Source organism: Nothobranchius furzeri, chromosome 10 (genome assembly GCF_043380555.1).
Source record: "Nothobranchius furzeri strain GRZ-AD chromosome 10, NfurGRZ-RIMD1, whole genome shotgun sequence".
Lineage (NCBI taxonomy): Eukaryota > Metazoa > Chordata > Actinopteri > Cyprinodontiformes > Nothobranchiidae > Nothobranchius > Nothobranchius furzeri.
The window spans coordinates 13,839,142-13,983,320 of record NC_091750.1 but is presented as its reverse complement, the minus strand read 5'-3'; positions in this window follow the sequence as shown (position 1 = coordinate 13,983,320).

The window sequence follows — 144,179 nt, the reverse complement described above, 5'->3', positions numbered from 1 at the left end:
TAACCGGACTACTTATTTAAATTGACACCAGATCCGGTGACCTTTGGGACATGGTTTGACCCCTTATAGGAATGTGCGATCATCATGAAACATTCAGATCACTTACAACTCAATAGATTTTACCTTCTTGTAACGTTTCAGCCTGGTTGGACCTTGTTTTCACACAAATGGACCCAGAATGATGTGAAATTGTGCTTCGTACAACATAATTCTGGGTGCCATTTACAAACCATAAGTGCTAATGACTCCATTCCTTTTTGTGGTTGTAGGGGCTGTTGATTGGAGTACACTAAAACAAACCTGATCTCTCTAGGACATTCAGAAGCCAAGTTATAAGCCCACAAATGTGTAACTGGACAACTTCTTTAAAGTGACACCAGGCCTGGTGACCTTTGGGACATGGTTTTACCCCCTATAGGAATGTGCGATCATCATGAAACGTTCAGATCACTTACAACTCAATAGATTCTACCTTCTTGTAACGGTACAGCCTGATTGGACCTTGTTTTCACACAAATGGACCCAGAATGATGTGAAATTGTGCTTCGTGCAACATAATTCTGGGTGCCATTTACAAACCATAAGTGCTAATGACTCCATTCCTTTTTGTGGTTGTAGGGGCTGTTGATTGGAGTACAATAAAACAAACCTGATCTCTCTAGGACATTCAGAAGCCAAGTTATAAGCCCACAAATGTGTAACTGGACTACTTCTTTAAGGTGACACCAGGTCCGGTGACCTTTGGGACATGGTTTGACCCCCTATAGGAATGTGCAATCATCATGAAACGTTCAGATCACTTACAACTCAATAGATTCTACCTTCCTGTAACGTTTCAGCCTGATTCGACCTTGTTTTCACACAAATGAACCCAGAATGATGTGAAATTGTGCTTCGTGCAACATAATTCTGGGTGCCATTTAAAAACCATAAGTGCTAATGACTCCATTCCTTTTTGTGGTTGTAGGGGCTGTTGATTCGAGTACACTAAAACAAACCTGATCTCTCTAGGACATTCAGAAGCCAAGTTATAAGCCCACAAATGTGTAACTGGACTACTTCTTTAAAGTGACACCAGGCCCGGTGACCTTTGGGACATGGTTTGACCCCCTATAGGAATGTGCGATCATCATGAAACGTTCAGATCACTTACATCTCAATAGATTCTACCTTCCTGTAACGTTTCAGCCTGATTGGACCTTGTTTTCACACAAATGAACCCAGAATGATGTGAAATTGTGCTTCGTGCAACATAATTCTGGGTGCCATTTTAAAACCATAAGTGCTAATGACTCCATTTCTTTTTGTGGTTGTAGGGGCTGTTGATTGGAGTACATTAAAACAAACCTGATCTCTCTAGGACATTCAGAAGCCAAGTTATAAGCCCACAAAAGTGTAACTGGACTACTTCTTTAAATTGACACCAGATCCGGTGACGTTTGGGACATGGTATGACCCTCTTAGGAATGTGCGATCATCATGAAATGCTCAGATCACTTAAAACGCAATAGATTCTACCTTCCTGTAATGCTTCAGCGTGACTGGACCTTGTTTTCACACAAATGAACCCAGAATGATGTGAAGTTGTGCTTCGTGCAACATAATTCTGGGTGCCATTTAAAAACCATAAGCGGTAAAGACTCCATTCCTTTTTGTGGTTGTAGGGGCTGTTGATTGGAGTACACTAAAACAAAGCTGATCTCTCTAGGAAATTCAGAAGCCAAGTTATAAGCCCACAAATGTGTAACTGGACTACTTCTTTAAATTGACACCAGATCCGGTGACCTTTGGGACATGGTTTGACCCCCTTAGGAAAGTGCTATCATCATGAAACGTTCAGATCACTTACAACCCAATAGATTCTACCTTCCTGTAACGTTTCAGCCTGATTGGACCTTGTTGTCACACAAATGAACCCAGAATGATGTGAAATTGTGCTTCGTGCAACATAATTCTGGGGGCCATTTAAAAACCATAAGTGCTAATGACTCCATTCCTTTTTGGGGTAATGGGGGCTGTTAATTGGAGTACTCTAAAACAAACCTGACCTCTCTAGGATATTTAGAAGCCAAGTTATAAGCCCACAAATGTGTAACTGGACTACTTCTTTAAATTGACACCAGATCCGGTGACCTTTGGGACATTGTTTGACCCCCTTAGGAAAGTGCTATCATCATGAAAAGTTCAGATCACTTACAACTCAATAGATTCTACCTTCCTGTAACATTTCTGCCTGATTGGAACTTGTTTTCACACAAATGAACCCAGAATGATGTGAAATTGTGCTTCGTGCAACATAATTCTGGGTGCCATTTAAAAACCACAAGTCCTAATGACTCCATTCCTTTTTGTGGTTGTAAGGGCTGTTGATTGGAGTACACTAAAACAAACCTGATCTCTCTAGGACATTCAGAAGCCAAGTTATAAGCCCACAAATGTGTAACTGGACTACTTCTTTAAAGTGACACCAGGCCCGGTGACCTTTGGGACATGGTTTTACCCCCTATAGGAATGTGCGATCATCATGAAATGTTCAGATCACTTACAACTCAGTAGATTCTACCTTCTTGTAACGTTTCAGCCTGATTGGACCTTGTTTTCACACAAATGGACCCAGAATGATGTGAAATTGTGCTTCGTGCAACATAATTCTGGGTGCCATTTACAAACCATAAGTTCTAATGACTCCATTCCTTTTTGTGGTTGTAGGGGCTGTTGATTGGAGTACATTCAAACAAACCTGATCTCTCTAGGACATTCAGAAGCCACGTTTTAAGCCCACAAAGGTGTGACTGGACTTCTTCTTTAAAGTGACACCATGCCCGGTGACCTTTGGGACATGGTTTGACCCCCTATAGGAATGTGCGATCATCATGGAACGTTCAAATCACTTACAACTCAATAGATTCTACCTTCTTGTAACGTTTCAGCCTGATTGGACCTTGTTTTCACACAAATGGACCCAGAATGATGTGAAATTGTGCTTCGTGCAACATAATTCTGGGTGCCATTTACAAACCATAAGTGCTAATGACTCCATTCCTTTTTGTGGTTGTAGGGGCTGTTGATTGGAGTACATTAAAACAAACCTGATCTCTCTAGGACATTCAGAAGCCAAGTTTTAAGCCCACAAAGGTGTAACTGGACTACTTCTTTAAAGTGACACCAGGCCCGGTGACCTTTGGGACATGGTTTGACCCCCTATAGGAATGTGCGATCATCATGAAACATTCAGATCACTTACAACTCAATAGATTCTACCTTCTTGTAACGTTTCAGCCTGACTGGACCTTGTTTTCACACAAATGAACCCAGAATGATGTGAAATTGTGCTTTGTTCAACATAATTCTTGGTGCCATTTAAAAACCATAAGTGCTAATGACTCCATTCCTTTTTGTGGTTGTAGGGGCTGTTGATTGGAGTACATTAAAACAAACCTGATCTCTCTAGGACATTCAGAAGCCAAGTTATAAGCCCACAAAGGTGTAACTGGACTACTTCTTTAAAGTGACACCAGATCCAGTGACCTATGGGACATGGTTTGACCGCCTTAGGAAAGTGCTATCATCATGAAACGTTCAGATAACTTTCAACTCAATAGATTCTACCTTCCTGTAACGTTTCAGCCTGATTGGACCTTGTTTTCACACAAATGAACCCAGAATGATGTGAAATTGTGCTTCGTGCAACATAATTCTGGGTACCATTTAAAAACCATAAGTGCTAATGACTCCATTCCTTTTTGTGGTTGTAGGGGCTGTTGATTGGAGTACACTAAAACAAACCTGATCTCTCTAGGACATTCAGAAGCCAAGTTATAAGCCCACAAATGTGTAACTGGACTACTTCTTTAAATTGACACCAGATCCGGTGACCTTTGGGACATGGTTTGACCCCTTAGAGGAATGTGCGATCATCATTAAACATTCAGATCACTTACAACTCAATAGATTCTACCTTCTTGTAATGTTTCAGCCTGATTGGACCTTGTTTTCACACAAATGAACCCAGAATGATGTGAAATTGTGCTTTGTGCAACATAATTCTGGGTGCCATTTAAAAACCATAAGCGCTAATGACTCCATTCCTTTTTGTGGTTGTAGGGGCTGTTGATTGGAGTACACTAAAACAAACCTGATCTCTCTAGGAAATTCAGAAGCCAAGTTATAAGCAAACAAATGTGTAACTGGACTACTTCTTTAAATTGACACCAGATCCGGTGACCTTTGGGACATGGTTTGACCCCCTTAGGAAAGTGCTATCATCATGAAACGTTCAGATCACTTACAACCCAATAGATTCTACCTTCCTGTAACGTTTCTGCCTGATTGGACCTTGTTTTCACACAAATGAACCCAGAATGATGTGAAATTGTGCTTCGTGCAACATAATTCTGGGGGCCATTTAAAAACCATAAGTGCTAATGACTCCATTCCTTATTGGGGTAATGGGGGCTGTTAATTGGAGTACTCTAAAACAAACCTGACCTCTCTAGGATATTCAGAAGCCAAGTTATAAGCCCACAAATGTGTAACTGGACTACTTCTTTAAATTGACACCAGATCCGGTGACCTTTGGGACATGGTTTGACCCCCTTAGGAAAGTGCTATCATCATGAAACGTTCAGATCACTTACAACTCAATATATTCTACCTTCCTGTAACGTTTCTGCCTGATTGGACCTTGTTTTCACACAAATGAACCCAGAATGATGTGAAATTGTGCTTCGTGCAACTTAATTCTGGGTGACATTTAAAAACCACAAGTCCTAATGACTCCATTCCTTTTTGTGGTTGTAGGGGCTGTTGATTGGAGTACACTAAAACAAACATGATCTCTCTAGGACATTCAGAAGCCAAGTTATAAGCCCACAAATGTGTAACTGGACTACTTCTTTAAAGTGACACCAGGCCCGGTGACCTTTGGGACATGGTTATACCCCCTATAGGAATGTGCTATCATCATGAAACGTTCAGATAATTACAACTCAATAGATTCTACCTTCCTGTAACGTTTCAGCCTGGTTGGACTTTGTTTTCACACAAATGAACCCAGAATGATGTGAAATTGTGCTTTGTGCAACATAATTTTGAGTGCCATTTAAAAACCATAAGTGCTAATGACTCCATTCCTTTTTGTGGTTGTAGGGGCTGTTGATTGGAGTACACTAAAACAAACCTGATCTCTCTAGGACATTCAGAAGCCAAGTTATAAGCCCACAAATGTGTAACTGGACTACTTCTTTAAATTGACACCAGATCCGGTGACCTTTGGGACATGGTTTGACCCCTTATAGGAATGTGCGATCATCATGAAACATTCAGATCACTTACAACTCAATAGATTCTACCTTCTTGTAACGTTTCAGCCTGATTGGACCTTGTTTTCACACAAATGGACCCAGAATGATGTGAAATTGTGCTTCGTGCAACATAATTCTGGGTGCCATTTACAAACCATAAGTGCTAATGACTCCAGTCCTTTTTGTGGTTGTAGGGGCTGTTGATTGGAGTACATTAAAACAAACCTGATCTCTCTAGGACATTCAGAAGCCAAGTTTTAAGCCCACAAAGGTGTAACTGGACTACTTCTTTAAAGTGACACCAGGCCCGGTGACCTTTGGGACATGGTTTGACCCCCTATAGGAATGTGCGATCATCATGAAACATTCAGATCACTTACAACTCAATAGATTCTACCTTCTTGTAACGTTTCAGCCTGACTGGACCTTGTTTTCACACAAATGAACCCAGAATGATGTGAAATTGTGCTTCGTTCAACATAATTCTTGGTGCCATTTAAAAACCATAAGTGCTAATGAATCCATTCCTTTTTGTGGTTGTAGGGGCTGTTGATTGGAGTACATTAAAACAAACCTGATCTCTCTAGGACATTCAGAAGCCAAGTTATAAGCCCACAAAGGTGTAACTGGACTACTTCTTTAAAGTGACACCAGATCCAGTGACCTATGGGACATGGTTTGACCGCCTTAGGAAAGTGCTATCATCATGAAACGTTCAGATCACTTTCAACTCAATAGATTCTACCTTCCTGTAACGTTTCAGCCTGATTGGACCTTGTTTTCACACAAATGAACCCAGAATGATGTGAAATTGTGCTTCGTGCAACATAATTCTGGGTACCATTTAAAAACCATAAGTGCTAATGACTCCATTCCTTTTTGTGGTTGTAGGGGCTGTTGATTGGAGTACACTAAAACAAACCTGATCTCTCTAGGACATTCAGAAGCCAAGTTATAAGCCCACAAATGTGTAACTGGACTACTTCTTTAAATTGACACCAGATCCGGTGACCTTTGGGACATGGTTTGACCCCTTAGAGGAATGTGCGATCATCATTAAACATTCAGATCACTTACAACTCAATAGATTCTACCTTCTTGTAACGTTTCAGCCTGATTGGACCTTGTTTTCACACAAATGAACCCAGAATGATGTGAAATTGTGCTTTGTGCAACATAATTCTGGGTGCCATTTAAAAACCATAAGCGCTAATGACTCCATTCCTTTTTGTGGTTGTAGGGGCTGTTGATTGGAGTACACTAAATCAAACCTGATCTCTCTAGGAAATTCAGAAGCCAAGTTATAAGCAAACAAATGTGTAACTGGACTACTTCTTTAAATTGACACCAGATCCGGTGACCTTTGGGACATGGTTTGACCCCCTTAGGAAAGTGCTATCATCATGAAACGTTCAGATCACTTACAACCCAATAGATTCTACCTTCCTGTAACGTTTCTGCCTGATTGGACCTTGTTTTCACACAAATGAACCCAGAATGATGTGAAATTGTGCTTCGTGCAACATAATTCTGGGTGCCATTTAAAAACCATAAGTGCTAATGACTCCATTCCTTATTGGGGTAATGGGGGCTGTTAATTGGAGTACTCTAAAACAAACCTGACCTCTCTAGGATATTCAGAAGCCAAGTTATAAGCCCACAAATGTGTAACTGGACTACTTCTTTAAATTGACACCAGATCCGGTGACCTTTGGGACATGGTTTGACCCCCTTAGGAAAGTGCTATCATCATGAAACGTTCAGATCACTTACAACTCAATATATTCTACCTTCCTGTAACGTTTCTGCCTGATTGGACCTTGTTTTCACACAAATGAACCCAGAATGATGTGAAATTGTGCTTCGTGCAACTTAATTCTGGGTGATATTTAAAAACCACAAGTCCTAATGACTCCATTCCTTTTTGTGGTTGTAGGGGCTGTTGATTGGAGTACACTAAAACAAACCTGATCTCTCTAGGACATTCAGAAGCCAAGTTATAAGCCCACAAATGTGTAACTGGACTACTTCTTTAAAGTGACACCAGGCCCGGTGACCTTTGGGACATGGTTTTACCCCCTATAGGAATGTGCTATCATCATGAAACGTTCAGATAATTACAACTCAATAGATTCTACCTTCCTGTAACGTTTCAGGCTGGTTGGACTTTGTTTTCACACAAATGAACCCAGAAGGATGTGAAATTGTGCTTTGTGCAACATAATTTTGAGTGCCATTTAAAAACCATAAGTGCTAATGACTCCATTCCTTTTTGTGGTTGTAGGGGCTGTTGATTGGAGTACACTAAAACAAACCTGATCTCTCTAGGACATTCAGAAGCCAAGTTATAAGCCCACAAATGTGTAACTGGACTACTTCTTTAAATTGACACCAGATCCGGTGACCTTTGGGACATGGTTTGACCCCTTATAGGAATGTGCGATCATCATGAAACATTCAGATCACTTACAACTCAATAGATTCTACCTTCTTGTAACGTTTCAGCCTGATTGGACCTTGTTTTCACACAAATGGACCCAGAATGATGTGAAATTGTGCTTCGTGCAACATAATTCTGGGTGCCATTTAAAAACCATAAGTGCTAATGACTCCATTCCTTTTTGTGGTTGTAGGGGCTGTTGATTGGAGTACACTAAAACAAACCTGATCTCTCTAGGTCATTCAGAAGCCAAGTTACAAGCCCACAAATGTGTAACTGGACTACTTCTTTAAAGTGACACCAGGCCCGGTGACCTTTGGGACATGGTTTGACCCCCTATAGGAATGTGCGATCATCATGAAACGTTCAGATCACTTACAACTCAATAGAGTCTACCTTCCTGTAACGTTTCAGCCTGATTGGACCTTGTTTTCACACAAATGAACCCAGAATGATGTGAAATTGTGCTTCGTGCAACATAATTCTGGGTGCCATTTAAAAACCACAAGTCCTAATGACTCCATTCCTTTTTGTGGTTGTAAGGGCTGTTGATTGGAGTACACTAAAACAAACCTGATCTCTCTAGGACATTCAGAAGCCAAGTTATAAGCCCACAAATGTGTAACTGGACTACTTCTTTAAAGTGACACCAGGCCCGGTGACCTTTGGGACATGGTTTTACCCCCTATAGGAATGTGCGATCATCATGAAATGTTCAGATCACTTACAACTCAGTAGATTCTACCTTCTTGTAACGTTTCAGCCTGATTGGACCTTGTTTTCACACAAATGGACCCAGAATAATGTGAAATTGTGCTTCGTGCAACATAATTCTGGGTGCCATTTACAAACCATAAGTGCTAATGACTCCATTCCTTTTTGTGGTTGTAGGGGCTGTTGATTGGAGTACATTAAAACAAACCTGATCTCTCTAGGACATTCAGAAGCCACGTTTTAAGCCCACAAAGGTGTAACTGGACTTCTTCTTTAAAGTGAAACCATGCCCGGTGACCTTTGGGACATGGTTTGACCCCCTATAGGAATGTGCGATCATCACGAAACCTTCAAATCACTTACAACTCAATAGATTCTACCTTCTTGTAACGTTTCAGCCTGATTGGACCTTGTTTTCACACAAATGGACCCAGAATGATGTGAAATTGTGCTTCGTGAAACATAATTCTGGGTGCCATTTACAAACCATAAGTGCTAATGACTCCATTCCTTTTTGTGGTTGTAGGGGCTGTTGATTGGAGTACATTAAAACAAACCTGATCTCTCTAGGACATTCAGAAGCCAAGTTTTAAGCCCACAAAGGTGTAACTGGACTACTTCTTTAAAGTGACACCAGGCCCGGTGACCTTTGGGACATGGTTTGACCCCCTATAGGAATGTGCGATCATCATGAAACATTCAGATCACTTACAACTCAATAGATTCTACCTTCTTGTAACGTTTCAGCCTGATTGGACCTTGTTTTCACACAAATGGACCCAGAATGATGTGAAATTTTGCTTCGTGCAACATAATTCTGGGTGCCATTTACAAACCATAAGTGCTAATGACTCCATTCCTTTTTGTGGTTGTAGTGGCTGTTGATTGGAGTACACTAAAACAAACCTGATCTCTCTAGGAAATTCAGAAGCCAAGTTATAAGCCCACAAATGTGTAACTGGACTACTTCTTTAAATTGACACCAGATCCGGTGACCTTTGGGACATGGTTTGACCCCCTTAGGAAAGTGCTATCATCATGAAACGTTCAGATCACTTACAACTCAATAGATTCTACCTTCCTGTAACGTTTCAGCCTGATTGGACTTTGTTTTCACACAAATGAACCCAGAATGATGTGAAATTGTGCTTTGTGCAACATAATTTTGAGTGCCATTTAAAAACCATAAGGCTAATGACTCCATTCCTTTTTGTGATTGTAGGGGCTGTTGATTGGAGTACACTAAAACAAACCTGATCTCTCTAGGACATTCAGAAGCCAAGTTATAAGCCCACAAATGTGTAACTGGACTACTTTAAATTGACACCAGATCCGGTGACCTTTGGGACATGGTTTGACCCCTTATAGGAATGTGCGATCATCATGAAACATTCAGATCACTTACAACTCAATAGATTCTACCTTCTTGTAACGTTTCAGCCTGATTGGACCTTGTTTTCACACAAATGAACCCAGAATGATGTGAAATTGTGCTTCGTGCAACATAATTCTGGGTGCCATTTAAAAACCATAAGTGCTAATGACTCCATTCCTTTTTGTGGTTGTAGGGGCTGTTGATTGGAGTACATTAAAACAAACCTGATCTCTCTAGGACATTCAGAAGCCAAGTTATATGCCCACAAAGGTGTAACTGGACTACTTCTTTAAAGTGACACCAGATCCAGTGACCTGTGGGACATGGTTTGACCGCCTTAGGAAAGTGCTATCACCATGAAACGTTCAGATCACTTACAACTCAATAGATTCTACCTTCCTGTAACGTTTCAGCCTGATTGGACCTTGTTTTCACACAAATGAACCCAGACTGATGTGAAATTGTGCTTCGTGCAACATAATTCTGGGTGCCTTTTAAAAACCATAAGTGCTAATGACTCCATTCCTTTTTGTGGTTGTAGGGGCTGTTGATTGGATTACACTAAAACAAACCTGATCTCTCTAGGAAATTCAGAAGCCAAGTTATAAGCCCACAAATGTGTAACTGGACTACTTCTTTAAATTGACACCAGATCCGGTGACCTTTGGGACATGGTTTGACCCCTTAGAGGAATGTGCGATCATCATGAAACATTCAGATCACTTACAATTCAATAGATTCTACCTTCTTGTAACGTTTCAGCCTTATTGGACCTTGTTTTCACACAAATGAACCCAGAATGATGTGAAATTGTGCTTTGTGCAACATAATTCTGGGTGCCATTTAAAAACCAAAAGCGCTAATGACTCCATTCCTTTTTGTGGTTGTAGGGGCTGTTGATTGGAGTACACTAAAACAAACCTGATCTCTCTAGGAAATTCAGAAGCCAAGTTATAAGCCCACAAATGTGTAACTGGACTACTTCTTTAAATTGACACCAGATCCGGTGACCTTTGGGACATGGTTTGACCCCCTTAGGAAAGTGCTATCATCATGAAACGTTCAGATCACTTACAACCCAATAGATTCTACCTTCCTGTAACGTTTCTGCCTGATTGGACCTTGTTTTCACACAAATTAACCCAGAATGATGTGAAATTGTGCTTCGTGCAACATAATTCTGGGGGCCATTTAAAAACCATAAGTGCTAATGACTCCATTCCTTTTTGGGGTAATGGGGGCTGTTAATTGGAGTACTCTAAAACAAACCTGACCTCTCTAGGATATTCAGAAGCCAAGTTATAAGCCCACAAATGTGTAACTGGACTACTTCTTTAAATTGACACCAGATCCGGTGACCTTTGGGACATGGTTTGACCCCCTTAGGAAAGTGCTATCATCATGAAACGTTCAGATCACTTACAACTCAATAGATTCTACCTTCCTGTAACGTTTCTGCCTGATTGGACCTTGTTTTTACACAAATGAACCCAGAATGATGTGAAATTGTGCTTCGTGCAACTTAATTCTGGGTGCCATTTAAAAACCACAAGTCCTAATGACTCCATTCCTTTTTGTGGTTGTAGGGGCTGTTGATTGGAGTACACTAAAACAAACCTGATCTCTCTAGGACATTCAGAAGCCAAGTTATAAGCCCACAAATGTGTAACTGGACTACTTCTTTAAAGTGACACCAGGCCCGGTGACCTTTGGGACATGGTTTTACCCCCTATAGGAATGTGCTATCATCATGAAACGTTCAGATCACTTACAACTCAATAGATTCTACCTTCCTGTAACGTTTCAGCCTGATTGGACATTGTTTTCACACAAATGAACCCAGAATGATGTGAAATTGTGCTTTGTGCAACATAATTTTGAGTGCCATTTAAAAACCATAAGTGCTAATGACTCCATTCCTTTTTGTGGTTGTAGGGGCTGTTGATTGGAGTACACTAAAACAAACCTGATCTCTCTAAGACATTCAGAAGCCAAGTTATAAGCCCACAAATGTGTAACTGGACTACTTCTTTAAATTGACACCAGATCCGGTGACCTTTGGGACATGGTTTGACCCCTTATAGGAATGTGCGATCATCATGAAACATTCAGATCACTTACAACTCAATAGATTCTACCTTCTTGTAACGTTTCAGCCTGATTGGACCTTGTTTTCACACAAATGGACCCAGAATAATGTGAAATTGTGCTTCGTGCAACATAATTCTGGGTGCCATTTACAAACCATAAGTGCTAATGACTCCATTCCTTTTTGTGGTTGTAGGGGCTGTTGATTGGAGTACACTAAAACAAACCTGATCTCTCTAGGACATTCAGAAGCCAAGTTATAAGCCCACAAATGTGTAACTGGACTACTTCTTTAAAGTGACACCAGGCCTGGTGACCTTTGGGACATGGTTTGACCCCCTATAGGAATGTGCGATCATCATGAAACATTCAGATCACTTACAACTCAATAGATTCTACCTTCTTGTAACGTTTCAGCCTGATTGGACCTTGTTTTCACACAAATGGACCCAGAATGATGTGATATTGTGCTTCGTGCAACATAATTCTGGGTGCCTTTTAAAAACCATAAGTGCTAATGACTCCATTCCTTTTTGTGGTTGTAGGGGCTGTTGATTGGATTACACTAAAACAAACCTGATCTCTCTAGGACATTCAGAAGCCAAGTTATAAGCCCACAAATGTGTAACTGGACTACTTCTTTAAATTGACACCAGATCCGGTGACCTTTGGGACATGGTTTGACCCCTTAGAGGAATGTGCGATCATCATGAAACATTCAGATCACTTACAACTCAATAGATTCTACCTTCTTGTAACGTTTCAGCCTGATTGGACCTTGTTTTCACACAAATGAACCCAGAATGATGTGAAATTGTGCTTTGTGCAACATAATTCTGGGTGCCATTTAAAAACCATAAGCGCTAATGACTCCATTCCTTTTTGTGGTTGTAGGGGCTGTTGATTGGAGTACACTAAAACAAACCTGATCTCTCTAGGAAATTCAGAAGCCAAGTTATAAGCCCACAAATGTGTAACTGGACTACTTCTTTAAATTGACACCAGATCCGGTGACCTTTGGGACATGGTTTGACCCCCTTAGGAAAGTGATATCATCATGAAACGTTCAGATCACTTACAACCCAATAGATTCTACCTTCCTGTAACGTTTCTGCCTGATTGGACCTTGTTTTCACACAAATGAACCCAGAATGATGTGAAATTGTGCTTCGTGCAACATAATTCTGGGGGCCATTTAAAAACCATAAGTGCTAATGACTCCATTCCTTTTTGGGGTAATGGGGGCTGTTAATTGGAGTACTCTAAAGCAAACCTGACCTCTCTAGGATATTCAGAAGCCAAGTTATAAGCCCACAAATGTGTAACTGGACTACTTCTTTAAATTGACACCAGATCCGGTGACCTTTGGGACATGGTTTGACCCCCTTAGGATAGTGCTATCATCATGAAACGTTCAGATCACTTACAACTCAATAGATTCTACCTTCCTGTAACGTTTCTGCCTGATTGGACCTTGTTTTCACACAAATGAACCCAGAATGATGTGAAATTGTGCTTCGTGCAACTTAATTCTGGGTGCCATTTAAAAACCACAAGTCCTAATGACTCCATTCCTTTTTGTGGTTGTAGGGGCTGTTGATTGGAGTACACTAAAACAAACCTGATCTCTCTAGGACATTCAGAAGCCAAGTTATAAGCCCACAAATGTGTAACTGGACTACTTCTTTAAAGTGACACCAGGCCCGGTGACCTTTGGGACATGGTTTTACCCCCTATAGGAATGTGCTATCATCATGAAACGTTCAGATCACTTACAACTCAATAGATTCTACCTTCCTGTAACGTTTCAGCCTGATTGGACTTTGTTTTCACACAAATGAACCCAGAATGATGTGAAATTGTGCTTTGTGCAACATAATTTTGAGTGCCATTTAAAAACCATAAGTGCTAATGACTCCATTCCTTTTTGTGGTTGTAGGGGCTGTTGATTGGAGTACACTAAAACAAACCTGATCTCTCTAAGACATTCAGAAGCCAAGTTATAAGCCCACAAATGTGTAACTGGACTACTTCTTTAAATTGACACCAGATCCGGTGACCTTTGGGACATGGTTTTACCCCTTATAGGAATGTGCGATCATCATGAAACATTCAGATCACTTACAACTCAATAGATTCTACCTTCTTGTAACGTTTCAGCCTGATTGGACCTTGTTTTCACACAAATGGACACAGAATAATGTGAAATTGTGCTTCGTGCAACATAATTCTGGGTGCCATTTACAAACCATAAGTGCTAATGACTCCATTCCTTTTTGTGGTTGTAGGGGCTGTTGATTGGAGTACACAAAAACAAACCTGATCTCTCTAGGACATTCAGAAGCCAAGTTATAAGCCCACAAATGTGTAACTGGACTACTTCTTTAAATTGACACCAGATCCGGTGACCTTTGGGACATGGTTTGACCCCCTAAGGAAAGTGCTATCATCATGAAACGTTCAGATCACTTACAACTCAATAGATTCTACCTTCCTGTAACGTTTCAGCCTGATTCGACCTTGTTTTCACACAAATGAACCCAGAATGATGTGAAATTGTGCTTCGTGCAACATAATTCTGGTTGCCATTTACAAACCATAAGTGCTAATGACTCCATTCCTTTTTGTGGTTGTAGGGGCTGTTGATTGGAGTACACTAAAACAAACCTGATCTCTCTAGGACATTCAGAAGCCAAGTTATAAGCCCACAAATGTGTAACTGGACTACCTCTTTAAATTGACACCAGATCCGGTGACCTTTGGGACATGGTTTGACCCCTTATAGGAATGTGCGATCATCATGAAACATTCAGATCACTTACAACTCAATAGATTCTACCTTCTTGTAACGTTTCAGCCTGATTGGACCTTGTTTTCACACAAATGGACCCAGAATGATGTGAAATTGTGCTTCGTGCAACATAATTCTGGGTACCATTTACAAACCATAAGTGCTAATGACTCCATTCCTTTTTGTGGTTGTAGGGGCTGTTGATTGGAGTACACTAAAACAAACCTGATCTCTCTAGGTCATTCAGAAGCCAAGTTACAAGCCCACAAATGTGTAACTGGACTACTTCTTTAAAGTGACACCAGGCCCGGTGACCTTTGGGACATGGTTTGACCCCCTATAGGAATGTGCGATCATCATGAAACGTTCAGATGACTTACAACTCAATATATTCTACCTTCCTGTAACGTTTCAGCCTGATTGGACCTTGTTTTCACACAAATGAACCCAGAATGATGTGAAATTGTGCTTTGTGCAACATAATTCTGGGTGCCATTTAAAACCCATAAGTGCTAATGACTCCTTTCCTTTTTGTGGTTGTAGGGGCTGTTGATTGGAGTACATTAAAACAAACCTGATCTCTCTGGGATATTCAGAAGCCAAGGTATAAGCCCACAAAGGTGTAACTGGACTACTTCTTTAAAGTGACACGAGGCCCGGTGACCTATGGGACATGGTTTGACCCCCATAGGAATGTGCGATCATCATGAAACATTCAGATCACTTACAACTCAATAGATTCTACCTTCTTGTAACGTTTCAGCCTGATTGGACCTTGTTTTCACACAAATGAACCCAGAATGATGTGAAATTGTGCTTCGTGCAACATAATTCTGGGTGCCATTTAAAAACCATAAGTGCTAATGACTCCATTCATTTTTGTGATTGTAGGGGCTGTTGATTGGAGTACACTAAAACAAACCTGATCTCTCTAGGATATTCAGAAGCCAAGTTATAAGCCCACAAATGTGTAACTGGACTACTTCTTTAAATTGACACCAGATCCGGTGACCTTTGGGACATGGTTTGACCCCCTTAGGAAAGTGCTATCATCATGAAACGTTCAGATCACTTACAACTCAATAGATTCTACCTTCCTGTAACTTTTCAGCCTGATTGGTCCTTGTTTTCACACAAATGAACCCAGAATGATGTGAAATTGTGCTTCGTGCAACATAATTCTGGGTGCCATTTAAAAACCATAAGTGCTAATGACTCCATTCCTTTTTGTGGTTGTAGGGGCTGTTGATTGGAGTACACTAAAAAAACCTGATCTCTCTAGGACATTCAGAAGCCAAGTTATAAGCCCACAAATGTGTAACTGGACTACTTCTTTAAATTGACACCAGATCCGGTGACCTTTGGGACATAGTTTGACCCCTTATAGGAATGTGCGATCATCATGAAACATTCAGATCACTTACAACTCAATAGATTTTACCTTCTTGTAACGTTTCTTCCTGATTGGACCTTGTTTTCACACAAATGGACCCAGAATGATGTGAAATTGTGCTTCGTGCAACATAATTCTGGGTGCCATTTACAAACCATAAGTGCTAATGACTCCATTCCATTTTATGGTTGTAGGGGCTGTTGATTGGAGTACACTAAAACAAACCTGATCTCTCTAGGACATTCAGAAGCCAAGTTATAAGCCCACAAATGTGTAACTGGACAACTTCTTTAAAGTGACACCAGGCCTGGTGACCTTTGGGACATGGTTTTACCCCCTATAGGAATGTGCTATCATCATGAAACGTTCAGATCACTTACAACTCAATAGATTCTACCTTCTTGTAACGGTACAGCCTGATTGGACCTTGTTTTCACACAAATGGACCCAGAATGATGTGAAATTGTGCTTCGTGCAACATAATTCTGGGTGCCATTTACAAACCATAAGTGCTAATGACTCCATTCCTTTTTGTGGTTGTAGGTGCTGTTGATTGGAGTACACTAAAACAAACCTGATATATCTAGGACATTCAGAAGCCAAGTTATAAGCCCACAAATGTGTAACTGGACTACTTCTTTAAATTGACACCAGATCCGGTGACCTTTGGGACATGGTTTGACCCCTTATAGGAATGTGCGATCATCATGAAACATTCAGATCACTTACAACTCAGTAGATTCTACCTTCTTGTAACGTTTCAGCCTGATTGGACCTTGTTTTCACACAAATGAACCCAGAATTATGTGAAATTGTGCTTTGTGCAACATAATTCTGGGTGCCATTTAAAAACCATAAGTGCTAATGACTCCATTCCTTTTTGTGGTTGTAGGGGCTGTTGATTGGAGTACATTAAAACAAACCTGATCTCCCTAGGATATTCAGAAGCCAAGTTATAAGCCCACAAATGTGTAACTGGACTACTTCTTTAAATTGACACCAGATCCGGTGACCTTTGGGACATGGTTTGACCCCCTTAGGAAAGTGATATCATCATGAAACGTTCAGATCACTTACAACCCAATAGATTCTACCTTCCTGTAACGTTTCTGCCTGATTGGACCTTGTTTTCACACAAATGAACCCAGAATGATGTGAAATTGTGCTTCGTGCAACTTAATTCTGGGTGCCATTTAAAAACCACAAGTCCTAATGACTCCATTCCTTTTTGTGGTTGTAGGGGCTGTTGATTGGAGTACACTAAAACAAACCTGATCTCTCTAGGACATTCAGAAGCCAAGTTATAAGCCCACAAATGTGTAACTGGACTACTTCTTTAAAGTGACACCAGGCCCGGTGACCTTTGGGACATGGTTTTACCCCCTATAGGAATGTGCTATCATCATGAAACGTTCAGATCACTTACAACTCAATAGATTCTACCTTCCTGTAACGTTTCAGCCTGATTGGACTTTGTTTTCACACAAATGAACCCAGAATGATGTGAAATTGTGCTTTGTGCAACATAATTTTGAGTGCCATTTAAAAACCATAAGTGCTAATGACTCCATTCCTTTTTGTGGTTGTAGGGGCTGTTGATTGGAGTACACTAAAACAAACCTGATCTCTCTAAGACATTCAGAAGCCAAGTTATAAGCCCACAAATGTGTAACTGGACTACTTCTTTAAATTGACACCAGATCCGGTGACCTTTGGGACATGGTTTTACCCCTTATAGGAATGTGCGATCATCATGAAACATTCAGATCACTTACAACTCAATAGATTCTACCTTCTTGTAACGTTTCAGCCTGATTGGACCTTGTTTTCACACAAATGGACCCAGAATGATGTGAAATTGTGCTTCGTGCAACATAATTCTGGGTGCCATTTACAAACCATAAGTGCTAATGACTCCATTCCTTTTTGTGGTTGTAGGGGCTGTTGATTGGAGTACACTAAAACAAACCTGATCTCTCTAGGACATTCAGAAGCCAAGTTATAAGCCCACAAATGTGTAACTGGACTACTTCTTTAAATTGACACCAGATCCGGTGACCTTTGGGACATGGTTTGACCCCCTAAGGAAAGTGCTATCATCATGAAACGTTCAGATCACTTACAACTCAATAGATTCTACCTTCCTGTAACGTTTCAGCCTGATTCGACCTTGTTTTCACACAAATGAACCCAGAATGATGTGAAATTGTGCTTCGTGCAACATAATTCTGGGTGCCATTTACAAACCATAAGTGCTAATGACTCCATTCCTTTTTGTGGTTGTAGGGGCTGTTGATTGGAGTACACTAAAACAAACCTGATCTCTCTAGGACATTCAGAAGCCAAGTTATAAGCCCACAAATGTGTAACTGGACTACCTCTTTAAATTGACACCAGATCCGGTGACCTTTGGGACATGGTTTGACCCCTTATAGGAATGTGCGATCATCATGAAACATTCAGATCACTTACAACTCAATAGATTCTACCTTCTTGTAACGTTTCAGCCTGATTGGACCTTGTTTTCACACAAATGGACCCAGAATGATGTGAAATTGTGCTTCGTGCAACATAATTCTGGGTACCATTTACAAACCATAAGTGCTAATGACTCCATTCCTTTTTGTGGTTGTAGGGGCTGTTGATTGGAGTACACTAAAACAAACCTGATCTCTCTAGGTCATTCAGAAGCCAAGTTACAAGCCCACAAATGTGTAACTGGACTACTTCTTTAAAGTGACACCAGGCCCGGTGACCTTTGGGACATGGTTTGACCCCCTATAGGAATGTGCGATCATCATGAAACGTTCAGATGACTTACAACTCAATAGATTCTACCTTCCTGTAACGTTTCAGCCTGATTGGACCTTGTTTTCACACAAATGAACCCAGAATGATGTGAAATTGTGCTTTGTGCAACATAATTCTGGGTGCCATTTAAAAACCATAAGTGCTAATGACTCCTTTCCTTTTTGTGGTTGTAGGGGCTGTTGATTGGAGTACATTAAAACAAACCTGATCTCTCTGGGATATTCAGAAGCCAAGGTATAAGCCCACAAAGGTGTAACTGGACTACTTCTTTAAAGTGACACGAGGCCCGGTGACCTATGGGACATGGTTTGACCCCCTATAGGAATGTGCGATCATCATGAAACATTCAGATCACTTACAACTCAATAGATTCTACCTTCTTGTAACGTTTCAGCCTGATTGGACCTTGTTTTCACACAAATGAACCCAGAATGATGTGAAATTGTGCTTCGTGCAACATAATTCTGGGTGCCATTTAAAAACCATAAGTGCTAATGACTCCATTCATTTTTGTGATTGTAGGGGCTGTTGATTGGAGTACACTAAAAAAACCTGATCTCTCTAGGATATTCAGAAGCCAAGTTATAAGCCCACAAATGTGTAACTGGACTACTTCTTTAAATTGACACCAGATCCGGTGACCTTTGGGACATGGTTTGACCCCCTTAGGAAAGTACTATCATCATGAAACGTTCAGATCACTTACAACTCAATAGATTCTACCTTCCTGTAACTTTTCAGCCTGATTGGTCCTTGTTTTCACACAAATGAACCCAGAATGATGTGAAATTGTTCTTCGTGCAACATAATTCTGGGTGCCATTTAAAAACCATAAGTGCTAATGACTCCATTCCTTTTTGTGGTTGTAGGGGCTGTTGATTGGAGTACACTAAAAAAACCTGATCTCTCTAGGACATTCAGAAGCAAAGTTATAAGCCCACAAATGTGTAACTGGACTACTTCTTTAAATTGACACCAGATCCGGTGACCTTTGGGACATAGTTTGACCCCTTATAGGAATGTGCGATCATCATGAAACATTCAGATCACTTACAACTCAATAGATTTTACCTTCTTGTAACGTTTCTTCCTGATTGGACCTTGTTTTCACACAAATGGACCCAGAATGATGTGAAATTGTGCTTCGTGCAACATAATTCTGGGTGCCATTTACAAACCATAAGTGCTAATGACTCCATTCCATTTTATGGTTGTAGGGGCTGTTGATTGGAGTACACTAAAACAAACCTGATCTCTCTAGGACATTCAGAAGCCAAGTTATAAGCCCACAAATGTGTAACTGGACAACTTCTTTAAAGTGACACCAGGCCTGGTGACCTTTGGGACATGGTTTTACCCCCTATAGGAATGTGCTATCATCATGAAACGTTCAGATCACTTACAACTCAATAGATTCTACCTTCTTGTAACGGTACAGCCTGATTGGACCTTGTTTTCACACAAATGGACCCAGAATGATGTGAAATTGTGCTTCGTGCAACATAATTCTGGGTGCCATTTACAAACCATAAGTGCTAATGACTCCATTCCTTTTTGTGGTTGTAGGGGCTGTTGATTGGAGTACACTAAAACAAACCTGATATATCTAGGACATTCAGAAGCCAAGTTATAAGCCCACAAATGTGTAACTGGACTACTTCTTTAAATTGACACCAGATCCGGTGACCTTTGGGACATGGTTTGACCCCTTATAGGAATGTGCGATCATCATGAAACATTCAGATCACTTACAACTCAATAGATTCTACCTTCTTGTAACGTTTCAGCCTGACTGGACCTTGTTTTCACACAAATGAACCCAGAATGATGTGAAATTGTGCTTCGTGCAACATAATTCTGGGTGCCATTTAAAAACCATAAGTGCTAATGACCCCATTCCTTTTTGTGGTTGTAGGGGCTGTTGATTGGAGTACATTAAAACAAACCTGATCTCTCTAGGATATTCAGAAGCCAAGTTATAAGCCCACAAAGGTGTAACTGGACAACTTCTTTAAAGTGACACGAGGCCCGGTGACCTATGGGACATGGTTTTACCCCCTATAGGAATGTGCGATCATCATGAAACTTTCAGATCACTGACAACTCAATAGATTCTACCTTCTTGTAACGTTTCAGCCTGATTGGACCTTGTTTTCACATGAATGGACCCAGAATGATGTGAAATTGTGCTTCGTGCAACATAATTATGGGTGCCATTTAAAAACCATAAGTGCTAATGACTCCATTCCTTTTTGTGGTTGTAGGGGCTGTTGATTGGAGTACACTAAAAAAAACCTGATCTCTCTAGGATATTCAGAAGCCAAGTTATAAGCCCACAAATGTGTAACTGGACTACTTTAAATTGACACCAGATCCGGTGACCTTTGGGACATGGTTTGACTCCCTTAGGAAAGTGCTATCATCATGAAACTTTCAGATCACTTACAACCCAATAGATTCTACCTTCATGTAACGTTTCTGCCTGATTGGACCTTGTTGTCACACAAATGAACCCAGAATGATGTGAAATTGTGCTTCGTGCAACATAATTCTGGGGGCCATTTAAAAACCATAAGTGCTAATGACTCCATTCCTTTTTGTGGTTGTAGGGGCTGTTGATTGGAGTACACTTAAACAAACCTGATCTCTCTAGGACATTCAGAAGCCAAGTTATAAGCCCACAAATGTGTAACTGGACAACTTCTTTAAAGTGACACCAGGCCTGTTGACCTTTGGGACATGGTTTTACCCCCATAGGAATGTGCGATCATCATGAAACGTTCAGATCACTTACAACTCAATAGATTCTACCTTCTTGTAACGGTACAGCCTGATTGGACCTTGTTTTCACACAAATGGACCCAGAATGATGTGAAATTGTGCTTCGTGCAACATTATTCTGGGTGCCATTAACAAACCATAAGTGCTAATGACTCCATTCCTTTTTGTGGTTGTAGGGGCTGTTGATTGGAGTACACTAAAACAAACCTGATCTCTCTAGGACATTCAGAAGCCAAGTTATAAGCACACAAATGTGTAACTGGACTACTTCTTTAAAGTGACACCAGATCCGGTGACCTTTGGGACATGGTTTGACCCCCTTAGGAAAGTGCTATCATCAGGAAACGTTCAGATCACTTACAACCCAATAGATTCTACCTTCCTGTAACGTTTCTGCCTGATTGGACCTTGTTTTCACACAAATGAACCCAGAATGATGTGAAATTGTGCTTCGTGCAACATAATTCTGGGTGCCATTTACAAACCATAAGTGCTAATGACTCCATTCCTTTTTGGGGTAATGGGGGCTGTTAATTGGAGTACTCTAAAACAAACCTGACCTCTCTAGGATGTTCAGAAGCCAAGTTATAAGCCCACAAATGTGTAACAGGACTACTTCTTTAAATTGACACCAGATCCGGTGACCTTTGGGACATGGTTTGACCCCCTTAGGAAAGTGCTATCATCATGAAACGTTCAGATCACTTACAACTCAATAGATTCTACCTTCCTGTAACGTTTCTGCCTGATTGGACCTTGTTTTCACACAAATGAACCAAGAATGATGTGAAATTGTGCTTCGTGCAACATAATTCTGGGTGCCATTTAAAAACCATAAGTCCTAATTACTCCATTCCTTTTTGTGGTTGTAGGGGCTGTTGATTGGAGTACACCAAAACAAACCTGATCTCTCTAGGACATTCAGAAGCCAAGTTATAAGCCCACAAATGTGTAACTGGACTACTTCTTTAAAGTGACACCAGGCCCGGTGACCTTTGGGACATGGTTTTACCCTCTATAGGAATGTGCGATCATCATGAAATGTTCAGATCACTTACAACTCAGTAGATTCTACCTTCTTGTAACGTTTCAGCCTGATTGGACCTTGTTTAACACAAATGGACCCAGAATGATGTGAAATTGTGCTTCGTGCAACATAATTCTGGGTGCCATTTACAAACCATAAGTGCTAATGACTCCATTCCTTTTTGTGGTTGTAGGGGCTGTTGATTGGAGTACATTAAAACAAACCTGATCTCTCTAGGACATTCAGAAGCCAAGTTTTAAGCCCACAAAGGTGTAACTGGACTTCTTCTTTAAAGTGACACCATGCCCGGTGACCTTTGGGACATGGTTTGACCCCCTATAGGAATGTGCGATCATCATGAAACGTTCAAATCCATTACAACTCAATAGATTCTACCTTCTTGTAACGTTTCAGCCTGATTGGACCTTGTTTTCACACAATGGACCCAGAATGATGTGAAATTGTGCTTCGTGCAACATTATTCTGGGTGCCATTTACAAACCATAAGTGCTAATGACTCCATTCATTTTTGTGGTTGTAGGGGCTGTTGATTGAAGTACATTAAAACAAACCTGATCTCTCTAGGACATTCAGAAGCCAAGTTTTAAGCCAACAAAGGTGTAACTGGACTACTTCTTTAAAGTGACACCAGGCCCGGTGACCTTTGGGACATGGTTTGAGCCCCTATAGGAATGTGCGATCATCATGAAACATTCAGATCACTTACAACTCAATAGATTCTACCTTCTTGTAACGTTTCAGCCTGATTGGACCTTGTTTTCACACAAATGGACCCAGAATGATGTGAAATTTTGCTTCGTGCAACATAATTCTGGGTGCCATTTACAAACCATAAGTGCTAATGACTCCATTCCTTTTTGTGGTTGTAGGGGCTGTTGATTGGAGTACACTAAAACAAACCTGATCTCTCTAGGAAATTCAGAAGCCAAGTTATAAGCCCACAAATGTGTAACTGGACTACTTCTTTAAATTGACACCAGATCCGGTGACCTTTGGGACATGGTTTGACCCCCTTAGGAAAGTGCTATCATCATGAAACGTTCAGATCACTTACAACTCAATAGATTCTACCTTCCTGTAACGTTTCTGCCTGATTGGACCTTGTTTTCACACAAATGAACCCAGAATGATGTGAAATTGTGCTTCGTGCAACATAATTCTGGGTGCCATTTACAAACCATAAGTGCTAATGACTCCAATCCTTTTTGTGGTTGTAGGGGATGTTGACTGGAGTACACTAAAACAAACCTGACCTCTCTAGGACATTCAGAAGCCAAGTTATAAGCCCACAAATGTGTAACTGGACAACTTCTTTAAAGTGACACCAGGCCCGGTGACCTTTGGGACATGGTTTTACCCCCTATAGGAATGTGCGATCATCATGAAATGTTCAGATCACTTACAACTCAGTAGATTCTACCTTCTTGTAACGTTTCAGCCTGATTGGACCTTGTTTTCACACAAATGGACCCAGAATGATGTGAAATTGTGCTTCGTGCAACATAATTCTGGGTGCCATTTACAAACCATAAGTGCTAATGACTCCATTCCTTTTTGTGGTTGTAGGGGCTGTTGATTGGAGTACATTAAAACAAACCTGATCTCTCTAGGACATTCAGAAGCCAAGTTATAAGCCCACAAAGGTGTAACTGGACTTCTTCTTTAAAGTGACACCATGCCCGGTGACCTTTGGGACATGGTTTGACCCCCTATAGGAATGTGCGATCATCATGAAACGTTCAAATCCATTACAACTCAATAGATTCTACCTTCTTGTAACGTTTCAGCCTGATTGGACCTTGTTTTCACACAAATGGACCCAGAATGATGTGAAATTGTGCTTCGTGCAACATAATTCTGGGTGCCATTTACAAACCATAAGTGCTAATGACTCCATTCATTTTTGTGGTTGTAGGGGCTGTTGATTGGAGTACATTAAAACAAACCTGATCTCTCTAGGACATTCAGAAGCCAAGTTTTAAGCCCACAAAGGTGTAACTGGACTACTTCTTTAAAGTGACACCAGGCCCGGTGACCTTTGGGACATGGTTTGACCCCCTATAGGAATGTGCGATCATCATGAAACATTCAGATCACTTACAACTCAATAGATTCTACCTTCTTGTAACGTTTCAGCCTGATTGGACCTTGTTTTCACACAAATGGACCCAGAATGATGTGAAATTTTGCTTCGTGCAACATAATTCTGGGTGCCATTTACAAACCATAAGTGCTAATGACTCCATTCCTTTTTGTGGTTGTAGGGGCTCTTGATTGGAGTACACTAAAACAAACCTGATCTCTCTAGGAAATTCAGAAGCCAAGTTATAAGCCCACAAATGTGTAACTGGACTACTTCTTTAAATTGACACCAGATCCGGTGACCTTTGGGACATGGTTTGACCCCCTTAGGAAAGTGCTATCATCATGAAACGTTCAGATCACTTACAACTCAATAGATTCTACCTTCCTGTAACGTTTCTGCCTGATTGGACCTTGTTTTCACACAAATGAACCCAGAATGATGTGAAATTGTGCTTCGTGCAACATAATTCTGGGTGCCATTTAAAAACCATAAGTGCTAATGACTCCATTCCATTTTGGGGTAATGGGGGATGTTAATTAGAGTACTCTAAAACAAACCTGACCTCTCTAGGATATTCAGAAGCCAAGTTATAAGCCCACAAATGTGTAACTGGACTACTTCTTTAAAGTGACACCAGGCCCGGTGACCTTTGGGACATGGTTTTACCCCCTATAGGAATGTGCGATCATCATGAAACGTTCAGATCACTTACAACTCAATAGATTCTACCTTCTTGTAATGTTTCAGCCTGATTGGACCTTGTTTTCAAACAAATGGACCCAGAATGATGTGAAATTGTGCTTCGTGCAACATAAATCTGGGTGCCATTTACAAACCATAAGTTTTAATGACTCCATTCCTTTTTGTGGTTGTAGGTGCTGTTGATTGGAGTACACTAAAACAAACCTGATCTCTCTAGGACATTCAGAAGCCAAGTTATAAGCCCACAAATGTGTAACTGGACTACTTCTTTAAAGTGACACCAGATCCGGTGACCTTTGGGACATGGTTTGACCCCCTTAGGAAAGTGCCATCATCATGAAACGTTCAGATCACTTACAACTCAATAGATTCTACCTTCCTGTAACGTTTCTGCCTGATTGGACCTTGTTTTCACACAAATGAACCCAGAATGATGTGAAATTGTGCTTCGTGCAACATAATTCTGGGTGCCATTTACAAACCATAAGTTTTAATGACTCCATTCCTTTTTGTGGTTGTAGGTGCTGTTGATTGGAGTACACTAAAACAAACCTGATCTCTCTAGGACATTCAGAAGCCAAGTTATAAGCCCACAAATGTGTAACTGGACTACTTCTTTAAAGTGACACCAGGCCCGGTGACCTTTGGGACATGGTTTTACCCCCTATAGGAATGTGCGATCATCATGAAATGTTCAGATCACTTACAACTCAGTAGATTCTACCTTCTTGTAACGTTTCAGCCTGATTGGACCTTGTTTTCACACAAATGGACCCAGAATGATGTGAAATTGTGCTTCGTGCAACATAATTCTGGGTGCCATTTACAAACCATAAGTGCTAATGACTCCATTCCTTTTTGTGGTTGTAGGGGCTGTTGATTGGAGTACATTAAAACAAATCTGATCCCTCTAGGACATTCAGAAGCCAAGTTTTAAGCCCACAAAGGTGTAACTGGACTACTTCTTTAAAGTGACACCAGGCCCGGTGACCTTTGGGACATGGTTTAACCCCCTATAGGAATGTGAGATCATCGTGAAACATTCAGATCACTTACAACTCAATAGATTCTACCTTCTTGTAACGTTTCAGCCTGATTGGACCTTGTTTTCACACAAATGGACCCAGAATGATGTGAAATTTTGCTTCGTGCAACATAATTCTGGGTGCCATTTACAAACCATAAGTGCTAATGACTCCATTCCTTTTTGTGGTTGTAGGGGCTCTTGATTGGAGTACACTAAAACAAACCTGATCTCTCTAGGAAATTCAGAAGCCAAGTTATAAGCCCACAAATGTGTAACTGGACTACTTCTTTAAATTGACACCAGATCCGGTGACCTTTGGGACATGGTATGACCCCCTTAGGAAAGTGCAATAATCATGAAACGTTCAGATCACTAACAACTCAATAGATTCTACTTTCCTGTAGCGTTTCTGCCTGATTGGACCTTGTTTTCACACAAATGAACCCAGAATGATGTGAAATTGTGCTTCGTGCAACATAATTCTGGGTGCCATTTACAAACCATAAGTGCTAATGACTCCATTCCTTTTTGTGGTTGTAGGGGCTGTTGATTGGAGTACACTAAAACAAACCTGATCTCTCGAGGAAATTCAGAAGCCAAGTTATAAGCCCACAAATGTGTAACTGGACTACTTCTTTAAATTGACACCAGATCCGGTGACCTTTGGGACATTGTTTGACCCCCTTAGGAAAGTGCTATCATCATGAAACGTTCAGATCACTTACAACTCAATAGATTCTACCTTCCTGTAACGTTTCTGCCTGATTGGACCTTGTTTTCACACAAATGAACCCAGAATGATGTGAAATTGTGCTTCGTGCAACATAATTCTGGGTGCCATTTACAAACCATAAGTGCTAATGACTCCAATCCTTTTTGTGGTTGTAGGGGATGTTGATTGGAGTACACTAAAACAAACCTGATCTCTCTAGGTAATTCAGAAGCCAAGTTATAAGCCCACAAATGTGTAACTGGACTACTTCTTTAAATTGACACCAGATCCGGTGACCTTTGGGACATGGTTTGACCCCCCTAGGAAAGTGCTATGATCATGAAACGTTCAGATCACTTACAACTCAATAGATTCTACCTTCCTGTAACGTTTCTGCCTGATTGGACCTTGTTTTCACACAAATGAACCCAGAATAATGTGAAATTGTGCTTCGTGCAACATAATTCTGGGTGCCATTTAAAAACCATAAGTGCTAATGACTCCATTCCTTTTTGGGGTAATGGGGGATGTTAATTAGAGTACTCTAAAACAAACCTGACCTCTCTAGGATATTCAGAAGCCAAGTTATAAGCCCACAAATGTGTAACTGGACTACTTCTTTAAAGTGACACCAGGCCCGGTGACCTTTGGGACATGGTTTTACCCCCTATAGGAATGTGCGATCATCATGAAACATTCAGATCACTTACAACTCAATAGATTCTACCTTCTTGTAATGTTTCAGGCTGATTGGACCTTGTTTTCACACAAATGGACCCAGAATGATGTGAAATTGTGCTTCGTGCAACATAATTCTGGGTGCCATTTACAAACCATAAGTGCTAATGACTCCATTCCTTTTTGTGGTTGTAGGGGATGTTGATTGGAGTACATTAAAACAAACCTGATCCCTCTAGTACATTCGGAAGCCAAGTTTTAAGCCCACAAAGGTGTAACTGGACTACTTCTTTAAAGTGACACCAGGCCCGGTGACCTTTGGGACATGGTTTGACCCCCTATAGGAATGTGCGATCATCATGAAACGCTCAGATCACTTACAACTCAATAGATTCTACCTTTTTGTAACGTTTCAGCCTGATTGGACCTTGTTTTCACTCAAATGGACCCAGAATGATGTGAAATTGTGCTTCGTGCAACATAATTCTGGGTGCCATTTACAAACCATAAGTGCTAATGACTCCATTCCTTTTTGTGGTTGTAGGGGCTGTTGATTGGAGTACACTAAAACAAACCTGATCTCTCTAGGAAATTCAGAAGCCAAGTTATAAGCCCACAAATATGTAACTGGACTACTTCTTTAAATTTACACCAGATCCTGTGACCTTTGGGACATGGTTTGACCCCCTTAGGAAAGTGCTATCATCATGAAACGTTCAGATCACTTACAACTCAATAGATTCTACCTTCCTGTAACGTTTCTGCCTGACTGGACCTTGTTTTCACACAAATGAACCCAGAATGATGTGAAATTGTGCTTCGTGCAACATAATTCTGGGTGCCATTTACAAACCATGAGTGCTAATGACTCACATCCTTTTTGTGGTTGTAGGGGCTGTTGATTGGAGTACACTAAAACAAACCTGATCTCTCTAGGAAATTCAGAAGCCAAGTTATAAGCCCACAAATGTGTAACTGGACTACTTCTTTAAAGTGACACCAGGCCCGGTGACCTTTGGGACATGGTTTTACCCCCTATAAGAATGTGCGATCATCATGAAACGTTCAGATCACTTACAACTCAGAAGATTCTACCTTCTTGTAACGTTTCAGCCTGATTGGACCTTGTTTTCACACAAATGGACTCAGAATGATGTGAAATTTTGCTTCGTGCAACATAATTCTGGGTGCCATTTACAAACCATAAGTGCTAATGACTCCATTCCTTTTTGTGGTTGTAGGGACTGTTGATTGGAGTACACTAAAACAAACCTGATCTCTCTAGGACATTCAGAAGCCAAGTTATAAGTCCACAAATGTGTAACTGGACTACTTCTTTAAAGTGACACCAGGCCCGGTGACCTTTGGGACATGGTTTGACCCCCTATAGGAATGTGCGATCATCATGAAACGTTCATATCACTTACAACACAATAGAGTCTACCTTCCTGTAATGCTTCAGCGTGATTGGACCTTGTTTTCACACAAATGAACCCAGAATGATGTGAAATTGTGCTTCGTGCAGCATAATTCTGGGTGCCATTTAAAAACCATAAGTGCTAATGACTCCATTCTTTTTTGGGGTAATGGGCGCTGTTAATTGGCGTACTCTAAAACAAACCTGACCTCTCTAGGTAACTCAGAAGCCAAGTTATAAGCCCACAAAGGTGTAACTGGACTACTTCTTTAAAGTGACACCAGGCCCGGTGACCTTTGGGACATGGTTTGACCCCCTATAGGAATGTGCGATCATCATGAAACATTCAGATCACTTACAACTCAATAGATTCTACCTTCTTGTAATGTTTCAGGCTGATTGGACCTTGTTTTCACACAAATGGACCCAGAATGATGTGAAATTGTGCTTCGTGCAACATAATTCTGGGTGCCATTTACAAACCATAAGTGCTAATGACTCCATTCCTTTTTGTGGTTGTAGGGGATGTTGATTGGAGTACATTAAAACAAACCTGATCCCTCTAGTACATTCGGAAGCCAAGTTTTAAGCCCACAAAGGTGTAACTGGACTACTTCTTTAAAGTGACACCAGGCCCGGTGACCTTTGGGACATGGTTTGACCCCCTATAGGAATGTGCGATCATCATGAAACGTTCAGATCACTTACAACTCAATAGATTCTACCTTTTTGTAACGTTTCAGCCTGATTGGACCTTGTTTTCACTCAAATGGACCCAGAATGATGTGAAATTGTGCTTCGTGCAACATAATTCTGGGTGCCATTTACAAACCATAAGTGCTAATGACTCCATTCCTTTTTGTGGTTGTAGGGGCTGTTGATTGGAGTACACTAAAACAAACCTGATCTCTCTAGGAAATTCAGAAGCCAAGTTATAAGCCCACAAATATGTAACTGGACTACTTCTTTAAATTTACACCAGATCCTGTGACCTTTGGGACATGGTTTGACCCCCTTAGGAAAGTGCTATCATCATGAAACGTTCAGATCACTTACAACTCAATAGATTCTACCTTCCTGTAACGTTTCTGCCTGACTGGACCTTGTTTTCACACAAATGAACCCAGAATGATGTGAAATTGTGCTTCGTGCAACATAATTCTGGGTGCCATTTACAAACCATGAGTGCTAATGACTCACATCCTTTTTGTGGTTGTAGGGGCTGTTGATTGGAGTACACTAAAACAAACCTGATCTCTCTAGGAAATTCAGAAGCCAAGTTATAAGCCCACAAATGTGTAACTGGACTACTTCTTTAAAGTGACACCAGGCCCGGTGACCTTTGGGACATGGTTTTACCCCCTATAAGAATGTGCGATCATCATGAAACGTTCAGATCACTTACAACTCAGTAGATTCTACCTTCTTGTAACGTTTCAGCCTGATTGGACCTTGTTTTCACACAAATGGACTCAGAATGATGTGAAATTTTGCTTCGTGCAACATAATTCTGGGTGCCATTTACAAACCATAAGTGCTAATGACTCCATTCCTTATTGTGGTTGTAGGGACTGTTGATTGGAGTACACTAAAACAAACCTGACCTCTCAAGGACATTCAGTAGCCAAGTTATAAGCCCACAAAGGTGTAACTGGACTACTTCTTTAAAGTGACACCAGGCCCGGTGACCTTTGGGACATGGTTTTACCCCCTTTAGGAATGTGCGATCATCATGAAACGTTCAGATCACTTACAACTCAGTAGATTCTACCTTCCTGTAACGTTTCTGCCTGATTGGACCTTGTTTTAACACAAATGAACCCAGAATGATGTGAAATTGTGCTTCGTGTAACATAATTCTGGGTGCCATTTAAAAACCATAAGTGCTAATGACTCCATTCCTTTTTGTGGTTGTAGGGGCTGTTGATTGGAGTACACTAAAACAAACCTGATCTCTCTAGGACATTCAAAAGCCAAGTTATAAGCCCACAAATGTGTAACTGGACTACTTCTTTAAAGTGACACCAGGCCCGGTGACCTTTGGGACATGGTTTTACCCCCTATAGGAATGTGCGATCATCATGAAACGTTCAGATCACTTACAACTCAGTAGATTCTACCTTCTTGTAACGTTTCAGCCTGATTGGACCTTGTTTTCACACAAATGGACTCAGAATGATGTGAAATTTTGCTTCGTGCAACATAATTCTGGGTGCCATTTACAAACCATAAGTGCTAATGACTCCATTCCTTTTTGTGGTTGTAGGGACTGTTGATTGGAGTACACTAAAACAAACCTGACCTCTCAAGGACATTCAGTAGCCAAGTTATAAGCCCACAAAGGTGTAACTGGACTACTTCTTTAAAGTGACACCAGGCCCGGTGACCTTTGGGACATGGTTTTACCCCCTATAGGAATGTGCGATCATCATGAAACGTTCAGATCACTTACAACTCAGTAGATTCTACCTTAATGTAACGTTTCTGCCTGATTGGACCTTGTTTTCACACAAATGAACCCAGAATGATGTGAAATTGTGCTCCGTGCAACATAATTCTGGGTGCCATTTAAAAACCATAAGTGCTAATGACTCCATTCCTTTTTGTGGTTGTAGGGGCTGTTGATTGGAGTATACTAAACCAAACCTGATCTCTCTAGGACATTAAGAAGCCAAGTTATAAGCCCACAAATGTGTAACTGGACTACTTCTTTAAAGTGACACCAGGCCCGGTGACCTTTGGGACATGGTTTTACCCCCTATAGGAATGTGCGATCATCATGAAACGTTCAGATCACTTACAACTCAGTAGATTCTACCTTCTTGTAACGTTTCAGCCTGATTGGACCTTGTTTTCACACAAATGGACCCAGAATGATGTGAAATTTTGCTTCGTGCAACATAATTCTTGGTGCCATTTACAAACCATAAGTGCTAATGACTCCATTCCTTTTTGTGGTTCTAGGGACTGTTGATTGGAGTACACTAAAACAAACCTGACCTCTCAAGGACATTCAGTAGCCAAGTTATAAGCCCACAAAGGTGTAACTGGACTACTTCTTTAAAGTGACACCAGGCCCGGTGACCTTTGGGACATGGTTTGACCCCCTATAGCAATGTGTGATCATCATGAAACGTTCAGATCACTTACAACTCAATAGATTCTACCTTCCTGTGACTTTTCAGCCTGATAGGACCTTGTTTTCACACAAATGAACCCAGAATGATGTGCAATTGTGCTTCGTGCAACATAATTCTGGGTGCCATTTAAAAACCATAAGTGCTAATGACTCCATTCCTTTTTGTGGTTGTAGGGGCTGTTGATTGGAGTACACTAAAACAAACCTGATCTCTCTAGGACATTCAGAAGCCAAGTTATAAGCCCACAAATGTGTAACTGGACTACTTCTTTAAAGTGACACCAGGCCCGGTGACCTTTGGGACATGGTTTGACCCCCTATAGGAATGTGCGATCATCATGAAACGTTCATATCACTTACAACACAATAGAGTCTACCTTCCTGTAATGCTTCAGCGTGATTGGACCTTGTTTTCACACAAATGAACCCAGAATGATGTGAAATTGTGCTTCGTGCAGCATAATTCTGGGTGCCATTTAAAAACCATAAGTGCTAATGACTCCATTCTTTTTTGGGGTAATGGGGGCTGTTAATTGGCGTACTCTAAAACAAACCTGACCTCTCTAGGTAACTCAGAAGCCAAGTTATAAGCCCACAAAGGTGTAACTGGACTACTTCTTTAAAGTGACACCAGGCCCGGTGACCTTTGGGACATGGTTTGACCCCCTATAGGAATGTGCGATCATCATGAAACATTCAGATCACTTACAACTCAATAGATTCTACCTTCTTGTAATGTTTCAGGCTGATTGGACCTTGTTTTCACACAAATGGACCCAGAATGATGTGAAATTGTGCTTCGTGCAACATAATTCTGGGTGCCATTTACAAACCATAAGTGCTAATGACTCCATTCCTTTTTGTGGTTGTAGGGGATGTTGATTGGAGTACATTAAAACAAACCTGATCCCTCTAGTACATTCGGAAGCCAAGTTTTAAGCCCACAAAGGTGTAACTGGACTACTTCTTTAAAGTGACACCAGGCCCGGTGACCTTTGGGACATGGTTTGACCCCCTATAGGAATGTGCGATCATCATGAAACGTTCAGATCACTTACAACTCAATAGATTCTACCTTTTTGTAACGTTTCAGCCTGATTGGACCTTGTTTTCACTCAAATGGACCCAGAATGATGTGAAATTGTGCTTCGTGCAACATAATTCTGGGTGCCATTTACAAACCATAAGTGCTAATGACTCCATTCCTTTTTGTGGTTGTAGGGGCTGTTGATTGGAGTACACTAAAACAAACCTGATCTCTCTAGGAAATTCAGAAGCCAAGTTATAAGCCCACAAATATGTAACTGGACTACTTCTTTAAATTTACACCAGATCCTGTGACCTTTGGGACATGGTTTGACCCCCTTAGGAAAGTGCTATCATCATGAAACGTTCAGATCACTTACAACTCAATAGATTCTACCTTCCTGTAACGTTTCTGCCTGACTGGACCTTGTTTTCACACAAATGAACCCAGAATGATGTGAAATTGTGCTTCGTGCAACATAATTCTGGGTGCCATTTACAAACCATGAGTGCTAATGACTCACATCCTTTTTGTGGTTGTAGGGGCTGTTGATTGGAGTACACTAAAACAAACCTGATCTCTCTAGGACATTCAAAAGCCAAGTTATAAGCCCACAAATGTGTAACTGGACTACTTCTTTAAAGTGACACCAGGCCCGGTGACCTTTGGGACATGGTTTTACCCCCTATAGGAATGTGCGATCATCATGAAACGTTCAGATCACTTACAACTCAGTAGATTCTACCTTCTTGTAACGTTTCAGCCTGATTGGACCTTGTTTTCACACAAATGGACTCAGAATGATGTGAAATTTTGCTTCGTGCAACATAATTCTGGGTGCCATTTACAAACCATAAGTGCTAATGACTCCATTCCTTTTTGTGGTTGTAGGGACTGTTGATTGGAGTACACTAAAACAAACCTGACCTCTCAAGGACATTCAGTAGCCAAGTTATAAGCCCACAAAGGTGTAACTGGACTACTTCTTTAAAGTGACACCAGGCCCGGTGACCTTTGGGACATGGTTTTACCCCCTATAGGAATGTGCGATCATCATGAAACGTTCAGATCACTTACAACTCAGTAGATTCTACCTTCCTGTAACGTTTCTGCCTGATTGGACCTTGTTTTCACACAAATGAACCCAGAATGATGTGAAATTGTGCTCCGTGCAACATAATTCTGGGTGCCATTTAAAAACCATAAGTGCTAATGACTCCATTCCTTTTTGTGGTTGTAGGGGCTGTTGATTGGAGTATACTAAACCAAACCTGATCTCTCTAGGACATTAAGAAGCCAAGTTATAAGCCCACAAATGTGTAACTGGACTACTTCTTTAAAGTGACACCAGGCCCGGTGACCTTTGGGACATGGTTTTACCCCCTATAGGAATGTGCGATCATCATGAAACGTTCAGATCACTTACAACTCAGTAGATTCTACCTTCTTGTAACGTTTCAGCCTGATTGGACCTTGTTTTCACACAAATGGACCCAGAATGATGTGAAATTTTGCTTCGTGCAACATAATTCTTGGTGCCATTTACAAACCATAAGTGCTAATGACTCCATTCCTTTTTGTGGTTCTAGGGACTGTTGATTGGAGTACACTAAAACAAACCTGACCTCTCAAGGACATTCAGTAGCCAAGTTATAAGCCCACAAAGGTGTAACTGGACTACTTCTTTAAAGTGACACCAGGCCCGGTGACCTTTGGGACATGGTTTGACCCCCTATAGCAATGTGTGATCATCATGAAACGTTCAGATCACTTACAACTCAATAGATTCTACCTTCCTGTGACTTTTCAGCCTGATAGGACCTTGTTTTCACACAAATGAACCCAGAATGATGTGCAATTGTGCTTCGTGCAACATAATTCTGGGTGCCATTTAAAAACCATAAGTGCTAATGACTCCATTCCTTTTTGTGGTTGTAGGGGCTGTTGATTGGAGTACACTAAAACAAACCTGATCTCTCTAGGACATTCAGAAGCCAAGTTATAAGCCCACAAATGTGTAACTGGACTACTTCTTTAAATTGACACCAGATCCGGTGACCTTTGGGACATGGTTTGACCCCTTATAGGAATGTGCGATCATCATGAAACGTTCAGATCACTTACAACTCAATAGATTCTACCTTCCTGTAATGCTTCAGCGTGATTGGACCTTGTTTTCACACAAATGAACCCAGAATGATGTGAAATTGTGCTTCGTGCAACATAATTCTGGGTGCCATTTAAAAACCATAAGCGCTAATGACTCCATTCCTTTTTGTGGTTGTAGGGGCTGTTGATTGGAGTACACTAAAACAAACCTGATCTCTCTAGGAAATTCAGAAGCCAAGTTATAAGCCCACAAATGTGTAACTGGACTACTTCTTTAAATTGACACCAGATCCGGTGACCTTTGGGACATGGTTTGACCCCCTTAGGAAAGTGCTATCATCATGAAACGTTCAGATCACTTACAACTCAATAGATTCTACCTTCATGTAACGTTTCTGCCTGATTGGACCTTGTTTTCACACAAATGAACCCAGAATGATGTGAAATTGTGCTTCGTGCAACATGATTCTGGGTGCCATTTAAAAACCATAAGTCCTAATGACTCCATTCCTTTTTGTGGTTGTAGGGGCTGTTGATTGGAGTACACTAAAACAAACCTGATCTCTCTAGGACATTCAGAAGCCAAGTTATAAGCTCACAAATGTGTAACTGGACTACTTCTTTAAAGTGACACCAGGCCCGGTGACCTTTGGGACATGGTTTTACCCCCTATAGGAATGTGCGATCATCATGAAATGTTCAGATCACTTACAACTCAGTAGATTCTACCTTCTTGTAACGTTTCAGCCGGATTGGACCTTGTTTTCACACAAATGGACCCAGAATGATGTGAAATTGTGCTTCGTGCAACATAATTCTGGGTGCCATTTACAAACCATAAGTGCTAATGACTCCATTCCTTTTTGTGGTTGTAGGGGCTGTTGATTGGAGTACATTAAAACAAACCTGATCTCTCTAGGACATTCAGAAGCCAAGTTTTAAGCCCACAAAGGTGTAACTGGACTTCTTCTTTAAAGTGACACCATGCCCGGTGACCTTTGGGACATGGTTTGACCCCCTATAGGAATGTGCGATCATCATGAAACGTTCAAATCCATTACAACTCAATAGATTCTACCTTCTTGTAATGTTTCAGCCTGATTGGACCTTGTTTTCACACAATGGACCCAGAATGATGTGAAATTGTGCTTCGTGCAAAATAATTCTGGGTGCCATTTACAAACCATAAGTGCTAATGACTCCATTCATTTTTGTGGTTGTAGTGGCTGTTGATTGGAGTACATTAAAACAAACCTGATCTCTCTAGGACATTCAGAAGCCAAGTTTTAAGCCCACAAAGGTGTAACTGGACTACTTCTTTAAAGTGACACCAGGCCCGGTGACCTTTGGGACATGGTTTGACCCCCTATAGGAATGTGCGATCATCATGAAACATTCAGATCACTTACAACTCAATAGATTCTACCTTCTTGTAACGTTTCAGCCTGATTGGACCTTGTTTTCAAACAAATGGACCCAGAATGATGTGAAATTTTGCTTCGTGCAACATAATTCTGGGTGCCATTTACAAACCATAAGTGCTAATGACTCCATTCCTTTTTGTGGTTGTAGGGGCTGTTGATTGGAGTACACTAAAACAAACCTGATCTCTCTAGGAAATTCAGAAGCCAAGTTATAAGCCCACAAATGTGTAACTGGACTACTTCTTTAAATTGACAACAGATCCGGTGACCTTTGGGACATGGTTTGACCCCCTTAGGAAAGTGCTATCATCATGAAACGTTCAGATCACTTACAACTCAATAGATTCTACCTTCCTGTAACGTTTCTGCCTGATTGGACCTTGTTTTCACACAAATGAACCCAGAATGATGTGAAATTGTGCTTCGTGCAACATAATTCTGGGTGCCATTTACAAACCATAAGTGATAATGACTCCAATCCTTTTTGTGGTTGTAGGGGATGTTGATTGGAGTACACTAAAACAAACCTGATATCTCTAGGACATTCAGAAGCCAAGTTATAAGCCCACAAATGTGTAACTGGACTACTTCTTTAAAGTGACACCAGGCCCGGTGACCTTTGAGACATGGTTTTACCCCCTATAGGAATGTGTGATCATCATGAAATGTTCAGATCACTTACAACTCAGTAGATTCTACCTTCTTGTAACGTTTCAGCCTGATTGGACCTTGTTTTCACACAAATGGACCCAGAATGATGTGAAATTGTGCTTCGTGCAACATAATTCTGGGTGCCATTTACAAACCATAAGTGCTAATGACTCCATTCCTTTTTGTGGTTGTAGGGGCTGTTGATTGGAGTACATTAAAACAAACCTGATCTCTCTAGGACATTCAGAAGCCAAGTTATAAGCCCACAAAGGTGTAACTGGACTTCTTCTTTAAAGTGACACCATGCCCGGTGACCTTTGGGACATGGTTTGACCCCCTATAGGAATGTGCGATCATCATGAAACGTTCAAATCCATTACAACTCAATAGATTCTACCTTCTTGTAACGTTTCAGCCTGATTGGACCTTGTTTTCACACGAATGGACCCAGAATGATGTGAAATTGTGCTTCGTGCAACATAATTCTGGGTGCCATTTACAAACCATAAGTGCTAATGACTCCATTCATTTTTGTGGTTGTAGGGGCTGTTGATTGGAGTACATTAAAACAAACCTGATCTCTCTAGGACATTCAGAAGCCAAGTTTTAAGCCCACAAAGGTGTAACTGGACTACTTCTTTAAAGTGACACCAGGCCCGGTGACCTTTGGGACATGGTTTGACCCCCTATAGGAATGTGCGATCATCATGAAACATTCAGATCACTTACAACTCAATAGATTCTACCTTCTTGTAACGTTTCAGCCTGATTGGACCTTGTTTTCACACAAATGGACCCAGAATGATGTGAAATTTTGCTTCGTGCAACATAATTCTGGGTGCCATTTACAAACCATAAGTGCTAATGACTCCATTCCTTTTTGTGGTTGTAGGGGCTGTTGATTGGAGTACACTAAAACAAACCTGATCTCTCTAGGAAATTCAGAAGCCAAGTTATAAGCCCACAAATGTGTAACTGGACTACTTCTTTAAATTGACACCAGATCCGGTGACCTTTGGGACATGGTTTGACCCCCTTAGGAAAGTGATATCATCATGAAACGTTCAGATCACTTACAATTCAATAGATTCTACCTTCCTGTAACGTTTCTGCCTGATTGGACCTTGTTTTCACACAAATGAACCCAGAATGATGTGAAATTGTGCTTCGTGCAACATAATTCTGGGTGCCATTTAAAAACCATAAGTGCTAATGACTCCATTCCTTTTTGGGGTAATGGGGGATGTTAATTAGAGTACTCTAAAACAAACCTGACCTCTCTAGGATATTCAGAAGCCAAGTTATAAGCCCACAAATGTGTAACTGGACTACTTCTTTAAAGTGACACCAGGCCCGGTGACCTTTGGGACATGGTTTTACCCCCTATAGGAATGTGCAATCGTCATGAAACGTTCAGATCACTTACAACTCAATAGATTCTACCTTCTTGTAATGTTTCATCCTGATTGGACCTTGTTTTCAAACAAATGGACCCAGAATGATGTGAAATTGTGCTTCGTGCAACATAAATCTGGGTGCCATTTACAAACCATAAGTTTTAATGACTCCATTCCTTTTTGTGGTTGTAGGTGCTGTTGATTGGAGTACACTAAAACAAACCTGATCTCTCTAGGACATTCAGAAGCCAAGTTATAAGCCCACAAATGTGTAACTGGACTACTTCTTTAAAGTGACACCAGATCCGGTGACCTTTGGGACATGGTTTGACCCCCTTAGGAAAGTGCTATCATCATGAAACGTTCAGATCACTTACAACTCAATAGATTCTACCTTCCTGTAACGTTTCTGCCGGATTGGACCTTGTTTTCACACAAATGAACCCAGAATGATGTGAAATTGTGCTTCGTGCAACATAATTCTGGGTGCCATTTACAAACCATAAGTTTTAATGACTCCATTCCTTTTTGTGGTTGTAGGTGCTGTTGATTGGAGTACACTAAAACAAACCTGATCTCTCTAGGACATTCAGAAGCCAAGTTATAAGCCCACAAATGTGTAACTGGACTACTTCTTTAAAGTGACACCAGGCTCGGTGACCTTTGGGACATGGTTTTACCCCCTATAGGAATGTGCGATCATCATGAAATGTTCAGATCACTTACAACTCAGTAGATTCTACCTTCTTGTAACGTTTCAGCCTGATTGGACCTTGTTTTCACACAAATGGACCCAGAATGATTTGAAATTGTGCTTCGTGTAACATAATTCTGGGTGCCATTTACAAACCATAAGTGCTAATGACTCCATTCCTTTTTGTGGTAGTAGGGGCTGTTGATTGGAGTACATTAAAACAAACCCGATCTCTCTAGGACATTCAGAAGCCAAGTTATAAGCCCACAAAGGTGTAACTGGACTTCTTCTTTAAAGTGACACCATGCCCGGTGACCTTTGGGACATGGTTTGACCCCCTATAGGAATGTGCGATCATCATGAAACGTTCAAATCCATTACAACTCAATAGATTCTACCTTCTTGTAACGTTTCAGCCTGATTGGACCTTGTTTTCACACAAATGGACCCAGAATTATGTGAAATTGTGCTTCGTGCAACATAATTCTGGGTGCCATTTACAAACCATAAGTGCTAATGACTCCATTCATTTTTGTGGTTGTAGGGGCTGTTGATTGGAGTACATTAAAACAAACCTGATCTCTCTAGGACATTCAGAAGCCAAGTTTTAAGCCCACAAAGGTGTAACTGGACTACTTCTTTAAAGTGACACCAGGCCCGGTGACCTTTGGGACATGGTTTGACCCCCTATAGGAATGTGCGATCATCATGAAACGTTCAGATCACTTACAACTCAATAGATTCTACCTTCTTGTAACGTTTCAGCCTGATTGGACCTTGTTTTCACACAAATGGACCCAGAATGATGTGAAATTTTGCTTCGTGCAACATAATTCTGGGTGCCATTTACAAACCATAAGTGCTAATGACTCCATTCCTTTTTGTGGTTGTAGGGGCTGTTGATTGGAGTACACTAAAACAAACCTGATCTCTCTAGGAAATTCAGAAGCCAAGTTATAAGCCCACAAATGTGTAACTGGACTACTTCTTTAAATTGACACCAGATCCGGTGACCTTTGGGACATGGTTTGACCCCCTTAGGAAAGTGCTATCATCATGAAACGTTCAGATCACTTACAACTCAATAGATTCTACCTTCCTGTAACTTTTCTGCCTGATTGGACCTTGTTTTCACACAAATGAACCCAGAATGATGTGAAATTGTGCTTCGTGCAACATAATTCTGGGTGCCATTTACAAACCATAAGTGCTAATGACTCCAATCCTTTTTGTGGTTGTAGGGGATGTTGATTGGAGTACACTAAAACAAACCTGATCTCTCTAGGAAATTCAGAAGCCAAGTTATAATTCAACAAATGTGTAACTGGACGACTTCTTTAAATTGACACCAGATCCGGTGACCTTTGGGACATGGTTTGACCCCCCTAGGAAAGTGCTATGATCATGAAATGTTCAGATCACTTACAACTCAATAGATTCTACCTTCCTGTAACGTTTCTGCCTGATTGGACCTTGTTTTCACACAAATGAACCCAGAATGATGTGAAATTGTGCTTCGTGCAACATAATTCTGGGTGCCATTTAAAAACCATAAGTGCTAATGACTCCATTCCTTTTTGGGGTAATGGGGGATGTTAATTAGAGTACTCTAAAACAAACCTGACCTCTCTAGGATATTCAGAAGCCAAGTTATAAGCCCACAAATGTGTAACTGGACTACTTCTTTAAAGTGACACCAGGCCCGGTGACCTTTGGGACATGGTTTTACCCCCTATAGGAATGTGCGATCATCATGAAACGTTCAGATCACTTACAACTCAATAGATTCTACCTTCTTGTAATGTTTCAGCCTGATTGGACCTTGTTTTCAAACAAATGGACCCAGAATGATGTGAAATTGTGCTTCGTCCAACATAAATCTGGGTGCCATTTACAAACCATAAGTTTTAATGACTCCATTCCTTTTTGTGGTTGTAGGTGCTGTTGATTGGAGTACACTAAAACAAACCTGATCTCTCTAGGACATTCATAAGCTAAGTTATAAGCCCACAAATGTGTAACTGGACTACTTCTTTAAAGTGACACCAGGCCCTGTGACCTTTGGGACATGGTTTTACCCCCTATAGGAATGTGTGATCATCATGAAATGTTCAGATCACTTACAACTCAGTAGATTCGACCTTCTTGTAACATTTCAGCCTGATTGGACCTTGTTTTCACACAAATGGACCCAGAATGATGTGAAATTGTGCTTTGTGCAACATAATTCTGGGTGCCATTTACAAACCATAAGTGCTAATGACTCCATTCCTTTTTGTGGTTGTAGGGGCTGTTGATTGGAGTACACTAAAACAAACCTGATCTCTCTAGGACATTCAGAAGCCAAGTTATAAGTCCACAAATGTGTAACTGGACTACTTCTTTAAAGTGACACCAGGCCCGGTGACCTTTGGGACATGGTTTGACCCCCTATAGGAATGTGCGATCATCATGAAACGTTCATATCACTTACAACTCAATAGAGTCTACCTTCCTGTAATGCTTCAGCGTGATTGGACCTTGTTTTCACACAAATGAACCCAGAATGATGTGAAATTGTGCTTCGTGCAACATAATTCTTGGTGCCATTTAAAAACCATAAGTGCTAATGACTCCATTCTTTTTTGGGGTAATGGGGGCTGTTAATTGGAGTACTCTAAAACAAACCTGACCTCTCTAGGTAACTCAGAAGCCAAGTTATAAGCCCACAAAGGTGTAACTGGACTACTTCTTTAAAGTGACACCAGGCCCGGTGACCTTTGGGACATGGTTTGACCCCCTATAGGAATGTGCAATCATCATGAAACATTCAGATCACTTACAACTCAATAGATTCTACCTTCTTGTAACGTTTCAGCCTGATTGGACCTTGTTTTCACACAAATGGACCCAGAATGATGTGAAATTGTGCTTCGTGCAACATAATTCTGGGTGCCATTTACAAACCATAAGTGCTAATGACTCCATTCCTTTTGTGGTTGTAGGGGCTGTTGATTGGAGTACATTAAAACAAACCTGATCCCTCTAGTACATTCGGAAGCCAAGTTTTAAGCCCACAAAGGTGTAACTGGACTACTTCTTTAAAGTGACACCAGGCCCGGTGACCTTTGGGACATGGTTTGACCCCCTATAGGAATGTGCGATCATCATGAAACGTTCAGATCACTTACAACTCAATAGATTCTACCTTCTTGTAACGTTTCAGCCTGATTGGACCTTGTTTTCACTCAAATGGACCCAGAATGATGTGAAATTGTGCTTCGTGCAACATAATTCTGGGTGCCATTTACAAACCATAAGTGCTAATGACTCCATTCCTTTTTGTGGTTGTAGGGGCTGTTGATTGGAGTACACTAAAACAAACCTGATCTCTCTAGGAAATTCAGAAGCCAAGTTATAAGCCCACAAATATGTAACTGGACTACTTCTTTAAATTGACACCAGATCCTGTGACCTTTGGGACATGGTTTGACCCCCTTAGGAAAGTGCTATCATCATGAAACGTTCAGATCACTTACAACTCAATAGATTCTACCTTCCTGTAACGTTTCTGCCTGACTGGACCTTGTTTTCACACAAATGAACCCAGAATGATGTGAAATTGTGCTTCGTGCAACATAATTCTGGGTGCCATTTACAAACCATGAGTGCTAATGACTCACATCCTTTTTGTGGTTGTAGGGGCTGTTGATTGGAGTACACTAAAACAAACCTGATCTCTCTAGGAAATTCAGAAGCCAAGTTATAAGCCCACAAAGGTGTAACTGGACTACTTCTTTAAAGTGACACCAGGCCCGGTGACCTTTGGGACATGGTTTTACCCCCTATAGGAATGTGCGATCATCATGAAACGTTCAGATCACTTACAACTCAGTAGATTCTACCTTCTTGTAACGTTTCAGCCTGATTGGACCTTGTTTTCACACAAATGGACTCAGAATGATGTGAAATTTTGCTTCGTGCAACATAATTCTGGGTGCCATTTACAAACCATAAGTGCTAATGACTCCATTCCTTTTTGTGGTTGTAGGGACTGTTGATTGGAGTACACTAAAACAAACCTGACCTCTCAAGGACATTCAGTAGCCAAGTTATAAGCCCACAAAGATGTAACTGGACTACTTCTTTAAAGTGACACCAGGCCCGGTGACCTTTGGGAAATGGTTTTACCCCCTATAGGAATGTGCGATCATCATGAAACGTTCAGATCACTTACAACTCAGTAGATTCTACCTTCCTGTAACGTTTCTGCCTGATTGGACCTTGTTTTCACACAAATGAACCCAGAATGATGTGAAATTGTGCTCCGTGCAACATAATTCTGGGTGCCATTTAAAAACCATAAGTGCTAATGACTCCATTCCTTTTTGTGGTTGTAGGGGCTGTTGATTGGAGTATACTAAACCAAACCTGATCTCTCTAGGACATTAAGAAGCCAAGTTATAAGCCCACAAATGTGTAACTGGACTACTTCTTTAAAGTGACACCAGGCCCGGTGACCTTTGGGACATGGTTTGACCCCCTTAGGAAAGTGCTATCATCATGAAACGTTCAGATCACTTACAACTCAATAGATTCTACCTTCCTGTAACGTTTCAGCCTGATTGGACCTTGTTTTCACACAAATGAACCCAGAATGATGTGAAATTGTGCTTCATGCAACATAATTCTGGGTGCCATTTAAAAACCATAAGTGCTAATGACTCCATTCCTTTTTGTGGTTGTAGGGGATCTTGATCGGAGTACACTAAAACAAACCTGATCTCACTAGGACATTCAGAAGCCAAGTTATAAGCCCACAAATGTGTAACTGGACTACTTCTTTAAAGTGACACCAGGCCCGATGACCTTTGGGAAAAGGTTTGACCCCCTAAAGGAATGTGCGATCATCATGAAACGTTCAGATAACTTACAACTCAATAGATTCTACCTTCTTGTAACGTTTCAGCCTGATGGGACCTTGTTTTCAAAAAATGGACCCAGAATGATGTGAAATTGTGCTTCGTGCAACATAATTCTGGGTGCCATTTTCAAACCATAAGTGCTAATGACTCCATTCCTTTTTGTGGTTGTAGGGGCTGTTGATTGGAGTACACTAAAACAAACCTGATCTCTCTAGGAAATTCAGAAGCCAAGTTATAAGCCCACAAATGTGTAACTGGACTACTTCTTTCCGGTGACCTTTGGGACATGGTTTGACCCCCTTAGGAAAGTGCTATCATCATGAAACATTCAGATCACTTACAACTCAATAGATTCTACCTTCCTGTAACGTTTCTGCCTGATTGGACCTTGTTTTCACACAAATGAACCCAGAATGATGTGAAATTGTGCTTCGTGCAACATAATTCTGGGTGCAGTTTAAAAACCATAAGTGCTAATGGCTCCATTCCTTTTTGGGGTAATGGGGGCTGTTAATTGGAGTACTCTAAAACAAACCTGACCTCTCTAGGATATTAAGAAGCCAAGTTATAATCCCACAAATGTGTAACTGGACTACTTCTTTGAATTGACACCAGATCCGGTAACCTTTGGGACATGGTTTGACCCCCTTAGGAAAGTGCTATCATCATGAAACTTTCAGATCACTTACAACTCAATAGATTCTACCTTCCTGTAACGTTTCAGCCTGATTGGACCTTGTTTTCACACAAATGAACCCAGAATGATGTGAAATTGTGCTTCGTGCAACATAATTCTGGGTGCCATTTAAAAACCATAAGTGCTAATGACTCCATTCTTTTTTGGGGTAATGGGCGCTGTTAATTGGAGTACTCTAAAACAAACCTGACCTCTCTAGGTAATTCAGAAGCCAAGTTATAAGCTCACAAAGGTGTAACTGGACTACTTCTTTAAAGTGACACCAGGCCCGGTGACCTTTGGGATATGATTTTGCCCCCTATAGGAATGTGTGATCATCATGAAACATCCAGATCACTTACAACTCAATAGATTCTACCTTCTTGTAACGTTTCAGCCTGACTGGACCTTGTTTTCACACAAATGGACCCAGAATGATGTGAAATTGTACTTCGTGCAAAATAATTCTGGGTGCCATTTAAAAACCATAAGTGCTAATGACTCCATTCTTTTTTGGGGTAATGGGCGCTGTTAATTGGAGTACTCTAAAACAAACCTGACCTCTCTAGGTAATTCAGAAGCCAAGTTATAAGCTCACAAAGGTGTAACTGGACTACTTCTTTAAAGTGACACCAGGCCCAGTGACCTTTGGGACATGGTTTGACCCTCTATAGGAATGTGCGATCATCATGAAACGTTCAGATCACTTACAACTCAATAGATTCTACCTTCTTGTAACGTTTCAGCCTGATTGGACCTTGTTTTCACACAAATGGACCCAGAATGATGTGAAATTGTGCTTCGTGCAACATAATCCTGGGTGCCATTTACAAACCATAAGTGCTAATGACTCCATTCCTATTTGGGGTAATGGGGGCTGTTAATAGGAGTACTCTAAAAAAACCTGACCTCTCTAGGATAATCAGAAGCCAAGTTATAAGCCCACAAATGTGTAACTGGACTACTTCTTTAAAGTGACACCTGATCCGATGACCTTTGGGACATGGTTTGACCCCCTTAGGAAAGTGCTATCATCATGAAACGTTCAGATCACTTACAACTCAATAGATTCTACCTTCCTGTAACTTTTCAGCCTGATTGGACCTTGTTTTCACACAAATGAACCCAGAATGGTGTGAAATTGTGCTTCGTGCAACATAATTCTGGGTGCCATTTAAAAACCATAAGTGCTAATGACTCCATTCCTTTTTGTTGTTGTAGGGGCTGTCTATTGGAGTACACTAAAACAAACCTGATCTCTCTAGGAAATTCAGAAGCCAAGTTATAAGCCCACAAATGTGTAACTGGACTACTTCTTTAAAGTGACACCAGATCCGGTGACCTTTGGGACATGGTTTGACCCCCTTAGGAAAGTGCTATCATCATGAAACGTTCAGATCACTTACAACTCAATATATTCTACCTTCCTGTAACGTTTCTGCCTGATTGGACCTTGTTTTCACACAAATGAACCCAGAATGATGTGAAATTGTGCTTCGTGCAACATAATTCTGGGTGCCATTTAAAAACCATAAGTGCTAATGACTCCATTCCTTTTTGGGGTAATGGGGGCTGTTAATTGGAGTACTCTAAAACAAACCTGACCTTTCTAGGATATTCAGAAGCCAAGTTATAAGCCCACAAATGTGTAACTGGACTACTTCTTTAAAGTGACACCAGGCCCGGTGACCATTGGGACATGGTTTTACCCCTTATAGGAATGTACGATCATCATGAAACGTTCAGATCACTTACAACTCAATAGACTCTACCTTCTTGTAATGTTTCAGCCTGATTGGACCTTGTGTTCACACAAATGGACCTAGAATGATGTGAAATTGTGCTTCCTTCAACATAATTCTGGGTGCCATTTACAAACCATAAGTTTTAATGACTCCATTCCTTTTTGTGGTTGTAGGGGCTGTTGATTGGAGTACACTAAAACAACCCTGATCTCTCTAGGACATTCAGAAGCCAAGTTATAAGCCCACAAATGTGTAACTGGACTTCTTCTTTAAAGTGACACCAGGCCCGGTGACCTTTGGGACATGGTTTGACCCCCTATAGGAATGTGTGATCATCATGAAATGTTCATATCACTTACAACTCAATAGATTCTACCTTCTTGTAACGTTTCAGCCTGATTGGACCTTGTTTTCACACAAATGGACCCAGAATGATGTGAAATTGTGCTTCGTGCAACATAATTCTGGGTGCCATTTACAAACCATAAGTGCTTATGACTCCATTCCTTTTTGTGGTTGTAGGGGCTGTTGATTGGAGTACACTAAAACAAACCTGATCTCTCTAGGAAATTCAGAAGCCAAGTTATAAGCCCACAAATGTGTAACTGGACTACTTCTTTAAATTGACACCAGATCCGGTGACCTTTGGGACATGGTTTGACCCCCTTAGGAAATTGCTATCATCATGAAACATTCAGATCACTTACAACTCAATAGATTCTACCTTCTTGTAACGTTTCAGCCTGATTGGACCTTGTTTTCACACAAATAGACCCAGAATGATGTGAAATTGTGCTTCGTGCAACATAATTCTGGGTGCCATTTAAAAACCATAAGTGCTAATGACTCCATTCCTTTTTGTGGTTGTAGGGGCTGTTGATTGGAGTACACTAAAACAAACCTGATCTCTCTAGGACATTCAGAAGCCAAGTTATAAGCCCACACATGTGTAACTGGACTACTTCTTTAAAGTGACACCAGATCCGGTGACCTTTGGGACATGGTTTGACCCCCTTAGGAAAGTGCTATCATCATGAAACGTTCAGATCACTTACAACTCAATAGACTCTACCTTCTTGTAATGTTTCAGCCTGATTGGACCTTGTTTTCACACAAATGGACCCAGAATGATGTGAAATTGTGCTTCGTGCAACATAATTCTGGGTGCCATTTACAAACCATAAGTTTTAATGACTCCATTCCTTTTTGTGGTTGTAGGGGCTGTTGATTGGAGTACACTAAAACAACCCTGATCTCTCTAGGACATTCAGAAGCCAAGTTATAAGCCCACAAATGTGTAACTGGACTACTTCTTTAAAGTGACACCAGGCCCAGTGACCTTTGGGACATGGTTTGACCCCCAATAGGAATGTGTGATCATCATGAAATTTTCAGATCACTTACAACTCAATAGATTCTAACTTCTTGTAACGTTTCAGCCTGATTGGACCTTGTTTTCACACAAATGGACCCAGAATGATGTGAAATTGTGCTTCGTGCAACATAATTCTGGGTGCCATTTACAAACCATGAGTGCTTATGACTCCATTCCTTTTTGTGGTTGTAGGGGCTGTTGATTGGAGTACACGAAAACAAACCTGATCTCTCTAGGACATTCAGAAGCCAAGTTATAAGCCCACAAATGTGTAACTGGACAACTTCTTTAAATTGACACCAGATGCGGTGACGTTTGGGACATGGTTTGACCCCCTTAGGAAAGTGCTATCATCATGAAACGTTCAGATCACTTACAACTCAATAGATTCTACCTTCCTGTAACGTTTCTGCCTGATTGGACCTTGTTTTCACACAAATGAACCCAGAATGATGTGAAATTGTGCTTCGTGCAACATAATTCTGGGTGCCATTTATAAACCATAAGTGCTAATGACTCCATTCCTTTTTGTGGTTGTAGGGGCTGTTGATTGGAGTACACTAAAACAAACCTGATCTCTCTAGGACATTCAGAAGCCAAATTATAAGCCCACAAATGTGTAACTGGACAACTTCTTTAAAGTGACACCAGGCCTGGTGACCTTTGGGACATGGTTTGACCCCCTATAGGAATGTGCGATCATCATGAAACATTCAGATCACTTACAACTCAATACATTCTACCTTCTTGTAACGTTTCAGCCTGATTGGACCTTGTTTTCACACAAATGAACCCAGAATGATGTGAAATTGTGCTTCGTGCAACATAATTCTGGGTGCTATTTAAAATCCATAAGTGCTAATGACTCTATTCCTTTTTGTGGTTGTAGGGGCTGTTGATTGGAGTACACTAAAACAAACCTGACCTCTCTAGGATATTCAGAAGCCAAGTTATAAGCCCACTAAGGTGTAACTGGACTACTTCTTTAAATTGACACCAGATCCGGTGACCTTTGGGACATGGTATGACCCCCATAGGAATGTGCTATCATCATGAAACGCTCAGATCACTTACAACTCAATAGATTCTACCTTCCTGTAACGTTTCAGCCTGACTGGACCTTGTTTTCACACAAATGAACCCAGAATGATGTGAAATTGTGCTTCGTGCAACATCATTCTGGGTGCCATTTAAAAACCATAAGTGCTAATGACTCCATTCCATTTTGTCGTTGTAGGGGCTGTTGATTGGAGTACACTAAAACAAATCTGATCTCTCTAGGACATTCAGAAGCCAAGTTATAAGCCCACAAATGTGTAACTGGACTATTCTTTGAATTGACACCAGATCCCGTGACCTTTGGGACATGGTTTGACCCCCTTAGGAAATTGCAATCATCATGAAACGTTCAGATCACTTACAACTCAATAGATTCTACCTTCCTGTAACGTTTCTGCCTGATTGGACCTTGTTTTCACACAAATGAACCCAGAATGATGTGAAATTGTGCTTCGTGCAACATTATTCTGGGTGCCATTTAAAAACCATAAGTGCTAATGACTCCATTCCTTTTTGGGGTAATGGGGGCTGTTAATTGGAGTACTCTAAAAAAAACCTGACCTCTCTAGGATATTCAGAAGCCAAGTAATAAGCCCACAAATGTGTAACTGGACTACTTCTTTAAAGTGACACCAGGCCCGGTGACCATTGGGACATGGTTTTACCCCCTATAGGAATGTACGATCATCATGAAACGTTCAGATCACTTACAACTCAATAGACTCTACATTCTTGTAATGTTTCAGCCTGATTGGACCTTGTTTTCACACAAATGGACCCAGAATGATGTGAAATTGTGCTTCGTGCAACATAATTCTGGGTGCCATTTAAAAATCATAAGTGCTAATGACTCCATTCCTTTTTGGGGTAATGGGGGCTGTTAATTGGAGTACTCTAAAACAAACCTGACCTCTCTAGGATATTCAGAAGCCAAGTAATAAGCCCACAAATGTGTAACTGGACTACTTCTTTAAAGTGACACCAGGCCCGGTGACCTTTGGGACATGGTTTGACCGCCTATAGGAATGTGTGATCATCATGAAACGTTCAGATCACTTACAACTCAATAGATTCTACCTTCTTGTAACGTTTCAGCCTGATTGGACTTTGTTTTCACACAAATGGACCCAGAATGATGTGAAATTGTGCTTCGTGCAACATAATTCTGGGTGCCATTTACAAACCATAAGTGCTTATGACTCCATTCCTTTTTGTGGTTGTAGGGGCTGTTGATTGGAGTACACTAAAACAAACCTGATCTCTCTAGGAAATTCAGAAGCCAAGTTATAAGCCCACAAATGTGTAACTGGACTACTTCTTTAAATTGACACCAGATCCGGTGACCTTTGGGACATGGTTTGACCCCCTTAGGAAATTGCTATCATCATGAAACATTCAGATCACTTACAACTCAATAGATTCTACCTTCTTTTAACGTTTCAGCCTGATTGGACCTTGTTTTCACACAAATAGACCCAGAATGATGTGAAATTGTGCTTCGTGCAACATAATTCTGGGTAACATTTATAAACCATAAGTGCTAATGACTCCATTCCTTTTGTGGTTGTAGGGGCTGTTGATTGGAGTACACTAAAACAAACCTGATCTCTCTAGGACATTCAGAAGCCAAGTTATAAGCCCACACATGTGTAACTGGACTACTTCTTTAAAGTGACACCAGATCCGGTGACCTTTGGGACATGGTTTGACCCCCTTAGGAAAGTGCTATCATCATGAAACGTTCAGATCACTTACAACTCAATAGACTCTACCTTCTTGTAATGTTTCAGCCTGATTGGACCTTGTTTTCACACAAATGGACCCAGAATGATGTGAAATTGTGCTTCGTGCAACATAATTCTGGGTGCCATTTACAAACCATAAGTTTTAATGACTCCATTCCTTTTTGTGGTTGTAGGGGCTGTTGATTGGAGTACACTAAAACAACCCTGATCTCTCTAGGACATTCAGAAGCCAAGTTATAAGCCCACAAATGTGTAACTGGACTACTTCTTTAAAGTGACACCAGGCCCAGTGACCTTTGGGACATGGTTTGACCCCCAATAGGAATGTGTGATCATCATGAAATGTTCAGATCACTTACAACTAAATAGATTCTACCTTCTTGTAACGTTTCAGCCTGATTGGACCTTGTTTTCACACAAATGGACCCAGAATGATGTGAAATTGTGCTTCGTGCAACATAATTCTGGGTGCCATTTACAAACCATAAGTGCTTATGACTCCATTCCTTTTTGTGGTTGTAGGGGCTGTTGATTGGAGTACACTAAAACAAACCTGATCTCTCTAGGACATTCAGAAGCCAAGTTATAAGCCCACAAATGTGTAACTGGACAACTTCTTTAAATTGACACCAGATGCGGTGACGTTTGGGACATGGTTTGACCCCCTTAGGAAAGTGCTATCATCATGAAACGTTCAGATCACTTACAACTCAATAGATTCTACCTTCCTGTAACGTTTCTGCCTGATTGGACCTTGTTTTCACACAAATGAACCCAGAATGATGTGAAATTGTTCTTCGTGCAACATAATTCTGGGTGCCATTTATAAACCATAAGTGCTAATGACTCCATTCCTTTTTGTGGTTGTAGGGGCTGTTGATTGGAGTACACTAAAACAAACCTGATCTCTCTAGGACATTCAGAAGCCAAATTATAAGCCCACAAATGTGTAACTGGACAACTTCTTTAAAGTGACACCAGGCCTGGTGACCTTTGGGACATGGTTTGACCCCCTATAGGAATGTGCGATCATCATGAAACATTCAGATCACTTACAACTCAATACATTCTACCTTCTTGTAACGTTTCAGCCTGATTGGACCTTGTTTTCACACAAATGAACCCAGAATGATGTGAAATTGTGCTTCGTGCAACATAATTCTGGGTGCCATTTAAAATCCATAAGTGCTAATGACTCCATTCCTTTTTGTGGTTGTAGGGGCTGTTGATTGGAGTACACTAAAACAAACCTGACCTCTCTAGGATATTCAGAAGCCAAGTTATAAGCCCACTAAGGTGTAACTGGACTACTTCTTTAAATTGACACCAGATCCGGTGACCTTTGGGACATGGTATGACCCCCATAGGAATGTGCTATCATCATGAAACGCTCAGATCACTTACAACTCAATAGATTCTACCTTCCTGTAACGTTTCAGCCTGACTGGACCTTGTTTTCACACAAATGAACCCAGAATGATGTGAAATTGTGCTTCGTGCAACATCATTCTGGGTGCCATTTAAAAACCATAAGTGCTAATGACTCCATTCCATTTTGTCGTTGTAGGGGCTGTTGATTGGAGTACACTAAAACAAACCTGATCTCTCTAGGACATTCAGAAGCCAAGTTATAAGCCCACAAATGTGTAACTGGACTATTCTTTGAATTGACACCAGATCCCGTGACCTTTGGGACATGGTTTGACCCCCTTAGGAAATTGCTATCATCATGAAACATTCAGATCACTTACAACTCAATAGATTCTACCTTCTTGTAACGTTTCAGCCTGATTGGACCTTGTTTTCACACAAATAGACCCAGAATGATGTGAAATTGTGCTTCGTGCAACATAATTCTGGGTAACATTTATAAACCATAAGTGCTAATGACTCCATTACTTTTTGTGGTTGTAGGGGCTGTTGATTGGAGTACACTAAAACAAACCTGATCTCTCTAGGACATTCAGAAGCCAAGTTATAAGCCCACAAATGTGTAACTGGACTACTTCTTTAAAGTGACACCAGATCCGGTGACCTTTGGGACATGGTTTGACCCCCTTAGGAAAGTGCTATCATCATGAAACGTTCAGATCACTTACAACTCAATAGATTCTACCTTCCTGTAACGTTTCTGCCTGATTGGACCTTGTTTTCACACAAATGAACCCAGAATGATGTGAAATTGTGCTTCATGCAACATAATTCTGGGTGCCATTTAAAAACCATAAGTGCTAATGACTCCATTCCTTTTTGGGGTAATGGGGGCTGTTAATTGGAGTACTCTAAAAAAAACCTGACCTCTCTAGGATATTCAGAAGCCAAGTAATAAGCCCACAAATGTGTAACTGGACTACTTCTTTAAAGTGACACCAGGCCCGGTGACCATTGGGACATGGTTTTACCCCCTATAGGAATGTACGATCATCATGAAACGTTCAGATCACTTACAACTCAATAGACTCTACATTCTTGTAATGTTTCAGCCTGATTGGACCTTGTTTTCACACAAATGGACCCAGAATGATGTGAAATTGTGCTTCGTGCAACATAATTCTGGGTGCCATTTAAAAACCATAAGTTTTAATGACTCCATTCCTTTTTGTGGTTATAGGGGCTGTTGATTGGAGTACACTAAAACAAACCTGACCTCTCTAGGAAATTCAGAAGCCAAGTTATAAGCCCACAAAGGTGTAACTGGACTACTTCTTTAAAGTGACACCAGGCCCGGTGACCTTTGGGACATGGTTTTACCCCCTATAGGAATGTGCGATCATCATGAAACGTTCAGATCACTTACAACTCAGTAGATTCTACCTTCTTGTAATGTTTCAGCCTGATTGGACCTTGTTTTCACACAAATGGACCCAGAATGATGTGAAATTGTGCTTCGTGCAACATAAATCTGGGTGCCATTTAAAAACCATAAGTGCTAATGACTCCATTCCTTTTTGGGGTAATGGGGGCTGTTAATTGGAGTACTCTAAAACAAACCTGACCTCTCTAGGATATTCAGAAGCCAAGTAATAAGCCCACAAATGTGTAACTGGACTACTTCTTTAAAGTGACACCAGGCCCGGTGACCTTTGGGACATGGTTTGACCCCCTATAGGAATGTGTGATCATCATGAAACGTTCAGATCACTTACAACTCAATAGATTCTACCTTCTTGTAACGTTTCAGCCTGATTGGACTTTGTTTTCACACAAATGGACCCAGAATGATGTGAAATTGTGCTTCGTGCAACATAATTCTGGGTGCCATTTACAAACCATAAGTGCTTATGACTCCATTCCTTTTTGTGGTTGTAGGGGCTGTTGATTGGAGTACACTAAAACAAACCTGATCTCTCTAGGAAATTCAGAAGCCAAGTTATAAGCCCACAAATGTGTAACTGGACAACTTCTTTAAATTGACACCAGATCCGGTGACCTTTGGGACATGGTTTGACCCCCTTAGGAAATTGCTATCATCATGAAACATTCAGATCACTTACAACTCAATAGATTCTACCTTCTTTTAACGTTTCAGTCTGATTGGACCTTGTTTTCACACAAATAGACCCAGAATGATGTGAAATTGTGCTTCGTGCAACATAATTCTGGGTAACATTTATAAACCATAAGTGCTAATGACTCCATTCGTTTTTGTGGTTGTAGGGGCTGTTGATTGGAGTACACTAAAACAAACCTGATCTCTCTAGGACATTCAGAAGCCAAGTTATAAGCCCACACATGTGTAACTGGACTACTTCTTTAAAGTGACACCAGATCCGGTGACCTTTGGGACATGGTTTGACCCCCTTAGGAAAGTGCTATCATCATGAAACGTTCAGATCACTTACAACTCAATAGACTCTACCTTCTTGTAATGTTTCAGCCTGATTGGACCTTGTTTTCACACAAATGGACCCAGAATGATGTGAAATTGTGCTTCGTGCAACATAATTCTGGGTGCCATTTACAAACCATAAGTTTTAATGACTCCATTCCTTTTTGTGGTTGTAGGGGCTGTTGATTGGAGTACACTAAAACAACCCTGATCTCTCTAGGACATTCAGAAGCCAAGTTATAAGCCCACAAATGTGTAACTGGACTACTTCTTTAAAGTGACACCAGGCCCAGTGACCTTTGGGACATGGTTTGACCCCCAATAGGAATGTGTGATCATCATGAAATGTTCAGATCACTTACAACTAAATAGATTTTACCTTCTTGTAACGTTTCAGCCTGATTGGACCTTGTTTTCACACAAATGGACCCAGAATGATGTGAAATTGTGCTTCGTGCAACATAATTCTGGGTGCCATTTACAAACCATAAGTGCTTATGACTCCATTCCTTTTTGTGGTTGTAGGGGCTGTTGATTGGAGTACACTAAAACAAACCTGATCTCTCTAGGACATTCAGAAGCCAAGTTATAAGCCCACAAATGTGTAACTGGACAACTTCTTTAAATTGACACCAGATGCGGTGACGTTTGGGACATGGTTTGACCCCCTTAGGAAAGTGCTATCATCATGAAACGTTCAGATCACTTACAACTCAATAGATTCTACCTTCCTGTAACGTTTCTGCCTGATTGGACCTTGTTTTCACACAAATGAACCCAGAATGATGTGAAATTGTGCTTCGTGCAACATAATTCTGGGTGCCATTTATAAACCATAAGTGCTAATGACTCCATTCCTTTTTGTGGTTGTAGGGGCTGTTGATTGGAGTACACTAAAACAAACCTGATCTCTCTAGGACATTCAGAAGCCAAATTATAAGCCCACAAATGTGTAACTGGACAACTTCTTTAAAGTGACACCAGGCCTGGTGACCTTTGGGACATGGTTTGACCCCCTATAGGAATGTGCGATCATCATGAAACATTCAGATCACTTACAACTCAATACATTCTACCTTCTTGTAACGTTTCAGCCTGATTGGACCTTGTTTTCACACAAATGAACCCAGAATGATGTGAAATTGTGCTTCGTGCAACATAATTCTGGGTGCCATTTAAAATCCATAAGTGCTAATGACTCCATTCCTTTTTGTGGTTGTAGGGGCTGTTGATTGGAGTACACTAAAACAAACCTGACCTCTCTAGGATATTCAGAAGCCAAGTTATAAGCCCACTAAGGTGTAACTGGACTACTTCTTTAAATTGACACCAGATCCGGTGACCTTTGGGACATGGTATGACCCCCATAGGAATGTGCTATCATCATGAAACGCTCAGATCACTTACAACTCAATAGATTCTACCTTCCTGTAACGTTTCAGCCTGATTGGACCTTGTTTTCACACAAATGAACCCAGAATGATGTGAAATTGTGCTTCGTGCAACATCATTCTGGGTGCCATTTAAAAACCATAAGTGCTAATGACTCCATTCCATTTTGTCGTTGTAGGGGCTGTTGATTGGAGTACACTAAAACAAACCTGATCTCTCTAGGACATTCAGAAGCTAAGTTATAAGCCCACAAATGTGTAACTGGACTATTCTTTAAATTGACACCAGATCCGGTGACCTTTGGGACATGGTTTGACCCCCTTAGGAAATTGCTATCATCATGAAACATTCAGATCACTTACAACTCAATAGATTCTACCTTCTTGTAACGTTTCAGCCTGATTGGACTTTGTTTTCACACAAATAGACCCAGAATGATGTGAAATTGTGCTTCGTGCAACATAATTCTGGGTAACATTTATAAACCATAAGTGCTAATGACTCCATTCCTTTTTGTGGTTGTAGGGGCTGTTGATTGGAGTACACTAAAACAAACCTGATCTCTCTAGGACATTCAGAAGCCAAGTTATAAGCCCACAAATGTGTAACTGGACTACTTCTTTAAAGTGACACCAGATCCGGTGACCTTTGGGACATGGTTTGACCCCCTTAGGAAATTGCTATCATCATGAAACGTTCAGATCACTTACAACTCAATAGATTCTACCTTCCTGTAACGTTTCTGCCTGATTGGACCTTGTTTTCACACAAATGAACCCAGAATGATGTGAAATTGTGCTTCGTGCAACATAATTCTGGGTGCCATTTAAAAACCATAAGTGCTAATGACTCCATTCCTTTTTGGGGTAATGGGGGCTGTTAATTGGAGTACTCTAAAAAAAACCTGACCTCTCTAGGATATTCAGAAGCCAAGTAATAAGCCCACAAATGTGTAACTGGACTACTTCTTTAAAGTGACACCAGGCCCGGTGACCATTGGGACATGGTTTTACCCCCTATAGGAATGTACGATCATCATGAAACGTTCAGATCACTTACAACTCAATAGACTCTACATTCTTGTAATGTTTCAGCCTGATTGGACCTTGTTTTCACACAAATGGACCCAGAATGATGTGAAATTGTGCTTCGTGCAACATAATTCTGAGTGCAATTTACAAACCATAAGTGCTAATGACTCCATTCCTTTTTGTGGTTGTAGGGGCTGTTGATTGGAGTACACTAAAACAACCCTGATCTCTCTAGGACATTCAGAAGCCAAGTTATAAGCCCACAAATGTGTAACTGGACTACTTCTTTAAAGTGACACCAGGCCCAGTGACCTTTGGGACATGGTTTGACCCCCAATAGGAATGTGTCATCATCATGAAATGTTCAGATCACTTACAACTAAATAGATTCTACCTTCTTGTAACGTTTCAGCCTGATTGGACCTTGTTTTCACACAAATGGACCCAGAATGATGTGAAATTGTGCTTCGTGCAACATAATTCTGGGTGCCATTTACAAACCATAAGTGCTTATGACTCCATTCCTTTTTGTGGTTGTAGGGGCTGTTGATTGGAGTACACTAAAACAAACCTGATCTCTCTAGGACATTCAGAAGCCAAGTTATAAGCCCACAAATGTGTAACTGGACAACTTCTTTAAATTGACACAAGATGCGGTGACGTTTGGGACATGGTTTGACCCCCTTAGGAAAGTGCTATCATCATGAAACGTTCAGATCACTTACAACTCAATAGATTCTACCTTCCTGTAACGTTTCTGCCTGATTGGACCTTGTTTTCACACAAATGAACCCAGAATGATGTGAAATTGTGCTTCGTGCAACATAATTCTGGGTGCCATTTATAAACCATAAGTGCTAATGACTCCATTCCTTTTTGTGGTTGTAGGGGCTGTTGATTGGAGTACACTAAAACAAACCTGATCTCTCTAGGACATTCAGAAGCCAAATTATAAGCCCACAAATGTGTAACTGGACAACTTCTTTAAAGTGACACCAGGCCTGGTGACCTTTGGGACATGGTTTGACCCCCTATAGGAATGTGCGATCATCATGAAACATTCAGATCACTTACAACTCAATACATTCTACCTTCTTGTAACGTTTCAGCCTGATTGGACCTTGTTTTCACACAAATGAACCCAGAATGATGTGAAATTGTGCTTCGTGCAACATAATTCTGGGTGCCATTTACAAACCATAAGTGCTAATGACTCCATTCCTTTTTGGGGTAATGGGGGCTGTTAATTGGAGTACTCTAAAACAAACCTGACCTCTCTAGGAAATTCAGAAGCCAAGTTATAAGCCCACAAAGGTGTAACTGGACTACTTCTTTAAAGTGACACCAGGCCCGGTGACCTTTGGGACATGGTTTTACCCCCTATAGGAATGTGCGATCATCATGAAACGTTCAGATCACTTACAACTCAGTAGATTCTACCTTCTTGTAATGTTTCAGCCTGATTGGACCTTGTTTTCACACAAATGGACCCAGAATGATGTGAAATTGTGCTTCGTGCAACATAATTCTGGGTGCCATTTAAAAACCATAAGTGCTAATGACTCCATTCCTTTTTGGGGTAATGGGGGCTGTTAATTGGAGTACTCTAAAACAAACCTGACCTCTCTAGGAAATTCAGAAGCCAAGTTATAAGCCCACAAAGGTGTAACTGGACTACTTCTTTAAAGTGACACCAGGCCCGGTGACCTTTGGGACATGGTTTTACCCCCTATAGGAATGTGCGATCATCATGAAACGTTCAGATCACTTACAACTCAATAGACTCTACATTCTTGTAATGTTTCAGCCTGATTGGACCTTGTTTTCACACAAATGGACCCAGAATGATGTGAAACTGTGCTTCGTGCAACATAATTCTGGGTGCCATTTACAAACCATAAGTTTTAATGACTCCATTCCTTTTTGTGGTTGTAGGGGCTGTTGATTGGAGTACACTAAAACAAACCTGACCTCTCTAGGACATTCAGAAGCAGAGTTATTAGCCCACAAATGTGTAACTGGACTACTTCTTTAAAGTGACAGCAGGCCCGGTGACCTTTGGGACATGGTTTGACCCCCTATAGGAATGTGTGATCATCATGAAACGTTCAGATCACTTACAACTCAATAGATTCTACCTTCTTGTAACGTTTCAGCCTGATTGGACCTTGTTTTCACCCAAATGGACCCAGAATGATGTGAAATTGTGCTTCGTGCAACATAATTCTGGGTGCCATTTACAAACCATAAGTGCTTATGACACCATTCCTTTTAGTGGTTGTAGGGGCTGTTGATTGGAGTACACTAAACAAACCTGATCTCTCTAGGACATTCAGAAGCCAAGTTATAAGCCCACAAATGTGTAACTGGACAACTTCTTTAAATTGACACCAGATGCGGTGACGTTTGGGACATGGTTTGACCCCCTTAGGAAAGTGCTATCATCATGAAACGTTCAGATCACTTACAACTCAATAGATTCTACCTTCCTTTAACGTTTCAGCTTGATTGGACCTTGTTTTCACACAAATGAACCCAGAATGATGTGAAATTGTGCTTCGTGCAACATAATTCTGGGTGCCATTTACAAACCATAAGTGCTAATGACTCCATTCCTTTTTGTGGTTGTAGGGGCTGTTGATTGGAGTACACTAAAACAAACCTGATCTCTCTAGGACATTCAGAAGCCAAATTATAAGCCCACAAATGTGTAACTGGACTATTCTTTAAATTGACACCAGATCCGGTGACCTTTGGGACATGGTTTGACCCCCTTAGGAAATTGCTATCATCATGAAACATTCAGATCACTTACAACTCAATAGATTCTACCTTCTTGTAACGTTTCAGCCTGATTGGACCTTGTTTTCACACAAATAGACCCAGAATGATGTGAAATTGTGCTTCGTGCAACATAATTATGGGTGCCATTTACAAACCATAAGTGCTAATGACTCCATTCATATTTGGGGTAATGGGGGCTGTTAATTGGATACTCTAAAACAAACCTGACCTCTCTAGGATATTCAGAAGCCAAGTTATAAGCCCACAAATGTGTAACTGGACTACTTCTTTAAAGTGACACCAAGCCAAGTGACCATTGGGACATGGTTTTACCCCCTATAGGAATGTACGATCATCATGAAACGTTCAGATCACTTACAACTCAATAGACTCTACCTTGTTGTAATGTTTCAGCCTGATTGGACCTTGTTTTCACACAAATGGACCCAGAATGATGTGAAATTGTGCTTTGTGCAACATAATTCTGGGTGCCATTTAAAAACCATAAGTGCTAATGACTCCATTCCATTTTGTCGTTGTAGGGGCTGTTGATTGGAGTACACTAAAACAAACCTGATCTCTCTAGGACATTCAGAAGCCAAGTTATAAGCCCACAAATGTGTAACTGGACTACTTCTTTAAAGTGACACCAGGCCTGGTGACCTTTGGGACATGGTTTGACCCCCTATAGGAATGTGCGATCATCATGAAACGTTCAGATCACTTACAACTCAATAGATTCTACCTTCTTGTAATGTTTCAGCCTGATTGGACCTTGTTTTCACACAAATGGACCCAGAATGATGTGAAATTGTGCTTCGTGCAACATAATTCTGGGTGCCATTTACAAACCATAAGTGCTAATGACTCCATTCCTTTTTGTGGTTGTAGGGGCTGTTGATTGGAGTACATTAAAACAAACCTGATCTCTCTAGGACATTCAGAAGCCAAGTTATAAGCCCACAAATGTGTAACTGGACAACTTCTTTAAAGTGACACCAGGCCTGGTGACCTTTGGGACATGGTTTGACCCCCTGTAGGAATGTGCGATCATCATGAAACGTTCAGATCACTTACAACTCAATAGATTCTACCTTCTTGTAATGTTTCAGCCTGATTGGACCTTGTTTTCACACAAATGGACCCAGAATGATGTGAAATTGTGCTTCGTGCAACATAATTCTGGGTGCCATTTACAAACCATAAGTGCTAATGACTCCATTCCTTTTTGTGGTTGTAGGGGCTGTTGATTGGAGAACATTAAAACAAACCTGATCTCTCTAGGACATTCAGAAGCCAAGTTATAAGCCCACAAATGTGTAACTGGACTATTCTTTAAATTGACACCAGATCCGGTGACCTTTGGGACATGGTTTGACCCCCTTAAGAAATTGCTATCATCATGAAACATTCAGATCACTTACAACTCAATAGATTCTACCTTCCTGTAACGTTTCTGCCTGATTGGACCTTGTTTTCACACAAATGAACCCAGAATGATGTGAAATTGTGCTTTGTGCAACATAATTCTGGGTGCCATATAAAAACCATAAGTGCTAATGACTCCATTCATATTTGGGGTAATGGGGGCTGTTAATTGGAGTACTCTAAAACAAACCTGACCTCTCTAGGATATTCAGAAGCCAAGTTATAAGCCCACAAATGTGTAACTGGACTACTTCTTTAAAGTGACACCAAGCCAAGTGACCATTGGGACATGGTTTTACCCCCTATAGGAATGTACGATCATCATGAAACGTTCAGATCACTTACAACTCAATAGACTCTACCTTGTTGTAATGTTTCAGCCTGATTGGACCTTGTTTTCACACAAATGGACCCAGAATGATGTGAAATTGTACTTCGTGCAACATAATTCTGGGTGCCATTTACAAACCATAAGTGCTAATGACTCCATTCCTTTTTGTGGTTGTAGGGGCTGTTGATTGGAGTACATTAAAACAAACCTGATCTCTCTAGGACATTCAGAAGCCAAGTTATAAGCCCACAAATGTGTAACTGGACAACTTCTTTAAAGTGACACCAGGCCTGGTGACCTTTGGGACATGGTTTGACCCCCTATAGGAATGTGCGATCATCATGAAACGTTCAGATCACTTACAACTCAATAGATTCTACCTTCTTGTAATGTTTCAGCCTGATTGGACCTTGTTTTCACACAAATGGACCCAGAATGATGTGAAATTGTGCTTCGTGCAACATAATTCTGGGTGCCATTTACAAACCATTAGTGCTAATGACTCCATTCCTTTTTGTGGTTGTAGGGGCTGTTGATTGGAGTACATTAAAACAAACCTGATCTCTCTAGGACATTCAGAAGCCAAGTTATAAGCCCACAAATGTGTAACTGGACTATTCTTTAAATTGACACCAGATCCGGTGACCTTTGGGACATGGTTTGACCCCCTTAAGAAATTGCTATCATCATGAAACATTCAGATCACTTACAACTCAATAGATTCTACCTTCCTGTAACGTTTCAGCCTGATTGGACCTTGTTTTCACACAAAAGAACCCAGAATGATGTGAAATTGTGCTTCGTGCAACATAATTCTGGGTGCCATTTATAAACCATAAGTGCTAATGACTCCATTCCTTTTTGTGGTTGTAGGGGCTGTTGATTGGAGTACTCTAAAACAAACCTGACCTCTCTAGGATATTCAGAAGCCAAGTTATAAGCCCACAAATGTGTAACTGGACTACTTCTTTAAAGTGACACCAGGCCCGGTGACCATTGGGACATGGTTTTACCCCCTATAGGAATGTACGATCATCATGAAACGTTCAGATCACTTACAACTCAATAGACTCTACATTCTTGTAATGTTTCAGCCTGATTGGACCTTGTTTTCACACAAATGGACCCAGAATGATGTGAAACTGTGCTTCGTGCAACATAATTCTGGGTGCCATTTACAAACCATAAGTTTTAATGACTCCATTCCTTTTTGTGGTTGTAGGGGCTGTTGATTGGAGTACACTAAAACAAACCTGACCTCTCTAGGACATTCAGAAGCAGAGTTATTAGCCCACAAATGTGTAACTGGACTACTTCTTTAAAGTGACAGCAGGCCCGGTGACCTTTGGGACATGGTTTGACCCCCTATAGGAATGTGTGATCATCATGAAACGTTCAGATCACTTACAACTCAATAGATTCTACCTTCTTGTAACGTTTCAGCCTGATTGGACCTTGTTTTCACCCAAATGGACCCAGAATGATGTGAAATTGTGCTTCGTGCAACATAATTCTGGGTGCCATTTACAAACCATAAGTGCTTATGACACCATTCCTTTTAGTGGTTGTAGGGGCTGTTGATTGGAGTACACTAAACAAACCTGATCTCTCTAGGACATTCAGAAGCCAAGTTATAAGCCCACAAATGTGTAACTGGACAACTTCTTTAAATTGACACCAGATGCGGTGACGTTTGGGACATGGTTTGACCCCCTTAGGAAAGTGCTATCATCATGAAACGTTCAGATCACTTACAACTCAATAGATTCTACCTTCCTGTAACGTTTCAGCCTGATTGGACCTTGTTTTCACACAAATGAACCCAGAATGATGTGAAATTGTGCTTCGTGCAACATAATTCTGGGTGCCATTTACAAACCATAAGTGCTAATGACTCCATTCCTTTTGGTGGTTGTAGGGGCTGTTGATTGGAGTACACTAAAACAAACCTGATCTCTCTAGGACATTCAGAAGCCAAATTATAAGCCCACAAATGTGTAACTGGACTATTCTTTAAATTGACACCAGATCCGGTGACCTTTGGGACATGGTTTGACCCCCTTAGGAAATTGCTATCATCATGAAACATTCAGATCACTTACAACTCAATAGATTCTACCTTCTTGTAACGTTTCAGCCTGATTGGACCTTGTTTTCACACAAATAGACCCAGAATGATGTGAAATTGTGCTTCGTGCAACATAATTATGGGTGCCATTTACAAACCATAAGTGCTAATGACTCCATTCATATTTGGGGTAATGGGGGCTGTTAATTGGATACTCTAAAACAAACCTGACCTCTCTAGGATATTCAGAAGCCAAGTTATAAGCCCACAAATGTGTAACTGGACTACTTCTTTAAAGTGACACCAAGCCAAGTGACCATTGGGACATGGTTTTACCCCCTATAGGAATGTACGATCATCATGAAACGTTCAGATCACTTACAACTCAATAGACTCTACCTTGTTGTAATGTTTCAGCCTGATTGGACCTTGTTTTCACACAAATGGACCCAGAATGATGTGAAATTGTGCTTTGTGCAACATAATTCTGGGTGCCATTTAAAAACCATAAGTGCTAATGACTCCATTCCATTTTGTCGTTGTAGGGGCTGTTGATTGGAGTACACTAAAACAAACCTGATCTCTCTAGGACATTCAGAAGCCAAGTTATAAGCCCACAAATGTGTAACTGGACTACTTCTTTAAAGTGACACCAGGCCTGGTGACCTTTGGGACATGGTTTGACCCCCTATAGGAATGTGCGATCATCATGAAACGTTCAGATCACTTACAACTCAATAGATTCTACCTTCTTGTAATGTTTCAGCCTGATTGGACCTTGTTTTCACACAAATGGACCCAGAATGATGTGAAATTGTGCTTCGTGCAACATAATTCTGGGTGCCATTTACAAACCATAAGTGCTAATGACTCCATTCCTTTTTGTGGTTGTAGGGGCTGTTGATTGGAGTACATTAAAACAAACCTGATCTCTCTAGGACATTCAGAAGCCAAGTTATAAGCCCACAAATGTGTAACTGGACAACTTCTTTAAAGTGACACCAGGCCTGGTGACCTTTGGGACATGGTTTGACCCCCTGTAGGAATGTGCGATCATCATGAAACGTTCAGATCACTTACAACTCAATAGATTCTACCTTCTTGTAATGTTTCAGCCTGATTGGACCTTGTTTTCACAAAAATGGACCCAGAATGATGTGAAATTGTGCTTCGTGCAACATAATTCTGGGTGCCATTTACAAACCATAAGTGCTAATGACTCCATTCCTTTTTGTGGTTGTAGGGGCTGTTGATTGGAGTACATTAAAACAAACCTGATCTCTCTAGGATATTCAGAAGCCAAGTTATAAGCCCACAAATGTGTAACTGGACTACTTCTTTAAAGTGACACCAAGCCAAGTGACCATTGGGACATGGTTTTACCCCCTATAGGAATGTACGATCATCATGAAACGTTCAGATCACTTACAACTCAATAGACTCTACCTTGTTGTAATGTTTCAGCCTGATTGGACCTTGTTTTCACACAAATGGACCCAGAATGATGTGAAATTGTACTTCGTGCAACATAATTCTGGGTGCCATTTACAAACCATAAGTTTTAATGACTCCATTCCTTTATGTGGTTGTAGGGGCTGTTGATTGGAGTACACTAAAACAACCCTGATCTCTCTAGGACATTCAGAAGCCAAGTTATAAGCCCACAAATGTGTAACTGGACTACTTCTTTAAAGTGACACCAGGCCCGGTGACCTTTGGGACATGGTTTGACCCCCTATAGGAATGTGTGATCATCATGAAATGTTCAGATCACTTACAACTCAATAGATTCTACCTTCTTGTAACGTTTCAGCCTTATTGGACCTTGTTTTCACACAAATGGACCCAGAATGATGTGAAATTGAACTTCGTGCAACATAATTCTGGGTGCCATTTACAAACCACAAGTGCTTATGACTCCATTCCTTTTTGTGGTTGTAGGGGCTGTTGACTGGAGTACACTAAAACAACCTGATCTCTCTAGGACATTCAGAAGCCAAGTTATAAGCCCACAAATGTGTAACTGGACTACTTCTTTAAATTGACACCAGATCCGGTGACGTTTGGGACATGGTTTGACCCCCTTAGGAAAGTGCTATCATCATGAAATGTTCAGATCACTTACAACTCAATAGATTCTACCTTCCTGTAACGTTTCAGCCTGATTGGACCTTGTTTTCACACAAATGAACCCAGAATGATGTGAAATTGTGCTTCGTGCAACATAATTCTGGGTGCCATTTACAAACCATAAGTGCTAATGACTCCATTCATATTTGGGGTAATGGGGGCTGTTAATTGGAGTACTCTAAAACAAACCTGACCTCTCTAGGATATTCAGAAGCCAAGTTATAAGCCCACAAATGTGTAACTGGACTACTTCTTTAAAGTGACACCAAGCCAAGTGACCATTGGGACATGGTTTTACCCCCTATAGGAATGTACGATCATCATGAAACGTTCAGATGACTTACAACTCAATAGACTCTACCTTGTTGTAATGTTTCAGCCTGATTGGACCTTGTTTTCACACAAATGGACCCAGAATGATGTGAAATTGTGCTTCGTGCAACATAATTCTGGGTGCCATTTAAAAACCATAAGTGCTAATGACTCCATTCCATTTTGTCGTTGTAGGGGCTGTTGATTGGAGTACACTAAAACAAACCTGACCTCTCTAGGATATTCAGAAGCCAATTTATAAGCCCACAAAGGTGTAACTGGACTACTTCTTTAAATTGACACCAGATCCGGTGACCTTTGGGACATGGTATGACCCCCTATAGGAATGTGCTATCATCATGAAACGCTCAGATCACTTACAACTCAATAGATTCTACCTTCCTGTAACGTTTCAGCCTGATTGGACCTTGTTTTCACACAAATGAACCCAGAATGATGTGAAATTGTGCTTCGTGCAACATAAGTCTGGGTGCCATTTAAAAACCATAAGTGCTAATGACTCCATTCCTTTTTGGGGTAATGGGGGCTGTTAATTGGAGTACTCTAAAACAAACCTGTCCTCTCTAGGATATTCAGAAGCCAAGTTATAAGCCAACAAATGTGTAACTGGACTACTTCTTTAAATTGACACCAGATCCGGTGACCTTTGGGACATGGTTTGACCCCCTATAGGAATGTGCGATCATCATGAAACGTTCAGATCACTTACAACTCAATAGATTCTACCTTCTTGTAATGTTTCAGCCTGATTGGACCTTGTTTTCACACAAATGTACCCAGAATGATGTGAAATTGTGCTTCGTGCAACATAATTCTGGGTGCCATTTACAAACCATAAGTTCTAATGACTCCATTCCTTTTTGTGGTTGTAGGGGCTGTTGATTGGAGTACATTAAAACAAACCTGATCTCTCTAGGACATTCAGAAGCCAAGTTATAAGCCCACAAAGGTGTAACTGGACTACTTCTTTAAAGTGACACCAGGCCCGGTGACCTTTGGGACATGGTTTGACCCCCTATAGGAATTTGCTATCATCATGAAACGTTCAGATCACTTACAACTCAATAGATTCTACCTTCTTGTAACGTTTCAGCCTGATTGGACCTTGTTTTCACACAAATGGACCCAGAATGATGTGAAATTGTGCTTCGTGCAACATAATTCTGGGTGCCATTTACAAACCATAAGTGCTAATGACTCCATTCCTTTTTGTGGATGTAGGGGCTGTTTATTGGAGTACACTAAAACAAACCTGACCACTCTAGGACATTCAGAAGCCAAGTTATAAGCCCACAAATGTGTAACTGGACTACTTCTTTAAATTGACACCAGATCCGGTGACCTTTGGGACATGGTTTGACCCCCTATAGGAATGTGCGATCATCATGAAACGTTCAGATCACTTACAACTCAATAGATTCTACCTTCCTGTAACGTTTCAGCCTGATTGGACCTTGTTTTCACACAAATGAACCCAGAATGATGTGAAATTGTGCTTCGTGCAACATAATTCTGGGTGCCATTTAAAAGCCATAAGTGCTAATGACACCATTCCTTTTTGTGGTTGTAGGGGCTGTTAATTGGAGTACTCTAAAACAAACCTGACCTCTCTAGGATATTCAGAAGCCAAGTTATAAGCCCACAAAGGTGTAACTGGACTAATTCTTTAAAGTGACACCAGGCCCGGTGACCTTTGGGACATGGTTTGACCCCCTATAGGAATGTGCTATCATCATGAAACGTTCAGATCACTTACAACTCAATAGATTCTACCTTCCTGTAACGTTTCAGCCTGATTGGACCTCGTTTTCACACAAATGAACCCAGAATGATGTGAAATTGTGCTTCGTGCAACATAATTCTGGGTGCCATTTGAAAACCATAAGTGCTAATGACTCCATTCCTTTTTGTGGTTGTAGGGGCTGTTGATTGGAGTACATTAAAACAAACCTGATCTCTCTTGGACATTCAGAAACCACGTTATAACCCCTCAAAGGTGTACCTGGACTACTTCTTTAAATAGACACCAGATCCGGTGACCTTTGGGACATGGTTTGACCCCTTTAGGAAAGTGCTATCATCATGAAACGTTCAGATCACTTACAACTCAATAGATTCTACCTTCCTGTAACGTTTCAGCCTGATTGGACCTTGTTTTCACACAAATGGACCCAGAATGATGTGAAATTGTGCTTCATGCAACATAATTCTGGGTGCCATTTACAAACCATAAGTGCTAATGACTCCATTCCTTTTTGTGGTGTATGGGCTGTTGATTGGAGTACACTAAAACAAACCTGATCTCTCTAGGACATTGAGAAGCCAAGTTATAAGCCCACAAATGTGTAACTGGACTACTTCTTTAAATTGACACCAGATCCGGTGACGTTTGGGACATGGTTTGACCCCCTTAGGAAAGTGCTATCATCATGAAACGTTCAGATCACTTACAACTCAATAGATTCTACCGTCCTATAACGTTTCAGCCTGATTGGAACTTGTTTTCACACAAATGAACCCAGAATGATGTGAAATTGTGCTTCGTGCAACATATTTCTGGGTGCCATTTACAAACCATAAGTGTTAATGACTCCATTCCTTTTTGTGTTTCGTAGGGGATGTTGATTGGAGTACACTAAAACAAACCTGACCACTCTAGGACATTCAGAAGCCAAGTTATAAGCCCACAAATGTGTAACTGGACTACTTCTTTAAATTGACACCAGATCCGGTGACCTTTGGGACATGGTTTGACCCCCTATAGGAATGTGCGATCATCATGAAACGTTCAGATCACTTACAACTCAATAGATTCTACCTTCCTGTAACGTTTCAGCCTGATTGGACCTTGTTTTCACCCAAATGAACCCAGAATGATGTGAAATTGTGCTTCGTGCAACATAATTCTAGGTGCCATTTAAAAGCCATAAGTGCTAATGACTCCATTCCTTTTTGGGGTAATGGGGGCTGTTAACTGGAGTACTCTAAAACAAACCTGACCTCTCTAGGATATTCAGAAGCCAAAGTATAAGCCCACAAATGTGTAACTGGACTACTTCTTTCAAGTGACACCAGGCCCGGTGACCTTTGGGACATGGTTTGACCCCCTATAGGAATGTGCGATCATCATGAAACGTTCAGATCACTTACAACTCAATAGATTCTACCTTCCTGTAACGTTTCAGCCTGATTGTACCTTGTTTTCACACAAATGAACCCAGAATGATGTGAAATTGTGCTTCGTGCAACATAATTCTGGGTGCCATTTAAAAACCATAAGTGCTAATGGCTGCTTTCCTTTTTGTGGTTGTAGGGGCTGTTAATTGGAGTACTCTAAAACAAACCTGACCTCCCTAGGATATTCAGAAGCCAAGTTATAAGCCCACAAAGGTGTAACTGGACTACTTCTTTAAAGTGACACCAAGCCCAAAGACCTTTGGGACATGGTTTGACCCCCTATAGGAATCTGTGATCATCATGAAACGTTCAGATAACTTACAACTCAATAGATTCTACCTTCTTGTAACGTTTCAGCTTGATTGGACCTTGTTTTCACACAAATGGACCCAGAATGATGTGAAATTGTGCTTCGTGCAACATAATTCTAGGTGCCATTTACAAACCATAAGTGCTAATGACTCCTTTCCTTTTTGTGGTTGTAGGGGCTGTTGATTGGACTACACTAAAACAAACCTGATCTCTCTAGGACATTCAGAAGCCAAGTTATAAGCCCACAAATGTGTAACTGGACTATTCTTTAAATTGACACCAGATCCGGTGACCTTTGGGACATGGTTTGACCCCCTTAAGAAATTGCTATCATCATGAAACATTCAGATCACTTACAACTCAATAGATTCTACCTTCCTGTAACGTTTCTGCCTGATTGGACCTTGTTTTCACACAAATGAACCCAGAATGATGTGAAATTGTGCTTTGTGCAACATAATTCTGGGTGCCATATAAAAACCATAAGTGCTAATGACTCCATTCATATTTGGGGTAATGGGGGCTGTTAATTGGAGTACTCTAAAACAAACCTGACCTCTCTAGGATATTCAGAAGCCAAGTTATAAGCCCACAAATGTGTAACTGGACTACTTCTTTAAAGTGACACCAAGCCAAGTGACCATTGGGACATGGTTTTACCCCCTATAGGAATGTACGATCATCATGAAACGTTCAGATCACTTACAACTCAATAGACTCTACCTTGTTGTAATGTTTCAGCCTGATTGGACCTTGTTTTCACACAAATGGACCCAGAATGATGTGAAATTGTACTTCGTGCAACATAATTCTGGGTGCCATTTACAAACCATAAGTGCTAATGACTCCATTCCTTTTTGTGGTTGTAGGGGCTGTTGATTGGAGTACATTAAAACAAACCTGATCTCTCTAGGACATTCAGAAGCCAAGTTATAAGCCCACAAATGTGTAACTGGACAACTTCTTTAAAGTGACACCAGGCCTGGTGACCTTTGGGACATGGTTTGACCCCCTATAGGAATGTGCGATCATCATGAAACGTTCAGATCACTTACAACTCAATAGATTCTACCTTCTTGTAATGTTTCAGCCTGATTGGACCTTGTTTTCACACAAATGGACCCAGAATGATGTGAAATTGTGCTTCGTGCAACATAATTCTGGGTGCCATTTACAAACCATTAGTGCTAATGACTCCATTCCTTTTTGTGGTTGTAGGGGCTGTTGATTGGAGTACATTAAAACAAACCTGATCTCTCTAGGACATTCAGAAGCCAAGTTATAAGCCCACAAATGTGTAACTGGACTATTCTTTAAATTGACACCAGATCCGGTGACCTTTGGGACATGGTTTGACCCCCTTAAGAAATTGCTATCATCATGAAACATTCAGATCACTTACAACTCAATAGATTCTACCTTCCTGTAACGTTTCAGCCTGATTGGACCTTGTTTTCACACAAAAGAACCCAGAATGATGTGAAATTGTGCTTCGTGCAACATAATTCTGGGTGCCATTTATAAACCATAAGTGCTAATGACTCCATTCCTTTTTGTGGTTGTAGGGGCTGTTGATTGGAGTACTCTAAAACAAACCTGACCTCTCTAGGATATTCAGAAGCCAAGTTATAAGCCCACAAATGTGTAACTGGACTACTTCTTTAAAGTGACACCAGGCCCGGTGACCATTGGGACATGGTTTTACCCCCTATAGGAATGTACGATCATCATGAAACGTTCAGATCACTTACAACTCAATAGACTCTACATTCTTGTAATGTTTCAGCCTGATTGGACCTTGTTTTCACACAAATGGACCCAGAATGATGTGAAACTGTGCTTCGTGCAACATAATTCTGGGTGCCATTTACAAACCATAAGTTTTAATGACTCCATTCCTTTTTGTGGTTGTAGGGGCTGTTGATTGGAGTACACTAAAACAAACCTGACCTCTCTAGGACATTCAGAAGCAGAGTTATTAGCCCACAAATGTGTAACTGGACTACTTCTTTAAAGTGACAGCAGGCCCGGTGACCTTTGGGACATGGTTTGACCCCCTATAGGAATGTGTGATCATCATGAAACGTTCAGATCACTTACAACTCAATAGATTCTACCTTCTTGTAACGTTTCAGCCTGATTGGACCTTGTTTTCACCCAAATGGACCCAGAATGATGTGAAATTGTGCTTCGTGCAACATAATTCTGGGTGCCATTTACAAACCATAAGTGCTTATGACACCATTCCTTTTAGTGGTTGTAGGGGCTGTTGATTGGAGTACACTAAACAAACCTGATCTCTCTAGGACATTCAGAAGCCAAGTTATAAGCCCACAAATGTGTAACTGGACAACTTCTTTAAATTGACACCAGATGCGGTGACGTTTGGGACATGGTTTGACCCCCTTAGGAAAGTGCTATCATCATGAAACGTTCAGATCACTTACAACTCAATAGATTCTACCTTCCTGTAACGTTTCAGCCTGATTGGACCTTGTTTTCACACAAATGAACCCAGAATGATGTGAAATTGTGCTTCGTGCAACATAATTCTGGGTGCCATTTACAAACCATAAGTGCTAATGACTCCATTCCTTTTGGTGGTTGTAGGGGCTGTTGATTGGAGTACACTAAAACAAACCTGATCTCTCTAGGACATTCAGAAGCCAAATTATAAGCCCACAAATGTGTAACTGGACTATTCTTTAAATTGACACCAGATCCGGTGACCTTTGGGACATGGTTTGACCCCCTTAGGAAATTGCTATCATCATGAAACATTCAGATCACTTACAACTCAATAGATTCTACCTTCTTGTAACGTTTCAGCCTGATTGGACCTTGTTTTCACACAAATAGACCCAGAATGATGTGAAATTGTGCTTCGTGCAACATAATTATGGGTGCCATTTACAAACCATAAGTGCTAATGACTCCATTCATATTTGGGGTAATGGGGGCTGTTAATTGGATACTCTAAAACAAACCTGACCTCTCTAGGATATTCAGAAGCCAAGTTATAAGCCCACAAATGTGTAACTGGACTACTTCTTTAAAGTGACACCAAGCCAAGTGACCATTGGGACATGGTTTTACCCCCTATAGGAATGTACGATCATCATGAAACGTTCAGATCACTTACAACTCAATAGACTCTACCTTGTTGTAATGTTTCAGCCTGATTGGACCTTGTTTTCACACAAATGGACCCAGAATGATGTGAAATTGTGCTTTGTGCAACATAATTCTGGGTGCCATTTAAAAACCATAAGTGCTAATGACTCCATTCCATTTTGTCGTTGTAGGGGCTGTTGATTGGAGTACACTAAAACAAACCTGATCTCTCTAGGACATTCAGAAGCCAAGTTATAAGCCCACAAATGTGTAACTGGACTACTTCTTTAAAGTGACACCAGGCCTGGTGACCTTTGGGACATGGTTTGACCCCCTATAGGAATGTGCGATCATCATGAAACGTTCAGATCACTTACAACTCAATAGATTCTACCTTCTTGTAATGTTTCAGCCTGATTGGACCTTGTTTTCACACAAATGGACCCAGAATGATGTGAAATTGTGCTTCGTGCAACATAATTCTGGGTGCCATTTACAAACCATAAGTGCTAATGACTCCATTCCTTTTTGTGGTTGTAGGGGCTGTTGATTGGAGTACATTAAAACAAACCTGATCTCTCTAGGACATTCAGAAGCCAAGTTATAAGCCCACAAATGTGTAACTGGACAACTTCTTTAAAGTGACACCAGGCCTGGTGACCTTTGGGACATGGTTTGACCCCCTGTAGGAATGTGCGATCATCATGAAACGTTCAGATCACTTACAACTCAATAGATTCTACCTTCTTGTAATGTTTCAGCCTGATTGGACCTTGTTTTCACAAAAATGGACCCAGAATGATGTGAAATTGTGCTTCGTGCAACATAATTCTGGGTGCCATTTACAAACCATAAGTGCTAATGACTCCATTCCTTTTTGTGGTTGTAGGGGCTGTTGATTGGAGTACATTAAAACAAACCTGATCTCTCTAGGATATTCAGAAGCCAAGTTATAAGCCCACAAATGTGTAACTGGACTACTTCTTTAAAGTGACACCAAGCCAAGTGACCATTGGGACATGGTTTTACCCCCTATAGGAATGTACGATCATCATGAAACGTTCAGATCACTTACAACTCAATAGACTCTACCTTGTTGTAATGTTTCAGCCTGATTGGACCTTGTTTTCACACAAATGGACCCAGAATGATGTGAAATTGTACTTCGTGCAACATAATTCTGGGTGCCATTTACAAACCATAAGTTTTAATGACTCCATTCCTTTATGTGGTTGTAGGGGCTGTTGATTGGAGTACACTAAAACAACCCTGATCTCTCTAGGACATTCAGAAGCCAAGTTATAAGCCCACAAATGTGTAACTGGACTACTTCTTTAAAGTGACACCAGGCCCGGTGACCTTTGGGACATGGTTTGACCCCCTATAGGAATGTGTGATCATCATGAAATGTTCAGATCACTTACAACTCAATAGATTCTACCTTCTTGTAACGTTTCAGCCTTATTGGACCTTGTTTTCACACAAATGGACCCAGAATGATGTGAAATTGAACTTCGTGCAACATAATTCTGGGTGCCATTTACAAACCACAAGTGCTTATGACTCCATTCCTTTTTGTGGTTGTAGGGGCTGTTGACTGGAGTACACTAAAACAACCTGATCTCTCTAGGACATTCAGAAGCCAAGTTATAAGCCCACAAATGTGTAACTGGACTACTTCTTTAAATTGACACCAGATCCGGTGACGTTTGGGACATGGTTTGACCCCCTTAGGAAAGTGCTATCATCATGAAATGTTCAGATCACTTACAACTCAATAGATTCTACCTTCCTGTAACGTTTCAGCCTGATTGGACCTTGTTTTCACACAAATGAACCCAGAATGATGTGAAATTGTGCTTCGTGCAACATAATTCTGGGTGCCATTTACAAACCATAAGTGCTAATGACTCCATTCATATTTGGGGTAATGGGGGCTGTTAATTGGAGTACTCTAAAACAAACCTGACCTCTCTAGGATATTCAGAAGCCAAGTTATAAGCCCACAAATGTGTAACTGGACTACTTCTTTAAAGTGACACCAAGCCAAGTGACCATTGGGACATGGTTTTACCCCCTATAGGAATGTACGATCATCATGAAACGTTCAGATGACTTACAACTCAATAGACTCTACCTTGTTGTAATGTTTCAGCCTGATTGGACCTTGTTTTCACACAAATGGACCCAGAATGATGTGAAATTGTGCTTCGTGCAACATAATTCTGGGTGCCATTTAAAAACCATAAGTGCTAATGACTCCATTCCATTTTGTCGTTGTAGGGGCTGTTGATTGGAGTACACTAAAACAAACCTGATCTCTCTAGGACATTCAGAAGCCAAGTTATAAGCCCACAAATGTGTAACTGGACTACTTCTTTAAAGTGACACCAGGCCTGGTGACCTTTGGGACATGGTTTGACCCCCTATAGGAATGTGCGATCATCATGAAACGTTCAGATCACTTACAACTCAATAGATTCTACCTTCTTGTAATGTTTCAGCCTGATTGGACCTTGTTTTCACACAAATAGACCCAGAATGATGTGAAATTGTGCTTCGTGCAACATAATTCTGGGTACCATTTATAAACCATAAGTGCTAATGACTCCATTCCTTTTTGTGGTTGTAGGGGCTGTTGATTGGAGTACACTAAAACAAACCTGATCTCTCTAGGACATTCAGAGGCCAAGTTATAAGCCCACAAATGTGTAACTGGACTACTTCTTTAAAGTGACACCAGATCCGGTGACCTTTGGGACATGGTTTGACCCCCTTAGGAAAGTGCTATCATCATGAAACGTTCAGATCACTTACAACTCAATAGATTCTACCTTCCTGTAACGTTTCTGCCTGATTGGACCTTGTTTTCACACAAATGAACCCAGAATGATGTGAAATTGTGTTTCGTGCAACATAATTCTGGGTGCCATTTAAAAACCATAAGTGCTAATGACTCCATTCCTTTTTGGGGTAATGGGGGCTGTTAATTGGAGTACTCTAAAACAAACCTGACCTCTCTAGGATATTCAGAAGCCAAGTTATAAGCCCACAAATGTGTAACTGGACTACTTCTTTAAAGTGACACCAGGCCCGGTGACCATTGGGACATGGTTTTACCCCCTATAGGAATGTACGATCATCATGAAACGTTCAGATCACTTACAACTCAATAGACTCTACCTTCTTGTAATGTTTCAGCCTGATTGGACCTTGTTTTCACACAAATGGACCCAGAATGATGTGAAATTGTGCTTCGTGCAACATAATTCTGGGTGCCATTTACAAACCATAAGTTTTAATGACTCCATTCCTTTTTGTGGTTGTAGGGGCCGTTGATTGGAGTACACTAAAACAAACCTGACCTCACTAGGACATTCAGAAGCAGAGTTATTAGCCCACAAATGTGTAACTGGACTACTTCTTTAAAGTGACAGCAGGCCCGGTGACCATTGGGACATGGTTTGACCCCCTATAGGAATGTGTGATCATCATGAAACGTTCAGATCACTTACAACTCAATAGATTCTACCTTCTTGTAACGTTTCAGCCTGATTGGACCTTGTTTTCACCCAAATGGACCCAGAATGATGTGAAATTGTGCTTCGTGCAACATAATTCTGGGTGCCATTTACAAACCATAAGTGCTTATGACACCATTCCTTTTTGTGGTTGTAGGGGCTGTTGATTGGAGTACACTAAACAAACCTGATCTCTCTAGGACATTCAGAAGCCAAGGTATAAGCCCACAAATGTGTAACTGGACAACTTCTTTAAATTGACACCAGATGCGGTGACGTTTGGGACATGGTTTGACCACCTTAGGAAAGTGCTATCATCATGAAACGTTCAGATCACTTACAACTCAATAGATTCTACCTTCCTGTAACGTTTCAGCCTGATTGGACCTTGTTTTCACACAAATGAACCCAGAATGATGTGAAATTGTGCTTCGTGCAACATAATTCTGGGTGCCATTTACAAACCATAAGTGCTAATGACTCCATTCCTTTTTGTGGTTGTAGGGGCTGTTGATTGGAGTACACTAAAACAAACCTGATCTCTCTAGGACATTCAGAAGCCAAATTATAAGCCCACAAATGTGTAACTGGACTATTCTTTAAATTGACACCAGATCCGGTGACCTTTGGGACATGGTTTGACCCCCTTAGGAAATTGCTATCATCATGAAACATTCAGATCACTTACAACTCAATAGATTCTACCTTCTTGTAACGTTTCAGCCTGATTGGACCTTGTTTTCACACAAATAGACCCAGAATGATGGGAAATTGTGCTTCGTGCAACATAATTATGGGTGCCATTTACAAACCATAAGTGCTAATTACTCCATTCCTTTTTGTGGTTGTAGGGGCTGTTGATTGGAGTACACTAAAACAAACCTGATCTCTCTAGGACATTCAGAAGCCAAGTTATAAGCCCACAAATGTGTAACTGGACAACTTCTTTAAAGTGACACCAGGCCTGGTGACCTTTGGGACATGGTTTGACCCCCTATAGGAATGTGCGATCATCATGAAACATTCAGATCACTTACAACTCAATAGATTCTACCTTCTTGTATTGTTTCAGCCTGATTGGACCTTGTTTTCACACAAATGGACCAAGAATGATGTGAAATTGTGCTTCGTGCAACATAATTCTGGGTGCCATTTACAAACCATAAGTGCTAATGACTCCATTCCTTTTTGTGGTTGTAGGGGCTGTTGATTGGAGTACATTAAAACAAACCTGATCTCTCTAGGACATTCAGAAGCCAAGTTATAAGCCCACAAAGGTGTAACTGGACTACTTCTTTAAAGTGACACCAGGCCTGGTGACCTTTGGGACATGGTTTGACCCCCTATAGGAATGTGCGATCATCATGAAACGTTCAGATCACTTACAACTCAATAGATTCTACCTTCTTGTAATGTTTCAGCCTGATTGGACCTTGTTTTCACACAAATGAACCCAGAATGATGTGAAATTGTGCTTCGTGCAACATAATTCTGGGTGCCATTTAAAAACCATAAGTGCTAATGACTCCATTCCTTTTTGTGGTTGTAGGGGCTGTTGATTGGAGTACACTAAAACAAACCTGACCTCTCTAGGATATTCAGAAGCCAATTTATAAGCCCACAAAGGTGTAACTGGACTACTTCTTTAAATTGACACCAGATCCGGTGACCTTTGGGACATGGTATGACCCCCTATAGGAATGTGCTATCATCATGAAACGCTCAGATCACTTACAACTCAATAGATTCTACCTTCCTGTAACGTTTCAGCCTGATTGGACCTTGTTTTCACACAAATGAACCCAGAATGATGTGAAATTGTGCTTCGTGCAACATAAGTCTGGGTGCCATTTAAAAACCATAAGTGCTAATGACTCCATTCCTTTTTGGGGTAATGGGGGCTGTTAATTGGAGTACTCTAAAACAAACCTGTCCTCTCTAGGATATTCAGAAGCCAAGTTATAAGCCAACAAATGTGTAACTGGACTACTTCTTTAAATTGACACCAGATCCGGTGACCTTTGGGACATGGTTTGACCCCCTATAGGAATGTGCGATCATCATGAAACGTTCAGATCACTTACAACTCAATAGATTCTACCTTCTTGTAATGTTTCAGCCTGATTGGACCTTGTTTTCACACAAATGTACCCAGAATGATGTGAAATTGTGCTTCGTGCAACATAATTCTGGGTGCCATTTACAAACCATAAGTTCTAATGACTCCATTCCTTTTTGTGGTTGTAGGGGCTGTTGATTGGAGTACATTAAAACAAACCTGATCTCTCTAGGACATTCAGAAGCCAAGTTATAAGCCCACAAAGGTGTAACTGGACTACTTCTTTAAAGTGACACCAGGCCCGGTGACCTTTGGGACATGGTTTGACCCCCTATAGGAATTTGCTATCATCATGAAACGTTCAGATCACTTACAACTCAATAGATTCTACCTTCTTGTAACGTTTCAGCCTGATTGGACCTTGTTTTCACACAAATGGACCCAGAATGATGTGAAATTGTGCTTCGTGCAACATAATTCTGGGTGCCATTTACAAACCATAAGTGCTAATGACTCCATTCCTTTTTGTGGATGTAGGGGCTGTTTATTGGAGTACACTAAAACAAACCTGACCACTCTAGGACATTCAGAAGCCAAGTTATAAGCCCACAAATGTGTAACTGGACTACTTCTTTAAATTGACACCAGATCCGGTGACCTTTGGGACATGGTTTGACCCCCTATAGGAATGTGCGATCATCATGAAACGTTCAGATCACTTACAACTCAATAGATTCTACCTTCCTGTAACGTTTCAGCCTGATTGGACCTTGTTTTCACACAAATGAACCCAGAATGATGTGAAATTGTGCTTCGTGCAACATAATTCTGGGTGCCATTTAAAAGCCATAAGTGCTAATGACACCATTCCTTTTTGTGGTTGTAGGGGCTGTTAATTGGAGTACTCTAAAACAAACCTGACCTCTCTAGGATATTCAGAAGCCAAGTTATAAGCCCACAAAGGTGTAACTGGACTAATTCTTTAAAGTGACACCAGGCCCGGTGACCTTTGGGACATGGTTTGACCCCCTATAGGAATGTGCTATCATCATGAAACGTTCAGATCACTTACAACTCAATAGATTCTACCTTCCTGTAACGTTTCAGCCTGATTGGACCTCGTTTTCACACAAATGAACCCAGAATGATGTGAAATTGTGCTTCGTGCAACATAATTCTGGGTGCCATTTGAAAACCATAAGTGCTAATGACTCCATTCCTTTTTGTGGTTGTAGGGGCTGTTGATTGGAGTACATTAAAACAAACCTGATCTCTCTTGGACATTCAGAAACCACGTTATAACCCCTCAAAGGTGTACCTGGACTACTTCTTTAAATAGACACCAGATCCGGTGACCTTTGGGACATGGTTTGACCCCTTTAGGAAAGTGCTATCATCATGAAACGTTCAGATCACTTACAACTCAATAGATTCTACCTTCCTGTAACGTTTCAGCCTGATTGGACCTTGTTTTCACACAAATGGACCCAGAATGATGTGAAATTGTGCTTCATGCAACATAATTCTGGGTGCCATTTACAAACCATAAGTGCTAATGACTCCATTCCTTTTTGTGGTTGTATGGGCTGTTGATTGGAGTACACTAAAACAAACCTGATCTCTCTAGGACATTGAGAAGCCAAGTTATAAGCCCACAAATGTGTAACTGGACTACTTCTTTAAATTGACACCAGATCCGGTGACGTTTGGGACATGGTTTGACCCCCTTAGGAAAGTGCTATCATCATGAAACGTTCAGATCACTTACAACTCAATAGATTCTACCGTCCTATAACGTTTCAGCCTGATTGGAACTTGTTTTCACACAAATGAACCCAGAATGATGTGAAATTGTGCTTCGTGCAACATATTTCTGGGTGCCATTTACAAACCATAAGTGTTAATGACTCCATTCCTTTTTGTGTTTCGTAGGGGATGTTGATTGGAGTACACTAAAACAAACCTGACCACTCTAGGACATTCAGAAGCCAAGTTATAAGCCCACAAATGTGTAACTGGACTACTTCTTTAAATTGACACCAGATCCGGTGACCTTTGGGACATGGTTTGACCCCCTATAGGAATGTGCGATCATCATGAAACGTTCAGATCACTTACAACTCAATAGATTCTACCTTCCTGTAACGTTTCAGCCTGATTGGACCTTGTTTTCACCCAAATGAACCCAGAATGATGTGAAATTGTGCTTCGTGCAACATAATTCTAGGTGCCATTTAAAAGCCATAAGTGCTAATGACTCCATTCCTTTTTGGGGTAATGGGGGCTGTTAACTGGAGTACTCTAAAACAAACCTGACCTCTCTAGGATATTCAGAAGCCAAAGTATAAGCCCACAAATGTGTAACTGGACTACTTCTTTCAAGTGACACCAGGCCCGGTGACCTTTGGGACATGGTTTGACCCCCTATAGGAATGTGCGATCATCATGAAACGTTCAGATCACTTACAACTCAATAGATTCTACCTTCCTGTAACGTTTCAGCCTGATTGTACCTTGTTTTCACACAAATGAACCCAGAATGATGTGAAATTGTGCTTCGTGCAACATAATTCTGGGTGCCATTTAAAAACCATAAGTGCTAATGGCTGCTTTCCTTTTTGTGGTTGTAGGGGCTGTTAATTGGAGTACTCTAAAACAAACCTGACCTCCCTAGGATATTCAGAAGCCAAGTTATAAGCCCACAAAGGTGTAACTGGACTACTTCTTTAAAGTGACACCAAGCCCAAAGACCTTTGGGACATGGTTTGACCCCCTATAGGAATCTGTGATCATCATGAAACGTTCAGATAACTTACAACTCAATAGATTCTACCTTCTTGTAACGTTTCAGCTTGATTGGACCTTGTTTTCACACAAATGGACCCAGAATGATGTGAAATTGTGCTTCGTGCAACATAATTCTAGGTGCCATTTACAAACCATAAGTGCTAATGACTCCTTTCCTTTTTGTGGTTGTAGGGGCTGTTGATTGGACTACACTAAAACAAACCTGATCTCTCTAGGACATTCAGAAGCCAAGTTATAAGCCCACAAATGTGTAACTGGACTACTTCTTTAAACTGACGCCAGATCCGGTGACGTTTGGGACATGGTTTTACCCCCTTACGAAAGTGCTATCATCATGAAACGTTCAGATCACTTACAACTCAATAGATTCTACCTTCCTGTAACGTTTCAGCCTGATTGGACCTTGTTTTCACACAAATGGACCCAGAATGATGTGAAATTGTGCTTCGTGCAACATAATTCTGGGTGCAATTTACAAACCATAAGTGCTAATGACTCCATTCCTTTTTGTGGTTGTAGGGGCTGTTGATTGGAGTACACTAAAACAAACCTGATCTCTCTAGGACATTCAGAAGCCAAGTTATAAGCCCACAAATGTGTAACTGGACTACTTCTTTAAAGTGACACCAGGCCTGGTGACCTTTGGGACATGGTTTGACCCCCTATAGGAATGTGCGATCATCAAGAAACGTTCAGATCACTTACAATTCAATAGATTCTACCTTCTTGTAACGTTTCAGCCTGATTGGACCTTGTTTTCACACAAATGGACCCAGAATGATGTGAAATTGTGCTTCGTGCAACATATTTCTGGGTGCCATTTACAAACCATAAGTGCTAATGACTCCATTCCTTTTTGTGGTTGTAGGGGCTGTTGATTAGAGTACATTAAAACAAAACTGATCTCTCTAGGACATTCAGAAGCCAAGTTATAAGCCCACAAAGGTGTAACTGGACTACTTATTTAAAGTGACACCAGGCCCGGTGACCTTTGGGACATGGTTTGACCCCCTATAGGAATGTGCGATCATCATGAAACGTTCAGATCACTTACAACTTAATAGATTCTACCTTCTTGTAACGTTTCAGCCTGATTGGACCTTGTTTTCACACAAATGAACCCAGAATGATGAGAAATTGTGCTTCATGCAACATAATTCTGGGTGCCATTTAAAAACCATAAGTGCTAATGACTCCATTCCTTTTTGTGGTTGTAGGGGCTGATAATTGGAGTACTCTAAAAACAAACCTGACCTCTCTAGGACATTCAGAAGCCAAGTTATAAGCCCACAAAGGTGTAACTGGACTACTTCTTTAAAGTGACACCAGGCCCGGTGACCTTTGGGACATGGTTTGACCCCCTATAGGAATGTGCGATCATCATGAAACGTTCAGATCACTTACAACTCAATAGATTCTACCTTCTTGTAACGTTTCAGCCTGATTGGACCTTGTTTTCACACAAATGAACCCAGAATGGCGTGAAATTGTGCTTCGTGCAACATAATTCTGGGTGCCATTTACAAACCATAAGTGCTAATGACTCCATTCCTATTTGTGGATGTAGGGGCTGTTTATTGGACTACACTAAAACAAACCTGATCTCTCTTGGACATTCAGAAGCCAAGTTATAAGCCCACAAATGTGTAACTGGACTACTTCTTTAAAGTGACACCAGGCCCGGTGACCTTTGGGACATGGTTTGACCCCCTATAGGAATGTGCGATCATCATGAAACGTTCAGATCACTTACAACTCAATAGATTCTACCTTCCTGTAACGTTTCAGCCTGATTGGACCTTGTTTTCACCCAAATGAACCCAGAATGATGTGAAATTGTGCTTCGTGCAACATAATTCTAGGTGCCATTTAAAAGCCATAAGTGCTAATGACTCCATTCCTTTTTGGGGTAATGGGGGCTGTTAACTGGAGTACTCTAAAACAAACCTGACCTCTCTAGGATATTCAGAAGCCAAAGTATAAGCCCACAAATGTGTAACTGGACTACTTCTTTCAAGTGACACCAGGCCCGGTGACCTTTGGGACATGGTTTGACCCCCTATAGGAATGTGCGATCATCATGAAACGTTCAGATCACTTACAACTCAATAGATTCTACCTTCCTGTAACGTTTCAGCCTGATTGTACCTTGTTTTCACACAAATGAACCCAGAATGATGTGAAATTGTGCTTCGTGCAACATAATTCTGGGTGCCATTTAAAAACCATAAGTGCTAATGGCTGCTTTCCTTTTTGTGGTTGTAGGGGCTGTTAATTGGAGTACTCTAAAACAAACCTGACCTCCCTAGGATATTCAGAAGCCAAGTTATAAGCCCACAAAGGTGTAACTGGACTACTTCTTTAAAGTGACACCAAGCCCAAAGACCTTTGGGACATGGTTTGACCCCCTATAGGAATCTGTGATCATCATGAAACGTTCAGATAACTTACAACTCAATAGATTCTACCTTCTTGTAACGTTTCAGCTTGATTGGACCTTGTTTTCACACAAATGGACCCAGAATGATGTGAAATTGTGCTTCGTGCAACATAATTCTAGGTGCCATTTACAAACCATAAGTGCTAATGACTCCTTTCCTTTTTGTGGTTGTAGGGGCTGTTGATTGGACTACACTAAAACAAACCTGATCTCTCTAGGACATTCAGAAGCCAAGTTATAAGCCCACAAATGTGTAACTGGACTACTTCTTTAAACTGACGCCAGATCCGGTGACGTTTGGGACATGGTTTTACCCCCTTACGAAAGTGCTATCATCATGAAACGTTCAGATCACTTACAACTCAATAGATTCTACCTTCCTGTAACGTTTCAGCCTGATTGGACCTTGTTTTCACACAAATGGACCCAGAATGATGTGAAATTGTGCTTCGTGCAACATAATTCTGGGTGCAATTTACAAACCATAAGTGCTAATGACTCCATTCCTTTTTGTGGTTGTAGGGGCTGTTGATTGGAGTACACTAAAACAAACCTGATCTCTCTAGGACATTCAGAAGCCAAGTTATAAGCCCACAAATGTGTAACTGGACTACTTCTTTAAAGTGACACCAGGCCTGGTGACCTTTGGGACATGGTTTGACCCCCTATAGGAATGTGCGATCATCAAGAAACGTTCAGATCACTTACAATTCAATAGATTCTACCTTCTTGTAACGTTTCAGCCTGATTGGACCTTGTTTTCACACAAATGGACCCAGAATGATGTGAAATTGTGCTTCGTGCAACATATTTCTGGGTGCCATTTACAAACCATAAGTGCTAATGACTCCATTCCTTTTTGTGGTTGTAGGGGCTGTTGATTAGAGTACATTAAAACAAAACTGATCTCTCTAGGACATTCAGAAGCCAAGTTATAAGCCCACAAAGGTGTAACTGGACTACTTATTTAAAGTGACACCAGGCCCGGTGACCTTTGGGACATGGTTTGACCCCCTATAGGAATGTGCGATCATCATGAAACGTTCAGATCACTTACAACTTAATAGATTCTACCTTCTTGTAACGTTTCAGCCTGATTGGACCTTGTTTTCACACAAATGAACCCAGAATGATGAGAAATTGTGCTTCATGCAACATAATTCTGGGTGCCATTTAAAAACCATAAGTGCTAATGACTCCATTCCTTTTTGTGGTTGTAGGGGCTGATAATTGGAGTACTCTAAAAACAAACCTGACCTCTCTAGGACATTCAGAAGCCAAGTTATAAGCCCACAAAGGTGTAACTGGACTACTTCTTTAAAGTGACACCAGGCCCGGTGACCTTTGGGACATGGTTTGACCCCCTATAGGAATGTGCGATCATCATGAAACGTTCAGATCACTTACAACTCAATAGATTCTACCTTCTTGTAACGTTTCAGCCTGATTGGACCTTGTTTTCACACAAATGAACCCAGAATGGCGTGAAATTGTGCTTCGTGCAACATAATTCTGGGTGCCATTTACAAACCATAAGTGCTAATGACTCCATTCCTATTTGTGGATGTAGGGGCTGTTTATTGGACTACACTAAAACAAACCTGATCTCTCTTGGACATTCAGAAGCCAAGTTATAAGCCCACAAATGTGTAACTGGACTACTTCTTTAAAGTGACACCAGGCCCGGTGACCTTTGGGACATGGTTTGACCCCCTATAGGAATGTGCGATCATCATGAAACGTTCAGATCACTTACAACTCAATAGATTCTACCTTCCTGTAACGTTTCAGCCTGATTGTACCTTGTTTTCACACAAATGAACCCAGAATGATGTGAAATTGTGCTTCGTGCAACATAATTATGGGTGCCATTTAAAAACCATAAGTGCTAATGGCTCCATTCCTTTTTGTGGTTGTAGGGGCTGTTAATTGGAGTACTCTAAAACAAACCTGACCTCCCTAGGATATTCAGAAGCCAAGTTATAAGCCCACAAAGGTGTAACTGGACTACTTCTTTAAAGTGACACGAAGCCCAAAGACCTTTGGGACATGGTTTGACCCCCTATAGGAATCTGTGATCATCATGAAACGTTCAGATCACTTACAACTCAATAGAGTCTACCTTCTTGTAACGTTTCAGCTTGATTGGACCTTGTTTTCACACAAATGGACCCAGAATGATGTGAAATTGTGCTTCGTGCAACATAATTCTAGGTGCCATTTACAAACCATAAGTGCTAATGACTCCATTCCTTTTTGTGGTTGTAGGGGCTGTTGATTGGAGTACACTAAAACAAACCTGATCTCTCTAGGACATTCAGAAGCCAAGTTATAAGCCCACAAATGTGTAACTGGACTACTTCTTTAAACTGACACCAGATCCGGTGACGTTTGGGACATGGTTTGACCCCCTTACGAAAGTGCTATCATCATGAAACGTTCAGATCACTTACAACTCAATAGATTCTACCTTCCTGTAACGTTTCAGCCTGATTGGACCTTGTTTTCACACAAATGGACCCAGAATGATGTGAAATTGTGCTTCGTGCAACATAATTCTGGGTGCAATTTACAAACCATAAGTGCTAATGACTCCATTCCTTTTTGTGGTTGTAGGGGCTGTTGATTGGAGTACACTAAAACAAACCTGATCTCTCTAAGACATTCAGAAGCCAGGTTATAAGCCCACAAATGTGTAACTGGACTACTTCTTTAAAGTGACACCAGGCCTGGTGACCTTTGGGACATGGTTTGACCCCCTATAGGAATGTGCGATCATCAAGAAACGTTCAGATCACTTACAATTCAATAGATTCTACCTTCTTGTAACGTTTCAGCCTGATTGGACCTTGTTTTCACACAAATGGACCCAGAATGATGTGAAATTGTGCTTCGTGCATCATATTTCTGGGTGCCATTTACAAACCATAAGTGCTAATGACTCCATTCATTTTTGTGGTTGTAGGGGCTGTTGATTGGAGTACATTAAAACAAAACTGATCTCTCTAGGACATTCAGAAGCCAAGTTATAAACCCACAAAGGTGTACCTGGACTACTTATTTAAAGTGACACCAGGCCCGGTGACCTTTGGGACATGGTTTGACCCCCTATAGGAATGTGCGATCATCATGAAACGTTCAGATCACTTACAACTTAATAGATTCTACCTTCTTGTAACGTTTCAGCCTGATTGGACCTTGTTTTCACACAAATGAACCCAGAATGATGAGAAATTGTGCTTCGTGCAACATAATTCTGGGTGCCATTTTAAAACCATAAGTGCTAATGACTCCATTCCTTTTTGTGGTTGTAGGGGCTGATAATTGGAGTACTTTAAAACAAACCTGACCTCTCTAGGACATTCAGAAGCCAAGTTATAAGCCCACAAAGGTGTAACTGGACTACTTCATTAAAGTGACACCAGGCCCGGTGACCTTTGGGACATGGTTTGACCCCCTATAGGAATGTGCGATCATCATGAAACGTTCAGATCACTTACAACTCAATAGATTCTACCTTCTTGTAACGTTTCAGCATGATTGGACCTTGTTTTCACACAAATGAACCCAGAATGGCGTGAAATTGTGCTTCGTGCAACATAATTCTGGGTGCCATATAAAAACCATAAGTGCTAATGACTCCATTCCTTTTTGTGGTACTAGGGGCTGTTGGTTGGAGTACACTAAAACAAACCTGATCTCTCTAGGACATTCAGAAGCCAAGTTATAAGCCCACAAAGGTGTAACTGGACTACTTATTCAAATTGACACCAGGCCCGGTGACCTTTGGGGCATGGTTTGACCCCCTATAGGAATGTGCGATCATCATGAAACGTTCAGATCACTTACAACTCAATAGATTCTACCTTCTTGTAACGTTTCAGCCTGATTGGACCTTGTTTTCACACAAATGAACCCAGAATGGCGTGAAATTGTGCTTCGTGCAACATAATTCTGGGTGCCATATAAAACCATAAGTGCTAATGACTCCATTCCTTTTTGTGGTTTTAGGGGCTGTTGGTTGGAGTACACTAAAACAAACCTGATCTCTCTAGGACATTCAGAAGCCAAGTTATAAGCCCACAAATGTGTAACTGGACTACTACTTTAAATTGACACCAGATCCGGTGACCTTTGGGACATGGTTTGACCCCCTTAGGAAAGTGCTATCATCATGAAACGTTCAGATCACTTACAACTCAATAGATTCTACCTTCCTGTAACGTTTCAGCCTGATTGGACCTTGTTTTCACACAAATGAACCAAGAATGATGTGAAATTGTGCTTCGTGCAACATAATTCTGGGTGCCATTAACAAACCATAAGTGCTAATGACTCCATTCCTTTTTGTGGTTGTAGGGGCTGTTGATTGGAGTACACTAAAACAAACCTTATCTCTCTAGGACATTCAGAAGCCAAGTTATAAGCCCACAAATGTGTAACTGGACTACCTCTTTAAATTGACACCAGATCCGGTGACCTTTGGGACATGGTTTGACCCCTTATAGGAATGTGCGATCATCATGAAACATTCAGATCACTTAACCCTCAATAGAATCTACCTTCTTGTAACGTTTCAGCCTGATTGGACCTTGTTTTCACACAAATGGACCCAGAATGATGTGAATTTGTGCTTCGTGCAACATAATTCTGGGTGCCATTTACAAACCATAAGTGCTAATGTCTCCATTCCTTTTTGTGGTTGTAGGGGCTGTTGATTGGAGTACACTAAAACAAACCTGATCTCTCTAGGACATTCAGAAGCCAAGTTATAAGCCCACAAAGGTGTAACTGGACTACTTCTTTAAAGTGACACCAGGCCCGGTGACCTTTGGGACATGGTTTTACCCCCTATAGGAATGTGCGATCATCATGAAACGTTCAGATCACTTTCAACTCAGTAGATTCTACCTTCCTGTAACGTTTCAGCCTGATTGGACCTTGTTTTCACACAAATGGACCCAGAATGATGTGAAATTGTGCTTCGTGCAACATAATTCTGGGTGCCATTTACAAACCATAAGTGCTATTGACTCCATTCCTTTTTGGGGTAATGGGGGCTGTTAACTGGAGTACTCTAAAACAAACCTGACCTCTCTAGGATATTCAGAAGCCAAGGTATAAGCCCACAAATGTGTAACTGGACTACTTCTTTAAAGTGACACCAGGCCCGGTAACCTTTGTGACATGGTTTGACCCCCTATAGGAATGTGCGATCATCATGAAAGTTCAGATCACTTACAACTCAATCGATTCTACCTTCTTGTAACGTTTCATCCTGATTGGACCTTGTTTTCACACAAATGGACCCAGAATGATGTGAAATTGTGCTTCGTGCAACATAATTCTGGGTGCCATTTACAAACCATAAGTCCTAATGACTCCATTCCTTTTTGTGGATGTAGGGGCTGTTGATTGGACTACACTAAAACAAACCTGATCTCTCTTGGACATTCAGAAGCCAGGTTATAAGCCCACAAATGTGTAACTGGACTACTTCTTTAAAGTGACACCAGGCCCGGTGACCTTTGGGACATGGTTTGACCCCCTATAGGAATGTGCGATCATCATGAAACGTTCAGATCACTTACAACTCAATAGATTCTACCTTCCTGTAACGTTTCAGCCTGATTGTACCTTGTTTTCACACAAATGAACCCAGAATGATGTGAAATTGTGCTTCGTGCAACATAATTCTGGGTGCCATTTAAAAACCATAAGTGCTAATGGCTCCATTCCTTTTTGTGGTTGTAGGGGCTGTTAATTGGAGTACTCTAAAACAAACCTGACCTCCCTAGGATATTCAGAAGCCAAGTTATAAGCCCACAAAGGTGTAACTGGACTACTTCTTTAAAGTGACACCAAGCCCAAAGACCTTTGGGACATGGTTTGACCCCCTATAGGAATGTGTGATCATCATGAAACGTTCAGATCACTTACAACTCAATAGATTCTACCTTCTTGTAACGTTTCAGCCTGATTGGACCTTGTTTTCACACAAATGGACCCAGAATGATGTGAAATTGTGCTTCGTGCAACATAATTCTAGGTGCCATTTACAAACCATAAGTGCTAATAACTCCATTCCTTTTTGTGGTTGTAGGGGCTGTTGATTGGAGTACACTAAAACAAACCTGATCTCTCTAGGACATTCAGAAGCCAAGTTATAAGCCCACAAATGTGTAACTGGACTACTTCTTTAAACTGACACCAGATCCGGTGACGTTTGGGACATGGTTTGACCCCCTTACGAAAGTGCTATCATCATGAAACGTTCAGATCACTTACAACTCAATAGATTCTACCTTCCTGTAACGTTTCAGCCTGATTGGACCTTGTTTTCACACAAATGGACCCAGAATGATGTGAAATTGTGCTTCGTGCAACATAATTCTGGGTGCCATTTACAAACCATAAGTGCTAATGACTCCATTCCTTTTTGTGGTTGTAGGGGCTGTTGATTGGAGTACACTAAAACAAACCTGATCTCTCTAGGACATTCAGAAGCCAAGTTATAAGCCCACAAATGTGTAACTGGACTACTTCTTTAAAGTGACACCAGGCCTGGTGACCTTTGGGACATGGTTTGACTCCCTATAGGAATGTGCGATCATCATGAAACGTTCAGATCAATTACAATTCAATAGATTCTACCTTCTTGTAACGTTTCAGCCTGATTGGACCTTGTTTTCACACAAATGGACCCAGAATGATGTGAAATTGTGATTCTTGCAACATATTTCTGGGTGCCATTTACAAACCATAAGTGCTAATGACTCCATTCCTTTTTGTGGTTGTAGGGGCTGTTGATTGGAGCACATTAAAATAAAAACTGATCTCTCTAGGACATTCAGAAGCCAAGTTATAAGCCCACAAAGGTGTAACTGGACTACTTATTTAAAGTGACACCAGGCCCGGTGACCTTTGGGACATGGTTTGACCCCCTATAGGAATGTGCGATCATCATGAAACGTTCAGATCACTTACAACTCAATAGATTCTACATTCTTGTAACGTTTCAGCCTGATTGGACCTTGTTTTCACACAAATGAACCCAGAATGATGAGAAATTGTGCTTCGTGCAACATAATTCTGGGTGCCATTTAAAAACCATAAGTGCTAATGTCTCCATTCCTTTTTGTGGTTGTAGGGGCTGTTGATTGGAGTACACTAAAACAAACCTGATCTCTCTAGGACATTCAGAAACCAAATTATAAGCCCACAAATGTGTAACTGGACAACTTCTTTAAAGTGACACCAGGCCCTGTGACCTTTGGGACATGGTTTTACCCCCTATAGGAATGTGCGATCATCATGAAACGTTCAGATCACTTACAACTCAATAGATTCTACCTTCTTGTAACGTTTCAGCCTGATTGGACCTTGTTTTCACACAAATGAACCCAGAATGGCGTGAAATTGTGCTTCGTGCAACATAATTCTGGGTGCCATATAAAAACCATAAGTGCTAATGACTCCATTCCTTTTTGTGGATGTAGGGGCTGTTGGTTGGAGTACACTAAAACAAACCTGATCTCTCTAGGACATTCAGAAGCCAAGTTATAAGCCCACAAATGTGTAACTGGACTACTTCTTTAAATTGACACCAGATCCGGTGACCTTTGGGACATGGTTTGACCCCCTTAGGAAAGTGCTATCATCATGAAATGTTCAGATCACTTACAACTCAATAGATTCTACCTTCCTGTAGCGTTTCAGCCTGATTGGACCTTGTTTTCACACAAATGAACCAAGAATGATGTGAAATTGTGCTTCATGCAACATAATTCTGGGTGCCATTAACAAACCATAAGTGCTAATGACTCCATTCCTTTTTGTGGTTGTAGGGGCTGTTGATTGGAATACACTAAAACAAACCTGATCTCTCTAGGACATTCAGAAGCCAAGTTATAAGCCCACAAATGTGTAACTGGACTACCTCTTTAAATTGACACCAGATCCGGTGACCTTTGGACATGGTTTGACCCCTTATAGGAATGTGGGATCATCATGAAACATTCAGATCACTTACAACTCAATAGATTCTACATTCTTGTAATGTTTCAACCTGATTGGACCTTGTTTTCACACAAATGGACCCAGAATGATGTGAATTTGTGCTTCGTGCAAAATAATTCTGGGTGCCATTTACAAACCATAAGTGCTAATGTCTCCATTCCTTTTTGTGGTTGTAGGGGCTGTTGATTGGAGTACACTAAAACAAACCTGATCTCTCTAGGACATTCAGAAACCAAATTATAAGCCCACAAATGTGTAACTGGACAACTTCTTTAAAGTGACACCAGGCCCTGTGACCTTTGGGACATGGTTTTACCCCCTATAGGAATGTGCGATCATCATGAAACGTTCAGATCACTTACAACTCAATAGATTCTACCTTCTTGTAACGTTTCAGCCTGATTGGACCTTGTTTTCACACAAATGGACCCAGAATGATGTGAAATTGTGCTTCGTGCAACATAATTCTGGGTGCCATTTAAATGCCATAAGTGCTAATGACTCCATTCCTTTTTGTGGTTGTAGGGGCTGTTGATTGGAGTACATTAAAACAAACCTGATCTCTCTAGGACATTCAGAAGCCAAGTTATAAGCCCACAAAGGTGTACATGGACTACTTCTTTAAAGTGACACCAGGCCTGGTGACCTTTGGGACATGGTTTTACCCCCTATAGGAATGTGCGATCATCATGAAACATTCAGATCACTTACAACTCAATAGATTCTACCTTCCTGTAACGTTTCAGCCTGATTGGACCTTGTTTTCACACAACTGGACCCAGAATGATGTGAAATTGTGCTTCGTGCAACATAATTCTGGGTGCCATTTACAAACCATAAGTGCTGATGACTCCATTCCTTTTTGTGGTTGTAGGGGCTGTTGATTGGAGTACACTAAAACAAACCTGATCTCTCTTGGACATTCAGAAGCCAAGTTATAAGCCCACAAAAGTGTAACTGAACAACTTCTTTAAAGTGACACCAGGCCTGGTGACCTTTGGGACATGGTTTTACCCCCTATAGGAATGTGCGATCATCATGAAACGTTCAGATCACTTACAACTCAATAGATTCTACCTTCTTTTAACGGTATAGCCTGATTGGACCTTGTTTTCACACAAATGGACCCAGAATGGTGTGAAATTGTGCTTCGTGCAACATAATTCGTGGTGCCATTTACAAACCATAAGTGCTAATGACTCCATTCCTTTTTGTGGTTGTAGGGGCTGTTGATTGGAGTTCACTAAAACAAACCTGATCTCTCTAGGACATTCAGAAGCCATGTTATAAGCCCACAAATGTGTAACTGGACTACTTCTTTAAAGTGACACCAGGCCCGGTGACCTTTGGGACATGGTTTGACCCCCTATAGGAATGTGCGATCATCATGAAACGTTCAGATCACTTACAACTCAATAGATTCTACCTTCCTGTAACGTTTCAGCCTGATTGGACCTTGTTTTCACACAAATGAACCCAGAATGATGTGAAATTGTGCTTCGTGCAACATAATTCTGGGTGCCATTTAAAAACCATAAGTGCTAATGACTCCATTCCTTTTTGTGGTTGTAGGGGCTGTTGATTGGAGTACATTAAAACAAACCTGATCTCTCTTGGACATTTAGAAGCCAAGTTATAAGCCCACAAAGGTGTAACTGGACTACTTCTTTAAAGTGACACCAGATCCGGTGACCTTTGGGACATGGTTTGACACCCTTAGGAAAGTGCTATCATCATGAAACGTTCAGATCACTTACAACGCAATAGATTCTACCTTCCTGTAACGTTTCAGCCTGACTGGACCTTGTTTTCACACAAATGAACCCAGAATGATGTGAAATTGTGCTTTGTGCAACATAATTTTGGGTGCCATTTAAAAACCATAAGTGCTAATGACTCCATTCCTTTTTGTGGTTGTAGGGGCTGTTAATTGGAGTACACTAAAACAAACCTGATCTCTCTAGGATATTCAGAAGCCAAGTTATAAGCCCACAAATGTGTAACTGGACTACTTCTTTAAATTGACACCAGATCCGGTGACCTTTGGGACATGGTTTGACCCCTTATAGGAATGTGCGATCATCATGACACATTCAGATCACTTACAACTCAATAGATTCTACCTTCTTGTAACGTTTCAGCCTGATTGGACCTTGTTTTCACTAAAATGGACCCAGAATGATGTGAAATTGTTCTTCGTGCAACATAATTCTGGGTGCCATTTACAAACCATAAGTGCTAATGACTCCATTCCTTTTTGTGGTTGTAGGGGCTGTTGATTGGAGTACACTAAAACAAACCTGATCTCTCTTGGACATTCAGAAGCCAAATTATAAGCCCACAAATGTGTAACTGGACTACTTCTTTAAAGTGACACCAGGCCTGGTGACCTTTGGGACATGGTTTTACCCCCTATAGGAATGTGCGATCATCATGAAACATTCAGATCACTTACAACTCAATAGATTCTACCTTCTTGTAACGTTTCAGCCTGATTGGACCTTGTTTTCACACAAATGAACCCAGAATGGCGTGAAATTGTGCTTCGTGCAACATAATTCTGGGTGCCATATAAAAACCATAAGTGCTAATGACTCCATTCCTTTTTGTGGTTGTAGGGGCTGTTGGTTGGAGTACACTAAAACAAACCTGATCTCTCTAGGACATTCAGAAGCCAAGTTATAAGCCCACAAATGTGTAACTGGACTACTTCTTTAAATTGACACCAGATCCGGTGACGTTTGGGACATGGTTTGACCCCCTTAGGAAAGTGCTATCATCATGAAACGTTCAGATCACTTACAACTCAATAGATTCTACCTTCCTGTAGCGTTTCAGCCTGATTGGACCTTGTTTTCACACAAATGAACCAAGAATGATGTGAAATTGTGCTTCATGCAACATAATTCTGGGTGCCATTAACAAACCATAAGTGCTAATGACTCCATTCCTTTTTGTGGTTGTAGGGGCTGTTGATTGGAATACACTAAAACAAACCTGATCTCTCTAGGACATTCAGAAGCCAAGTTATAAGCCCACAAATGTGTAACTGGACTACCTCTTTAAATTGACACCAGATCCGGTGACCTTTGGACATGGTTTGACCCCTTATAGGAATGTGGGATCATCATGAAACATTCAGATCACTTACAACTCAATAGATTCTACCTTCTTGTAATGTTTCAGCCTGATTGGACCTTGTTTTCACACAAATGGACCCAGAATGATGTGAATTTGTGCTTCGTGCAAAATAATTCTGGGTGCCATTTACAAACCATAAGTGCTAATGTCTCCATTCCTTTTTGTGGTTGTAGGGGCTGTTGATTGGAGTACACTAAAACAAACCTGATCTCTCTAGGACATTCAGAAACCAAATTATAAGCCCACAAATGTGTAACTGGACAACTTCTTTAAAGTGACACCAGGCCCTGTGACCTTTGGGACATGGTTTTACCCCCTATAGGAATGTGCGATCATCATGAAACGTTCAGATCACTTACAACTCAATAGATTCTACCTTCTTGTAACGTTTCAGCCTGATTGGACCTTGTTTTCACACAAATGGACCCAGAATGATGTGAAATTGTGCTTCGTGCAACATAATTCTGGGTGCCATTTAAAAGCCATAAGTGCTAATGACTCCATTCCTTTTTGTGGTTGTAGGGGGTGTTGATTGGAGTACATTAAAACAAACCTGATCTCTCTAGGACATTCAGAAGCCAAGTTATAAGCCCACAAAGGTGTACATGGACTACTTCTTTAAAGTGACACCAGGCCTGGTGACCTTTGGGACATGGTTTTACCCCCTATAGGAATGTGCGATCATCATGAAACATTCAGATCACTTACAACTCAATAGATTCTACCTTCCTGTAACGTTTCAGCCTGATTGGACCTTGTTTTCACACAACTGGACCCAGAATGATGTGAAATTGTGCTTCGTGCAACATAATTCTGGGTGCCATTTACAAACCATAAGTGCTAATGACTCCATTCCTTTTTGTGGTTGTAGGGGCTGTTGATTGGAGTACACTAAAACAAACCTGATCTCTCTTGGACATTCAGAAGCCAAGTTATAAGCCCACAAAAGTGTAACTGAACAACTTCTTTAAAGTGACACCAGGCCTGGTGACCTTTGGGAAATGGTTTTACCCCCTATAGGAATGTGCGATCATCATGAAACGTTCAGATCACTTACAACTCAATAGATTCTACCTTCTTTTAACGGTACAGCCTGATTGGACCTTGTTTTCACACAAATGGACCCAGAATGGTGTGAAATTGTGCTTCGTGCAACATAATTCGTGGTGCCATTTACAAACCATAAGTGCTAATGACTCCATTCCTTTTTGTGGTTCTAGGGGCTGTTGATTGGAGTTCACTAAAACAAACCTGATCTCTCTAGGACATTCAGAAGCCATGTTATAAGCCCACAAATGTGTAACTGGACTACTTCTTTAAAGTGACACCAGGCCCCGTGACCTTTGGGACATGGTTTGACCCCCTATAGGAATGTGCGATCATCATGAAACGTTCAGATCACTTACAACTCAATAGATTCTACCTTCCTGTAACGTTTCAGCCTGATTGGACCTTGTTTTCACACAAATGAACCCAGAATGATGTGAAATTGTGCTTCGTACAACATAATTCTGGGTGCCATTTAAAAACCATAAGTGCTAATGACTCCATTCCTTTTTGTGGTTGTAGGGGCTGTTGATTGGAGTACATTAAAACAAACCTGATCTCTCTTGGACATTTAGAAGCCAAGTTATAAGCCCACAAAGGTGTAACTGGACTACTTCTTTAAAGTGACACCAGATCCGGTGACCTTTGGGACATGGTTTGACACCCTTAGGAAAGTGCTATCATCATGAAACGTTCAGATCACTTACAACGCAATAGATTCTACCTTCCTGTAACGTTTCAGCCTGATTGGACCTTGTTTTCACACAAATGAACCCAGAATGATGTGAAATTGTGCTTTGTGCAACATAATTTTGGGTGCCATTTAAAAACCATAAGTGCTAATGACTCCATTCCTTTTTGTGGTTGTAGGGGCTGTTAATTGGAGTACAATAAAACAAACCTGATCTCTCTAGGATATTCAGAAGCCAAGTTATAAGCCCACAAATGTGTAACTGGACTACTTCTTTAAATTGACACCAGATCCGGTGACCTTTGGGACATGGTTTGACCCCTTATAGGAATGTGCGATCATCATGAAACATTCAGATCACTTACAACTCAATAGATTCTACCTTCTTGTAACGTTTCAGCCTGATTGGACCTTGTTTTCACACAAATGGACCCAGAATGATGTGAAATTGTTCTTCGTGCAACATAATTCTGGGTGCCATTTACAAACCATAAGTGCTAATGACTCCATTCCTTTTTGTGGTTGTAGGGGCTGTTGATTGGAGTACACTAAAACAAACCTGATCTCTCTTGGACATTCAGAAGCCAAATTATAAGCCCACAAATGTGTAACTGGACTACTTCTTTAAAGTGACACCAGGCCTGGTGACCTTTGGGAAATGGTTTTACCCCCTATAGGAATGTGCGATCATCATGAAACATTCAGATCACTTACAACTCAATAGATTCTACCTTCTTTTAACGGTACAGCCTGATTGGACCTTGTTTTCACACAAATGGACCCAGAATGATGTGAAATTGTGCTTCGTGCAACATAATTCGTGGTGCCATTTACAAACCATAAGTGCTAATGACTCCATTCCTTTTTGTGGTTGTAGGGGCTGTTGATTGGAGTTCACTAAAACAAACCTGATCTCTCTAGGACATTCAGAAGCCATGTTATAAGCCCACAAATGTGTAACTGGACTACTTCTTTAAAGTGACACCAGGCCCGGTGACCTTTGGGACATGGTTTGACCCCCTATAGGAATGTGCGATCATCATGAAACGTTCAGATCACTTACAACTCAATAGATTCTACCTTCCTGTAACGTTTCAGCCTGATTGGACCTTGTTTTCACACAAATGAACCCAGAATGATGTGAAATTGTGCTTCGTGCAACATAATTCTGGGTGCCATTTAAAAACCATAAGTGCTAATGACTCCATTCCTTTTTGTGGTTGTAGGGGCTGTTGATTGGAGTACATTAAAACAAACCTGATCTCTCTTGGACATTTAGAAGCCAAGTTATAAGCCCACAAAGGTGTAACTGGACTACTTCTTTAAAGTGACACCAGATCTGGTGACCTATTGGACATGGTTTGACCCCCTTAGGAAAGTGCTATCATCATGAAACGTTCAGATCACTTACAACGCAATAGATTCTACCTTCCTGTAACGTTTCAGCCTGATTGGACCTTGTTTTCACACAAATGAACCCAGAATGATGTGAAATTGTGCTTTGTGCAACATAATTTTGGGTGCCATTTAAAAACCATAAGTGCTAATGACTCCATTCCTTTTTGGGGTTGTAGGGGCTGTTGATTGGAGTACACTAAAACAAACCTGATCTCTCTAGGATATTCAGAAGCCAAGTTATAAGCCCACAAATGTGTAACTGGACTACTTCTTTAAATTGACACCAGATCCGGTGACCTTTGGGACATGGTTTGACCCCTTATAGGAAATTGCTATCATCATGAAACATTCAGATCACTTACAACTCAATAGATTCTACCTTCTTGTAACGTTTCAGCCTGATTGGACCTTGTTTTCACACAAATGGACCCAGAATGATGTGAAATTGTGCTTCGTGCAACATAATTCTGGGTGCCATTTACAAACCATAAGTGCTAATGACTCCATTCCTTTTTGTGGTTGTAGGGGCTGTTGATTGGAGTACACTAAAACAAACCTGATCTCTCTTGGACATTCAGAAGCCAAATTATAAGCCCACAAATGTGTAACTGGACTACTTCTTTAAAGTGACACCAGGCCTGGTGACCTTTGGGACATGGTTTTACCCCCTATAGGAATGTGCGATCATCATGAAACATTCAGATCACTTACAACTCAATAGATTCTACCTTCCTGTAACGTTTCAGCCTGATTGGACCTTGTTTTCACACAAATGGACCCAGAATGATGTGAAATTGTGCTTCGTGCAACATAATTCTGGGTGCCATTTACAAACCATAAGTGCTAATGACTCCATTCCTTTTTGTGGTTGTAGGGGCTGTTGATTGGAGTACACTAAAACAAACCTGATCTCTCTAGGACATTCAGAAGCCAAGTTATAAGCCCACAAATGTGTAACTGGACAACTTCTTTAAAGTGACACCAGGCCTGGTGACCTTTGGGACATGGTTTTACCCCGTATAGGAATGTGCGATCATCATGAAACGTTCAGATCACTTACAACTCAATAGATTCTACCTTCTTTTAACGGTACAGCCTGATTGGACCTTGTTTTCACACAAATGGACCCAGAATGATGTGAAATTGTGCTTCGTGCAACATAATTTGTGGTGCCATTTACAAACCATAAGTGCTAATGACTCCATTCCTTTTTGTGGTTGTAGGGGCTGTTGATTGGAGTACATTAAAACAAACCTGATCTCTCTTGGACATTTAGAAGCCAAGTTATAAGCCCACAAAGGTGTAACTGGACTACTTCTTTAAAGTGACACCAGATCCGGTGACCCATGGGACATGGTTTGACCCCCTTAGGAAAGTGCTATCATCATGAAACGTTCAGATCACTTACAACGCAATAGATTCTACCTTCCTGTAACGTTTCAGCCTGATTGGACCTTGTTTTCACACAAATGAACCCAGAATGATGTGAAATTGTGCTTCGTGCAACTTAATTCTGGGTGCCATTTAAAAACCATAAGTGCTAATGACTCCATTCAGTTTTGTGGTTGTAGGGGCTGTTGATTGGAGTACACTAAAACAAACCTGATCTCTCTAGGACATTCTGAAGCCAAGTTATAAGCCCACAAAGGTGTAACTGGACTATTTCTTTAAAGTGACACCAGGCCCGGTGACCTTTGGGACATGGTTTGACCCCCTATAGGAATGTGCGATCATCATGAAACGTTCAGATCACTTACAACTCAATAGATTCTACCTTCTTGTAACGTTTCAGCCTGATTGGACCTTGTTTTCACACAAATGAACCCAGAATGGCGTGAAATTGTGCTTTGTGCAACATAATTCTGGGTGCCATATAAAAACCATAAGTGCTAATGACTCCATTCCATTTTGTGGTTGTAGGGGCTGTTGGTTGGAGTACACTAAAACAAACCTGATCTCTCTAGGACATTCAGAAGCCAAGTTATAAGCCCACAAATGTGTAACTGGACAACTTCTTTAAATTGACACCAGATCCGGTGACCTTTGGGACATGGTTTGACCCCCTTAGGAATGTGCGATCATCATGAAACGTTCAGATCACTTACAACTCAATAGATTCTACCTTCCTGTAACGTTTCAGCCTGATTGGACCTTGTTTTCACACAAATGAACCCAGAATGATGTGAAATTGTGCTTCGTGCAACATAATTCTGGGTGCCATTTAAAAACCATAAGTGCTAATGACTCCATTCCTTTTTGTGGTTGTAGGGGCTGTTGATTGGAGTACATTAAAACAAACCTGATCTCTCTTGGACATTTAGAAGCCAAGTTATAAGCCCACAAAGGTGTAACTGGACTACTTCTTTAAAGTGACACCAGATCCGGTGACCTATGGGACATGGTTTGACCCCCTTAGGAAAGTGCTATCATCATGAAACGTTCAGATCAATTACAACGCAATAGATTCTACCTTCCTGTAACGTTTCAGCCTGATTGGACCTTGTTTTCACACAAATGAACCCAGAATGATGTGAAATTGTGCTTCGTGCAACTTAATTCTGGGTGCCATTTAAAAACCATAAGTGCTAATGACTCCATTCAGTTTTGTGGTTGTAGGGGCTGTTGATTGGAGTACACTAAAACAAACCTGATCTCTCTAGGACATTCTGAAGCCAAGTTATAAGCCCACAAAGGTGTAACTGGACTATTTCTTTAAAGTGACACCAGGCCCGGTGACCTTTGGGACATGGTTTGACCCCCTATAGGAATGTGCGATCATCATGAAACGTTCAGATCACTTACAACTCAATAGATTCTACCTTCTTGTAACGTTTCAGCCTGATTGGACCTTGTTTTCACACAAATGAACCCAGAATGGCGTGAAATTGTGCTTTGTGCAACATAATTCTGGGTGCCATATAAAAACCATAAGTGCTAATGACTCCATTCCATTTTGTGGTTGTAGGGGCTGTTGGTTGGAGTACACTAAAACAAACCTGATCTCTCTAGGACATTCAGAAGCCAAGTTATAAGCCCACAAATGTGTAACTGGACAACTTCTTTAAATTGACACCAGATCCGGTGACCTTTGGGACATGGTTTGACCCCCTTAGGAATGTGCGATCATCATGAAACGTTCAGATCACTTACAACTCAATAGATTCTACCTTCTTGTAACGTTTCAGCCTGATTGGGCCTTGTTTTCACACAAATGAACCCAGAATGGCGTGAAATTGTGCTTCGTGCAACATAATTCTGGGTGCCATATAAAAACCATAAGTGCTAATGACTCCATTCCATTTTGTGGTTGTAGGGGCTGTTGGTTGGAGTACACTAAAACAAACCTGATCTCTCTAGGACATTCAGAAGCCAAGTTATAAGCCCACAAATGTGTAACTGGACTACTTCTTTAAATTGACACCAGATCCGGTGACCTTTGGGACATGGTTTGACCCCCTTAGGAAAGTGCTATCATCATGAAACGTTCAGATCACTTACAACGCAATAGATTCTACCTTCCTGTAACGTTTCAGCCTGATTGGACCTTGTTTTCACACAAATGAACCCAGAATGATGTGAAATTGTGCTTCGTGCAACTTAATTCTGGGTGCCATTTAAAAACCATAAGTGCTAATGACTCCATTCCGTTTTGTGGTTGTAGGGGCTGTTGATTGGAGTACACTAAAACAAACCTGATCTCTCTAGGACATTCTGAAGCCAAGTTATAAGCCCACAAAGGTGTAACTGGACTACTTCTTTAAAGTGACACCAGATCCGGTGACCTTTGGGACATGGTTTGACCCCCTTAGGAAAGTGCTATCATCATGAAACGTTCAGATCACTTACAACTCAATAGATTCTACCTTCCTGTAACGTTTCAGCCTGATTGGACCTTGTTTTCACACAAATGAACCAAGAATGATGTGAAATTGTGCTTCGTGCAACATAATTCTGGGTGCCATTAACAAACCATAAGTGCTAATGACTCCATTCCTTTTTGTGGTTGTAGGGGCTGTTGATTGGAGTACACTAAAACAAACCTGATCTCTCTAGGACATTCAGAAGCCAAGTTATAAGCCCACAAATGTGTAACTGGACTACCTCTTTAAATTGACACCAGATCCGGTGACCTTTGGGACATGGTTTGACCCCTTATAGGAATGTGGGATCATCATGAAACATTCAGATCACTTACAACTCAATAGATTCTACCTTCTTGTAACATTTCAGCCTGATTGGACCTTGTTTTCACACAAATGGACCCAGAATGATGTGAATTTGTGCTTAGTGCAACATAAATCTGGGTGCCATTTACAAACCATAAGTGCTAATGTCTCCATTCCTTTTTGTGGTTGTAGGGGCTGTTGATTGGAGTACACTAAAACAAACCTGATCTCTCTAGGATATTCAGAAACCAAATTATAAGCCCACAAATGTGTAACTGGACAACTTCTTTAAAGTGACACCAGGCCCTGTGACCTTTGGGACATGGTTTTACCCCCTATAGGAATGTGCGATCATCATGAAACGTTCAGATCACTTACAACTCAATAGATTCTACCTTCTTGTAACGTTTCAGCCTGATTGGACCTTGTTTTCACACAAATGGACCCAGAATGATGTGAAATTGTGCTTCGTGCAACATAATTCTGGGTGCCATTTACAAACCATAAGTGCTAATGACTCCATTCCTTTTTGTGGTTGTAGGGGCTGTTGATTGGAGTACATTAAAACAAACCTGATCTCTCTAGGACATTCAGAAGCCAAGTTATAAGCCCACAAAGGTGTACATGGACTACTTCTTTAAATTGACACCAGGTCCGGGGACCTTTGGGACATGGTTTGACCCCTTTAGGAAAGTGCTATCATCATCAAACGTTCAGTTCACTTACAACTCAATAGATTCTACCTTCCTGCAACGTTTCAGCCTGATTGGACCTTGTTTTCACACAAATGAAGCCAGAATGATGTGAAATTGTGCTTTGTGCAACATAATTTTGGGTGCCATTTAAAAACCATAAGTGCTAATGACTCCATTCCTTTTTGTGGTTGTAGGGGCTGTTGATTGGAGTACACTAAAACAAACCTGATCTCTCTAGGACATTCAGAAGCCAAGTTATAAGCCCACAAATGTGTAACTGGACTACTTCTTTAAATTGACACCAGATCCGGTGACCTTTGGGACATGGTTTGACCCCTTATAGGAATGTGCGATCATCATGAAACATTCAGATCACTTACAACTCAATAGATTCTACCTTCTTGTAACGTTTCAGCCTGATTGGACCTTGTTTTCACACAAATGGACCCAGAATGATGTGAAATTGTGCTTCGTGCAACATAATTCTGGGTGCCATTTACAAACCATAAGTGCTAATGACTCCATTCCTTTTTGTGGTTGTAGGGGCTGTTAATTAGAGTACACTAAAACAAACCTGATCTCTCTAAGACATTCAGAAGCCAAGTTATAAGCCCACAAATGTGTAACTGGACAACTTCTTTAAAGTGACACCAGGCCTGGTGACCTTTGGGACATGGTTTTACCCCCTATAGGATTGTGCGATCATCATGAAACGTTCAGATCACTTACAACTCAATAGATTCTACCTTCTTTTAACGGTACAGCCTGAAAGGACCTTGTTTTCACACAAATGGACCCAGAATGATGTGAAATTGTGCTTCGTGCAACATAATTCGTGGTGCCATTTACAAACCATAAGTGCTAATGACTCCATTCATTTTTGTGGTTGTAGGGGCTGTTGATTGGAGTACACTAAAACAAACCTGATCTCTCTTGGACATTCAGAAGCCAAGTTATAAGCCCACAAATGTGTAACTGGACTACATCTTTAAATTGACACCAGATCCGGTGACCTTTGGGACTTGGTTTGACCCCCTTAGGAAAGTGCTATCATCATGAAACGTTCAGATCACTTACAACGCAATAGATTCTACCTTCCTGTAACGTTTCAGCCTGATTGGACCTTGTTTTCACACAAATGAACCCAGAATGATGTGAAATTGTGCTTCGTGCAACTTAATTCTGGGTGCCATTTAAAAACCATAAGTGCTAATGACTCCATTCAGTTTTGTGGTTGTAGGGGCTGTTGATTGGAGTACACTAAAACAAACCTGATCTCTCTAGGACATTCTGAAGCCAAGTTATAAGCCCACAAAGGTGTAACTGGACTATTTCTTTAAAGTGACACCAGGCCCGGTGACCTTTGGGACATGGTTTGACCCCCTATAGGAATGTGCGATCATCATGAAACGTTCAGATCACTTACAACGCAATAGATTCTACCTTCCTGTAACGTTTCAGCCTGATTGGACCTTGTTTTCACACAAATGAACCCAGAATGATGTGAAATTGTGCTTCGTGCAACTTAATTCTGGGTGCCATTTAAAAACCATAAGTGCTAATGACTCCATTCAGTTTTGTGGTTGTAGGGGCTGTTGATTGGAGTACACTAAAACAAACCTGATCTCTCTAGGACATTCTGAAGCCAAGTTATAAGCCCACAAAGGTGTAACTGGACTATTTCTTTAAAGTGACACCAGGCCCGGTGACCTTTGGGACATGGTTTGACCCCCTATAGGAATGTGCGATCATCATGAAACGTTCAGATCACTTACAACTCAATAGATTCTACCTTCTTGTAACGTTTCAGCCTGATTGGACCTTGTTTTCACACAAATGAACCCAGAATGGCGTGAAATTGTGCTTTGTGCAACATAATTCTGGGTGCCATATAAAAACCATAAGTGCTAATGACTCCATTCCATTTTGTGGTTGTAGGGGCTGTTGGTTGGAGTACACTAAAACAAACCTGATCTCTCTAGGACATTCAGAAGCCAAGTTATAAGCCCACAAATGTGTAACTGGACAACTTCTTTAAATTGACACCAGATCCGGTGACCTTTGGGACATGGTTTGACCCCCTTAGGAATGTGCGATCATCATGAAACGTTCAGATCACTTACAACTCAATAGATTCTACCTTCTTGTAACGTTTCAGCCTGATTGGACCTTGTTTTCACACAAATGAACCCAGAATGGCGTGAAATTGTGCTTCGTGCAACATAATTCTGGGTGCCATATAAAAACCATAAGTGCTAATGACTCCATTCCATTTTGTGGTTGTAGGGGCTGTTGGTTGGAGTACACTAAAACAAACCTGATCTCTCTAGGACATTCAGAAGCCAAGTTATAAGCCCACAAATGTGTAACTGGACTACTTCTTTAAATTGACACCAGATCCGGTGACCTTTGGGACATGGTTTGACCCCCTTAGGAAAGTGCTATCATCATGAAACGTTCAGATCACTTACAACGCAATAGATTCTACCTTCCTGTAACGTTTCAGCCTGATTGGACCTTGTTTTCACACAAATGAACCCAGAATGATGTGAAATTGTGCTTCGTGCAACTTAATTCTGGGTGCCATTTAAAAACCATAAGTGCTAATGACTCCATTCCGTTTTGTGGTTGTAGGGGCTGTTGATTGGAGTACACTAAAACAAACCTGATCTCTCTAGGACATTCTGAAGCCAAGTTATAAGCCCACAAAGGTGTAACTGGACTACTTCTTTAAAGTGACACCAGATCCGGTGACCTTTGGGACATGGTTTGACCCCCTTAGGAAAGTGCTATCATCATGAAACATTCAGATCACTTACAACTCAATAGATTCTACCTTCCTGTAACGTTTCAGCCTGATTGGACCTTGTTTTCACACAAATGAACCAAGAATGATGTGAAATTGTGCTTCGTGCAACATAATTCTGGGTGCCATTAACAAACCATAAGTGCTAATGACTCCATTCCTTTTTGTGGTTGTAGGGGCTGTTGATTGGAGTACACTAAAACAAACCTGATCTCTCTAGGACATTCAGAAGCCAAGTTATAAGCCCACAAATGTGTAACTGGACTACCTCTTTAAATTGACACCAGATCCGGTGACCTTTGGGACATGGTTTGACCCCTTATAGGAATGTGGGATCATCATGAAACATTCAGATCACTTACAACTCAATAGATTCTACCTTCTTGTAACATTTCAGCCTGATTGGACCTTGTTTTCACACAAATGGACCCAGAATGATGTGAATTTGTGCTTAGTGCAACATAAATCTGGGTGCCATTTACAAACCATAAGTGCTAATGTCTCCATTCCTTTTTGTGGTTGTAGGGGCTGTTGATTGGAGTACACTAAAACAAACCTGATCTCTCTAGGATATTCAGAAACCAAATTATAAGCCCACAAATGTGTAACTGGACAACTTCTTTAAAGTGACACCAGGCCCTGTGACCTTTGGGACATGGTTTTACCCCCTATAGGAATGTGCGATCATCATGAAACGTTCAGATCACTTACAACTCAATAGATTCTACCTTCTTGTAACGTTTCAGCCTGATTGGACCTTGTTTTCACACAAATGGACCCAGAATGATGTGAAATTGTGCTTCGTGCAACATAATTCTGGGTGCCATTTACAAACCATAAGTGCTAATGACTCCATTCCTTTTTGTGGTTGTAGGGGCTGTTGATTGGAGTACATTAAAACAAACCTGATCTCTCTAGGACATTCAGAAGCCAAGTTATAAGCCCACAAAGGTGTACATGGACTACTTCTTTAAATTGACACCAGATCCGGGGACCTTTGGGACATGGTTTGACCCCTTTAGGAAAGTGCTATCATCATCAAACGTTCAGTTCACTTACAACTCAATAGATTCTACCTTCCTGCAACGTTTCAGCCTGATTGGACCTTGTTTTCACACAAATGAAGCCAGAATGATGTGAAATTGTGCTTTGTGCAACATAATTTTGGGTGCCATTTAAAAACCATAAGTGCTAATGACTCCATTCCTTTTTGTGGTTGTAGGGGCTGTTGATTGGAGTACACTAAAACAAACCTGATCTCTCTAGGACATTCAGAAGCCAAGTTATAAGCCCACAAATGTGTAACTGGACTACTTCTTTAAATTGACACCAGATCCGGTGACCTTTGGGACATGGTTTGACCCCTTATAGGAATGTGCGATCATCATGAAACATTCAGATCACTTACAACTCAATAGATTCTACCTTCTTGTAACGTTTCAGCCTGATTGGACCTTGTTATCACACAAATGGACCCAGAATGATGTGAAATTGTGCTTCGTGCAACATAATTCTGGGTGCCATTTACAAACCATAAGTGCTAATGACTCCATTCCTTTTTGTGGTTGTAGGGGCTGTTAATTAGAGTACACTAAAACAAACCTGATCTCTCTAAGACATTCAGAAGCCAAGTTATAAGCCCACAAATGTGTAACTGGACAACTTCTTTAAAGTGACACCAGGCCTGGTGACCTTTGGGACATGGTTTTACCCCCTATAGGAATGTGCGATCATCATGAAACGTTCAGATCACTTACAACTCAATAGATTCTACCTTCTTTTAACGGTACAGCCTGAAAGGACCTTGTTTTCACACAAATGGACCCAGAATGATGTGAAATTGTGCTTCGTGCAACATAATTCGTGGTGCCATTTACAAACCATAAGTGCTAATGACTCCATTCATTTTTGTGGTTGTAGGGGCTGTTGATTGGAGTACACTAAAACAAACCTGATCTCTCTAGGACATTCAGAAGCCAAGTTATAAGCCCACAAATGTGTAACTGGACTACATCTTTAAATTGACACCAGATCCGGTGACCTTTGGGACATGGTTTGACCCCTTATAGGAATGTGGGATCATCATGAAACATTCAGATCACTTACAACTCAATAGATTCTACCTTCTTGTAACATTTCAGCCTGATTGGACCTTGTTTTCACACAAATGGACCCAGAATGATGTGAATTTGTGCTTCGTGCAACATAAATCTGGGTGCCATTTACAAACCATAAGTGCTAATGTCTCCATTCCTTTTTGTGGTTGTAGGGGCTGTTGATTGGAGTACACTAAAACAAACCTGATCTCTCTAGGACATTCAGAAACCAAATTATAAGCCCACAAATGTGTAACTGGACAACTTCTTTAAAGTGACACCAGGCCCTGTGACCTTTGGGACATGGTTTTACCCCCTATAGGAATGTGTGATCATCATGAAACATTCAGATCACTTACAACTCAATAGATTCTACCTTCCTGTAACGTTTCAGCCTGATTGGACCTTGTTTTCACACAAATGGACCCAGAATGATGTGAAATTGTGCTTCGTGCAACATAATTCTGGGTGCCATTTAAAAACCATAAGTGCTAATGACTCCATTCCTTTTTGTGGTTGTAGGGGCTGTTGATTGGAGTACACTAAAACAAACCTGATCTCTCTAGGACATTCAGAAGCCAAGTTATAAGCCCACAAATGTGTAACTGGACAACTTCTTTAAAGTGACACCAGGCCTGGTGACCTTTGGGACATGGTTTTACCCCCTATAGGAATGTGCGATCATCATGAAACGTTCAGATCACTTACAACTCAATAGATTCTACCTTCTTTTAACGGTACAGCCTGAATGGACCTTGTTTTCACACAAATGGACCCAGAATGATGTGAAATTGTGCTTCGTGCAACATAATTCGTGGTGCCATTTACAAACCATAAGTGCTAATGACTCCATTCCTTTTTGTGGTTGTAGGGGCTGTTGATTGGAGTTCACTAAAACAAACCTGATCTCTCTAGGACATTCAGAAGCCATGTTATAAGCCCACAAATGTGTAACTGGACTACTTCTTTAAAGTGACACCAGGCCCGGTGACCTTTGGGACATGGTTTGACCCCCTATAGGAATGTGCGATCATCATGAAACGTTCAGATCACTTACAACTCAATAGATTCTACCTTCCTGTAACGTTTCAGCCTGATTGGACCTTGTTTTCACACAAATGAACCCAGAATGATGTGAAATTGTGCTTCGTGCAACATAATTCTGGGTGCCATTTAAAAACCATAAGTGCTAATGACTCCATTCCTATTTGGGGTAATGGGGGCTGTTAATAGGAGTACTCTAAAAAAAACCTGACCTCTCTAGGATATTCAGAAGCCAAGTTATAAGCCCACAAAGGTGTAACTAGACTACTTCTTTAAAGTGACACCAGGCACGGTGACCTTTGGGACATGGTTTGACCCCCTATAGGAATGTGCGATCATCATGAAACGTTCAGATCACTTACAACTCAATAGATTCTACCTTCCTGTAACGTTTCAGCCTGATTGGACCTTGTTTTCACACAAATGAACCCAGAATGATGTGAAATTGTGCTTCGTGCAACATAATTCTGGGTGCCATTTAAAAACCATAAGTGCTAATGACTCCATTCCTTTTTGTGGTTGTAGGGGCTGTTGATTGGAGTACATTAAAACAAACCTGATCTCTCTTGGACATTTAGAAGCCAAGTTATAAGCCCACGAAGGTGTAACTGGACTACTTCTTTAAAGTGACACCAGATCCGGTGACCTATGGGACATGGTTTGACCCCCTATACGAATGTGCGATCATCATGAAACGTTCAGATCACTTACAACTCAATAGATTCTACCTTCCTGTAACGTTTCAGCCTGATTGGACCTTGTTTTCACACAAATGGACCCAGAATGATGTGAAATTGTGCTTCGTGCAACATAATTCTGGGTGCCATTTACAAACCATAAGTGCTAATGACTCCATTCCTTTTTGTGGTTGTAGGGGCTGTTAATTAGAGTACACTAAAAAAACCTGATCTCTCTTGGACATTCAGAAGCCAAGTTATAAGCCCACAAATGTGTAACTGGACTACTTCTTTAAAGTGACACCAGGCCTGGTGACCTTTGGGACATGGTTTTACCCCCTATAGGAATGTGTGATCATCATGAAACATTCAGATCACTTACAACTCAATAGATTCTACCTTCCTGTAACGTTTCAGCCTGATTGGACCTTGTTTTCACACAAATGGACCCAGAATGATGTGAAATTGTGCTTCGTGCAACATAATTCTGGGTGCCATTTAAAAACCATAAGTGCTAATGACTCCATTCCTTTTTGTGGTTGTAGGGGCTGTTGATTGGAGTACACTAAAACAAACCTGATCTCTCTAGGACATTCAGAAGCCAAGTTATAAGCCCACAAATGTGTAACTGGACAACTTCTTTAAAGTGACACCAGGCCTGGTGACCTTTGGGACATGGTTTTACCCCCTATAGGAATGTGCGATCATCATGAAACGTTCAGATCACTTACAACTCAATAGATTCTACCTTCTTTTAACGGTACAGCCTGAATGGACCTTGTTTTCACACAAATGGACCCAGAATGATGTGAAATTGTGCTTCGTGCAACATAATTCGTGGTGCCATTTACAAACCATAAGTGCTAATGACTCCATTCATTTTTGTGGTTGTAGGGGCTGTTGATTGGAGTACACTAAAACAAACCTGATCTCTCTAGGACATTCAGAAGCCAAGTTATAAGCCCACAAATGTGTAACTGGACTACATCTTTAAATTGACACCAGATCCGGTGACCTTTGGGACATGGTTTGACCCCTTATAGGAATGTGGGATCATCATGAAACATTCAGATCACTTACAACTCAATAGATTCTACCTTCTTGTAACATTTCAGCCTGATTGGACCTTGTTTTCACACAAATGGACCCAGAATGATGTCAATTTGTGCTTCGTGCAACATAAATCTGGGTGCCATTTACAAACCATAAGTGCTAATGTCTCCATTCCTTTTTGTGGTTGTAGGGGCTGTTGATTGGAGTACACTAAAACAAACCTGATCTCTCTAGGACATTCAGAAACCAAATTATAAGCCCACAAATGTGTAACTGGACAACTTCTTTAAAGTGACACCAGGCCCTGTGACCTTTGGGACATGGTTTTACCCCCTATAGGAATGTGCGATCATCATGAAACGTTCAGATCACTTACAACTCAATAGATTCTACCTTCTTGTAACGTTTCAGCCTGATTGGACCTTGTTTTCACACAAATGGACCCAGAATGATGTGAAATTGTGCTTCGTGCAACATAATTCGTGGTGCCATTTACAAACCATAAGTGCTAATGACTCCATTCCTTTTTGTGGTTGTAGGGGCTGTTGATTGGAGTTCACTAAAACAAACCTGATCTCTCTAGGACATTCAGAAGCCATGTTATAAGCCCACAAATGTGTAACTGGACTACTTCTTTAAAGTGACACCAGGCCCGGTGACCTTTGGGACATGGTTTGACCCCCTATAGGAATGTGCGATCATCATGAAACGTTCAGATCACTTACAACTCAATAGATTCTACCTTCCTGTAACGTTTCAGCCTGATTGGACCTTGTTTTCACACAAATGAACCCAGAATGATGTGAAATTGTGCTTCGTGCAACATAATTCTGGGTGCCATTTAAAAACCATAAGTGCTAATGACTCCATTCCTATTTGGGGTAATGGGGGCTGTTAATAGGAGTACTCTAAAAAAACCTGACCTCTCTAGGATATTCAGAAGCCAAGTTATAAGCCCACAAAGGTGTAACTAGACTACTTCTTTAAAGTGACACCAGGCACGGTGACCTTTGGGACATGGTTTGACCCCCTATAGGAATGTGCGATCATCATGAAACGTTCAGATCACTTACAACTCAATAGATTCTACCTTCCTGTAACGTTTCAGCCTGATTGGACCTTGTTTTCACACAAATGAACCCAGAATGATGTGAAATTGTGCTTCGTGCAACATAATTCTGGGTGCCATTTAAAAACCATAAGTGCTAATGACTCCATTCCTTTTTGTGGTTGTAGGGGCTGTTGATTGGAGTACATTAAAACAAACCTGATCTCTCTTGGACATTTAGAAGCCAAGTTATAAGCCCACGAAGGTGTAACTGGACTACTTCTTTAAAGTGACACCAGATCCGGTGACCTATGGGACATGGTTTGACCCCCTATACGAATGTGCGATCATCATGAAACGTTCAGATCACTTACAACTCAATAGATTCTACCTTCCTGTAACGTTTCAGCCTGATTGGACCTTGTTTTCACACAAATGGACCCAGAATGATGTGAAATTGTGCTTCGTGCAACATAATTCTGGGTGCCATTTACAAACCATAAGTGCTAATGACTCCATTCCTTTTTGTGGTTGTAGGGGCTGTTAATTAGAGTACACTAAAAAAAACCTGATCTCTCTTGGACATTCAGAAGCCAAGTTATAAGCCCACAAATGTGTAACTGGACTACTTCTTTAAAGTGACACCAGGCCTGGTGACCTTTGGGACATGGTTTTACCCCCTATAGGAATGTGTGATCATCATGAAACATTCAGATCACTTACAACTCAATAGATTCTACCTTCCTGTAACGTTTCAGCCTGATTGGACCTTGTTTTCACACAAATGGACCCAGAATGATGTGAAATTGTGCTTCGTGCAACATAATTCTGGGTGCCATTTAAAAACCATAAGTGCTAATGACTCCATTCCTTTTTGTGGTTGTAGGGGCTGTTGATTGGAGTACACTAAAACAAACCTGATCTCTCTAGGACATTCAGAAGCCAAGTTATAAGCCCACAAATGTGTAACTGGACAACTTCTTTAAAGTGACACCAGGCCTGGTGACCTTTGGGACATGGTTTTACCCCCTATAGGAATGTGCGATCATCATGAAACGTTCAGATCACTTACAACTCAATAGATTCTACCTTCTTTTAACGGTACAGCCTGAATGGACCTTGTTTTCACACAAATGGACCCAGAATGATGTGAAATTGTGCTTCGTGCAACATAATTCGTGGTGCCATTTACAAACCATAAGTGCTAATGACTCCATTCATTTTTGTGGTTGTAGGGGCTGTTGATTGGAGTACACTAAAACAAACCTGATCTCTCTAGGACATTCAGAAGCCAAGTTATAAGCCCACAAATGTGTAACTGGACTACATCTTTAAATTGACACCAGATCCGGTGACCTTTGGGACATGGTTTGACCCCTTATAGGAATGTGGGATCATCATGAAACATTCAGATCACTTACAACTCAATAGATTCTACCTTCTTGTAACATTTCAGCCTGATTGGACCTTGTTTTCACACAAATGGACCCAGAATGATGTCAATTTGTGCTTCGTGCAACATAAATCTGGGTGCCATTTACAAACCATAAGTGCTAATGTCTCCATTCCTTTTTGTGGTTGTAGGGGCTGTTGATTGGAGTACACTAAAACAAACCTGATCTCTCTAGGACATTCAGAAACCAAATTATAAGCCCACAAATGTGTAACTGGACAACTTCTTTAAAGTGACACCAGGCCCTGTGACCTTTGGGACATGGTTTTACCCCCTATAGGAATGTGCGATCATCATGAAACGTTCAGATCACTTACAACTCAATAGATTCTACCTTCTTGTAACGTTTCAGCCTGATTGGACCTTGTTTTCACACAAATGGACCCAGAATGATGTGAAATTGTGCTTCGTGCAACATAATTCTGGGTGCCATTTACAAACCATAAGTGCTAATGACTCCATTCCTTTTTGTGGTTGTACGGGCTGTTTTTTGGGGTACACTAAAACAAACTTGACCTCTCTAGAACATTCAGAAGCCAAGTTATAAGCCCACAAAGGTGTACATGGACTACTTCTTTAAATTGACACCAGATCCGGGGACCTTTGGGACATGGTTTGACCCCTTTAGGAAAGTGCTATCATCATCAAACGTTCAGTTCACTTACAACTCAATAGATTCTACCTTCCTGCAACGTTTCAGCCTGATTGGACCTTGTTTTCACACAAATGAAGCCAGAATGATGTGAAATTGTGCTTTGTGCAACATAATTTTGGGTGCCATTTAAAAACCATAAGTGCTAATGACTCCATTCCTTTTTGTGGTTGTAGGGGCTGTTGATTGGAGTACACTAAAACAAACCTGATCTCTCTAGGACATTCAGAAGCCAAGTTATAAGCCCACAAATGTGTAACTGGACTACTTCTTTAAATTGACACCAGATCCGGTGACCTTTGGGACATGGTTTGACCCCTTATAGGAATGTGCGATCATCATGAAACATTCAGATCACTTACAACTCAATAGATTCTACCTTCTTGTAACGTTTCAGCCTGATTGGACCTTGTTTTCACAAAAATGGACCCAGAATGATGTGAAATTGTGCTTCGTGCAACATAATTCTGGGTGCCATTTACAAACCATAAGTGCTAATGACTCCATTCCTTTTTGTGGTTGTAGGGGCTGTTAATTAGAGTACACTAAAAAAAAAACCTGATCTCTCTTGGACATTCAGAAGCCAAGTTATAAGCCCACAAATGTGTAACTGGACTACTTCTTTAAAGTGACACCAGGCCTGGTGACCTTTGGGACATGGTTTTACCCCCTATAGGAATGTGTGATCATCATGAAACATTCAGATCACTTACAACTCAATAGATTCTACCTTCCTGTAACGTTTCAGCCTGATTGGACCTTGTTTTCACACAAATGGACCCAGAATGATGTGAAATTGTGCTTCGTGCAACATAATTCTGGGTGCCATTTAAAAACCATAAGTGCTAATGACTCCATTCCTTTTTGTGGTTGTAGGGGCTGTTGATTGGAGTACACTAAAACAAACCTGATCTCTCTAGGACATTCAGAAGCCAAGTTATAAGCCCACAAATGTGTAACTGGACAACTTCTTTAAAGTGACACCAGGCCTGGTGACCTTTGGGACATGGTTTTACCCCCTATAGGAATGTGCGATCATCATGAAACGTTCAGATCACTTACAACTCAATAGATTCTACCTTCTTTTAACGGTACAGCCTGAATGGACCTTGTTTTCACACAAATGGACCCAGAATGATGTGAAATTGTGCTTCGTGCAACATAATTCGTGGTGCCATTTACAAACCATAAGTGCTAATGACTCCATTCCTTTTTGTGGTTGTAGGGGCTGTTGATTGGAGTTCACTAAAACAAACCTGATCTCTCTAGGACATTCAGAAACCAAATTATAAGCCCACAAATGTGTAACTGGACAACTTCTTTAAAGTGACACCAGGCCCTGTGACCTTTGGGACATGGTTTTACCCCCTATAGGAATGTGCGATCATCATGAAACGTTCAGATCACTTACAACTCAATAGATTCTACCTTCTTGTAACGTTTCAGCCTGATTGGACCTTGTTTTCACACAAATGGACCCAGAATGATGTGAAATTGTGCTTCGTGCAACATAATTCTGGGTGCCATTTACAAACCATAAGTGCTAATGACTCCATTCCTTTTTGTGGTTGTAGGGGCTGTTGATTGGAGTACATTAAAACAAACCTGATCTCTCTAGGACATTCAGAAGCCAAGTTATAAGCCCACAAAGGTGTACATGGACTACTTCTTTAAATTGACACCAGATCCGGGGACCTTTGGGACATGGTTTGACCCCTTTAGGAAAGTGCTATCATCATCAAACGTTCAGTTCACTTACAACTCAATAGATTCTACCTTCCTGCAACGTTTCAGCCTGATTGGACCTTGTTTTCACACAAATGAAGCCAGAATGATGTGAAATTGTGCTTTGTGCAACATAATTTTGGGTGCCATTTAAAAACCATAAGTGCTAATGACTCCATTCCTTTTTGTGGTTGTAGGGGCTGTTGATTGGAGTACACTAAAACAAACCTGATCTCTCTAGGACATTCAGAAGCCAAGTTATAAGCCCACAAATGTGTAACTGGACTACTTCTTTAAATTGACACCAGATCCGGTGACCTTTGGGACATGGTTTGACCCCTTATAGGAATGTGCGATCATCATGAAACATTCAGATCACTTACAACTCAATAGATTCTACCTTCTTGTAACGTTTCAGCCTGATTGGACCTTGTTTTCACACAAATGGACCCAGAATGATGTGAAATTGTGCTTCGTGCAACATAATTCTGGGTGCCATTTACAAACCATAAGTGCTAATGACTCCATTCCTTTTTGTGGTTGTAGGGGCTGTTAATTAGAGTACACTAAAAAAATCCTGATCTCTCTTGGACATTCAGAAGCCAAGTTATAAGCCCACAAATGTGTAACTGGACTACTTCTTTAAAGTGACACCAGGCCTGGTGACCTTTGGGACATGGTTTTACCCCCTATAGGAATGTGTGATCATCATGAAACATTCAGATCACTTACAACTCAATAGATTCTACCTTCCTGTAACGTTTCAGCCTGATTGGACCTTGTTTTCACACAAATGGACCCAGAATGATGTGAAATTGTGCTTCGTGCAACATAATTCTGGGTGCCATTTAAAAACCATAAGTGCTAATGACTCCATTCCTTTTTGTGGTTGTAGGGGCTGTTGATTGGAGTACACTAAAACAAACCTGATCTCTCTAGGACATTCAGAAGCCAAGTTATAAGCCCACAAATGTGTAACTGGACAACTTCTTTAAAGTGACACCAGGCCTGGTGACCTTTGGGACATGGTTTTACCCCCTATAGGAATGTGCGATCATCATGAAACGTTCAGATCACTTACAACTCAATAGATTCTACCTTCTTTTAACGGTACAGCCTGAATGGACCTTGTTTTCACACAAATGGACCCAGAATGATGTGAAATTGTGCTTCGTGCAACATAATTCGTGGTGCCATTTACAAACCATAAGTGCTAATGACTCCATTCCTTTTTGTGGTTGTAGGGGCTGTTGATTGGAGTTCACTAAAACAAACCTGATCTCTCTAGGACATTCAGAAGCCATGTTATAAGCCCACAAATGTGTAACTGGACTACTTCTTTAAAGTGACACCAGGCCCGGTGACCTTTGGGACATGGTTTGACCCCCTATAGGAATGTGCGATCATCATGAAACGTTCAGATCACTTACAACTCAATAGATTCTACCTTCCTGTAACGTTTCAGCCTGATTGGACCTTGTTTTCACACAAATGAACCCAGAATGATGTGAAATTGTGCTTCGTGCAACATAATTCTGGGTGCCATTTAAAAACCATAAGTGCTAATGACTCCATTCCTATTTGGGGTAATGGGGGCTGTTAATAGGAGTACTCTAAAAAAAACCTGACCTCTCTAGGATATTCAGAAGCCAAGTTATAAGCCCACAAAGGTGTAACTAGACTACTTCTTTAAAGTGACACCAGGCACGGTGACCTTTGGGACATGGTTTGACCCCCTATAGGAATGTGCGATCATCATGAAACGTTCAGATCACTTACAACTCAATAGATTCTACCTTCCTGTAATGTTTCAGCCTGATTGGACCTTGTTTTCACACAAATGAACCCAGAATGATGTGAAATTGTGCTTCGTGCAACATAATTCTGGGTGCCATTTAAAAACCATAAGTGCTAATGACTCCATTCCTTTTTGTGGTTGTAGGGGCTGTTGATTGGAGTACATTAAAACAAACCTGATCTCTCTTGGACATTTAGAAGCCAAGTTATAAGCCCACGAAGGTGTAACTGGACTACTTCTTTAAAGTGACACCAGATCCGGTGACCTATGGGACATGGTTTGACCCCCTATACGAATGTGCGATCATCATGAAACGTTCAGATCACTTACAACTCAATAGATTCTACCTTCCTGTAACGTTTCAGCCTGATTGGACCTTGTTTTCACACAAATGGACCCAGAATGATGTGAAATTGTGCTTCGTGCAACATAATTCTGGGTGCCATTTACAAACCATAAGTGCTAATGACTCCATTCCTTTTTGTGGTTGTAGGGGCTGTTAATTAGAGTACACTAAAAAAAACCTGATCTCTCTTGGACATTCAGAAGCCAAGTTATAAGCCCACAAATGTGTAACTGGACTACTTCTTTAAAGTGACACCAGGCCTGGTGACCTTTGGGACATGGTTTTACCCCCTATAGGAATGTGTGATCATCATGAAACATTCAGATCACTTACAACTCAATAGATTCTACCTTCCTGTAACGTTTCAGCCTGATTGGACCTTGTTTTCACACAAATGGACCCAGAATGATGTGAAATTGTGCTTCGTGCAACATAATTCTGGGTGCCATTTAAAAACCATAAGTGCTAATGACTCCATTCCTTTTTGTGGTTGTAGGGGATGTTGATTGGAGTACACTAAAACAAACCTGATCTCTCTAGGACATTCAGAAGCCAAGTTATAAGCCCACAAATGTGTAACTGGACAACTTCTTTAAAGTGACACCAGGCCTGGTGACCTTTGGGACATGGTTTTACCCCCTATAGGAATGTGCGATCATCATGAAATGTTCAGATCACTTACAACTCAATAGATTCTACCTTCTTTTAACGGTACAGCCTGAATGGACCTTGTTTTCACACAAATGGACCCAGAATGATGTGAAATTGTGCTTCGTGCAACATAATTCGTGGTGCCATTTACAAACCATAAGTGCTAATGACTCCATTCATTTTTGTGGTTGTAGGGGCTGTTGATTGGAGTACACTAAAACAAACCTGATCTCTCTAGGACATTCAGAAGCCAAGTTATAAGCCCACAAATGTGTAACTGGACTACATCTTTAAATTGACACCAGATCCGGTGACCTTTGGGACATGGTTTGACCCCTTATAGGAATGTGGGATCATCATGAAACATTCAGATCACTTACAACTCAATAGATTCTACCTTCTTGTAACATTTCAGCCTGATTGGACCTTGTTTTCACACAAATGGACCCAGAATGATGTCAATTTGTGCTTCGTGCAACATAAATCTGGGTGCCATTTACAAACCATAAGTGCTAATGTCTCCATTCCTTTTTGTGGTTGTAGGGGCTGTTGATTGGAGTACACTAAAACAAACCTGATCTCTCTAGGACATTCAGAAACCAAATTATAAGCCCACAAATGTGTAACTGGACAACTTCTTTAAAGTGACACCAGGCCCTGTGACCTTTGGGACATGGTTTTACCCCCTATAGGAATGTGCGATCATCATGAAACGTTCAGATCACTTACAACTCAATAGATTCTACCTTCTTGTAACGTTTCAGCCTGATTGGACCTTGTTTTCACACAAATGGACCCAGAATGATGTGAAATTGTGCTTCGTGCAACATAATTCTGGGTGCCATTTACAAACCATAAGTGCTAATGACTCCATTCCTTTTTGTGGTTGTAGGGGCTGTTGATTGGAGTACATTAAAACAAACCTGATCTCTCTAGGACATTCAGAAGCCAAGTTATAAGCCCACAAAGGTGTACATGGACTACTTCTTTAAATTGACACCAGATCCGGGGACCTTTGGGACATGGTTTGACCCCTTTAGGAAAGTGCTATCATCATCAAACGTTCAGTTCACTTACAACTCAATAGATTCTACCTTCCTGCAACGTTTCAGCCTGATTGGACCTTGTTTTCACACAAATGAAGCCAGAATGATGTGAAATTGTGCTTTGTGCAACATAATTTTGGGTGCCATTTAAAAACCATAAGTGCTAATGACTCCATTCCTTTTTGTGGTTGTAGGGGCTGTTGATTGGAGTACACTAAAACAAACCTGATCTCTCTAGGACATTCAGAAGCCAAGTTATAAGCCCACAAATGTGTAACTGGACTACTTCTTTAAATTGACACCAGATCCGGTGACCTTTGGGACATGGTTTGACCCCTTATAGGAATGTGCGATCATCATGAAACATTCAGATCACTTACAACTCAATAGATTCTACCTTCTTGTAACGTTTCAGCCTGATTGGACCTTGTTTTCACAAAAATGGACCCAGAATGATGTGAAATTGTGCTTCGTGCAACATAATTCTGGGTGCCATTTACAAACCATAAGTGCTAATGACTCCATTCCTTTTTGTGGTTGTAGGGGCTGTTAATTAGAGTACACTAAAAAAAAAAAACCTGATCTCTCTTGGACATTCAGAAGCCAAGTTATAAGCCCACAAATGTGTAACTGGACTACTTCTTTAAAGTGACACCAGGCCTGGTGACCTTTGGGACATGGTTTTACCCCCTATAGGAATGTGTGATCATCATGAAACATTCAGATCACTTACAACTCAATAGATTCTACCTTCCTGTAACGTTTCAGCCTGATTGGACCTTGTTTTCACACAAATGGACCCAGAATGATGTGAAATTGTGCTTCGTGCAACATAATTCTGGGTGCCATTTAAAAACCATAAGTGCTAATGACTCCATTCCTTTTTGTGGTTGTAGGGGCTGTTGATTGGAGTACACTAAATTAAACCTGATCTCTCTAGGACATTCAGAAGCCAAGTTATAAGCCCACAAATGTGTAACTGGACAACTTCTTTAAAGTGACACCAGGCCTGGTGACCTTTGGGACATGGTTTTACCCCCTATAGGAATGTGCGATCATCATGAAACGTTCAGATCACTTACAACTCAATAGATTCTACCTTCTTTTAACGGTACAGCCTGAATGGACCTTGTTTTCACACAAATGGACCCAGAATGATGTGAAATTGTGCTTCGTGCAACATAATTCGTGGTGCCATTTACAAACCATAAGTGCTAATGACTCCATTCCTTTTTGTGGTTGTAGGGGCTGTTGATTGGAGTTCACTAAAACAAACCTGATCTCTCTAGGACATTCAGAAGCCATGTTATAAGCCCACAAATGTGTAACTGGACTACTTCTTTAAAGTGACACCAGGCCCGGTGACCTTTGGGACATGGTTTGACCCCCTATAGGAATGTGCGATCATCATGAAACGTTCAGATCACTTACAACTCAATAGATTCTACCTTCCTGTAACGTTTCAGCCTGATTGGACCTTGTTTTCACACAAATGAACCCAGAATGATGTGAAATTGTGCTTCGTGCAACATAATTCTGGGTGCCATTTAAAAACCATAAGTGCTAATGACTCCATTCCTATTTGGGGTAATGGGGGCTGTTAATAGGAGTACTCTAAAAAAAACCTGACCTCTCTAGGATATTCAGAAGCCAAGTTATAAGCCCACAAAGGTGTAACTAGACTACTTCTTTAAAGTGACACCAGGCACGGTGACCTTTGGGACATGGTTTGACCCCCTATAGGAATGTGCGATCATCATGAAACGTTCAGATCACTTACAACTCAATAGATTCTACCTTCCTGTAACGTTTCAGCCTGATTGGACCTTGTTTTCACACAAATGAACCCAGAATGATGTGAAATTGTGCTTCGTGCAACATAATTCTGGGTGCCATTTAAAAACCATAAGTGCTAATGACTCCATTCCTTTTTGTGGTTGTAGGGGCTGTTGATTGGAGTACATTAAAACAAACCTGATCTCTCTTGGACATTTAGAAGCCAAGTTATAAGCCCACGAAGGTGTAACTGGACAACTTCTTTAAAGTGACACCAGGCCCTGTGACCTTTGGGACATGGTTTTACCCCCTATAGGAATGTGCGATCATCATGAAACGTTCAGATCACTTACAACTCAATAGATTCTACCTTCTTGTAACGTTTCAGCCTGATTGGACCTTGTTTTCACACAAATGGACCCAGAATGATGTGAAATTGTGCTTCGTGCAACATAATTCTGGGTGCCATTTACAAACCATAAGTGCTAATGACTCCATTCCTTTTTGTGGTTGTAGGGGCTGTTGATTGGAGTACATTAAAACAAACCTGATCTCTCTAGGACATTCAGAAGCCAAGTTATAAGCCCACAAAGGTGTACATGGACTACTTCTTTAAATTGACACCAGATCCGGGGACCTTTGGGACATGGTTTGACCCCTTTAGGAAAGTGCTATCATCATCAAACGTTCAGTTCACTTACAACTCAATAGATTCTACCTTCCTGCAACGTTTCAGCCTGATTGGACCTTGTTTTCACACAAATGAAGCCAGAATGATGTGAAATTGTGCTTTGTGCAACATAATTTTGGGTGCCATTTAAAAACCATAAGTGCTAATGACTCCATTCCTTTTTGTGGTTGTAGGGGCTGTTGATTGGAGTACACTAAAACAAACCTGATCTCTCTAGGACATTCAGAAGCCAAGTTATAAGCCCACAAATGTGTAACTGGACTACTTCTTTAAATTGACACCAGATCCGGTGACCTTTGGGACATGGTTTGACCCCTTATAGGAATGTGCGATCATCATGAAACATTCAGATCACTTACAACTCAATAGATTCTACCTTCTTGTAACGTTTCAGCCTGATTGGACCTTGTTTTCACAAAAATGGACCCAGAATGATGTGAAATTGTGCTTCGTGCAACATAATTCTGGGTGCCATTTACAAACCATAAGTGCTAATGACTCCATTCCTTTTTGTGGTTGTAGGGGCTGTTAATTAGAGTACACTAAAAAAAAAAAACCTGATCTCTCTTGGACATTCAGAAGCCAAGTTATAAGCCCACAAATGTGTAACTGGACTACTTCTTTAAAGTGACACCAGGCCTGGTGACCTTTGGGACATGGTTTTACCCCCTATAGGAATGTGTGATCATCATGAAACATTCAGATCACTTACAACTCAATAGATTCTACCTTCCTGTAACGTTTCAGCCTGATTGGACCTTGTTTTCACACAAATGGACCCAGAATGATGTGAAATTGTGCTTCGTGCAACATAATTCTGGGTGCCATTTAAAAACCATAAGTGCTAATGACTCCATTCCTTTTTGTGGTTGTAGGGGCTGTTGATTGGAGTACACTAAAACAAACCTGATCTCTCTAGGACATTCAGAAGCCAAGTTATAAGCCCACAAATGTGTAACTGGACAACTTCTTTAAAGTGACACCAGGCCTAGTGACCTTTGGGACATGGTTTTACCCCCTATAGGAATGTGCGATCATCATGTAACGTTCAGATCACTTACAACTCAATAGATTCTACCTTCTTTTAACGGTACAGCCTGAATGGACCTTGTTTTCACACAAATGGACCCAGAATGATGTGAAATTGTGCTTCGTGCAACATAATTCGTGGTGCCATTTACAAACCATAAGTGCTAATGACTCCATTCCTTTTTGTGGTTGTAGGGGCTGTTGATTGGAGTTCACTAAAACAAACCTGATCTCTCTAGGACATTCAGAAGCCATGTTATAAGCCCACAAATGTGTAACTGGACTACTTCTTTAAAGTGACACCAGGCCCGGTGACCTTTGGGACATGGTTTGACCCCCTATAGGAATGTACGATCATCATGAAACGTTCAGATCACTTACAACTCAATAGATTCTACCTTCCTGTAACGTTTCAGCCTGATTGGACCTTGTTTTCACACAAATGAACCCAGAATGATGTGAAATTGTGCTTCGTGCAACATAATTCTGGGTGCCATTTAAAAACCATAAGTGCTAATGACTCCATTCCTATTTGGGGTAATGGGGGCTGTTAATAGGAGTACTCTAAAAAAAACCTGACCTCTCTAGGATATTCAGAAGCCAAGTTATAAGCCCACAAAGGTGTAACTAGACTACTTCTTTAAAGTGACACCAGGCACGGTGACGTTTGGGACATGGTTTGACCCCCTATAGGAATGTGCGATCATCATGAAACGTTCAGATCACTTACAACTCAATAGATTCTACCTTCCTGTAACGTTTCAGCCTGATTGGACCTTGTTTTCACACAAATGAACCCAGAATGATGTGAAATTGTGCTTCGTGCAACATAATTCTGGGTGCCATTTAAAAACCATAAGTGCTAATGACTCCATTCCTTTTTGTGGTTGTAGGGGCTGTTGATTGGAGTACATTAAAACAAACCTGATCTCTCTTGGACATTTAGAAGCCAAGTTATAAGCCCACGAAGGTGTAACTGGACTACTTCTTTAAAGTGACACCAGATCCGGTGACCTATGGGACATGGTTTGACCCCCTATACGAATGTGCGATCATCATGAAACGTTCAGATCACTTACAACTCAATAGATTCTACCTTCCTGTAACGTTTCAGCCTGATTGGACCTTGTTTTCACACAAATGAACCCAGAATGATGTGAAATTGTGCTTCGTGCAACATAATTCTGGGTGCCATTTAAAAACCATAAGTGCTAATGACTCCATTCCTTTTTGTGGTTGTAGGGGCTGTTGATTGGAGTACACTAAAACAAACCTGATCTCTCTTAGACATTCTGAAGCCAAGTTATAAGCCCACAAATGTGTAACTGGACTACTTCTTTAAATTGACACCAGATCCGGTGACCTTTGGGACATGGTTTGACCCCTTATAGGAATGTGCGATCATCATGAAACATTCAGATCACTTACAACTCAATAGATTCTACCTTCCTGTAACGTTTCAGCCTGATTGGACCTTGTTTTCACACAAATGGACCCAGAATGATGTGAAATTGTGCTTCGTGCAACATAATTCTGGGTGCCATTTAAAAACCATAAGTGCTAATGACTCCATTCCTTTTTGTGGTTGTAGGGGCTGTTGATTGGAGTACACTAAAACAAACCTGATCTCTCTAGGACATTCAGAAGCCAAGTTATAAGCCCACAAATGTGTAACTGGACAACTTCTTTAAAGTGACACCAGGCCTGGTGACCTTTGGGACATGGTTTTACCCCCTATAGGAATGTGCGATCATCATGAAACGTTCAGATCACTTACAACTCAATAGATTCTACCTTCTTTTAACGGTACAGCCTGAATGGACCTTGTTTTCACACAAATGGACCCAGAATGATGTGAAATTGTGCTTCGTGCAACATAATTCGTGGTCCCATTTACAAACCATAAGTGCTAATGACTCCATTCCTTTTTGTGGTTGTAGGGGCTGTTGATTGGAGTACACTAAAACAAACCTGACCTATCTAGGACATTCAGAAGCCAAGTTATAAGCCCACAAATGTGTAACTGGACTACTTCTTTAAAGTGACACCAGGCCCGGTGACCTTTGGGACATGGTTTGACCCCATATAGGAATGTGCGATCATAATGAAACATTCAGTTCACTTACAACTCACTAGATTCTAGCTTCTTGTAATGTTTCAGCCTGATTGGACCTTGTTTTCACACAAATGGACCCAGAATGATGTGAAATTGTGCTCCGTGCAACATAATTCTGGGTGCCATTTAAAAACCATAAGTGCTAATGACTCCATTCCTTTTTGTGGTTGTATGGGCTGTTTTTTGGAGTACACTAAAACAAACTTGATCTCTCTAGGACATTCAGAAGCCAAGTTATAAGCCCACAAATGTGTAACTGGACTACTTCTTTAGATTGACACCAGATCCGGTGACCTTTGGGACATGGTTTGACCCCCTTAGGAAAGTGCTATCATCATGAAACGTTCAGATCACTTACAACTCTATAGATTCTACCTTCCTGTAACGTTTCAGCCTGATTGGACCTTGTTTTCAAACAAATGAACCCAGAATGATGTGAAATTGTGCTTCGTGCAACATAATTCTGGGTGCCATTTAAAAACCATAAGTGCTAATGACTCCATTCCTTTTTGTGGTTGTAGGGACTGTTGATTGGAGTACATTAAAACAAACCCGATCTCTCTAGGACATTCAGAAGCCAAGTTATAAGCCCACAAAGGTGTAACTGGACTACTGATTTAAAGTGACACCAGGCCCGGTGACCTTTGGGACATGGTTTGACCCCCTATAGGAATGTGCGATCATCATGAAACGTTTAGATCACTTACAACTCAATAGATTCTACCTTCTTGTAACGTTTCAGCCTGATTGGACCTTGTTTTCACACAAATGAACCCAGAATGATGTGAAATTGTGCTTCGTGCAACATAATTCTGGGTGCCATTTAAAAACCATAAGTGCTAATGACTCCATTCCTTTTTGTGGTTGTAGGGGCTGTTGATTGGAGTACACTAAAACAAACCTGATCTCTCTAGGACATTCGGAAGCCAAGTTATAAGCCCACAAATGTGTAACTGGACAACTTCTTTAAAGTGACACCAGGCCTGGTGACCTTTGGGACATGGTTTTACCCCCTATAGGAATGTGCGATCATCATGAAACGTTCAGATCACTTACAACTCAATAGATTCTACCTTCTTTTAACGGTACAGCCTGAATGGACCTTGTTTTCACACAAATGGACCCAGAATGATGTGAAATTGTGCTTCGTGCAACATAATTCGTGGTGCCATTTACAAACCATAAGTGCTAATGACTCCATTCCTTTTTGTGGTTGTAGGGGCTGTTGATTGGAGTTCACTAAAACAAACCTGATCTCTTTAGGACATTCAGAAGCCATGTTATAAGCCCACAAATGTGTAACTGGACTACTTCTTTAAAGTGACACCAGGCCCGGTGACCTTTGGGACATGGTTTGACCCCCTATAGGAATGTGCGATCATCATGAAACGTTCAGATCACTTACAACTCAATAGATTCTACCTTCCTGTAACGTTTCAGCCTGATTGGACCTTGTTTTCACACAAATGAACCCAGAATGATGTGAAATTGTGCTTCGTGCAACATAATTCTGGGTGCCATTTAAAAACCATAAGTGCTAATGACTCCATTCCTATTTGGGGTAATGGGGGCTGTTAATAGGAGTACTCTAAAAAAAACCTGACCTCTCTAGGATATCCAGAAGCCAAGTTATAAGCCCACAAAGGTGTAACTAGACTACTTCTTTAAAGTGACACCAGGCACGGTGACCTTTGGGACATGGTTTGACCCCCTATAGGAATGTGCGATCATCATGAAACGTTCAGATCACTTACAACTCAATAGATTCTACCTTCCTGTAACGTTTCAGCCTGATTGGACCTTGTTTTCACACAAATGAACCCAGAATGATGTGAAATTATGCTTCGTGCAACATAATTCTGGGTGCCATTTAAAAACCATAAGTGCTAATGACTCCATTCCTTTTTGTGGTTGTAGGGGCTGTTGATTGGAGTACATTAAAACAAACCTGATCTCTCTTGGACATTTAGAAGCCAAGTTATAAGCCCACGAAGGTGTAACTGGACTACTTCTTTAAAGTGACACCAGATCCGGTGACCTATGGGACATGGTTTGACCCCCTATACGAATGTGCGATCATCATGAAACGTTCAGATCACTTACAACTCAATAGATTCTACCTTCCTGTAACGTTTCAGCCTGATTGGACCTTGTTTTCACACAAATGAACCCAGAATGATGTGAAATTGTGCTTCGTGCAACATAATTCTGGGTGCCATTTAAAAACCATAAGTGCTAATGACTCCATTCCTTTTTGTGGTTGTAGGGGCTGTTGATTGGAGTACACTAAAACAAACCTGATCTCTCTTGGACATTCTGAAGCCAAGTTATAAGCCCACAAATGTGTAACTGGACTACTTCTTTAAATTGACACCAGATCCGGTGACCTTTGGGACATGGTTTGACCCCTTATAGGAATGTGCGATCATCATGAAACATTCAGATCACTTACAACTCAATAGATTCTACCTTCTTGTAACGTTTCAGCCTGATTGGACCTTGTTTTCACACAAATGGACCCAGAATGATGTGAAATTGTGCTTCGTGCAACATAATTCTGGGTGCCATTTACAAACCATAAGTGCTAATGACTCCATTCCTTTTTGTGGTTGTAGAGGCTGTTGATTGGAGTACACTAAAACAAACCTGATCTCTCTAGGACATTCAGAAGCCAAGTTATAAGCCCACAAATGTTTAACTGGACAACTTCTTTAAAGTGACACCAGGCCTGGTGAACTTTGGGACATGGTTTTACCCCCTATAGGAATGTGCGATCATCATGAAACGTTCAGATCACTTACAACTCAATAGATTCTACCTTCTTGTAACGTTTCAGCCTGATTGGACCTTGTTTTCACACAAATGGACCCAGAATGATGTGAAATTGTGCTTCGTGCAACATAATTCTGGGTGCCATTTACAAACCATAAGTGCTAATGACTCCATTCCTTTTTGTGGTTGTAGGGGCTGTTGATTGGAGTACACTAAAACAAACCTGATCTCTCTAGGACATTCAGAAGCCAAGTTATAAGCCCACAAATGTGTAACTGGACAACTTCTTTAAAGTGACACCAGGCCTGGTGACCTTTGGGACATGGTTTTATCCCCTATAGGAATGTGCGATCATCATGAAACGTTCAGATCACTTACAACTCAATAGATTCTACCTTCTTGTAACGGTACAGCCTGATTGGACCATGTTTTCACACAAATGGACCCAGAATGATGTGAAATTGTGCTTCGTGCAACATAATTCTGGGTGCAATTTACAAACCATAAGTGCTAATGACTCCATTCCTTTTTGTGGTTGTAGGGGCTGTTGATTGGAGTACATTAAAACAAACCTGATCTCTCTAGGACATTCAGAAGCCAAGTTATAAGCCCACAAAGGTGTAACTGGACTACTTCTTTAAATTGACACCAGATCCGGTGACCTTTGGGACATGATTTGACCCCTTTAGGAAAGTGCTATCATCATGAAACGTTCAGATCACTTACAACTCAATAGATTCTACCTTCCTGTAACGTTTCAGCCTGATTGGACCTTGTTTTCACACAAAAAAACCCCAGAATGATGTGAAATTGTGCTTCGTGCAACATAATTCTGGGTGCCATTTAAAAACCATAAGTGCTAATGACTCAATTCCTTTTTGTGGTTGTAGGGGCTGTTGGTTGGAGTACACTAAAACAAACCTGATCTCTCTAGGACATTCAGAAGCCAAGTTATAAGCCCACAAATGTGTAACTGGACTACTTCTTTAAATTGACACCAGATCCGGTGACCTTTGGGACATGGTTTGACCCCCTTAGGAAAGTGCTATCATCATGAAACGTTCAGATCACTTACAACTCAATAGATTCTACCTTCCTGTAACGTTTCAGCCTGATTGGACCTTGTTTTCACACAAATGAACCCAGAATGATGTGAAATTGTGCTTCGTGCAACATAATTCTGGGTGCCATTTACAAACCATAAGTGCTAATGACTCCATTCCTTTTGTGGTTGTAGGGGCTGTTGATTGGAGTACATTAAAACAAACCTGATCTCTCTAGGACATTCAGAAGCCAAGTTATAAGCCCACAAATGTGTAACTGGACAACTTCTTTAAAGTGACACCAGGCCTGGTGACCTTTGGGACATGGTTTGACCCCCTTAGGAATGTACTATCATCATAAAACGTTCAGATCACCTACAACTCAATAGATTCTACCTTCCTGTAGCGTTTCAGCCTGATTGGACCTTGTTTTCACACAAATTGACCCAGAATGATGTGAAATTGTGCTTTGTGCGACATAATTCTGGGTGGCATTTAAAAACCATAAGTGCTAATGACTCCATTCCTTTTTGGGGTAATAGGGGCTGTTGATTGGAGTACCCTCAAATAATCCTGACCTCTCTGAGACATTCAGAAGCCAAGTTATAAGCCCCCAAATGTGTGTTTCGAGTACCGCCTTTAAGGAACAAGTGATCCGGTGACCTTTATGACCTGATTCGACGCCCTTAGGAATGTGTTATCATCATGAAACACATGAATCATTTACAACTCAATAGATTCTACTTTTCTGTGACGTTTCAGCCTGATTGAAGCTTTTTTCTTAGAAATGGACCCAGAATGATGTGAAATTGTGCTTTGTGCGACATAATTCTGGGTGCCATTTAATAACCATAAGTGCTAATGACTCCATTCCTTTTTGGGGTTATAGGGGCTGTTAATTGGAGTATTCTAAAACAAACCTGACCTCTCTAGGGCATTCAGAAGAAAAGTTATAAGCCCACAAAGGTGAAACAGGACTACTTCTTTAAAGTGACACCAGGCCCGGTGACCTTTGGGACATGGTTTGACCCCCTTAGGAATGTGCTATCATCATGAAACGTTCAGATAACTTACAACTCAACAGATTCTACCTTCCTGTAGCGTTTCAGCCTGATTGAACCTTGTTTTCATACAAATGGACCCAGAATGATGTGAAATTGTGCTTCGTGCAACATAATTCTGGGTACCATTTAAAAACCATAAGTGCTAATGACTCCATTCCTTTGTGGGGTAATAGGGGCTGTTGATTGGAGTACCCTAAAACAAACCTGACCTCTCTGAGACATTCAGAAGCCAAGTTATTGGCCCCCATATGTGTGTTTAGAACGTCGCCTTTAAGGAACAAGTGTTCTGGTGACCTTTATGACCTAACTTGACCCCCTTAGGAATGTGCTATCATCATGAAACACAGCAATCAAGTACAACTCAATAGATTCTACTTTTCTGTGACGTTTCAGCCTGATTGAAGCTTTTTTATGAGAAATGGACCCGGAATGATGTGAAATTGTGCTTTGTGCGACATAATTCTGGCTGCCATTTAATAACCATAAGTGCTAATGACTCCATTCCTTTTTGGGGTTATGGGGGCTGTTAATTGGAGTACTCTAAAACAAACCTGACCTCTCTAGGACATTCAGAAGAAAAGTTATAAGCCCACAAAGGTGTAACTGGACTACTTCTTTAAAGTGACACCAGGCCCGGTGACATTTGGGACATGGTTTGACCCCCTTAGGAATGGGCTATCATCATGAAACGTTCATATCACTTACAACTTAATAGATTCTACCTTCCTGTAACGTTTCAGCCTGATTGGACCTTGTTAACTTACAAATGGACCCGGAATGATGTGAAATTGTGCTTTGTACAACATAATTCTGCGTGCCATTTAAAAACCATAAGTGCTAATGACTCCATTCCTTTTTGGGGTAATAGGGGCTGTTGATTGGAGTACCCTAAAACAAACCTGACCTCTCTGAGACGTTCAGAAGCCAAGTTATAAGCCCCCAAATGTGTGTTTAGAACGCCCCCTTTAAGGAACAAGTGATCCGGTGACATTTATGACCTGATTTGACCCCCTTCGGAATGTGCTATCATCATGAAACACAGGAATCATTTACAACTCAATAGATTCTACTTTTCTGTGACGTTTCAGCCTGATTGAAGCTTTTTTTCTGAGAAATGGACCCGGAATGATGTGAAATTGTGCTTTGTGCGACATAATTCTGGGTGCCATTTAAAAACCATAAGTGCTAATGACTCCATTCCTTTTTGGGGTTATAGGGGCTGGTAATTGGAGTACTCTAAAACAAACTTGACCTCTCTAGGACATTTAGAAGAAAAGTTATGAGCCCACAAAGGTGTAACTGGACTACTTCTTTAAAGTGACACCAGGCCCAGTGACCTTTGGGACATGGTTTGACCCCCTTAGGAATGTACTATCATCATAAAACGTTCAGATCACCCACAACTCAATAGATTCTACCATCCTGTAGCGTTTAAGCCTGAGCGGACCTTTTTTCACACAAATGGACCCAGAATGATGTGAAATTGTGCTTCGTGCAACATAATTCTGGGTGCCATTTAAAAACCATAAGTGCTAATGACTCCATTCCTTTTTGGGGTAATAGGGGCTGTTGATTGGAGTACCCTAAAACAAACCTGACCTCTCTGAGACATACAGAAGCCAAGTTATGAGCCCCCAAATGTGTTTTTGGAATACCGCCTTTAAGGAACAAGTGATCCGGTGACCTTTATGACCTGATTTGACGCCCTTAAGAATGTGTTATCATCATGAAACAAAGGAATAATTTACAACTCAATAGATTCTACTTTTCTGTGACGTTTTAGGCTGATTGAAGCTTTTTTCTGAGAAATGGACCCGGAATGATGTGAAATTGTGCTTTGTGCGACATAATTCTGGGTGCCATTTAATAACCATAAGTGCTAATGACTCCATTCCTTTTTGGGGTTATAGGGGCTGTTAATTGGAGTACTCTAAAACAAACATGAACTCTCTAGGACATTCAGAAGCCAAGTTATAAGCCCCCAAATGTGTGTTTAGAACGCCGCCTTTAAGGAACAAGTGTTCCGGTGACCTTTATGACCTGATTTGACGCCCTTAGGAATGTGCTATCATCATGAAACACAGGAATAATTTACATCTCAATAGATTCTACTTTTCTGTGACGTTTCAGCCTAATTGAAGCTTTTTTATGAGAAATGGACCCGGAATGACGTGAAGTTGTGCTTTGTGCGACATAATTCTAGGTGCCATTTAATAAACATAAGTGCTAATGACTCCATTCCTTTTTGGGGTTATAGGGGCTGTTAATATGAGTACTCTAAAACAAACCTGACCTCTCTAGGACATTCAGAAGAAAAGTTATAAGCCCACAAAGGTGTAACTGGACTACTTCTTTAAAGTGACACCAGGCCCGGTGACCTTTGGGACATGGTTTGACCCCCTTAGGAATGTGCTATCATCATGAAACGTTCAGATCACCTACAACTCAATAGATTCTACCTTCCTGTAGCGTTACAGCCTGTTTGGAGCTTGTTTTCACACAAATGGACCCATAATGATGTGAAATTGTGCTTCGTGCAACATAATTCTGGGTGCCATTTAAAAACCATAAGTGCTAATGACTCCATTCCTTTTTGGGGTAATAGGGGCTGTTGATTTGAGTACCCTAAAACAAACCTAACCTCTCTGAGACATTCAGAAGCCAAGTTATAAGCCCCCAAAGGTGTGTTTAGAACGCCGCCTTTAAGGAACAAGTGGTCCGGTGACCTTTATGACCTAACTTGACCCCCTTAGGAATGTGCTATCATCATGAAACACAGGAATCATTTACAACTCAATAGATTCTACTTTTCTGTGACGTTTCAGCCTGATTGAAGCTTTTTTCTGAGAAATGGTCCCGGAATGATGTGAAATTGTGCTTTGTGCGACATAATTCTGGGTGTCATTTAATAACCATAAGTGCTAATCGCTCCATTCCTTTTTGGGGTTATAGGGGCTGTTAATTGGAGTACTCTAAAACAAACCTGACCTCTCTAGAACATTCAGAAGAAAAGTTACAAGCCCACAAAGGTGTAACTGGACTACTTCTTTTAAGTGACGCAGGCCCGGTGACCTTTGGGACATGGTTTGACCCCCTATAGGAATGTGCGATCATCATGAAACGTTCAGATCACTTACAACTCAATAGATTCTACCTTCTTGTAACGTTTCAGCCTGATTGGACCTTGTTTTCACACAAATGGACCCAGAATGATGTGAAATTGTGCTTCGTGCAACATAATTCTGGGTGCCATTTACAAACCATAAGTGCTAATGACTCCATTCCTTTTTGTGGTTGTAGGGGCTGTTGATTGGAGTACACTAAAACAAACCTGATCTCTCTAGGAAATTCAGAAGCCAAGTTATAAGCCCACAAATGTGTAACTGGACTACTTCTTTAAAGTGACACCAGGCCCGGTGACCATTAGGACATAGTTTGACCCCCTTAGGAATGTACAATCATCATAAAACGTACAGATCACCTACAACTCAAAATATTCTACCTTCTTGTAGCGTTTCAGCCTGAGTGGACCTTTTTTTTCACACAAATGGACCCAGAATGATGTGAAATTGTGCTTCGTGCAACATAAATCTGGGTGCCATTTAAAAACCATAAGTGCTAATGACTCCATTCCTTTTTGTGGTAATGGGGGCTGTTAATTGGAGTACTCTAAAACAAACCTGACCTCTCTAGTATATACAGAAGCCAAGTTATAAGCCCACAAAGGTGTAACTAGACTACTTTAAAGTGACACCAGGCCCGGTGACCTTTGGGACATGGTTTGACCCCCTATAGAATGTGCGATCATCATGAAACATTCAGATCACTTACAACTCAATAGATTCTACCTTCTTGTAACGTTTCAGCCTGATTGGACCTTGTTTTCACACAAATGGACCCAGAATGATGTGAAATTGTGCTTCGTGCAACATAATTCTGGGTGCCATTTACAAACCATAAGTGCTAATGACTCCATTCCTTTTTGTGGTTGTAGGGGCTGTTAATTAGAGTACACTAAAACAAACCTGACCTCTCTAGGACATTCAGAAGAAAAGTTATAAGCCCACAAAGGTGTAACTGGACTACTTCTTTAAAGTGACACCAGGCCCGGTGACATTTGGGACATGGTTTGACCCCCTTAGGAATGGGCTATCATCATGAAACGTTCATATCACTTACAACTTAATAGATTCTACCTTCCTGTAACGTTTCAGCCTGATTGGACCTTGTTAACTTACAAATGGACCCGGAATGATGTGAAATTGTGCTTTGTACAACATAATTCTGCGTGCCATTTAAAAACCATAAGTGCTAATGACTCCATTCCTTTTTGGGGTAATAGGGGCTGTTGATTGGAGTACCCTAAAACAAACCTGACCTCTCTGAGACGTTCAGAAGCCAAGTTATAAGCCCCCAAATGTGTGTTTAGAACGCCCCCTTTAAGGAACAAGTGATCCGGTGACATTTATGACCTGATTTGACCCCCTTCGGAATGTGCTATCATCATGAAACACAGGAATCATTTACAACTCAATAGATTCTACTTTTCTGTGACGTTTCAGCCTGATTGAAGCTTTTTTTCTGAGAAATGGACCCGGAATGATGTGAAATTGTGCTTTGTGCGACATAATTCTGGGTGCCATTTAAAAACCATAAGTGCTAATGACTCCATTCCTTTTTGGGGTTATAGGGGCTGGTAATTGGAGTACTCTAAAACAAACTTGACCTCTCTAGGACATTTAGAAGAAAAGTTATGAGCCCACAAAGGTGTAACTGGACTACTTCTTTAAAGTGACACCAGGCCCAGTGACCTTTGGGACATGGTTTGACCCCCTTAGGAATGTACTATCATCATAAAACGTTCAGATCACCCACAACTCAATAGATTCTACCATCCTGTAGCGTTTAAGCCTGAGCGGACCTTTTTTCACACAAATGGACCCAGAATGATGTGAAATTGTGCTTCGTGCAACATAATTCTGGGTGCCATTTAAAAACCATAAGTGCTAATGACTCCATTCCTTTTTGGGGTAATAGGGGCTGTTGATTGGAGTACCCTAAAACAAACCTGACCTCTCTGAGACATACAGAAGCCAAGTTATGAGCCCCCAAATGTGTTTTTGGAATACCGCCTTTAAGGAACAAGTGATCCGGTGACCTTTATGACCTGATTTGACGCCCTTAAGAATGTGTTATCATCATGAAACAAAGGAATAATTTACAACTCAATAGATTCTACTTTTCTGTGACGTTTTAGGCTGATTGAAGCTTTTTTCTGAGAAATGGACCCGGAATGATGTGAAATTGTGCTTTGTGCGACATAATTCTGGGTGCCATTTAATAACCATAAGTGCTAATGACTCCATTCCTTTTTGGGGTTATAGGGGCTGTTAATTGGAGTACTCTAAAACAAACATGACCTCTCTAGGACATTCAGAAGCCAAGTTATAAGCCCCCAAATGTGTGTTTAGAACGCCGCCTTTAAGGAACAAGTGTTCCGGTGACCTTTATGACCTGATTTGACGCCCTTAGGAATGTGCTATCATCATGAAACACAGGAATAATTTACATCTCAATAGATTCTACTTTTCTGTGACGTTTCAGCCTAATTGAAGCTTTTTTATGAGAAATGGACCCGGAATGACGTGAAGTTGTGCTTTGTGCGACATAATTCTAGGTGCCATTTAATAAACATAAGTGCTAATGACTCCATTCCTTTTTGGGGTTATAGGGGCTGTTAATATGAGTACTCTAAAACAAACCTGACCTCTCTAGGACATTCAGAAGAAAAGTTATAAGCCCACAAAGGTGTAACTGGACTACTTCTTTAAAGTGACACCAGGCCCGGTGACCTTTGGGACATGGTTTGACCCCCTTAGGAATGTGCTATCATCATGAAACGTTCAGATCACCTACAACTCAATAGATTCTACCTTCCTGTAGCGTTACAGCCTGTTTGGAGCTTGTTTTCACACAAATGGACCCAGAATGATGTGAAATTGTGCTTCGTGCAACATAATTCTGGGTGCCATTTAAAAACCATAAGTGCTAATGACTCCATTCCTTTTTGGGGTAATAGGGGCTGTTGATTTGAGTACCCTAAAACAAACCTAACCTCTCTGAGACATTCAGAAGCCAAGTTATAAGCCCCCAAAGGTGTGTTTAGAACGCCGCCTTTAAGGAACAAGTGGTCCGGTGACCTTTATGACCTAACTTGACCCCCTTAGGAATGTGCTATCATCATGAAACACAGGAATCATTTACAACTCAATAGATTCTACTTTTCTGTGACGTTTCAGCCTGATTGAAGCTTTTTTCTGAGAAATGGTCCCGGAATGATGTGAAATTGTGCTTTGTGCGACATTATTCTGGGTGTCATTTAATAACCATAAGTGCTAATCACTCCATTCCTTTTTGGGGTTATAGGGGCTGTTAATTGGAGTACTCTAAAACAAACCTGACCTCTCTAGAACATTCAGAAGAAAAGTTACAAGCCCACAAAGGTGTAACTGGACTACTTCTTTTAAGTGACGCAGGCCCGATGACCTTTGGGACATGGTTTGACCCCCTATAGGAATGTGCGATCATCATGAAACGTTCAGATCACTTACAACTCAATAGATTCTACCTTCTTGTAACGTTTCAGCCTGATTGGACCTTGTTTTCACACAAATGGACCCAGAATGATGTGAAATTGTGCTTCGTGCAACATAATTCTGGGTGCCATTTACAAACCATAAGTGCTAATGACTCCATTCCTTTTTGTGGTTGTAGGGGCTGTTGATTGGAGTACACTAAAACAAACCTGATCTCTCTAGGAAATTCAGAAGCCAAGTTATAAGCCCACAAATGTGTAACTGGACTACTTCTTTAAAGTGACACCAGGCCCGGTGACCATTAGGACATAGTTTGACCTCTTTAGGAATGTACTATCATCATAAAACGTACAGATCACCTACAACTCAAAATATTCTACCTTCTTGTAGCGTTTCAGCCTGAGTGGACCTTTTTTTTCACACAAATGGACCCAGAATGATGTGAAATTGTGCTTCGTGCAACATAAATCTGGGTGCCATTTAAAAACCATAAGTGCTAATGACTCCATTCCTTTTTGTGGTAATGGGGGCTGTTAATTGGAGTACTCTAAAACAAACCTTACCTCTCTAGTATATACAGAAGCCAAGTTATAAGCCCACAAAGGTGTAACTAGACTACTTTAAAGTGACACCAGGCCCGGTGACCTTTGGGACATGGTTTGACCCCCTATAGGAATGTGCGATCATCATGAAACATTCAGATCACTTACAACTCAATAGATTCTACCTTCTTGTAACGTTTCAGCCTGATTGGACCTTGTTTTCACACAAATGGACCCAGAATGATGTGAAATTGTGCTTCGTGCAACATAATTCTGGGTGCCATTTACAAACCATAAGTGCTAATGACTCCATTCCTTTTTGTGGTTGTAGGGGCTGTTAATTAGAGTACACTAAAAAAACCTGATCTCTCTTGGACATTCAGAAGCCAAGTTATAAGCCCACAAATGTGTAACTGGACTACTTCTTTAAAGTGACACCAGGCCTGGTGACCTTTGGGACATGGTTTTACCCCCTATAGGAATGTGTGATCATCATGAAACATTCAGATCACTTACAACTCAATAGATTCTACCTTCCTGTAACGTTTCAGCCTGATTGGACCTTGTTTTCACACAAATGGACCCAGAATGATGTGAAATTGTGCTTCGTGCAACATAATTCTGGGTGCCATTTAAAAACCATAAGTGCTAATGACTCCATTCCTTTTTGTGGTTGTAGGGGCTGTTGATTGGAGTACACTAAAACAAACCTGATCTCTCTAGGACATTCAGAAGCCAAGTCATAAGCCCACAAATGTGTAACTGGACAACTTCTTTAAAGTGACACCAGGCCTGGTGACCTTTGGGACATGGTTTTACCCCCTATAGGAATGTGCGATCATCATGAAACGTTCAGATCACTTACAACTCAATAGATTCTACCTTCTTTTAACGGTACAGCCTGAATGGACCTTGTTTTCACACAAATGGACCCAGAATGATGTGAAATTGTGCTTCGTGCAACATAATTCGTGGTGCCATTTACAAACCATAAGTGCTAATGACTCCATTCCTTTTTGTGGTTGTAGGGGCTGTTGATTGGAGTTCACTAAAACAAACCTGATCTCTCTAGGACATTCAGAAGCCATGTTATAAGCCCACAAATGTGTAACTGGACTACTTCTTTAAAGTGACACCAGGCCCGGTGACCTTTGGGACATGGTTTGACCCCCTATAGGAATGTGCGATCATCATGAAACGTTCAGATCACTTACAACTCAATAGATTCTACCTTCCTGTAACGTTTCAGCCTGATTGGACCTTGTTTTCACACAAATGAACCCAGAATGATGTGAAATTGTGCTTCGTGCAACATAATTCTGGGTGCCATTTAAAAACCATAAGTGCTAATGACTCCATTCCTATTTGGGGTAATGGGGGCTGTTAATAGGAGTACTCTAAAAAAAACCTGACCTCTCTAGGATATTCAGAAGCCAAGTTATAAGCCCACAAAGGTGTAACTAGACTACTTCTTTAAAGTGACACCAGGCACGGTGACCTTTGGGACATGGTTTGACCCCCTATAGGAATGTGCGATCATCATGAAACGTTCAGATCACTTACAACTCAATAGATTCTACCTTCCTGTAACGTTTCAGCCTGATTGGACCTTGTTTTCACACAAATGAACCCAGAATGATGTGAAATTGTGCTTCGTGCAACATAATTCTGGGTGCCATTTAAAAACCATAAGTGCTAATGACTCCATTCCTTTTTGTGGTTGTAGGGGCTGTTGATTGGAGTACATTAAAACAAACCTGATCTCTCTTGGACATTTAGAAGCCAAGTTATAAGCCCACGAAGGTGTAACTGGACTACTTCTTTAAAGTGACACCAGATCCGGTGACCTATGGGACATGGTTTGACCCCCTATACGAATGTGCGATCATCATGAAACGTTCAGATCACTTACAACTCAATAGATTCTACCTTCCTGTAACGTTTCAGCCTGATTGGACCTTGTTTTCACACAAATGAACCCAGAATGATGTGAAATTGTGCTTCGTGCAACATAATTCTGGGTGCCATTTAAAAACCATAAGTGCTAATGACTCCATTCCTTTTTGTGGTTGTAGGGGCTGTTGATTGGAGTACACTAAAACAAACCTGATCTCTCTTGGACATTCTGAAGCCAAGTTATAAGCCCACAAATGTGTAACTGGACTTCTTCTTTAAATTGACACCAGATCCGGTGACCTTTGGGACATGGTTTGACCCCTTATAGGAATGTGCGATCATCACGAAACATTCAGATCACTTACAACTCAATAGATTCTACCTTCTTGTAACGTTTCAGCCTGATTGGACCTTGTTTTCACACAAATGGACCCAGAATGATGTGAAATTGTGCTTCGTGCAACATAATTCTGGGTGCCATTTACAAACCATAAGTGCTAATGACTCCATTCCTTTTTGTGGTTGTAGAGGCTGTTGATTGGAGTACACTAAAACAAACCTGATCTCTCTAGGACATTCAGAAGCCAAGTTATAAGCCCACAAATGTGTAACTGGACAACTTCTTTAAAGTGACACCAGGCCTGGTGAACTTTGGGACATGGTTTTACCCCCTATAGGAATGTGCGATCATCATGAAACGTTCAGATCACTTACAACTCAATAGATTCTACCTTCTTGTAACGTTTCAGCCTGATTGGACCTTGTTTTCACACAAATGGACCCAGAATGATGTGAAATTGTGCTTCGTGCAACATAATTCTGGGTGCCATTTACAAACCATAAGTGCTAATGACTCCATTCCTTTTTGTGGTTGTAGGGGCTGTTGATTGGAGTACACTAAAACAAACCTGATCTCTCTAGGACATTCAGAAGCCAAGTTATAAGCCCACAAATGTGTAACTGGACAACTTCTTTAAAGTGACACCAGGCCTGGTGACCTTTGGGACATGGTTTTATCCCCTATAGGAATGTGCGATCATCATGAAACGTTCAGATCACTTACAACTCAATAGATTCTACCTTCTTGTAACGGTACAGCCTGATTGGACCATGTTTTCACACAAATGGACCCAGAATGATGTGAAATTGTGCTTCGTGCAACATAATTCTGGGTGCAATTTACAAACCATAAGTGCTAATGACTCCATTCCTTTTTGTGGTTGTAGGGGCTGTTGATTGGAGTACATTAAAACAAACCTGATCTCTCTAGGACATTCAGAAGCCAAGTTATAAGCCCACAAAGGTGTAACTGGACTACTTCTTTAAATTGACACCAGATCCGGTGACCTTTGGGACATGATTTGACCCCTTTAGGAAAGTGCTATCATCATGAAACGTTCAGATCACTTACAACTCAATAGATTCTACCTTCCTGTAACGTTTCAGCCTGATTGGACCTTGTTTTCACACAAAAAAAACCCCAGAATGATGTGAAATTGTGCTTCGTGCAACATAATTCTGGGTGCCATTTAAAAACCATAAGTGCTAATGACTCCATTCCTTTTTGTGGTTGTAGGGGCTGTTGGTTTGAGTACACTAAAACAAACCTGATCTCTCTAGGACATTCAGAAGCCAAGTTTTAAGCCCACAAATGTGTAACTGGACTACTTCTTTAAATTGACACCAGATCCGGTGACCTTTGGGACATGGTTTGACCCCCTTAGGAAAGTGCTATCATCATGAAACGTTCAGATCACTTACAACTCAATAGATTCTACCTTCCTGTAACGTTTCAGCCTGATTGGACCTTGTTTTCACACAAATGAACCCAGAATGATGTGAAATTGTGCTTCGTGCAACATAATTCTGGGTGCCATTTACAAACCATAAGTGCTAATGACTCCATTCCTTTTTGTGGTTGTAGGGGCTGTTGATTGGAGTACATTAAAACAAACCTGATCTCTCTAGGACATTCAGAAGCCAAGTTATAAGCCCACAAATGTGTAACTGGACAACTTCTTTAAAGTGACACCAGGCCTGGTGACCTTTGGGACATGGTTTGACCCCCTTAGGAATGTACTATCATCATAAAACGTTCAGATCACCTACAACTCAATAGATTCTACCTTCCTGTAGCGTTTCAGCCTGATTGGACCTTGTTTTCACACAAATTGACCCAGAATGATGTGAAATTGTGCTTTGTGCGACATAATTCTGGGTGGCATTTAAAAACCATAAGTGCTAATGACTCCATTCCTTTTTGGGGTAATAGGGGCTGTTGATTGGAGTACCCTCAAATAATCCTGACCTCTCTGAGACATTCAGAAGCCAAGTTATAAGCCCCCAAATGTGTGTTTCGAGTACCGCCTTTAAGGAACAAGTGATCCGGTGACCTTTATGACCTGATTCGACGCCCTTAGGAATGTGTTATCATCATGAAACACATGAATCATTTACAACTCAATAGACTCTACTTTTCTGTGACGTTTCAGCCTGATTGAAGCTTTTTTCTTAGAAATGGACCCAGAATGATGTGAAATTGTGCTTTGTGCGACATAATTCTGGGTGCCATTTAATAACCATAAGTGCTAATGACTCCATTCCTTTTTGGGGTTATAGGGGCTGTTAATTGGAATATTCTCAAACAAACCTGACCTCTCTAGGGCATTCAGAAGAAAAGTTATAAGCCCACAAAGGTGAAACAGGACTACTTCTTTAAAGTGACACCAGGCCCGGTGACCTTTGGGACATGGTTTGACCCCCTTAGGAATGTGCTATCATCATGAAACGTTCAGATAACTTACAACTCAACAGATTCTACCTTCCTGTAGCGTTTCAGCCTGATTGAACCTTGTTTTCATACAAATGGACCCAGAATGATGTGAAATTGTGCTTCGTGCAACATAATTCTGGGTACCATTTAAAAACCATAAGTGCTAATGACTCCATTCCTTTGTGGGGTAATAGGGGCTGTTGATTGGAGTACCCTAAAACAAACCTGACCTCTCTGAGACATTCAGAAGCCAAGTTATTGGCCCCCATATGTGTGTTTAGAACGTCGCCTTTAAGGAACAAGTGTTCTGGTGACCTTTATGACCTAACTTGACCCCCTTAGGAATGTGCTATCATCATGAAACACAGCAATCAAGTACAACTCAATAGATTCTACTTTTCTGTGACGTTTCAGCCTGATTGAAGCTTTTTTATGAGAAATGGACCCGGAATGATGTGAAATTGTGCTTTGTGCGACATAATTCTGGCTGCCATTTAATAACCATAAGTGCTAATGACTCCATTCCTTTTTGGGGTTATGGGGGCTGTTAATTGGAGTACTCTAAAACAAACCTGACCTCTCTAGGACATTCAGAAGAAAAGTTATAAGCCCACAAAGGTGTAACTGGACTACTTCTTTAAAGTGACACCAGGCCCGGTGACATTTGGGACATGGTTTGACCCCCTTAGGAATGGGCTATCATCATGAAACGTTCATATCACTTACAACTTAATAGATTCTACCTTCCTGTAACGTTTCAGCCTGATTGGACCTTGTTAACTTACAAATGGACCCGGAATGATGTGAAATTGTGCTTTGTACAACATAATTCTGCGTGCCATTTAAAAACCATAAGTGCTAATGACTCCATTCCTTTTTGGGGTAATAGGGGCTGTTGATTGGAGTACCCTAAAACAAACCTGACCTCTCTGAGACGTTCAGAAGCCAAGTTATAAGCCCCCAAATGTGTGTTTAGAACGCCCCCTTTAAGGAACAAGTGATCCGGTGACATTTATGACCTGATTTGACCCCCTTCGGAATGTGCTATCATCATGAAACACAGGAATCATTTACAACTCAATAGATTCTACTTTTCTGTGACGTTTCAGCCTGATTGAAGCTTTTTTTCTGAGAAATGGACCCGGAATGATGTGAAATTGTGCTTTGTGCGACATAATTCTGGGTGCCATTTAAAAACCATAAGTGCTAATGACTCCATTCCTTTTTGGGGTTATAGGGGCTGGTAATTGGAGTACTCTAAAACAAACTTGACCTCTCTAGGACATTTAGAAGAAAAGTTATGAGCCCACAAAGGTGTAACTGGACTACTTCTTTAAAGTGACACCAGGCCCAGTGACCTTTGGGACATGGTTTGACCCCCTTAGGAATGTACTATCATCATAAAACGTTCAGATCACCCACAACTCAATAGATTCTACCATCCTGTAGCGTTTAAGCCTGAGCGGACCTTTTTTCACACAAATGGACCCAGAATGATGTGAAATTGTGCTTCGTGCAACATAATTCTGGGTGCCATTTAAAAACCATAAGTGCTAATGACTCCATTCCTTTTTGGGGTAATAGGGGCTGTTGATTGGAGTACCCTAAAACAAACCTGACCTCTCTGAGACATACAGAAGCCAAGTTATGAGCCCCCAAATGTGTTTTTGGAATACCGCCTTTAAGGAACAAGTGATCCGGTGACCTTTATGACCTGATTTGACGCCCTTAAGAATGTGTTATCATCATGAAACAAAGGAATAATTTACAACTCAATAGATTCTACTTTTCTGTGACGTTTCAGGCTGATTGAAGCTTTTTTCTGAGAAATGGACCCGGAATGATGTGAAATTGTGCTTTGTGCGACATAATTCTGGGTGCCATTTAATAACCATAAGTGCTAATGACTCCATTCCTTTTTGGGGTTATAGGGGCTGTTAATTGGAGTACTCTAAAACAAACATGACCTCTCTAGGACATTCAGAAGCCAAGTTATAAGCCCCCAAATGTGTGTTTAGAACGCCGCCTTTAAGGAACAAGTGTTCCGGTGACCTTTATGACCTGATTTGACGCCCTTAGGAATGTGCTATCATCATGAAACACAGGAATAATTTACATCTCAATAGATTCTACTTTTCTGTGACGTTTCAGCCTAATTGAAGCTTTTTTATGAGAAATGGACCCGGAATGACGTGAAGTTGTGCTTTGTGCGACATAATTCTAGGTGCCATTTAATAAACATAAGTGCTAATGACTCCATT